The sequence below is a fragment of the Psittacula echo genome, assembly GCF_963264785.1.
Source record: "Psittacula echo genome assembly, chromosome: Z".
Taxonomy (NCBI): domain Eukaryota; kingdom Metazoa; phylum Chordata; class Aves; order Psittaciformes; family Psittacidae; genus Psittacula; species Psittacula echo.
Window position 1 is genome coordinate 36,587,864 of NC_137742.1, and position 144,179 is coordinate 36,732,042.

Below are 144,179 nucleotides of genomic sequence, written 5' to 3' on the forward strand. Positions count from 1 at the left end.
CATGTATTTTTCAACAGCTTTCCGTTGCCTCCAAAACCCTTCCTTAGTTACGACTTTGAGCTGAAGCATATTCTGTGTTGCAGGTATAAGCTAATCAAAGACTAATTCTGATATCCCCAATCTAAGAAGTACTCTTTTCTACAAACTATTGCAATCAGTATATTTTTATCTACAGAGTTGTATGATGGAGACTGGCACATGGCAGCAGCATTTGGAACCAGAGTAGCATCAGTATCTGTCTGGTAATTAATATTTAAACTCAATTATAAAAGCCAACACACAGATATGAGCTACCTAGTATTATTTATATCTACATCCAAGAAACACTTTACTCCCAAGGAACTGAAATATGGGGACAAGACTACGGTGTCCATCCACAGATATGGAATGAATCAGTCATAGTCCAAGTCAGGCATTAAAAGCAGAACTCTCTTTTCCAGTGCTGCACCACACACTCATAGCTCATAGTCAGATATGACAGCCTCTAGAGCTCATGTTTCTTTTAGCAGAGATGGCACCCAAGCTGCTTTTGCTACATTTTACTTCTTCTGTCTTGCTGCTTTGCTGCACTGTCCTGTGACAGAAGGTTGTACAGAATGACCGTTGAATCTGTTTTGAATGTGCTTAAAGAACTGGAAGTCTGTGCAGATACTATGACAGGATGGGAAAACTCTGCAGCAAGGAGAAAACATGTGAAAGACTTTTAAGTAGTTAGATTATATCTCTTACAAACAAAACAGCACACTAATATAGAATATGGTTTAAAAAATATTTTAAACATTCATAAACTGAGATGCAAAACGATCTTAATTCTAACGTAACCTTTATCCAGTAATAAAATCTGACATTAGTGACTCACCTGTTCACTCCCTGTTCCTTCAAACTTTTAAGAAGCTTTTGTGACAGGAACAAATATTGGCTATTCACTTTAAAACTCCATTCCTCTGAAACCCGCTGATGAAAAAGCATAGTGACTCATCATTCTTGTGTGTGCTTCTTTACTGCATAATATTTGTTGATAATGTGTGAAATGCTATAGACTCAAACCAAAAAGAATAGGCCTCTTGTTACAGTCTGTTGGAGTCAGGTTGGAGTCATAAATCATAAAATACTGGTAAAAATACAGTGACTTTCCAACAAGTAAACGAAAAGTGTTTCACCTTTTCATCAGTTGCTGATGCCCTTGGGTAATTAATGACTTGGTTTAAAAGAAATTGTGGACGGATAGAAAAACAAATCTCCCTTCTTGTGAAATATCCAATGGCACTTACTTTACAGGGGTAATACAGAAGTCTATCAAAACAGAGAGGAAAATAAATCAACTGCAACATGTGTATAGATGGTCCCACAAAATAATTCTGATCAATGCTCATGAAACTTTCAGTAGAGTTCAACTCAGAGTAGTAATAAATTGCTTCTGACTTTGCAGTTGTTTATATATCATTTTTATTGGCTTAATGAAATATACATGTGTACGTTCTCCCTTGTCTGCCCTTGACTCTTCCTAATAAGTTCATCTTTTTCTAGCCTTCATTTGCTATAACAGCCACCTTAAAGCAGAAGGAAAGAAATATAAACCATTTGATAAACGCTGTCAGTTAAACTTTATATTGAGTGCATTCTAGGTATTAGATATGTTCTAGGATTCATATAGCTGCCCATTCAAGCTATCTGTCCTAATTCTGCTTATGAAAAAATATAAGGTGTCAGTGATAAAAAAGAATTTCTTAGAGAATATTGTTTGGCCATAATTATTCTGATCAGTTTAATAATTATTAGTAGTGTTAAAATTTGTAACTCACCATAAAAACAAGATGGCAATCACAAAGCAGTCATAGTTTTCAATGAAGAAGAGAACTATGATTTACATGGTGGTTCCTAATCAAACTCACATCACAGGATAAATGATCGAGTTCACTCTGGGAATGTGATAATGCTGAGATCTTTGAACTTAGGCAACAATTTATGACCAAAGAGCAGCAGTCTAGGATACACTACTTGTCTGTTAAGCTGACCCTCTCTCTCAGTAGGAGTAAGACCATTTTGTTTTCAATGAGGTAAGCCACCTGCTGGTTTTTCACTTTGCTTAGAACAGAATTATTTTCTTACAATTCATTTTTGTATGGAGTGCTATTCTCCCTGGTTTCGTAGAGTTCAGTTGCCATTGCCCAACTTCATTAAGAGGCATTTAATTTATCATGTATGTGAAAACCAACTGCTGTCTTATTTTCCACTTGCAAAGTGAACTTTTATTTGAAACTTTTCTAATACACATCTCTACAGACCCAAAGTTTGTACTTATCTGCACAGATTTTAAACTACAGTGGGGCTTTTAACTGCTCCATCTTCCCCATTACGGTTTCTTTCCTTTCTAAGTGGTGACCACATATTGCTCAGGTTATAGTTTTACAGTCACATCAACCGAAAAGCTGGCTCCCATTTAAAAGTGACAGTCTCTCCATCCCTCCCTGCTTTGGCGGCATGTCTTGCTACTCCCTTCGGGTTAGTGCTAGAGGCTAAATAGGTAAATGAAAACTGAATCCTTTTCCTTTCTTTTGGTTACTTTTCAACTTTTTCAGTGTCCTGGCACAGCTTGCTATAGAGACGCAGAAATCCAGCCAGTCATGGCATGGAGGGGGAGAGAAGGAGGGCAGAAAATACATAAGACTGGGGAGGAGGAAGAAGTGGCAGGAACTTTATCCTCATGTCTCAGTCTTCCCATATAAGTGTGAACACTTACTTTGTGTTTACCTGCAAAAGCCTTTGTGTAACAAGGCATTCTGTCAAGACCCAGGTGTAATACTGAGCTTCTAAACTCAGGTTCTTCTATGTGGCAAGAATGGAGACATACATCAGATTCTTTTGGCATCAGATGTAAGATCCTCCTTTGATTTAAATAGACTAAAGATTTCACTTTGGGGAACACAGAAAACAATTTATTCATAGAGTCATAGAATCATAGAATAGTTAGGGTTGGAAAGGACCTTAAGATCATCTAGTTCCAACCCCCCTGCCATGGGCAGGGACACCTCACACTAAACCATGCCACCCAAGGCTCTGTCCAACCTGGCCTTGAACACCGCCAGGGATGGAGCAGTCACAGCTTCCTTGGGCAACCCATTCCGGTGCCTCACCACCCTTACAGTAAAGAACTTCTTCCTTATATCCAATCTAAACGTCTCCTGTTTAAGTTTTAACCCATTACCCCTTGTCCTACCACTACAGTCCCTGATGAAGAGTCTGCCTCCAGCATCCTTACAGGCCCCCTTCAGATACTGGAAGGCTGCTCTGAGGTCTCCACGCAGCCTTCTCTCCTCCAGGCTCAACAGCCCCAACTTCCTCTGCCGATCTTCATACAGGAGGTGCTCCAGTCCCCTGATCATCCTCATAGCCCTCCTCTGGACATGCTCCAACAGCTCCATGTCCTTCTTATGTTGAGGACACCAGAACTGTATACAGTGCTCCTCGTGGGGTCTCGTGACAGCAGAGTAGAGGGGCAGGATCACCTCCTTCGACCTGCTGGTCACGCTCCTTTTGATGCAGCCCAGGATACCGTTGGCTTTCTGGGCTGCGAGCACACACTGAAGCCGGCTCATGTTAAGTTTTTCATCAGCCAGCACCCCCAAGTCCTCCTCTGCAGGGTTGCTCTGAATCTCTTCTCTGCCCAACCTGTAGCTGTGCCTGGGATTGCTCCGACCCAGGTGTAGGACCTTGCACTTGGCATGGTTAAACTTCATCAGGTTGGCATCAGCCCACCTCAGAAGCGTGTCAAGGTCCCTCTGGATGGCATCCCTTCCCTCCAGCGTATCAACCGAACCACACAGCTTGGTGTCATCGGCAAACTTGCTGAGGGTGCACCCTTGTTGGTTGCTGTTAAACGTATCTTTAAATCTCTTTAAACATGCTTAGAGTGCTAAGGCTGGAGAAGATCCAAAAAGCAAAATTGATTGGAACCTGTATAATACTATATAGTATTTATATGCTATGGACACAGTAGCATGGAAAATCAAGATAGTCTCACTGTTAAAATACTGACATTTATGAACACAGCTCTCAGTTTTACCTTTGAGTGTACAGATGGTTTCAACTCTGATTCTGACCTTGCAGACATGTCTACACTGAAGATTTGGGAAGTTACCTCACAGCAGTGTAATGGTGTGGTGGGTTGACCCTGGCTAGACACCAGGTGCCCAGCCATTTTATCACTCCCCTCCTTAGCTGGATAGAGGGGAGAAAATGCAACAGAAGGCTTGTGGTGGGTTGAGATAAGGACAGGGCAAAATTACTGTTGCAGGCAAGACAGACTCACGTGAGGGAAAGAACTAATTTAATTTTTAGTAGAACAACGAGAAACAAATCCAAATCTTAGAAAGACCTCCCTTCTTCCTGGACTCAACCATACTCATGAGTTCTCTGCCTCCTCCACTCCCAGCAGCCCAGGCTGATGGAGAATGGGGGTTTCTGTTGGTTCATCACACATTGCTGTGCCTTTCTCCTCAGAGGGTGGACCCCTCACACTCTTCCCCTGCTCCAGTGTGGGGTCCCTTCCACAGCAGACTGTTCTTCATTAACTTCTTCAGCATGAATCCTTCCCACAGGCTGCAGTTCTTCATGAACTGCTCCAGTGTGGGTCCCTTCCATGGGTGCAGTCCTTCAGCAGCTGATTGCTCCAGTGTGGGTCCCCCACAGGGCTGCAAGTCCTGCAGCAAACCTGCTCCAGGGTGGGCTCCTCTCTCCATGGGGCCACAGGTCCTGCCAGGAGCCTGCTCCAGCGTGGGCTTCCCATTTGGCTACAGCCTCCTTCTGGCAGTGTGAGGTACTCCCAGGGCTGCAGGTGGAATCTGCTCCACCATGGACCTCTATGTGCTGCAGGTGCACAGCCGCCCCACCATGGGCTGCAGGGGAACCCCTGCTCCTGCACTTGGAGCACCTCCCTTCTTCACCTTCTTCACTGACCTTGGTGTCTGCTGGGCTGCTTCTCTCATATGTTCTCACTCCTCTATTCAGCTGCTGTTGTAAAGCTTTATTTCTTCCTTTTCTTAAATATGTTTTTCCAGAGGCATTGGACATGGGGGAAGCTTCTGGAATCTTCTCTTAGAAGGTACCCCTCTAGACCCCTTACCCCCACTACCAAAACCTGGCCAGATTAACCCAATACAAATGGAAATAAGCACATAGAACTTTTCAGGTGCCTCCTGCAAATGTACCCTCCTGTAGGAATACTCTGTGAGGTCCTATATAGTGGTAGAAATATTCACAAAGGAACAAGTCAGTCTTAAATTCAATAGAAAAATTGTTAGCTCCAGGAAGGTTAGGATTAGAGTAGCATATAATGCCCAGTCTCAGTATGTGCCAATAGCATTGCAGACATTAAAATAGTAAGTGCCCAACCTCATGTAAACTGCTGTTACAACAATATTCAAAACTACTTTGTGACACAGAGTTTCAAAATGTTCTCCCCTACTGTCCTGGGTTCAGCAGTAGCAGTCAGTTTTTCTCCTTCTTAGTAGCTGTTGCAGCACTGTGTTTTTGACTTTTGGCCTGGGAACAAAGCTGATAACACCGATGTTTAGACTGACCAAGGACTTTGTGAGTCTCATGCTCTGCCAGGGAGGAGGAGAAGCCAGGAGGAAGCAGAGACAGGACACCTGACCCAAACTAGCCAAAGAGGTATTCCATACCACAGCACGTCATGCCCAGGATGTAGAACTGAGAGTTCCCGGAAGGGCTAGATCACTGCGGGGTGGGGGTGAGGTACCGGTCGGTGAGCAGTTGTATTCTCTTCCTTGTTATTTCCTTTATCATTATTATTATTGGTGGTAGCAGTAGTGATTTGTGTTATACCTTAGTTATTAAACTGTTCTTATCTCAACCCGTGGGAGTTGCATTCTTTTGATTCTCTTCCCCGTCCCTCCAGAAGCGGAGGGAAGAAAGGTGGGGGGGAAGTGGACTTCATGCTTCTGATTTACGGCCTGGGCTTAAACCATGACACCTACCATGGAAAAAGAAAACTGTCTGTGTTTGAAAAAGCTTTCCTCCTTTCAGACCAGTTCTCAAAACATCTAAGTAACAGTGCATCAGTTTTTAGTTTGTTGTGGTTTTTTCCTTGGAAAAAGATACTAGAGTGCCAGGGTCTGTCTGAACATAGTAAAGGTCTTGCCATGAAGAAGGAGAGTGCCTTGAGGTTAGCTAGTGATTTTGAAATTGCTCTTAATACAAACCAGGTGTTCTAGTTCGAAATTTGAAGATGGGATACTGCTACAAAATTTGTAAAGATGGAGTAGAAATAAAGGAAAACAATGCTTCGTATATTTGTTTTAGAAGACAAACCCTTCTCTTTCTTTATTTCCACCTGGAAAGCATAGGTGCTTATGCATTGATAACTAGGGGACAGCACTGATAACTAGATCATAATGGATTCAAAGTTGTCAAACTATTCTGTTGAGTTCATTTTTCTCTTTAGAAACTTCATTCTGATTAAGATCACTGCACTCACCAAAGAGCAGACAGCTTTGGAAATAATCTATAATTCTGTCTCCTCCTCTTTCGAAATGACTCTTACTTTTGCACGTGTAATATGCTAGTTCTTGCATTTGAGGAATCATTTTTCAGTAATCAAAATGTTTCAGTAATCTTGCTCTCGTCTGCTAAGAAAGGCAATGTGTAAATTTCCATCTGAAGCCTTGCAATACCTTGACTTTCATATTTAAAAAATAAAAAAAATATTTGGAACCATTATCTGGCAGAATCATACACATAAAAATCTTGCTTATGGGCTGATTGAGACCAGACACAGCAGCAATCAACTTCTTCAAGATGATAATGTATTTGGAGTCACTAACCCCTGAGCTTTATCTCTGAAAGAACCCATAATCACAGGCCATTATTTTTAAGCAAGATTGTTTGAGGATTTGGACGTTAATTTTTTTAGTTTCCTCTCTCTCTCCCATGAGAAAAAATAGTACCGTCCCACCACATACTGGTAACATCCTACCACATCCTTGTGATTGAAGGGAAAGAAATGGAAAGGTCAAAGATCACATACAGATGCAGTCAAACCTAACGTGAATTGGAGAGCAAAAAAGCTGTCAAGACCTGTCAAGAGGAATCAAGACAAATGTATAACACAGCACCCAAAAGGTAAAATATGCAGGGAAAGAATGACTATGAAAGAACAAAAAGAAAAAGACAGTAGGAAAATAGTTTGGTGAATGAGGATCAGTAGGAAATATACAAAGAAAGACAGTTTTCATGGCTATGAGTTTGTCAATGACTGCTTTGAAAATTTATGTGAAAGACTGCTCTTCAGATTATTAATACAAATTAGGTACCTTATCTGATATACTACACTTTTTCAGCTTCTTTCTGTGTTGGCATAAATGGAACTATCTAAATATATGATAAAAATAATGTTAAAACCGATGTAATGGAGAGATCACATTGAATAGGATTTGTGAAGATTTGGATTTGGAGCTTGATGTAAGTACTCCTTAGAATAACGATTGTGCTTGGCCCTTTCCCACATGCCATGAATAACTACAGAAAGAATCATGATGAGATTTTGGAAGTGATCTAAAAAAAGAACCTGTTAAGAGCTGTACGAACAAAGCTGCAACAATTTTAGCCTATTATTCTTTGAGCACAGAATCACAACATACAGTTCAAAGATTTAATTCCTCAGTGGCAGCTATTTCATATTTTTCGCTTTCTAAGAGGTCCACTAATCATGATGATGTGAGAGTTTAATGCACTAATGATTGTTCACTGTTTATGGTAATCCACTGACCTTAAGCAGCTTGAGCTGAAGACATTTATAGTTTGGCACTGCCTGAAGTCTTGGATGTTGAATGGGAAAGCAGTAAGTGCTTCCTTCAATTGTTCATTTCAGACTATCAGCTTGAAATCTTGGCATTCCATCAACATCTGGGAGCAGCTGGCCTATTTTGTCTTGTATTTTGTCTATGTATGTAATGTTGATAGAGTGTTTAGAATTACATTAGTAAGAATGGTCTGGTGACATTACTGTGCTACCTGACCCGTGATCCAGGGTCAGTTTTCAATTTTAAAGCAGTACGTTAGAGGCAAGTGCAGGGCAGTACTACTTTGAGCAGTTCTAGAGACACTAATGGGCTCTAAAAGACAAACAACAGAAGGAGCATCTAAAGATGATGGCCTAAGGCAAGTCATTATTCTTCAGAAACAGAAAATAAAGAAGCAGTTTTTAATGCTTGGAATAGTTCATTGAAGAAAAGAACCTGTCTGGGTTTGGGTTTTTTGGTTTGGATTTCTTTTTTTTTGTTGTTGTTGTTGTTGGCTTTTTTTTATATTTAGTTTCAAGAACCCAAATGCAGTCTTGGGGGAAGACACTGATTCTTTACTGCTTCCATCTTCCTTACAACAGGCCTGACTTTCTCACTCAGCTTTAAATTCAGGTTGCTAAGGAAAGTGTGCACTAAAACGGGGATTCTTAAGACGGGTCTTTTTTTTCAAATGGACATTTAGTTTAAAAAGCATAGACCAAGATGTAACAGAAGCAGAGTTCAGAGTAGCATGTTAGTACCCTGTTGTATTTAATGATGTGCTGATCAAGGACTGCATCCCTGAAAGTTTAAAACCATCTTTTAGAAGGTCCCTGAAGTATGCAGAGTGAGGTACTCCCTCTTATTAAACATCCAGACTGGAATACTTGAAAGAGAAGGCTTCTGCACAAAGTCATTGAAGCATCTAAATGTACCAAAATTTTGCCTGATTTTCCCAACTGTATACTTTGTTCTAATAACCTACCTATAAAATATGCTTTATGTGTTTTTCAACAAAATATCATGTGTACTCCATCAAATACAGATCATTTTTGCTATTTAGATATATGGTGTTTATCGCTTATGGAAGTCTCACTGGGACTTCCACAAAGCATAACTACATTTGTTTAAGTGGGAAAAATGACATCCTCCCTTTCCTAAAATGTTAACCAGATCTCTTTTTCATTAACTCACCTGCTGTCCAAAAGCATCCTCAGTCTGCCATCTTTCTTCCTCACTCCTACCTATTTCCTTTAGAAACTGAAACACTTTCCAGCAAAGGTATTATTTTAAAATGTTTTTATTGATTTTGAGGTATTGTTTCAACAGTGTAGAAGAACCTCAGTGTAAATTGGTGCTACATATAAAAGACATTTACTGATCAGTAGTGAATGTGGCATCACTGGCAAAGAGCACAGACATGTACCGAGTACAAGCCTACAAATGACGTTTCTTTCAAGCCATGAGGGAAAGGTATGATTAGAAGCACGTTTTTGCTTCCAAAGGCATCATACATTTTTTAGTTATTAATTTCTTACCTCGAGAATTTTTCTTCCAGATATAATATGCTGCAATTTAACTCAAGCTGTCAACTAAGCCCCACTCAGCTGCTCACTCACTCCCCCCTGGTGGCATGGAAGAAGGACTAAAAAGAGTAAAAGTAAGAAAACTCTAGAGTTTAATAGGTAAAGCAAGAACCATGCACACAAGCCAAGTAAAACAAGGCATTCATTCACCATTGCCCATGTGCAGGCAGGTGTTCAGCCATCTCCAGGAAAGCAGGGCTCCAACACGTGTGACGGTGACTTGGGAAGATAAACACCATCACTCCAAACATCCCCACCTTTACTTCTCCTTTCCCAGCTTTATAAGCTGATCATGATGCCATATGGTGTGGGATATCCCTCTGGTCTGTTGGGGTCAGCTGTCCTGGTTGTGTCCCCTCCCAACTCCTCCTGCACTCTCAGTCTCCCCACTGGTAGAGTGGGGTGAGGATCAGAAAAGGCCTTGTGTAAGCACTGCTCAGCAATAACTAAAACATCCCTGTGTTATCAACACTGCTTCCAGCATAAGACATAGCCCCATACCAGCTACCAGGAAGAAAATTAAGTCTCCTCCAGACAAAACCAGCACACGATGTAAGCAGCATTCAGTTCAAGACTTGCCTCTTTAAACTTGCCATGGAACAGGAAATGTAGGTCACTTACAAATTAAAAGAATTATAATAATTAAAAAAAGAGTTTTACAACAAGTAGCTGCAGTCATTAAATGCTAAATTAGACTGAAGAGTATTTGAAATAGCTGCAAACTAAAAAAAAAATAATATTACTGAAAAAAAAAGAGAAGGAACTTCCACATTACAAGGATTCACCAAATATAAAATAGGCAACACAAATTAAAATGCTTCTGTCTCTATTTATTTGTCTAATTAGCTCTTCAGTCTCTCCTTTCCTCCTCCATTATTAATGTATTTAATTAAATAATCTCTTCATAGTAGATTGCAGAGTCTCTCTATGAAAGGAATTACATCCTGTGGGCTTATCAGGTAAGTTGTGAAACCCCGTCTGAATTCTCTGCCTTGATAGCCTAACATTGTCTGATATGTGAGTGCCAGTGATTGGTTTAATCATACAACCTCCAGACAGCAATAAGCAGAAATATCTGTTTATGTCTGTACCACTGTGAAAATCTGTCTTCCACGTATCTTTTGTACTTTAAATAAAGAAGTACCCCTCCACCCACTCTGTCTTCTCTTCTCCTCTGACTCAAACAATGTTATTGCCACCTACTTTCAGGCATCTGTTTTATAAAAAGTCTACATCTAAGCTGGCTGTCTAGATAACTTTTAGAGTTCATTGAGAGAACAGGTGTATCTTAAGGCAATTAATGCCTTCTAAACGGATGAATAAATGAGGTAACTTCTGCAACAATCAAGGACTATCAGCTTCTGCTTCTTTTGTTAGTTAAAAAGAAAACTGTAGACATACTTTAGATGTACCTTCAGCAAATTTGCTGATGACAACAAGCTGTGTGGTGCTGCTGACACACTGGAGGGAAGGGATGCCATCCAGAGAGAGCTGGAGAGAGAGACCTATGTGAACCCCATGAAGTTCAACAAGGCCAAGTGCAAAGTCCTGCATCTGAGTTGGGGAAATTCCAAACATGGACGCAGACATGCATGGATGGGGGGATTGACAGCAGCCCTGAAGAGAAGAATTTAGAAGCATTAGTGGACACAAAACTGAGTATGAGCTCACAATGTGCACTTGCAGCTCAGATATCCAACCATATCCTGGGCTGCATCAAAAGGAGCATGGTCAGCAGGTCAAGGGGGTGATTCTCCCCTACTACTCTACCCTTGTCAAACCCCACCTAGAGCACTGCATTCCTTCAGCTCTGGGGCCCTCAGCATTTGAGTTGGTCCAGATTGGGCCATGCAGATCGTCAGAGGGCTGGAACACCTCTCTTATGAAGACAGAGCTGGGGTCGTTTAGTCTAGTGAAGAGAAGGATCCAGGTGGATTTTATAGCAGCCTTCCAGTACCTAATGAAGGCTAAAGGAAAGATGGGGAGGGATTCTTTATCAGGGAGTGTAGTGACAGGATGAAGGGTAAGGGTTTTAAACTGAAAAAGGGTAGATTTAGCTTAGACGTCAGGAAGAAATTTTCTCTGTGAGGGTGGTGAGGCACTGGCACAGGTTGCTCAGAGAAGCTGTGGCTGCTTCATCCCTGGCAGTGTTCAAGGCCAGGTTGAACAGGGCTTTGAGCAACCTGGTCTAGTGGAAGGTGTCCCTTCCCATTCCAAGGTGGGTGGAACCAGCTATCTTTAAGGTCCCTTCCAATCCAAATAATTTTTTGATACTATGATTTATGTCTCTGCTGTATATATCTAAAGCTAGGTGAGAAGAGTACTAGTCCTGAATGTTTACAATTTTTTCATTATTTTTTTTTCTCTTCTTTTCAATACAATATGCTTACATGAATTGAAGATATTTATTTCCTTCTACCTTAAGGATTTCCACAGCCTCTAGTACTGCAGCACCTTCATGCAAATCATAGTTGCACTGATTGCAGCAGAATGTGGGTTTGCTTGTACCCAAAGTAGAGGAAGTCTAGCCCATCGGAAGACCTGGAAAAATGCTTATGAGTTTGCTAAATACTGTGTCTTTGAACTGTACAATCCACCACTGAATAGTAAAAGACCTTTGAATAGTAAAAGCCCCTTTTTTTGCCTAACTTCTTATGTGCAAGGAGTGATGGTTTGAATGGTACACAAATGGCAGCACAAAAACAGAGAAACGTGGTTATAGCGTGCGGAATCACAGAATCACAGAATCCCGAGGGTTGGAAGGGACCTCAAAAGATCATCCAGTCCAACCCCCCTGCAAGAGCAAGGTAACCTAGAGTACATCACACATGCACAGTTCTCAAATTACAGGTGGAAGTGGTGTGAATCTTTACAATAGTGGATATTAAACATCTGGCATAAGCAGATTCATAAGAACTAGGTAAATTCCGTATTTTCTTCAAAAGCATCACTATTGTATTCTGCAATAAGGATGTTTGTTGTGGGTGTATGTCCTGGATTTGGGACAGAAAACACGAAACTGTAATTTCTAGCTATAATCCAGATGGGAAGGAATGAAATGAGCTAGCCAGTGCCCCAAAGAGACCATGTATCACAGAATCCAAGATGATATCATAAAACATATGATCGATAGTATACATGAACTCTTTAGGCTGCTCAGCAGAGGATCGGTGTCGTGGTTTAAGCCCAGGCCGTAAATCAGAACCATGCAGTCCACTACCCCCCCCCCCCACCTTTCTTCCCTCCACTTCTGGAGGGACGGGGAGGAGAATTGAAAGAATGCAACTCCCACGAGTTGAGATAAGAACAGTTTAATAACTAAGGTATAACACAAATCACTACTGCTACCACTAATAGTAATAATGATAAAGGAAATAACAAGGGAAGAGAATACAACCGCTCACCAACCAGTATCTCGCCCCCACCCCACAGTGATCCAGCCCTTCTGGGCCCTCTCAGTTCTACATCCCCGGGCATGACGTGCTGTGGTATGGAATACCTCTTTGGCTAGTTTGGGTCAGGTGTCCTGTCCCTGCTTCCTCCCGGCTTCTCCTCCTCCCTGGCAGAGCATGAGACTCACAAAGTCCTTGGTCAGGATAAACATTCTGACCCACAACTGAAAACATCAGCTTTATCAATATTTTTCCCAGGCCGAAAGTCAAAACCACAGCGCTGCATCAGCTACTAAGAAGAAGAAAAACTGACTGCTGCTGCTGAACCCAGGACAGTATCCACCCCTTATTCCATACCATTCACATCATGCTCAGATTCCACATTATCCATATACCCTCACTCTCATTTCAGTGCACTGTTATCTTAGTGCACGGACCAATCCCTATAAAGCTGCTGAGTCCATTTGGTCCATGATGTTGGGCTCCATGTCTTGTAACAGTCTTTCAGAGAGGCCCATTGCAAAGTCCACCCTTCGATCATGAGTCCATCTCTGTGTTGCATCTCTGCCCTGATAGCCTGAAGTGTCATGGGCCCATCAGGCTCAAAACAATTCACCCTCCCCTGCAGCAGTCTCTGCAACTTGTCGTCGGGGACTCCACACAGCTGCCTTCCATCTCCGATGCTTCCAAAGCACTGGAGGGGCCCAGTGGATTAGATACTCGCCCATACTGTCCCACACACCGTGACACTCATGGCTGTCCAGCCTTGGGGAAAACCTCTCGGTCCCCCTGTATTGTCTAAACCCAGACAAGACCCAAACCTGACTCTGCTTAACTTTCGAGATCAGACAAAATGGTCGTGGGTAGAACACACTCTGTGTGTGTGCCAACATGGTGATCCCCATCACAATCAGCAGGCAGGTCCCAAGGGTACCCAAAGGCCATTCAAAACCTTCAGAACTCTCAAATGCTGCTGCTGTACTTGTCACTGGGGCTAGTGTAGCTGTTGTGCTTGAAGGCTCTCTCACCACCAGCTTCCCTTTTTCTGAGTCCAGATCTTCCTCCTCTGCCTTGCTGGGAAGTGCTGCGGGGTCTCCTGCATCCTCCTGCGGCTCAGGCTCACGGGGCTCGGTGGGCTGCTGCTGGGGAATGCTCTCGGCCGCCGCGGGGCTGGGCTCGGCTGTGGGGCTCGGCTCCTCCGCCGCCTCCTCCCGCTGCTCGGCAGCTGCCTCCTTCCCCTCCTCGGCAGCCGCCTCCTTCCCGGCCTCCGGCCCCGCTCCCGCCGCCGCTTGGTCCCTGGGGCCGCTCTCCCGGGCCGCTTCGGCCGCCGCCGGCTCCCGGGGCCGCTCCCCCTCAGCTCCCCGCAGCCTCACGAAGGCGGCCGCGAGGACAAGGGCCAGGACAGTGAAGAGCAGCGGGACGGCCAGGTACAAGTCCACGGCCACGTCCATCCCGCCCTGCTGCCGGAGCCCGCCCGCATTACAAGCCATTAACATAAAATACAATGAAACAAGAACCTTAGCCCAAGGCCCACACTTGATAAACACTAACACAGCAAATACCGGCTCTAAGTAAGCTACGACATACAGAAACTGTGATATCAAAAAGAACAACTTTGAGAGCCAATAAATCAGCATTGTGCCTCGGTCAGATCTGTTGTTATCTCAACACTTCGAGCCCCACGTTGGGCGCCAAAAAGAACTGTCGTGGTTTAAGCCCAGGCCGTAAATCAGAACCATGCAGTCCACTACCCCCCCCCCCACCTTTCTTCCCTCCACTTCTGGAGGGACGGGGAGGAGAATTGAAAGAATGCAACTCCCACGAGTTGAGATAAGAACAGTTTAATAACTAAGGTATAACACAAATCACTACTGCTACCACTAATAGTAATAATGATAAAGGAAATAACAAGGGAAGAGAATACAACCGCTCACCAACCAGTATCTCGCCCCCACCCCACAGTGATCCAGCCCTTCTGGGCCCTCTCAGTTCTACATCCCCGGGCATGATGTGCTGTGGTATGGAATACCTCTTTGGCTAGTTTGGGTCAGGTGTCCTGTCCCTGCTTCCTCCCGGCTTCTCCTCCTCCCTGGCAGAGCATGAGACTCACAAAGTCCTTGGTCAGGATAAACATTCTGACCCACAACTGAAAACATCGGCTTTATCAATATTTTTCCCAGGCCGAAAGTCAAAACCACAGCGCTGCATCAGCTACTAAGAAGAAGAAAAACTGACTGCTGCTGCTGAACCCAGGACAATCGGTTGACTGATAAGTTTGCATGTTGCTCACGATTCACTCTTTCCTCATTGTCTTTTTCTGCCACTTTTTGTGGGGCATTTACATTTATTTTTACAGAGTACTGAACACTTGCACTTCTATCTGCATTGTTGCACTTCTGGAGCTAATGAAGTCTACATACTGGAGCCTTTCTAAAAAAACCTTGTGCTCTGGTAGGAATCTGCTACCTGCTTTTATGAGGCTCTGTCTCCTCTACAATGCTGTGCAAGCTCATTAGAGGCACTCAGGAGCTCTGCCTGTTTCACCCCGCCTGCTCAGGTTGCAATGACACCCCTATGCAGGTACAGAAAAGATTGTGAAAAAATACAGCAAGATAATCCCACAACATTTTTGTGAGTTATTCTGTCACATTTCTGGGAAGAATGCCTGAGAAGCCCTGTAGCACAGGAGCAGACACTGTATGGAAAAGAGAAGTAATCTTTGTTTCCATGGCTTAAGACCAGACTGCTTCTTGGTTTGTATAGGCAGTGAAGGTGGGAACTTTCTTGTTACCTATTTTGCTTGTGTAGAAACAGCATAATTCATTTCTTTTTTTAAGTCCTAGTTTAAGCCTTGATGTTAGTCCAAAATGTGATTCCTAATCAATTATATAAGCCAGTTTCATTCATGGTATGACTGCACTGTCACCACTGGCAATGCACTGGCGGCCAAGTCTTTTCTCTGCACAAATGCTGTTATAACTTGAGTCTGATCCTACAAATGGGGCAAACCCCCCTACACTGGAGTTCTGAATGCCCCTCTTCTGCAGAGAAATGGTTATTAATAAAATGATATTAATAAAATTAATAAAATTAATAAAATGATGGTTATTAATAAATGGATATTAATCATCTTGATAGCTGAGAGAAGTGTACTGTTTACTTAATTGACAGAAAAGAACCTATAAACTGAAAGCTGTCTGAGTGATTCCAAACTTTGGTTTGGATGCTCTCCCTGTTTCAGGTTCTCTTACCCATCAATCTACGTGAGTTTCTTCACTAAGGGGAGGGTAACACAGGACTGAGAACCTGGAGCATCTTAGGCTCATAGTAACACAGGTGCTTTTACAGTAACAAACCAAGTGAGTGTAGGGATATTCCACTTAAAGGGGCATGATGCATGCTGCATAGCAAAGGCCTCTTTCTTTCCATGTTGAACACCAAGGCTAGAGAACTCAATGCACATGTGAGTGTGATTAAGGTCCCTAGTTCAGTACTTACTTACAGGGTACACTACATAGCATTCTTAGGTGATAATCCTGGTAATCCTTACCTAAATAGTGAAAAAAAAACCTCAGTAAGGAAGGAGAGGGATCTCAGCTGAAGCCTTTGAATATACAAATCACCCTTTTCATTGCATCTATTGTCCCTTGTCTGGCCTTTTTGATCCACAAAAAAGTCTCAGAAACATTCTTTCTGCAATTAGACCAAACTAATGTTAATTTTTGAGTTTGCACAGCCATATGCTTGTGTTAATGCCTTAACATTATTCTTGCATTAACTATCTCTAGGGATAGGTCATAACATCTGTCAACTTCATAACTAATCTGTGTCAAGGGTGGCAGATAGTTCTTCTCAGTAAAGATGGGATATCCTCTGAACCTGTGAACAGCAGTATGAACAACTGGACACAATTTTTTTCATGCTAATTACAGTTATTATTGGAAATTCAATAGTACAGAAGGACCAGTTTGTACGCAAAACCTCACACAGATTTGTGACAATACTGTGAAACACAGGTATGTGGGCAAGAAATTGTGCATTCTGTTGACAGAGGCCAAGAGCTAATGGCATATAACTGAACCTGAATTCACTGCTTCAGCTATTGCTGCAGAGTTAGAAGAGCTGTTTGATCATTAAAGCTCATATTCTAATATTATTTGCTATGAAGATATTTCATGCTGACTGCACTGGCAATTTGAATCTCTGAAGATATCACTTTAGTATGGTCCCTTAAAAAGAGTTTCTTTAGAAAGTCTACATTAGTTTCTATTAGCTGCAAAGGGATCCCAGTGAGACAAAGATAATAGGCTTTAAGTTTCTAAAAAAAATACTGAAAAACTTTTCCAGTGGACTGAAAATAAAAGCAAATATAAAATTTTCACTTAGGTACAGCTGGAGAAATAGCACAGAAGTGAAAAACTTTGCAATATATCTTAATCCATCCAAGCAATTGTGATGAGTTCTCATTCTGCAGAATCTCTATCTGAACAGATAGTTATTTATCTATATGTAATGTAAGCTGTAATGAACCAAACAGATGAAATATATCACAATGAATACATTAGACTAAGTTATATGAAACAAGACTGCTTGCTGCAGTGCTTTATTTATGACACCCTTGCTGATACAGTACTGTGAGGGATTGCCCACCAACACAGAAGTCACAAGAAATACTCATTAATTTCATCAAGAACAAACTACGATTACTTACCTTTTTGCTATGCTCTGCCTCCTGGGAGTAGATGTGTCCATGCTGACATCTGTGCAGCTTAGTAGCTGATAGTTTGTTGAAAATAGGCAAGTGACACATTCTGAGCAATTAAGCCTGACTGATTAAATTTTCAGTTCAAAAATCTAAGCTAGCAGCAGACCTAAGGCATGTTTCTGTTCTACTGCACACAGACAGACGCATGTGTGGGCATGTCCATTGTGTGCACAAGGAACAACCTGAAGATATCCAAAATCCACTGTCACTACTTCTGTTCTACTAAGACACCAATGCCTAGACAATGCAGCAAGCATATAAACAGAGCAGCTGTGCAAGGTGTTCTGGCATCTCGGAAATTAGGTTATTCTGGCTGCTAGCTGTCCTAGATAAAAACTAGCACTAGATCTGCTGGCCAAAGGCTGTGTCTTGTCTGTAGGCATTTTGATAATATTCCTTGGTTGTTATAATGAAATGGTGCTGGTGCTACAAAACATAGATACAAACCACTAGTAAAGAAAAATTAAGGTGGCTGAAAATTTATCTCATTTATGTATCGTAAAGATCTATTCATTATCCAGCCTAGCCAGCATCCAGTGAATGAAGGATTTAACTACTTATTTAACTACTGGCAAAGCTGAAATTAAAGGAGACTTGAAGCTTGAAAAGAACCAGTCTGTGCTATCTCTCCATAACCAGTGGAGCAGTTCACGAAAACTTACCAGCTGGTGGTAAACTACAATGACATGATTCATAATTGCATTGTCCTGCATTTTTCAAATGTGGAATTTAAATGGACAAGGCAAGACACGGCACAGAACAGCAGGATTAAGAATATACCTCATTCAACATGGAAGCGAACTATGTAAGTATCGTTGGGAACAGACTGGACAGTGCTCAGCAATAATCTTACCAAAAACTGCTGTCATAAAAGGCTCTGACCAGCTAAGACAAACAAAAAAATGCTTATTAGCAAGGTACGATGGAAGGAACATAGATCTTTATTTTTTTCTGTTGGGCATGGTGACAAAAATCCCACAGTGCCTTAATAAACACATTTTGAGGAAATATAATTTCAGAGTATCGGTACTGTGTCCAGTTAAGATTTGTGTACTTTTACAAAGAAGAACTCTTGGAATTCATAGGAAACCTCATCTGTTAATCATCTATCAAGAAATAAAAGGAACTTGTAAATCCATGAGATTGGATATGGATGATTTGGAAGGGTAAATAGCTATCAGGACCAAACCTGGACAATCTACATCTTCTTGAAACAAACAGGAAAATTCAGTTTTTAAATTTGTAAACTGCTGTGTTTGTGTCAAGTGAAATGAAATGGCTTCTGTAATTTTAACATAAGGATGGTGTGTTACACACATTTTTCTGTCCTGCTTCTTTCCTTGTTAGATGTTTCCATCTTCCCTTGCTTGGAACTTATTGTTTGTGTCTTCTGTACTTTCTTAACTTCAGAAGCTGTCAAGACATTTCCTAGTCAATAGAGGAATTAAGTTTTTAAAGAGATAATGCAATATTGGATTTTTTGTTGTTCGTTTGTTTCCTTTATGTCTCACACTTACACGGCCATGATGTTTCACCCTTTTTTAAATTAAGCATTGGTTTAATGTTCATTCAATTATTCAGTGCCTGCTTATTTACAGTCCATGAATTCACGCATCCTTGCTAGGTGACCTATAGTAGCATAGCTCAGATTAGGTTTCAAATGAGGACTCTGTCATAGTTTAAGCCCAGTCGGTAACCCAGAACTACGCAGCCGCTCATTCACTCCCCCCCACCTTCCTCCCCCTGCTTCCGGAGGGATGGGAAGGAGAATCGAAAGAATGTAACTCCCACGGGTTGAGATAAGAACAGTCCAGTAACTCAGGTATAACACAAATCAGTACTGCTACCACCAAGAATAATAATGAAAAGGGAAATAACACGGGAAGAGAATACAACCACTCACCACCCGCCGACCGATACCCAGCCTGACCCTAGCAGTGATCTAGCCCTTCCGGGTAACTGCCCCCAGTTTATATAGTGGGCATGACGTCCTGTGGCATGGAGTACCCCTTTGGCTAGTTTGGGTCAGGTGTCCTGTCTTTGGTTCCCCCGGCTTTCCCTCCTCCCTGGCAGAGCATGAGACTCAGAAAAGTCCATGGTCAGAGTAAACATTACTGAGCAACAAGTAAAAACGTAGGTGTTATCAGCGTTGTTCCCAGGCTGCAAGTCAAAACCGTAGCACTGCACCAGCTACTAAGAAGAAGAAAAATGACTGCTGCTGCTGAATCCAGGACAGTATCCACCCCTTATTCCGTATGTCCTGGACTCAGCAGCAGCAGTCAGTTTTTCTCCTTTGTAGTAGCTGGTGCAGTGCTGTGGTTTTGACTTTCAGCCTGGGAATAATACTGATAAAGCCAATGTTTTCAGTTGCTGGTCAGAATGTTTACCCTGCCCAAGGACTTTCTGAGTCTCATGCTCTGTCAGGGAGGAGGAGAAGCCGGGAGGAAGCAGGGACAGGACACCTGACCCAAACGAGCCAAAGAGGTATTCCATACCACAGCACGTCATGCCCAGGATGTAGAACTGAGAGTTCCCGGAAGGGCTGGATCACTGCGGGGTGGGAGAGTTATCGGTCGGCAGGTGGTGAGGTGTTGTATTCTCTTGCCTTGTTATTTCCTTTATCATTATTATTATTGGTGGTAGCAGTAGTGATTTGTGTTATACCTTAGTTATTAAACTGTTCTTATCTCAACCCGTGGGAGTTGCATTCTTTCGATTCTCCTCCCTGTCCCTCCAGGAGGGGGAAGAAAGGGTCAGGGGGGAAGTAGACTGCGTGCTTCTAATTTACAGCCTGGGCTTAAACCGCGACACCATACCATTCACATCATTCTCAGATCTCACATTTTTCAATATACCATCACTCGTGTCTCATATATATATACATATATATATATATATATATATATATATATATATATATATACATCCACACACACACAAACAGATATCACTCCTTAGTGCATGGACCAATCCCTACAAAGCTGCTGAGTTCATCCGGTCCATGATGTTGGGCTCCATCTCTTGTAACAGTCTTTCAGAGCAGGAAAGGTTGTGTGCAGTGTTGGACTGTTGCCTGCTGATGACACTCTGGAACTCGTCTGGTCACTGCTGAGCTCATCTGGGTTTGTCAAAGTTCATTCTTTGTTGGGATGATGGTCGGAGGCAAGCCAGGGCCAGTCGCTGGTGACCTGAAGACATCTAGTTGGTGGGCTATAAGGTAGGCAATAGCACACAATTGAGTTCATTGGCTGTTTTCCCCTAAAATCAAATCCCCTTGAGATATACATCGGACTTCCCCATCTTCCCGCATTACCCACAAAGTATATTCGGGTCCCTGAGCAAAAGCAATCCCACGAGTGGGTCTGCCTTTACCTGAAGCAGGAATAACCCAGACTGTCTTCCCCAGCAAATTCTTTATGTGCACCACAGGAACTTTGTCCCCTTCTACAGTATGTAAAAGTTCTGAGTGCACTGGGCCACCGCTGTTGGCAGATCCTCTGGTGTTGACCAACCAGGTGGCTTTTGGTAAATGTGTATCCCAATATTTGAAAGTCCCACCACCCATTGCTCTCAGTGTAGTTTTTAACAGCCCATTGTACCGTTCAATTTTCCCAGAGGCTGGTGCATGGTAGGGGATGTGATATACCCACTCAATGCCATGCTCTTTGGCCCAAGTGTCTATAAGGTTATTCCGGAAATGAGTCCCATTGTCTGATTCAATTCTGTCTGGGGTGCTGTGTCGCCACAAAATCTGTTTCTCAAGGCCCAGGATAGTGTTCCGGGCAGTGGCGTGGGGCACAGCGTATGTTTCCAGCCATCCGGTGGTTGCTTCCACCATGGTAAGCACATGCCACTTGGCAGGTTGGTGGGACTGTGATATAATCAATCTGCCAGGCCTCCCCATATTTGTACTTCAGCCATCGTCCTCCATACCAGAGAGGCTTTAACCGTTTGGCTTGTTTAATTGCAGCACATTTCACATTCATGAATAACCTGGGCAATAGTGTCCATTGTTAAGTCCACCCCTCGATCACGGGCCCATCTGTATGTTGCATCTCTGCCCTGATGGCCTGAAGTGTCCTGGGCCCACCGGGCCAAAAATAATTCACCTTTATGTTGCCAATCTAAGTCCATCTGAGCCACTTCAATCTTAGCAGCTTTATCCACTTGTTGGTTGTTCTGGTGTTCCTCAGTGGCCTGACTCTTGGGTACATGAGCATCTACATGGCGTACCTTCACCACCAGGTTCTGCACCCAGGCAGCGATATCTTGCCACATTGCAGCAGCCCAGATGGGTTTACCTCTGCGTTGCCAGTTGCTCTGCTTCCATTGCTGCAACCACCCCCACAGGGCATTTGCCACCATCCATGAGTCAGTATAGAGATAAAGTACTGGCCACTTTTCTCGTTCAGCAATGTCCAGGGCCAGCTGGATGGCTTTCACCTCGGCAAACTGACTCGATTCACCCTCTCCTTCAGCAGTTTCTGCAACTTGTCGTTGAGGACTCCATGCAGCTGCCTTCCATCTCTGATGCTTTCCCACAATACGGCAGAACCCATCAGTAAACAAGGCATACTGCTTTTCACTTTCTGACAGTTTGTTATATGGTGGGGCCTCTTCAGCACGCATCACCTCCTCCTCTGGTGACATTCCAAAAGCTTAGCCCTCTGGCCAGTCCATGATGACTTCTAGAAGGCCTGGATGACAGGGATTTCCTATTTGAGCTCATGTAATTAGTGCAGCCTGCTTACTCCATATAGCATCGGTTGCATGATGTGTAGAGGAGACCCTGCCTTTGAACATCCAGCCCAGCACGGGCAGCCGGGGTGCCAGGAGGAGCTGTGTTTTAGTGCCAATCACTTCTGAAGCAGCTCGAACCCCTTCATAGGCTGCCAGAATCTGTTTTTCAGTTGGGGTATAGCTGGCCTCAGATCCTTTGTATCCCCAACTCCAAAAGCCGAAGGGTTGACCTCGAGTCTCCCCTGGAGCTTTCTATCAGAGGCTCCAGGTGGGACCATTCTCCCTGGCTGCTGTGTACAGCACATTTTTCTCCCTTTGAAGGTGCTGGACAGCGTTGAGCAGGGCTCTGTAAGCATAGGCCAAGCCCCAGCACGTTGCCATGATTTGTCCCTCTCTGGTATGACCAGGATGGCAACACACCTCATATAAGTGTTTTACTAGTTTTTCCAGATTTTGCACTTGTTCAGTGGTAAAGTTCCAAAGACTGAAGGGGCCCACTGGCTTAGATATTTGCCCATACTATCCCACACACCCTGCCACTTATGACTGCCCAGCCTTGCGGAAAAATCTCTTGGTCTTCCTATATCGTCATGTAACTCTAGACAAGACTCAACCCTGACTCTGCTTAACTTTCGAGATCGGATGAAGTGGTAGTGGGTAAAACACACCCTGTATGTGTGTCAACATGGTGATTCCCATCACAATCAGAAAGCAGGTCTCAAAGGTACCTAAAGGCCATTCAAACCCTTCAGAATTCTCAGATGATGCTGTAAATAGTCTGGTGGGGGGGCAGTGAAGGTAAGGCAATGTCTCCTTCCTGGGTTGACCCCTCAAGGATGGGAAAAAAGATGTGTAATTGCTAAACAGTTCTATTATATGCCTCCCAAAGTATAGAGGTGGTGACCAAACTGGGAATGCAAGCCAGATCAGTTTCATGATTAATGAGTCTACTGTATTACAAGTCATTACCATAAAGTGCAGCGAAACAAGAACCTTAGCCCAGGACCCCCAGCCGATAAATACTAAAACAGCAAATACCTGCTGTAAGTAATGTATGACATGCTGAAATTCCGAGATCAAGAGCAACAACTTCGAGAGCCAATAAATCAGCATTGTGACGCGTGATTATTAATCCGAAACAATTAATGCTTATCACAAATATGATTAGACATGCTCTGGTCAGACCTGTTGTTATCTCAATCCTTTGTGTCCCATGCTGGGCGCCAAAAAGAACTGTCGTGTTTTAAGCCTAGTTGGCAACCCAGAACTATGCAGCTGCGTGCTCACTCCCCCTTCCCCTTTTCCTGCCCCCACTCCCGGAGGGATTTGAAAGAATATAACTCCCACAGGTTGAGATAAGAACAGTCCAGTACCTAAGGTATAACACAAACCACTGCTGCTACCACCAAGAATAATAATGATAAGGGAAATAACAAGGGAATACAACCGCTCACCACCCACTGACTGATACCCAGCCTGACCCGAGCAGTGATCTAGCCTTTCTGGGTAACTGCCCCCAGTTTATATGCTGTGCATGATGTGCTGTGGTATGGAATACCTCTTCGGCTAGTTTGGGTCAGGTGTCCTGTCTCTGCTTCCTCCCAGCTTCCCCTGCTCCCTGGCAGAGCATGAGACTCAGAAAGTCCTTAGTCAGGGTAAACATTACTGAGCAGCAACTAAAAACATTGGTGTTATCAGCACTGTTCCCAGGCTGAAAGTCAAAAACACAGCACTGCACTAGCTACTAAGAAGGAGAAAAATGACTACTACTGCTGAACCCAGGACAGACTCTGATACATAAGTTTTAGTTTCTGGTTTAATTTCTGACTGAGCTGCACAGCTCCTGAACAATTGCGTGGGATTGACTAAACCTTCCCATTTGTAAGGCTGGTTTATATTTTTCTGTCTTACATAAGCATTGTGAGGATAAAATCAACACAAATTTCACATAAAATCTTTGACAGAGCACCATAAGTAACTTCATGAATTTCCAAATTCTTCCCCAGTGAAATGTGAATGAGCACTCTAAGTATATTTTGGTATTTATGTGTTATTTATTTTTAAAAAATTGTATTCATAACAGCTGATGGTTCCTCTTTTTATTATGTTGACCGTTGGTTTTTCAATGTGATTTTATTACCAAGTGCTGAACAGAGTAATTTGCTTCCATTGCACATTCTTCAAGGACCTAGAAGATGCAGCCACACCATCTTCTGGAATTAGATTTTGCATTTTCTGGCTCAAGTACTTTACTTTAATGTTTATATTGTATTTTTAGCATTTTATTTAATAGGCAACTTATCAAGTGATATTATTATGCCTTACATCCCTTTGTGCTGTTGAAATATTAACTGAGACTTCAAGAAAAACAAAAACAAAACCAAGCCTTGTAAAAAGGAGCTTGTATCAAAAAACTGTACAGATTAAATTCTTTGGGATCTACTGAAATGAATTTTCCCACTCATTTACTTCACAAAATGACTTCCAGAATGAGAACATCTTGTATAGTAGCAACATGGCAACATACAGTTTCTAAAACAGTTATTTAACTTGCTCAGAGTTTGGATGTGAGATCTACCGAGCAAACTTAGGAGACAATGGTGCCATTCTTCCTTTAGACTGAAGCTCTCCAGTGTAAGTTAGTGTATTACTAACTATAAATACTGCTGCAGATTCAATTCTTGCTGGCTTTAGTATCCAGTTTTGTGCTGCAGAGTTGCATCTTTAAATCATCTATTTTCAAAAAGAGTCACAAAAGCATAGCAGCTATTCTGTCTGTCCTGGCTTTGGCTGGGACAGAGTTAATATTCTTCCTAGTAGCTGGTACAGTGCATTTGGTGCTGGTGTTTGGGCTTTAGTCTGAGAACAATGCTAATAACACACCGATGTTTTAGTTGTTGCTCAGTATCACTTACCCTGATCAAGGACTTTTCAGTCTCATGCTCTGCCAGAGAGGAGGGGCACAAGAACCCAGGAGGGAGGACACCTGACTCAAACTAGCCAAAGGGGTATACCATACCACAGCACATCATGCCCAGTATATAAACTGCGGGCAGTTACCCACAAGGGACCGATCACTGCTTGGGTTGGGCTGGGTATTGGTCAGTGGGTGGTGAGCAATTGCACTGTGCATCACTGTTTGTTGTTTGGGTTGTCTGTTTTTTGTTTTGTTCTTTAATATCTGTCTCTTTTTGTTATTTCCATTTTCATTAGTATTGGTAGTATATTGTATTAGTATTATAATGTTTAGTAGTATATTGTACTAATACGAATACATTAGCATTAGTATTATATTTTACTCAGCAAGTGGGTTTTCCTTTTTTTCCGATTCTCCTCCAAATCCGATTGCAGGGCATGAAAGTGAGTGAGCGAGCATCTACACAGTATTTTGTTGCCAGCTTGGGTTAAACTATAACAGTGTTTTATGCCACTACCGTAAAGTTCCTAGATTTCTACCTCTATCTTTGTTGATAAGACCTTAGCAGATATGGTATTTCTACAGGCTGAAGTTGTCTGCAGCTCTGTGATGCATCGTCATCTGACACTGGAAAGCAGACTGACCCCTAAATCCCCAAGAATGACCCAGTTGTGTTGCCCCTTTATTCTATGTCTGTAAAATGGGTTTAAGTTCCTTGGAGAAAATATGAAGCAGAACTTGAGAATCAGTCTAAGAATGGCCAGGCAATAGGCGTGAAACATCACTGTAAAAGAATGAAATGAGGAGAGAAAACCTGGGCATGTTACGTTCTCTGTACCCAAACGAAGTAACACAGACTGAAAACAGGGTGCAAACTGACTTGGGGAAAGGCTTAGACTGTGTATTACAGAAAATATCGATGGCAGCCACCATTCTAATGTTGCAAAAATTAATGGAAAACCTGTTCTTCCATTGGGCTTAACATTGTAGTGAGCTGCAAATCGCTACATTAACATTTAGAAGGAATTCATTTACTATCTAGATAGCCATACAATATTTTTACAAAATATTTTGCTGAGCAACATAGTATAGATGACTTACATTTTCAAAAACATTGTGACATTCTGTACATTCTTCTGGGGAAAAACAAGGTACAGTTTTCAGAAATGTTATGTCCCAGTAGCTCTAATAATGCTTACTTGTCAGAGGTTTTGAGTATCAGGAACCTTGAATCAGCAGCTTATATAAGAACTACCTCAGATTAGCTGCTCCTTTGAAGATCAAGTACCAAATAATTTAAATTTTGGTTTTTCCTGTTTTCTTCTTTGTCGGCTTTAAAAAAACTGAAGAGTTCAGGACTGGGCAACTGGCAAAATATAGAAGAACCTCGTTCTTCCAAATTCTTTGGAATGATGTTATCGTGTAAGTTAAGAAAAGCATTTCTTATATGATCTTTACCACACCATCAGTATTTACAAGGTCACACTACAGCTCCTCAATAATCAAAAATTCAATTCTTTCTGTGATATACAGGTTATCTCCTATGTACTATTTGCCATTGTACTTGCATGAAAGGTTTAAGTTACTAAAGATTTTTGCTTTTAAAGTCATCAGACAATGCAAACTGGTAGAAGAGTAGCATGCAGTTCTAAACTTGCAGAATCAACTATGTGTTATGAAAGAATGATAGTAAAAACTCATAACAATGTGCACAAAACACAGGATTAGGCTTGCACTTCCTGCATTTGGTTATTGCTTGGATATGCAACAATGACATTTTTTTTATTATTGTTAGAATTTTATTTTGCCATATGGAATAAAAGGAAGTACTCACCCTATTACATTTATTCATGTTAACATGGGATTCGGAGTTGGAATATACATAGATACAAATATATTAGATCTCATAAGTACAAACAAGTATTTTAAAATGAGATACGATATATTATAGGCAAACATAATTTGTCATTGTTCACTACAGTTTATTAAAAAAAAAATTCATCTCACTGATGCTGATTTCAAGGCACTATTCACGTAGATTGTTCCAGGAGAAGTCATAAATGACATGAAATACTGAAGAGCAGACAGTAAATTAAGTTCTCTTTGGCCGACAAGTGTCACATTTAATTTATCCGAAGTAGCTTTAAGTCTATTGACACTGCCACACATAAATTGTGCTTTAACAAAGATAGTACTTTCCACTCCCAGAAATATAGATGTTCTAGAAAAAAAGAAGTGTAAGCATAAGTAAAAGTGTGAGATTCAGCTGTGAGAATACAAATAAGCACAGTCAGTAATATAAGGTGAGTCAGGGCACTGAACCACTATTTGGGCTGATTTATAGCCAGGCAACATACCTGTACTTTCAATCAACAAGAAGTGGGAGCTGCAGAGGCATAATACCATTGAAAATGAGGCCTTGCATCTCCAGCTTATCACCCAGAAGCTGAATGTGGTGGACCTTTCTGTGCCAACATTGTCTCTTATTTATTCTTTCATTCATGTAATTTTCATGTATATTTTGTAGCAAACAGGAATGCATTCTTTTGGAACAGCCAACAAATGTGAGATCCTTAAATGGAACCATTCAGTTACAGTTATTTAATAAGACAGAGATACATTCTTTGCTTTATTTGAATGACTTTTATAATTTTCATAGGCCTATTTTTTACCTCTTTCTGAGTTTACAGACTAAAGAGCCCTTTCTCAATTTTAGGTACAATGGAAGTTTTCTGTCAAAAGCACAACGGCTAGCACGAGGCACTCCTACTCTTAGCCTGGAATGTCCATGCAGTCTCATTTTTCATCCTTTAAAATAATATTAAATAGCTACAGGTTGGGTGGAGAAGTGATTCAGAGCAGCCCCGCAGAGGAGGACTTGGGGGTGTTGGTTGACAAGAAACTGAACATAAGCCGGCTTCAGTGTGTGCTTGAGCCCAGAAAGCCAATCGTATCCTGGGCTGCATCAAAAGGAGCATGACCAGCAGGTCGAAGGAGCTGATCCTGCCCCTCTACTCTGCTCCCCACACGGAGCACTTCATGCAGTACTGGTGTCCTCAACATAAAAAGGACATGGAACTGTTGGAGCAAGTCCAGAGGAGGGCCATGAGGATGATCAGGGAACTGGAGCACCTCCTGTATGAAGATAGGCTGAGAAAGTTGGGGCTGTTCAGCCTGGAGAAGAGAAGGCTGCGTGGAGACCTCAGAGCAGCCTTCCAGTATCTGAAGGGGGCCTACAAGGATGCTGGGGAGGGACTATTCATCAGGGACTATAGCAACAGGACCAGGGGTAATGGCTTCAAACTTAAATAAGGGAAGTTCAGGCTAGATATAAGGAAAAAGTTCTTCCCTGTGAGGGTGGTGAGGCACTGGAGCAGGTTGCCCAGAGAAGTGGCAAATGCTCCATTCCTGGAGGTGTTCAAGGCCAGGTTGGACAGAGCCTTGGGTGGCATGGTTTAGTGTGAGGTGTCCCTGCCCATGGCAGGGGGGTTGGAACTAGATGATCTTAAGGTCCTTTCCAACCCCAACCATTCTATGATCGCAATAATACTAAAGTGGTTGGAAGTGTTTCTATGCAGACTTGGGACCAGGCCAGAAAGCTGTGTCCCCCAGTGTGACTAGGACAAGGATATTATAACCTGACACTTGATAATGAGCAGAGGGTTATTCTTTGTTTGCTATTCGTCATGATGACAACTTTGGTAATGCTTCCAAAAGCGTGGACGTGACTTGTCTTCAAGATCCTTTCCCTCACTGCAAGTTGCTTCCAAGAACTGTATCAAGTCAGTAAAACTCAGTGATCTGCAGGCATTGCTCTGCCTCTGGATGCCCAGGTACGTAGTACAGTTGCCATCTCCCATACATCATGGAGCTGAGAAAACATGTGGGCCTGAAGAGTGTGGCAGTATAGCTTGGCTGGGTGCACCAAGCCTGTGTAGTGCACCACAAGTCCACACATAGCTTAGAAACAGCTGTTGGTACTTCTGAAAATGCTGTCATCCCATTTAACTAGCATGTGTTGACTGTTTGCTGTGATGGAATTAAAAAGGCAGCATAGCATGGCTGCTCTCAACCAGCTGGTCTGGTTCCAACAGAGCTTTGTGTGAGTGTGCATCTCGGTTGTGCTGATTTTCAGCACACATACACAGTGTCTGGTCCAGACTGCAGAGAAGGATCATTATATTTGGACCACATTGCTCATGCTGTTTAGCCTTTTGCTGGCAGAGCCTAATAATCGTTAATTACTGTTCTGCTAGTGTTTATAACACTGAACTGCTAAAGTACATTACTTTTATCTGCTTCCTAGGCTTTTACCGTCAAACCAACAGCTGCATCAGCAGGTTAGAACAGACAGGCTTTAGATTCGCTTTTCTATACAACACTGACATTAGGATGGGAGAAGAAAGCAGCACTTTTTCAGGGATCCCGGTTAGCCAGGGTTCGGCTACCATCTGCGGTCCCAGCCAAATCTTCCCTTAAGAAGACGCTTTGTCTACAAACGTTTCTCCACGTACCCAGACCACGTTGATGCCGCTGAGAGGAGAGGGAGAAGATGGCAGAGGAGGCCCATGCCTGTGGCCCACACCGGCGCGGGAGAGCGGCGATGGCACCCCGGGGAAGGGGGGGGGCGGGCGTGCAGAGAGACCGCACGCCTGATGCTGGAGAGACCCCGGTCAGGGGGCACCGCGGGGCAGGCGGGGTGCCGGGCAGACCTCTCCGGAGCCGGCGGCCGCGCGCTGTGATGGAGGCCACCGGAGCTGCCCGCACGTGGGGGAGGGGGCGAGGGGCGGCCCGGCGCGCCCGGTGGAAGGCGGTGCATCCCACCCTGACGTCACAGCGCCTCCGCACTGTCGCTGCCGCTGACAGCCCCTGCCAGGTGTGCTAGTGCGGTCAGCGTGCTCCGGCTGCGCCGCCGGTTGGACCTCCGCAGCTCCGCTCGGCTCCCCCAGGCTCTCCCCGGCTCCGCTCTGCTCCCCTCGTCTCGTCTCGGCCGCAGAGCGCTGCCCTCGCCATGTCGGTGGCCGGGCTCAAGAAGCAGTTCCACAAAGCGACCCAGGTAGTAACCCCCCCAAGCCCCTCGGCAGCGTGGTGCCGGGGGCTCCGTGCACACGTGTGCGTGCACGGGTGTCCTGGGTGCGTGGAGCACGAGTGGGCTCGGGCAGGCACCCGTGTGCGCTGCCCGTGAGTGCGCGCGGGGTTTCACTCGTGTGCGCGGGTGTTGTGCGCGGGATGTGTGAATGTGCACGGGGTGCGTACGCATCCACGGGTACGCGTGGTGCGCGAGTAATTCGCGGGTTTGCGTGGACTCGCCGCAGCGTGCACGGTGCGTGAATGTGCCCGCGTGCGGGTGGTCTGCACGGGTGTCCGCGCGTTTGCGCGCGTTTCGCCGAGTGCGTGTGCTGCCCTCCTGCCCCCGATCCCGGCCGCGTTGCGGCAGGCGGGCAGGGGCTCCCAGAGCGCGGGAGGGGGTCTTGGGCTGCCCCGCGGAGCCAGCGCGGGGCGTCGGGCCAGCGCTCGAAGCGGCCGGGGCAGATACCCGCCGTGGGCTTCCCGTTCTTTTACCGAGGGCTGTCGCCGTGTCCCCATCTGCGTTTCCTCAGGCTAACTGTGTAAATCAGCAATAAACACGACCTTCTTCTTTTCTTTTTTCTCTTTATTCCTCTTCTGATTCCAGAGTACGGCTGAAATCTGAATGACGTTTGGTCCTGTTGCTCTAGGCATGGTGTGGTATTGCGGGAAGGTCAGGGTGGATGTTTCACCATTCTTTGAGTTGTTTCATAATGTAAAATCTGTGTGTTACAGTCTGTAAGGGCACAGTTTCTGAATCAGGTTCTGACTCAGCGTGCTTTGTGGATAAATCCAAAATCGTGTCATAGAAGTCAGGGGAATTTCTTTCGATTTAGAGATTTTAGACCAAAACCAGTGTGATGTGCCTTCTTTTTGTTTGTTGTTAGTTTGCAACTCAATGCAAAATCCTCGTTTAGTTTCCTACTAATCGCCGTTGCAGGCGTCTTCAGGTAACAGTAAGCACTGGTAACTGTAAGCAGTATGTATGTGCAGGCATGTAAGGTAAAGCTGCCGTTACACTTTCCCACACCTGTTTTTCCTTTTCTCGTCCAGCTCATCTCTTTCATCTCATCTCTTTTGTACTGTGGGGAGCTGTGCCTGAAAGTATGATCCCTGGTGCAAGAATTTGGCCAAAATTCTGATTCTCGATGCCTTGCAATTACGCCAATACCCTTTGCAACTCTGAATGCAATGGGATATATGTCAAGTCCTGCATGGCCCATGCAGGCATTGAATGACATTGTGTCTCACCTTTCATACTACATTGTGCTGCATTGTTGGTAAAATAAGCTTCACAAGAAACCTGCTGCCTTCATGACAGATGTGGTAAGGAGCAGTTAAAGGCTCATGAGCCCATCCTGCAGTGCCCATCTGCTGCTGCTACTTGGTTATTTCTCCCACTGCTACCAACAGTGCTGTCAGAAGTCTAGGAATCATAATTGATGCGCTGAGTTCTGGTACCAAAAATAAGAATTACTGTGTCTGCGTCATCCACTTTTAATAAGCAGATAAGATGAAGTTCACTTTTTGATAATAGAAGTCTAAGTTCTCTATTATTGTAAGCTAATGAGTATGTGTCCGCAGCAGCAAAAGTAAGTAACTTTTTTGAAGGGAGCATGGTGTGAAAGGTCTGTGAATGTTGTTCTGTCCTTCAGATGGCACTTGCAGTGATTGTGAGCAATACTGTAATTTAGAAGGAAGGAAGAGTTTTAGCTGGCTGAAACCAAAATACAAAGTTCCCTATGCCAGATTTAGCAGCCTGGCATCAGATGACCCAGGGATTTTGGGGCCAAGCCTGACTTTAACAGAGTGTTTGTAGGCAGGCCATGAAGACATTCATGTTTGAGAATGACTCACAAGTACGTTGCAAGACTGATCTGTTTATTGGCTTGTTTTCAGTATGAGTGAGAAATCCAGGACTTAGTCGTGCTGACCTTGCTGTAGAGAGTAATCCTTTTGCCTAGGGATTAATTCCCAGGTGAAACATGGATTGATATTCCCAGTATGAAGCTTTCCAGATAGGACTAAACAAATTTGAAGTTTTAAAAATTCTGAATTATGCCTTTGGTTCTTATTCATGTAAGAACTTGTGTATAATGTATTGTTATAATAGAGTCCTAAGTCATACTAGAAATAGTTTCAACTTATTTTGCAGGTTGCTGTGTCCTTTAACCCAGTTTAGCATTGTGAAGTTGTGAAGTCTCTGGTTTAATTTCTGTCTTTAATGCTAAAACACTTGTTGTACCATTAGTACCCCTTAATCACAGTTTACAATGGATGCCTCATTGTTGGCGCACACAGTTGTATGGCTCATCTCTGGAAGTGTTCAAGGCCAGGTTGGGTTGGGCTTCGAGCAACCTGGTCTAGTGGAAGGTGTCTCTGTCCATTCCAGGGAGGTTGGAAACAGGTGATTGTAAGGTCCATTCCAACCAGAACCCTTCCGATGAGCATAAAATATTATTAATACAAAATACTGTTCCAAATAGAAGTATAAAGATTTGTGGCACAATTTAAATGCTATAAAGAGTGTGGGTGTTTTTTGTGTGGTTGGGTTTTTTTTGGTGGGTTTTTTTTTTTTTTTTTTTGTTCCATCTACAAGTCTGCATTGCATAGCACAACTTAAAATTATGCGGCTTACAGGTCTGGATTGTTTTACACAACGTAAGCGTTGTAATTTCAGTCATAATTTTTTGACTTGTAAAATGTCAGACTTACCTATGTGAAATACTGCCATTCCGTTTTTCACTAGAAGCCACGCTGAAGAACTTAGAGCCTGTCAAATTCTGTGTGCCAGCTGCAACAGCAGCGAGTCACTAAAAACTGGGGGGAACTTTGCTCTTTCTAGAATGAATGGAGTGTTCACGCTTTTGCCTTTCAGAGGAACTTCAATGGCTTTACCTCGGTGGAGTTTAGAAGGAAATATTCCTGGGTTTGTAAAAGGAGAGTGAATCTGGAAGTCATGACGTTCATGTAGAATTGCAAGATTTTAGATTGACAAGTATGGAGCAGGTTAGATCATTCATTTACTGCAATTGCTCACAGAGCATCTGAGAATGAAAAGTATCCCCGTTTGAATGTTAACTGTGCTGCTGCAAATCTGTCAGACATCCTAGAGCTAAGAAGATTGCTCTGAAGAGTGTTTTTCTAGAAACAGACAACTGAGTGCTGTGCCACCAAATGGTCTCTTCTCATTAAGGCATGCAAAGTCCTCTGCCATTAGTGCTGTGCCATTGTCACTGAGAGAGATAGCTTCCTACAAGTTTGTGTACAGTTTTAAACCCACCAGAATCAGTTTGGGTGATACAGATTTGACAGTCTGGGGCTTCTGAACAGAGCTGTTTTAAAATAGCACGAGCTTTGTTTCCACATGACTGCGTTCATTGCATAATATGGCTCTTGTGAGGCAGTCAAAACTAAGCTTTCAGAAAGTAATAATTTCATAAGGAAAGAAATGAACAAAAATGCTGGGAATGACCACATCCGATGTTCCCCTGGGAACCAGTGAATAAATGTGACTGGCATTTAAATAGCAGTCCAAATGAGGTGATTTGAACCAAAACCCCTGTAATTTATTTTCTGCCACTGTATTTTGCTTTTATAATAGCACATGACTTTATTTCTCCCAATACCAAGACAGAAGTCACCCATTTATGCAGTATTCTAGAGAAACAGGTTTATTACTGAAAGAAACAGCTGAAGAAACTACTTCCACCCCACTCATAGTTGTCAGTAGGTTGTTATATGCCCTGACTTTTAGGTGTAAAATACCATGGTTTCTTTAACAATGCAGCCTGTGTCCCTGCCTGTGGAAGGGGGGGCTGGAACTAAATGATATTTAAGGTCACTTCCAACACAAACAATTCCATTATTCTATGACCCTAGTGTTTAACAAAAAGCAAATGAGGCTCCTGCCTTGCTGTCCTATTACCCACATACCACAAAATCCTGTGGGTTTCGTTGGGGTTCTGCATTCATTCAAACCTGTCTGCATAGGTTCATTTGGAAAAAAGAGCACATTAGGGTTGAGGCAGAGTTTGAAAACGTTGATAACCTGTTTTGAAAGTGTCTTGGAATAGTGTCTCTTTATTAGCATGGGTCCAGCAAACCTTCTCAGTATGTGCATCACTGTAAACTTGTGAACAGTTACATTTTAAATGGGTGGATATATGAGTATGATGGAAATTAATGTCTTTATCAAATGATTTTTATATTGAGGTTCATTTGGCTGAATGTTTTTCAGATTCCTTGGTCAGAAGTTTGTAAAGTGTTTATCACTGCAATGAGTGAAGCAATCCTCTTTTATACATGTTTTCTACAGTTGCTAAACTCTCAAACTGCAACAAATCAGTTGTGACCATCATTTCCTTTCATACTAAAAGAGCATGTTGGACTTAGCTCCCTCCTCCTGTGGTGTGGAAACTTGTGAGCAGGTAAAGGAAAGAGGAAAGAGAGCCATTGGCAAGGTGGTGTGGCTCTGATAGGGCCCAAACAGGCTATTAGAAACCACTCTCTGTTCTTTTTTCTCAGTGTGGAGTGGTACATTTTAAGATGAAGGAATGGGAGAAAATTTTTGATCTGGGAATAAAGACTGGTTTTGGAAAAAATACTTAGTTGTGGAGGGGATTATTTCCATAGCAGGTAGGGAAATTCCTTCTGTTTGTGCATTCTAGCTTGGTTGCCAGATACTGTATTTACATTTGGCATCATTCTCCTGTGTCCTTTTATTGATATTGCATAATTGAAAGGGTGAAAAATGGACCTTAATCTTAATTGCCCTTTAGTAGAATATTCTGTAACCCTTCTGAGTTGTTGAATCCACATCTATTTCAGAATAGATAAGTGCCACTAGCTGGGTTCATTGTCAGCAAAACAGCAGGTTTCATATTGATGTGATTTCCATTGGGCTGTGTTTTGGTTATGTGTTGCTTGGGTTTGTTATCACTTTGTCACATGGGGATACCGTACTGAATCCTTCGTAAGCACAAGTTCTAAAATGGAGCAAAATGTTGGCTCTCCCCACTTTATTCCCTACTCTGATGTCAGGGAAGCACTTTACGCTGTCAAAATGTTTACACCCTTCTCTGCCTTCTTCATCTATTTGTGGATTTCAGTTTGATTTTTTTTAGTAATTTGTGCAATTTATTTATCCATCAATTGTTATTTTTTGATTGCCTAAATTTCAGTTATTAGTGGGTGCAAAAGCCTTTAAATGTGAAGACAATTTATCTAAACATCTTGAAATAGGGTTTGTTTTTCACCTTTAGTGTTGTGCAGTAACACTGAGGACACAACTTAAGTATTCTTGAGCACTGGAAATAATTTCTGTTCTGCTTCTGTGGGGAAGAGCGCCACCGCAATAAAACTCTCATGAAAATTATTCTCGATTTCATCTTTTATGACTTTCAGAAAAGTACAGGACTTGCCCTTTTCAGCAGCACTAGCCAATTATTCGGAGCTCTTTTCCAGTCTGCACGATTTTAAGTCTTCAAGATATATGCCAAAAACTTATTTTCATGCAAAATCAATCTAGATGCAGCAAGCCAGTTAATAATTCATAAGGTATAAATATCAAAAATAGTGTTTGTCTTTCTGGATGAGTCACTTGGAGCTTGTTTGTCTTGGAAAGTTCAGGCATCATAATCTAAGGGCTGAATTTGATGTGCTGCAGTTTTACAAGTATAACTCTTCAATGGGTGGGTTTTCTTCTGCCGGTAGAACAGCTTCTCAACTTAATTGATTTTCTTTGGAAAGGGATCTGAGGACAGCTGCCTAAGCCCCATCCTTCTATTGGAATGAGAGTGTTTGCACAGAAATGGCCAAGGTCTAGTGGAAGGTGTCCAAGGGGTTGGAAGTAGATGATAATTTAAGGTCCTTTCCAACCCAAACCATTCTGTGATAATTTTTTAAAGATTTGGACAGTCTGGCTACGCTCTCCCAAAGTTCTCACAAAAGCCTGACGAATTGTAATAAACACCGCTTCTCATGAATAATACTGTATCAAGGAATTTATAGTTTTGTTAGTATATGTGGTGAGAGCCATGCTCTCTTGAAACAGATTGGTGTACCTCCTATTTAGTTATGTGTTTGCTTAAGACACAGAGGTTAAAGTTTTTTCCACAGGGATGCTTCTGGAATTTGCTTTTCTGTGTTGATTTTTTTAACTTGCTAGACGAATGGGTGGAGCACACTTGGTCCTGAGATGTATGAATGTGACTTTCAGGTTTGAAATCAGAGAAAAAAAACACTTTAGAGTGTCTTCTGTTTTATTCATGCAAAAGCTATGTTAGCTAGCGTGAAAAGGTGTGTTCTTGTCTAAACAGTGGAATATGCATCAGAGCACCATTAGGATGTGTCTGTCAGCTCTGAGTCTTGAAGAAACCCTAGGTAGTGAGGCTATGGTTTACAATATTTGCTACAATGAAAGGAAGAAGTCATTCCTTGGTATGTAGCCTTTTGTGCGCATCTTGTCACTATCAGGAGGGCTGTGACCACTCAACAGAAATGGAGCTGTGGCAAGACTATGGGATATTTCTTCTATGTCTATGCTGCCCAAGTGGTTCAAGTACTGAAGTCCTACTGCTACTGTGTAAGTGAAGCAGTGCCAGTCTGTGCAATTTTAACCATTGTACCCACCCACAAGTGTATTGTTGCCGATCTTTGAACTGGATTCTTTGTTTTCAAAAGATTTGGAAGACCGCTGGTCAGAGAACAGTTTGAATGAACTTAGGATTTTGTATTTTGACCATGCAATTTTTGGGAGAATTTTGGTTTTGGATCATGATTTAAAAAATAGAAGAAGATAAAATGATTTTTAAGGTCGGAAATTATTCTAATGCATGCAGGGTCTAAGTGGTACACTACAAATAATTTTGAGAACAAAAAAAAGCTTAAATTCAGGAGAAAAAAATAATAGTTACTTTTTTTTTTTTTTAACACACTGTCAGCATTCAATGCTACAGAAGAAGTTGAAGGAAAAAAAATTAAAACGCCCTTTTTAAAAAACCTGTTACCAGTTTGCTGTACTGCCTCAAAAGGATTTAAAGAGACACTGCCAATTCCCTGAGTAGTGTTAGAGCCATGCTATTGTTCTTGATATGTCAGCTTTCATATCTGTGCTCCTTGCACTTAATATTTTATTAAGTTTTAATTGGGTGGCTTTTGTGCTTTCATTGAGTCATGAGAATAGAATGACATGGTCATGCCAATAAAATATATAGGTGGGTAATACTTTCCATGGGTCAATTAGATGTATTGTGTTTGGTTTAGCCTGTATTTGCTATTGACGATACTGACAACCAGAGCTCAGCATGCACTGAAGCCTGCACATACTGATGACTGGGGTGAAAAAATGATTACCAGTTCTCGTAAGTCCATTTCGTTATGTGATGGGATACTTGGATCCCTGTAATAAGAGGATATGGTGTTTAGGGGTAACCGCAGCAAATACACTGTCTTACTGTATATGTCATTATACATCTCTGGTTCTATATAGTCTTTGTGATCTTTGCAGTCTTCCATGAGAGGGGCATGTAGATACAAAAATTTTCTAGGCTGCATGGATCTTTAAATTTTTCAGAAAGCCCTTTTTGTTACAGTTTAACTGTTTATGTAAACCAGATAGTTTTGGTTTTCTGTCTTTAAATCTTTTTAAATCGGAGGTCAGCTTCATGGTGTACTTCACTGTCATGTTGCAGAAAGGATGCTTATCTGTGCTTATACACAGAAGGCTCTGTGCCTTCTGTTTACTTGTGTTTTCTAGGGCTATTATAATTTTCTGCGCATAAGACTTAATGGCATTGTAGAGCAGCATTGCAAATAATAATCTTTGTTCTTTAATATGGGCTATTCACTAGCACAGAATTGTTCAAGCAGAGGACTGCAACCTGAATAAAACCCATGCTGTATTTTTCCAGTGGAGTGTTCAAGGCAGCTGCCCACAGCACAGGTCCAGGAGGGCATGTGTCTAGGTAACAGCACAGAGATTGCCTTGCCCTCAGACTGCTATAGCTCATGCTGCAAATAACTGTAGGGCAAATAGATGTATCCCAGTGTCATCCTACATATACACACAGCCCTCTACCTGTGTCCTTGCTGCTCTTAGGACAAAATCACAGTGTGACAGACACTTCCGGTATACAATGCTAACTTGGTATGCACATTTTATCAGCTCAGTTGCTTGAGTGGCATAATGAAAAGTAGCTTGCAACTGAGACTAACCCAGTATTGTCAGATGCCTTGGCAGTTTGCTGCTTTTGGAGTGATGCTGTATGTGGCAACTACCCTTTCTCTGTTGTGGTCCTGGTCTTCTCTCAGGGACTGTGAAGCTCTTAGGAGCTGTATGAATGCATTACTTGTACTTGCTTTTTTACACTACGAATGTGTTTGTTTTTTAGCAGTTCTGCCCACATAACCCTCATCTTCCCTGCTGATTTCACCTCCGCATGCTCTGTGGAAAGGCCGGTGAGTCATTCCCTGCTTCTCTGCATTTGGAGATGGATTTAAAATTCTTGAATCCAATTAGAGTGTCCCTGTAGACTTGCAAGCCTTTTTCATTTCATGTTCCTCTGCTTTACTTGTCCTTGTGGTGCTAGCAGTGAAATTACTGCAATGCATCCCCTATTCAACAGATCTGTATATGATTATGTATCAAGCACTCCCAGTTATGAGGTTGTGCACATTATACTTAAACAAGGGAGATAGATGCATTCTTTTGTGTATGTGTCCATTTTTTTCATGTGTCAGCATAGTCAATACTTAAATGTGTATGTCCCACCTCTGGTAATCTGCATTATCTCTTTGGGCAGACTTTAGAATGAAGCAGTAGGTCAGAGAAGATGACAAGCTACTGTCAACATCTGACCAGTGCAAAATATCAAAAAAGGGTCTTCCATTGTATATGTTTGCTTCAAACACAAACAAAAGGGAAAAATGTGGATACTAGCTGCTTTTGTTTTTTTTTTTTTTTTTGTAACAGAGTATTATCTGTTACAAATTACAGAATGAAAGTGGCTTTTGAAGTGGTGATTAATATTTTACGTTGCATATCCATGTTGCAAATTATGGTCGTTTAATGAGACAGCATTACTGTTTTGATACGTAGCATAGTCAGCTGTGAACACTTAAAAATCATGAGGTGGACCATTATGATACTGAGAGGCTGGTTTAAAAGCATGAGTTTTTAACAAAATACTTCTGGACTGGTTTTGTATTGTTCTTGATTTGAAGCTTTGGATGTTCATGTTTCCAAACCTTCCAACAAGTGCAGGGGCGATATGCTTACCTTCAAAGTCCATGAAATAGACATTTTCAAGTAATTATTTGTGTCCAGGCTCTGTAGCTTTTAGGAAAATACTAAATAAAATAGCAAGATTTCAAAATCAATAAAGTGAACTGCCCCATAGAGTATGATCAGGGGACTGGAGCACCTCCCGTATGGAGACAGGCTGAGAAAGTTGGGGCTGTTCAGCCTGGAGAAGAGAAGGCTGCGTGGAGACCTCATAGCAACCTTCCAGTATCTGAAGGGGGACTACAGGGATGCTGGGGATGGACTCTTCATTAGGGACTGTAGTGATAGGACAAGGGGTAACGGGTTCAAACTTAAACAGGGGAAGTTTAGATTGGATATAAGGAAGAAATTCTTTACTGTTAGAGTGGTGAGGCACTGGAATGGGTTGCCCAGGGAGGCTGTGAATGCTCCATCCCTGGCGGTGTTCAAGGCTGGATTAGACAAAGCCTTGGGTGACATGGTTTAGTGTGAGGTGTCCCTGCCCATGGCAGGGCGGCTGGAACTAGATGATCTTAAGATGCTTTCCAACCCTAACTATTCTGTGATTCTATGCTAAGAATACTGTGAAAGACAGTATCCGAAACATGCATAATAGGTGTGTTAATTAAGTACTACACGTCCTCTCCGTTGCATAATATGTTTTTAACTATTTTTGTTCACAACAGCTGTGTGTGAAACTTCTTTAACCAGTTCTTAAGACTGTCAAGAAAATTATTCTTGAGTCCCCTACAAAGTTTGTTTAAATCTCACATCCTCCAGTTCTACTTTGTGGAATTGTCTTCCCATATATAAAACTGCAGAGATGACTAATGTGTGCTGGGGGATATCTTGATGCCAGTGGAGTAGTCTTACAAAATTGGCAGGCTGCAACTCAGTTGTTCTGCACTGCATGGTGGGAGTGAGCTCCAGGTGAATTTTGCACAATGAGCTCTACATGTCAGAGACTCTGACTATAAGGTGCTTAAGTGGCAGTGGGAAAGGAAGGCTCTAGCTAAATGAGGATCACTGGCCCAATATGGAAATGTTGGCATATGACCCTGGCAAATACATGTGATTGTTGTATTAACAATACCATTGTGGTTAAAGCCACTATGAAGCCCATAAAAGTAAAACAAACTATAGAAGAGAAAATTGCTGTGCCACTTCTGTGCAAATGGCTGCTTTGGGCAGAGGTTTGCAGATCAGGAGTCACCTCAGTTCCCAGCCAACACTTACATAGTTGTGTGAGGGCAAGTATGCAGTGTAGATCTGCCTGAATAGGAAGATGTGAAAAGGAAAGGACAGGAGGATGATCGTGTACTATCGCTCATGCTGACTAAAGAGTCTGAAGCAATAGCGAGTTATGGCTAGCTTGGGGGATAGACCAGGCCCAGGGGTACAATGTCTACATATGCCTTAGAGATCAACCCAGATCTCCAGGTTCTTAGAGAATGCACGGCCTGTTATTCAGTGCAGGTGATGAAAATGTAGTACTTGCTGAAGCATTCAATTATGCTTTCAAAGTTTTCATCTAGGCTCAAGGTTTTGATGTAAGCCTAGGAAGACAGAATTTGATACTTTGAAATAAACAGAAGCTTATAAAATAAATATTTATGCATAACTTAGCAAACATTTTCGTATAGGTAAATTCTGTAGTTTAATTCGTTCCAAGTAAATAAAATGTGTGTAAATTTTTAAGCTCTTAAAGTCCTCATGTTTATTATTCTTTTATTATAATATATTACAGATTTTTTTTTTCTGCATATTTTAGGGAAGTAAATAGATTCTTTTTCTGCCTCAAGTTCTGAGTAGTGATTTACTTTGAACTTGAATTCTCAAATAAGTGATTCTTCCTGAAGCTACTTCTGACATATTTAAAGAATATTCAAAACACAAATACATTAAAAATTTGGAGAGGACATTAAATAATCTATCCAGTGATGATGCGAACTACTGTGGTGATAGTGAGAAAAGCTGTCTGTGGTTCTGAGGTAAGAGGTAAGTCAAAATGAGAGGGTTATGGTATTGTTCTTTCACTAGTAAACAATAATTGAACAATAGTTAAAGCTCAGTTAGGCTTGTGATATGTTTAAAGTACAGATATGTGCTTGGGAGTAAGTATTCTCCATATTATTAAATGAAAAAAAAAGAAGATATATGTGGCTTTGTATATTGCAAGACATACCTCTCTTACTGATTTTCCTCCCTGATCTTCACTGATATATATATGAAATACTCCAGTATTTCTTCATTTTGCTGGTGAGCCCACTGGCTGATTTGTCCTGTGGAGGTGGTTCTTGCTAATACGTAATCATGTGATAACAGGAGTAATGCTTTAATTCCAGCTACAGAACAGAGCAATTTTTGCTGAGTACTACGCATTTTCACAAAAATTTTGTCGAGTGTTTGTAGACTGCAACGTTTATCCATGGGATGTAGAGGATGTAGACAGAAAGTCCTTGTAAGTATTTGGTTGGAGCACAGAATTTTCAGTTTGCAATTGCAAGCATTTTTTTAAGCCTGGGAGTCATTGATTGTTTGCTGTTATTTCTTAAGCGGTTTCAGTTTCTTAGAGGAAAAGAGGCTATTCAGAAGTGAAGGCTCTGAAAGCAAGAAAGACATCCAGTGACACTGCAATCCACAGACTCCTTGTAAGCAAGTAAAGTATAGCTTTGTAAGAGCAAGGGAGACTACCTTGTGAACAGTTGTGTCAACTCCTTTCGCAATGGCACAGAGGACTGCATCCTCTGGACCTTTCCCTGAAGTTCTGATGCTGCTCAGTCAGCAAACTCAGGTTTGATTCAGATGGCTAAATGGGGGACCCTTGAACATCAGGGATGCAAGTGGTAGCAGAATTACTGTTGGGGAAAAAAAAAGAAACAGCTTTGGTGCAGTATCACTCTGGAAAACACTGTGTTCAGGAAGCAAGAACAGTTTGAAGATGAGTACATCAGTGAGGATTAATAAGCGGGACTGGTAGGTGCCACCTCTCTGGCATTTTAAACCAGATAAGAGTCTTTTTTATCCTTCTTCTCAGAACTTCCTGTAGAAGCTCTCTGGTTGTGCAAATATGAGAACTAGGGATTTAATTTTCCTAAAAAAGCGATGTTGAGTAAGTCCTTTCACATAAATAATGGCTTTTTCGTAGGAACAGAAAAAAGTTATCGTGAAAATTTAAGTTTCTGTTGTAAGCTGTCTAAAAAGGAGAAACAGACATTCAAACACAAATTCTTGGTCTAAAAATTACACATCTTTAGAGTTGGTCTGGGGGAAGAAAATTGCTGATGCATTTCCAGATGGGGATGCAGTCTTGATAGAGAATGCTGATACAGCACAATAATCCCCTTTATCTTCACATGAGTAACTCCAGGAAATGGTGGTAAACAGTTAAGAAATGAGTCATGTATGGTAATACACACATATTTTTGACTGTACAGTACAAATTACACTAACAACATTAGTCTTCAGTCTTGTTTTGTGCGATGAGAGCATCTTTGTGGTGATGGCTAAACTTCTGACATGCCTCAGGCTCTGACAAATTCACTGGTCCTCATTATCAAAGTGCCATAGCACATCTAAGCTGTTGCATTGCATACTTCTAGTCTGCAGCAAGCACAATTTCAGTTTAATTCAGTAAATAATTTTAAACTGCTTTTGAGCACTAACCTCAGCAGAGTCTAGCACTGTTCAAGATAACTGTAGGAATAGCATATCTGATTAAGACAGAAGGGGAAATTCTTTGCAGGATACTTTGAAAGTTCAACAACATCAGTAAAATAACAATTTTGTAACTTAACTTTATATAGAAAAGTCCATTTGACATTTTGGTCATGTTCAAAATACCCAAATCTCAGTGTGCGTGCTTGAGATTTAGGTACTTGCTATGCCAAGTATCTAAGGGTTAAATGAGGTCTGATTTCTTGCAGACCATAGGTAGAAAAAAAAAAAGATAAAAAAGTTACTCCATTTGTCAAGGGAGTTTTCAAACAAGACAGTAAAAATAAGTACATTGATCTGTTGGCTTTATGGCTGAGACTACGTTAATATATTTATTTTGAGCTTTGGCAATTTGAGAAACACAAAAGAAGATACTCGGCTGAAAAACCAGTACTGACCTGAAATTTGCATCAGTATGTTAATGGTGCCTATCTGTGGGACATTACAAGGTCACATATCTTCTAGGCTTCCCAGGAGCACTGCTGATTTGAAAATCAAGCCTTGCCCTGTTCTTTCCTTCGAGCTTACTTGCACACTGATCTGTGACATTGGAACAGTGATGCCTGTTTTCAGCGCTTTCAGTCAAGTCTGTGATTTCCAGCATAGCGTGTACTATGTGGTGGTGTCCCAGAGCATATTGTTCCCCTGTGACTTCTCCTTGAAGGGAAGCTGCATTTATTCTCAGCTCTTGCTTTTGTTTCTGTTTATTTCAGCCTGAGAAAATGCTCTCTATGAAGAAGCCTGACTGTAGTCAACTTCTATCTTTCTTCTAGCAGAACACTAATAAGTTTACATCCCTTTTCCATTCTGAAATACTTCAAATGTCTGCTACAAGAGGAAGAGTGAAAGAAATCTTGTCTTTTATTTCCGTGTTCCATCTTTCTTTTCAACTCTCCTGATACTGGTCTTAAAGAAGCACTGAAAAAAATACTGATTTTTGGGAATTAGCAACACATGTTGAAGGAAGAAAAGTTCAGACTTTTTTAGAACTCCATCTTGGGATAATCATGTTGCTGTAAGGTGGTGGAAGACAAATCCAATACTATTCATGTATCTGGTTTGGTGGTGTATAAAGACAGAAGCATACTGGAAAATACAGAATGTTCACAGAAGTATCAATATGACATCTGCTTTTCTCTGAAAACATAATAGTAGCCTTGCTGAAATAAGCTGGTCATGGTAATAGTATGTTATAGTAATAGTATCGTTTAAGATTGATTTTGCCATGGTGGTGAAGTCTAGTGAAATTTAATGGGAACTTGAATTCCTTCTATCATGTGACGTTAACTGTTTAGTTCTTAAGTCTTTTTATAGTACGTTCTCTAGAGCTCATTTTTGTTTTTGATGGAAGTGTATGAATTTCTTACTAACAGGTACTCAGAGGAACAGTTTGAAGAATGAAAGAAGAACTTGCCTGAATTGGTACTGTTGAACTAGTGGAAAATAGTCACCATTTTCAGCAGTAGATAAAAGGTTTAATTTCTGTTTATTTTTTTCCACTAAGAGGTTTTTTTTAAAAAAATTACACTGCTGGTTGCCTACTAGATGAACAAAATTATCTGTGTTTCCAACAATGAGGAGCACTATACAGAGCTTCATCCAAATACTTCTGTGTTTAGTTGTTTTCTAATTTTTACTTTTGCAGAGTAAAGGGGGAAAAACTTGAAATGGAAGTTTGCTTAATTGTTTATTCTCCATTTTTTTCTTTTCTGAAAGTCAATCACAGAGAATTGTGGAAGCTGGGAATAGCATTGTCATAGCCAGACCAAAGGCTTGACAAAGTTCTACTAACAGCAGTATACATTAGCTTTTAGTATCATCTCTTGTTAGGAAAGAGATGAAGCTCTGCTGTAATAGGAAAGGGAAGAGGCTATTCTGAGTGCTTACGTTACATGTGCCGTCCTTTTTCACTTTGTTACCAGTGCAGCCTATTGCCAGTAATTCAAAGGGAACTGAAGAGTTTAGAACAGCCTGGTCTCTGCCTTGCCACGTTGTGGCAGCTGCATTATGGACGAGCTGGAAGCATGTTGCATTTGACACGTATTCCAGGATTTCACTGCTGAAAGACTACAAGGATGTTTAAGGAAAGTTGAGTGATCTCAGTGGTAAGAGTGCTCCTGTCATTCTAGATCCTGCTAAATCTCTTTGAAAGAGATAAATTGTCATTAGGGCTTATAAAAAAATCACAACCAGGAATGTTGCTGAAACGAATTTTAGACAGCTGGTGGGTTGAAGTGGTAAGAGAGCACTAGGGAGGATTTGTGGAAGTTGCATACTCATACATACCGTGCAAGGTACCAAACAAGTTTTTCTAGAGGGCTCCTAGAAAGATGCTTGCCCAGCTTAGCATGATCGTGTATTGTATCTTAGGATAATTCAGAGTTAAGCTTGGCTGTAATTCTGAAAGATTTTGAGCTCTTAGTCATAGAATCATAGAATAGTTAGGGTTGGAAAGGACCTTAAGATCATCTAGTTCCAACCCCCCTGCCATGGGCAGGGACACCTCACACTAGACCATGTCACCCAAGGCTCTGTCCAACCTGGCCTTGAACACCACCAGGGATGGAGCATTCACAACTTCCTTGGGCAACCCATTCCAGTGCCTCACCACCCTAACAGTAAAGAATTTCTTCCTTATATCCAGTCTAAACTTCCCCTGTTTAAGTTTTAACCCGTTACCCCTTGTCCTATCACTACAGTCCCTGTTGAAGAGTCTGTCTCCAGCATCCTTGTAGGCCCCCTTCAGACACCGGAAGGCTGCTATGAGGTCTCCACGCAGCCTTCTCTTCTCCAGGCTCAACAGCCCCAACTTTCTCAGCCTGTCTTCATACGGGAGGTGCTCCAGTCCCCTGATCATCCTCGTGGCCCTCCTCTGGACTTGTTCCAACAGTTCCATGTCTTTCTTATGTTGAGGACACCAGAACTGCGCACAATACTCCAAGTGAGGTCTCACAAGAGCAGAGTAGAGGGGCAGGATCACCTCCTTCGACCTGCTGGTCACGCTCCTTTTGATGCAGCCCAGGATACTGTTGGCTTTCTGGGCTGCGAGCGCACACTGAAGCCGGCTCATGTTCATTTTTTCATTGACCAACACCCCCAAGTCCTTCTCCGCAGGGCTGCTCTGAATCTCTTCTCTGCCCAGCCTGTAACTGTGCCTGGGATTGCTCCGACTCAGGTGCAGGACCTTGTACTTGTCATGGTTAAACTTCAAAGGTTGGCATCGGCCCACCTCACAAGTGTGTCAAGGTCCCTCTGGATGGCATCCCTTCCCTCCAGCGTATCAACCGAACCACACAGCTTGGTGTCATTGGTAAACTTGCTGAGGGCGCACTCAATCCCACTGTCCATGTCACCGACAAAGGTGTTGAACAAGACCGGTTCCAACACTGATCCCTGAGGGACACCACTTGCCACTGGTCTTCAGCTGGACATTGGGCCATTGACCACAACTCTTTGTGTGTAGCCATCCAACCAGTTCTTTATCCACCAAGTGATCCATCTATCAAATTGATGTCTGTCCAATTTAGAGACAAGGATGTAATGTGGGAAAATAAAGTCCATAAAGTCTTTGTTTAGTTTGTCAGCAGTATGTCTGCTGTCATTTCAGTACGTTCTCAGACCAAACTAACCTGGACTTCTTGCTTGTCACAGGAGCCAGGAAATGAAAAGGACTTTGTTATTGTCACCTAGGGCTGTAATTGAAAGTGGTGGGGAAAATTGCAGTTGTCTTCAGTGACAGGGAGCTCGCTCAAGGACTAAGTGTGAGCTGGTTAGAAATGAAGGAATTTTTATTTCATTACCAGCTTCCCCAGGCATCTCGTGCCATAGTCTGTCTCTCTCATGAGTTGAGAGCCTGGTAGCCCAGGCACACAGTGTGGGGATCTCAGTGTCCACTGGTAGCTGGAAAATGGCTTAGGAACAAAGTTATTTAACTGACATTTTATTGCATTTAAAATGTGTCCTAATATTTTGTGTATTCTTTGTGCTGACTAGAAGAGTGGATAGTGCTTTGAATAGTGATGTGAATTGAGACTGCCCAAGGGGAACAGTGACATTGACAGTGTAAATGTATTTTCCATTTAAACCTCACACTCTTGCGAAGGAATAAAAAGTTAACAACACTTGCTCTTCAGACATGGCATTTTTAGCATACAGAGGAAACAGCTACACTTTCGTATGCTTGCTGTTCCTTCACCTTTTCACTATTTATGGTTTGGAAGCAGAAGCATTTGGGAATTTGAAGTCAGATAAACACTGGTTCCCACAATGATTCATCAAGGTAAAAGGATATTTCTGCACTACTTTGTCTCTCTTTGCTCTTCTGGCTATAAATGAATGAACTTCTCACACAAGACAACATCTTGAAATGAGAAGTTCAGTTTTTCAATGTAAAACAATCAATTCATTTTAATATGCATATAAGGGAAAGACTTGTTATAGTCTCAGCCAAAGATCTTAGCTCTGGCTCCTGCTTAAATGGTGATTGTTATTGTGGCTGACTGTTCGGTGCTAAATGACAAACATCCATGACTAAAGTACCCCGGTTCAGGTTAATCTTGGATCCAGAGGCTACCTGGCTGGGGTTATGGCCAGCTTACGTGCTGTAGAGGTAGATAAGAAGGAGCTGTTCTAGGTGCATTAGAGTAGAATCATTCTGTCCATCCCTTCAAAACAAGTTGTACTCTTTTTATTGATGTTTGGCTTCAAACAGGGATAAACGCTGGGACAGTAACAGCAGGAAAAAAAAAATTCTCCATTGTTTTTCTAAGAGACACAAGAAGCTCAATTCCTGTTGAGCTGTACTTGGAACACATTGTTTCTGTAGAGGGTTTGTCACTCTCCTCATCTCCAAATAGTCAAATATGCTGTTGAGGCTGTCTCAGCAGCAGTAATTAGCATATTCTTTCCTGCTGGGACTTAAAGCAACTATGCTGAATTCTCATTCTTTGGAGAACCACGTTGGTTTGCATCAGTCTGTTTTTAAGGTGTAGAGCAGCATGTCAGTGTAACAGTTGTTAGGAAAATGTTAAAGATGTCACTGCTGACACCTGCAACGTCTGTCCCCGTGTGCAGTTGTGTCTCTTGTGTCTTGCACTGGGAGCACCCCCTTTGTGCTTGGTGTGATGTGAGCCAACCCGAGGCAGAGGGATGACTGAGGGAGGGGAGCACTGCATCCCCCCACAGAAAATGCTGTCCTGTGGGATCCATGGGGGTCAGGCCCCGTGTCCTGGCGGCCGCTGGCAGCCGCTTAGTGATTTCAGCACAACACTGGGTCAGGCCCTGGCTTCACAAATTGCAGTTACTGTCAGTTATGAGTGCCAAGGGAGGAGGGGGTGAACGAGCTGTGCTTTGCTGCTGTCTGGCCTTCCTGGTCGGTGTAAGAGTATTACAGTGGTTACATAACGCTGCTGTGGCAGTGCCCCAGGATGCACGGGCAGCGGATTGCGTGCTGCAGGTCGCCTGGTTAGACAAATTACGGCTTATGAAGACCTTGTAGGAGAGTCTTGTCCCTACCCTCCTGAACTGCTTTATTGCCAGGTCATAAGATGGTACAAGCTACTTTTATTCTCTCTATTTGCCCGATAAGAAGTAAGGCTGTGTTTAGCCAGAGGGTATGATAAGCTGCATATGGCTTATCCGCAGGTTACGTCATGTCCCACAGACACAGGCTGGGGACTCAGCTGGTCGTGGACTGGCTGTGCTGGGCTTGTGCTGTGGCACTGCTGTCATGGCCTGTATTTATCCATTTGTTTAGAAACAGCTTTTCCATTTCATATGACCTTTTATAAAAGATGTTAAGGACATCTTCTAAGAAGCCAAGGCATCTAGAATAAAGTCTTTTTTTTCATTATTATTTTTTATTTATGGTTGCATACATGGAAAGTGAATAGGTGATATCATTAGATAGTTGCTGTCAGTGTTTTGCCATTTCTAAAGTTTCATGTACCTTGGTGAGACACGGATTTTACCTGAAATGTCTCCAGTTCTTTTTGCTTAAATACTAAATATTAGTAATTTGTATTATAATTTAAAAATACTTAAGAGCATCATTGTTACCAAAAGCTGACATAATATTCCAGTAACAAAGACTCTGGAATTCTTGGATGTTTGACTTAAAGATTGTCATTAAAATTTAACCATGAAAGGATTTCTAAACTGTTTTCTTTGTGCTTTATGAATCCTGCTCTTTTGGTGTTTTAATAGTCCTTTTAATTATAGTGAAATTAAATCAGGTAGTGCTGCAGGTGTTTGTGAACTTTGTATCCCTTCTGCAGTTTATGTATCTTATTTCTTTCATTAAGCACTGTTTTTTAAGGCAATATCAGTGTTAAAAATGCTCAAAGGCTGGTTACAAGGCTTTTGCTTTCAATCAAAGGAATGAGAACAAGAGGACTTGGAAGATTCTTGGGATAGTGCAATGCTTGGATACTGTTTAAAGACAGTTTTGGAAGATTCTTGGGATAGTGCAATGCTTGGATACTGTTTAAAGACAGTTTTCCTGCAAGAAGCTTGTATATGGAAACTCTTTACTGGCTTCTGATTGTAGACCTATTGTCAAAATGCTGTTTCTGAAGTATTCTTCTTGCAACTACAGTTTCTTATGACATAGCACTACTGTAATGACAGTATGAACCAAGGAATTACATGTGAGTTTATCAGCCTTGGCAATGTCCCTTTAAATCTGTGATCTCTTACTAGTCCCTTCAGTCATTTCTTCTGATTCCTAATCTACTAGAAAATGGTGCCTCAGATATGGATCATAATACCAGTGTGAATTCTGTGGAATATCAAGGAATCTGAGAATATACTGCTGTAACACAGCCAGTTAACCAGTAGACAGCGAGTTACCAGTGTACAACAAACATTGCTTTATCCCAGGATTACTTCCATTGCAGTCATAAGCAAGGATAGAGCAGTGGCCCTTTTGTAACTACTTACAGATGGTAAATAATGTTTCAAAAGCTTTCAGATCTTGCAGAAATTCTTTTCATCATGTTTTGTCAGAGGATCTTTTGATGGCTGTAAGACTAATGTGCATTGGAAAAGCACAGTATTTAAATGGCTGTAGGTTACTTATCTTTAAAGACTTACCTGTGTGCTTTCACTGGTCTGAAATTGACTGCTTGTTTATGCCATGAATATGCTTGCTTCTGTGTGAAAGAGAGTGTCGTTGTATTGAAAAGCTTCTGTTACGAAGGTATGTTAAACATAGTGAGTTTCCAGGGAAATGCCACTAGAACTTAAACATGAAAAATAAGAACTAAGGGTAAAAAATCATTCTTATACTCTAACTGGTTCTTAGATTCAGACCTAGAAGCCAGTTAATAGTGGAAAGATTATTTGTTTCCGTTTCTGAATATACAAAAACTTTGCAAGTTACAATTGCACTGAAGTGTTAATTTGTCAAAAATAGACTTAATATGTTAGGTACCCAGGAAATGCTTGGTGTCAAATATGAGTAATTGATGAACACATTTCACCATAAGCTGTCTAAGTATTTCAGCAGAATCTGGGATCCCATTTATTATTCAGATGGAAAAAGGAAAAAGAAAACCCCAACCCACTAAAATAAGAAATTGGCAACTTTGTACTAAAAAATAGACAGATTTTGATTTTAAGCCTATATGGAATCATATCAAACCCTAGCACTTGTACTTTGAATAAAGATTTCTGTATGGAAAACATGGCAGAGAATCTTTCTGTGCCTTTGTACAAGTCAATGTATAATCAATTGAGATTTCTGACAGGAAAGGAGTAGATAGAAATTGAAATTGAAACAGCTGGAAAATGGAAGTGCATAGTTTGAGATGCTACACCCAACCTGAAGTAACCCTACTTGAGTAGCTGTTTCCTACTATAATGCACTTACAAGCTAAATAAGAGAAAAATATTCCATTATCTACAACAGTAGTCCCTTCCCAAAGTCTTTCCCCCACATGGAAAGATTCTAGGCAGGAAATGGTGAATCAGTTACAGAGTTAAATATAGGAAATGTATGCATAATGTACTCAAAAAAGTTGAAAATGTGAAATGCATGTGCTTTTAATCTCTTTAATTTATACTAATCTGGCATCTTCAGAGTAGTAGTTATATTTTGAGAAAGAATTGTTATTCTTTAGAATTTAAATTTATGTGTGATTTGTTTGGATTTTGGGTTTTTTTTATTTTTTGTATGTGTTTTTGGTGGTGTGGTTTTGGATTTTTGTGGGGTTTTTTATGGGTTTTGTTGTTGCTGCTGTTTTGTGTGTGTGTGTGTGTGTGGTTTTGGGGTTTTTGTGTTTTGTTTTTGTTTTTTTTTTCCCCACCCTGGAAAATAGTAGCCTTTTAAAAATACTTCTTTAATGTCCTAAATAAACAAAAACTGCACTTAGCAATTAAGTTCAGTGATAGCAGCAATGCTGGCTTTCACCGGCTTAACAGTGGTTATCTTTTGAATGATTGAGTAATCCTCAACCTAAATTGAACCCAGCTGTCTTAGCTTGTTATTTAACTGCTGCAGCTTCTGGAATAAGCATGTGTTCAGCTGAACCTTCCTGGAGATTATCTGTGCTAGTGAATAGCAAATTGTAAAACTCTGTATGTGCCTAACACTACTTGGAAAAAACATTTGCAGTCTGATGATCTGGGTCAAATATGTAAAGTTGATTCAACTGCCTCTAATTTTGATGTGTTATGATTATGTCACTAATCTTGAGACCGTTTCATTACACGTCATCTTCATAGGTACTTAGGTGGGTTTTTTTGTTTTGGTTTGGTTTGGGTTTTTGGGTTTTTTGTAGGAAATAAACATTCATGACTTTTTGAAGCATATGGAAATTGCCAGAAGTGCTGGTCAGTATTTTTCAGCCTTTAGCAAAGTATGTGCAAAAAATGTGTTTCAAAAACTAATGCTTATTTCTGAAAAAAGAATGAAGGATAAACTTTGAAATTTCTGTGGTTAGCAGGAACCAAAAATCCTGGAAAACTGACATCTTAAAGATGCCATTAGCTCTCTGGTTCTCTGTGTCAACTTCTATCAAAATGGAAAGACACCAGTAATTTCCACTCTGAAGGGTTTATATGATTTGATTTTAAATCAAAGCACATAGGAAAGTAAACATCTTCAAAATATTGTTACATGCTTTCTAGATTTAAAAAGGTATAAACAGTATTTTTTATTTTTATTTGCGGGTCTGTGAAACCTACCCAAAACATTACTCCATCCATCAAAAGAGATATATGCAATTTAGAACAACTTGCCTTTTGAATGGCTTTTGTTGTTTTCCTAAGTTCTTGTACGTTAATTTCCTGAAAGGATTATTCCCACTCTCCTTTCTAGATTTCTCATGCAGCTTCATTTTGAAATCATATTTTATGACAGGAACTCTGTGGATCTTATGTCAATCCCTTACCAATTAGTGATGACTTGTAGTTAATGAGAAAGTCTTACTCTCCTATTCAATTACCAGCTTGCCTGTGAGTCAGGGACCCAAGAGGATGCTGTCCCTTCACATTTTACTGGATTCTGAGTTAATTTTCCTCTTAGTTAAAACCATAACTGAAGGAGAAGTTAGGAGGAGACCCATACAGTCTTGTCACTTCACACTGATAACTGCTTTTTACTGTCATGGTAACTGGCATTCGTTACCTGGTAAGAATGATCATGGAGCTTGGTATGCGACAGAAGATAAGACTCAGTAGTAGCCTATTTTTTCCCATGGTGGTTTTGATTTTACAAGCAGAAGTCACAAAGCCGATTTGTAGCATTGTCATCTCAGTGTATCCATACTTAGGTCAGCTGTACTGCAGTAGTTTGAAAGGTCTTAGATTGTGGGAGCTTCTGTATTTTGAAAGAATGTAGTGTTATATTGAGTATAGAATTACATAAAGTGCCTAAATTTAAGTATTTTAAAATATGCTTGTATGCTAGAAGCTACCTGTCTCTGTTGCTTTATGCAGACATAGGTAAGAAAGCAGCTCAGCTAATGAGAAGAACTTTTTTTTCAGTATCTAATATCAGTATCTCAGACTCTAATAATGGCATGTTGCTGACTTTTATGTCCAAGAGCAAACCAAATCCTTTTCCCTCAGTCTCCCCTCTTGAAAAATTAGTGGGATATAAGTCATTCATCTTGGAATCTAATTTGCAGTAATAATTGGATGTTGTCCATTGTGCCTCTGAAATAAGTCTTTTACCACTTTCTGCAGAGAAAACCATCGGCAAAAGAAATACTAATGAAATTCCTCATTTTATCATGTAATATGATCATATCATGAAACCACCAGAGTATATGCAGTAAGGAGTATCTGTTAGGTAAGTAGTTTTAATTACTTGGTTATACAACTAAGTGTACCCATCCTGAGCTTCCTCATAACTCGTGTTTTATTGCAGTGGTGTAAAGTTTACAGATAGACAGTATCCTTGCACCATCTTCTGATACAGTCATTTCTAAGCTTCTCTGAGGTCCAGAATTTCTGCCATATAAAGACTTGGTTAAACGTTTATTTTGAATTAGTGACAATGAGGAACAAGTTTAAAACATTATGAATACTCCAGAGCACATCTCTGTGCTCTAGAATAAGAAACTTTTTGCCATAGGTATTCTATCAACTGGTAGCATGGCTTACCATGCTTCTAAGTGGGGACTTATGTTATGTACTTTTTTTTTTTTTTTTTTTTTTTTTTGTGTGTGGACTAAAAGTGCATTTCTGAGACACTTGAAGTTTTGTCAAGCAGAATAAAAATACACCGATTGCAGTATTTCAGCAAGTGCAAAATAAATTTAATAAGAAGTTGGAACCTATAATAACTCATTGTCTCACTAAAAACTATCAAGTTTTCTTGTTAGCTACTAAATTAAGCTGAGGTGCTTATAGGTCTGCAATCCTGTGTCCTTAATGACTCATTCTAATTATGCTTACCTTTGTGTTACCTAAAATAAGTATCTCACCTAGCTATTGCTATATATGACATTCATCTGCTTATTATACCGTTTCTTCAGTTGCAATTTCTTGCCAGAAGATACATTATCAGTTTTATAATGGGCCTCTTTGCAATGAATCTTCTTAAATAGTTATATTTTTAATTGTAACCCTGTTTTAGATGGTAAAATATGTGCTTCTGAACTGCTTACGGGAGCACACTATCTGCTTAAGCATGAAGTTTTGAGTAAAAATTTAGAATTTCATAGAAATGCGGTAGTTGCACAGTGCTTTATAATGTAAATCCAATGTGACCTGAAATGGTAGATACAGTAGAGGAGCATGATATTCTGATATTAAGGAATAAGAACAGAAAAAAAGTGTCTCAGTCACTAGGCTGGTTTCCCTTCTGGTTCCTTCTGGTCTGTTTAGATGCAATTTGCACTGGTCTTGGACAGCAAATTATCACTACTTTTTGGCACAGTCACATGAATTTTGCTTCCTCCTTTTGAGCACAGTCATGTGATTTTGCTTCCTCCAAACAGAAGAGGAGTCAGCAACAGTTCCCTGCTAGTTGACTTTAAGTACTTCTGCAGGCCACACTTATTTCCTTGACTGAAGAGCTTTGTGCCTAGGCATTGAAGGCAATCAAAATCAGTAATGAAACAGCCATCTGTTGTTTTTTATTTGGGGCACATCCCTGAAAATGGATCATCTAATTACAGGCCATTTTTATTCATGCATAGGTTTACCATTCTCTGAGGCTAGGGGAGGATCTTGGAATTCTCTATATAGTATGACTTCTTAACTAACAAAGTTTTATGAATGTGCTGCATTTTAATGCTAAGAGATGTTTACCATTCAGCTGTGTAGTTTTACTTCAGAAGGTAGCTAAAATAGTCTTTTATGCTTTGGTTTGGGTTTTTTTGGTGGCTTTTTTGTGTGTGTGTGTGTGTGTGGTTTTCGGTTTTGGGTGTGTTTGTGTTTTTTGTTTTTAAGCATCCTAAATGCAAGGATTTATTACTTAACAGTGTTGGGCTTCCAAGTTAAATTGAGAAATAAAAATCAAGCAGATTCTTTTCTCCGGTACAGATGGTAATGATACATATTTTGCAGACTATTTGTCCTTACAGCTGCACGTAAAAGAAAATTTAGCTGAAATCTGTCTCTGAAATTCCAGAATTCTTGAAATTCTGAAAAATCCTGTTCAGCTTACCACTGGGACAGAATGCATCCAAAATTTTAATGCCTTTTAAAATCTGTCCATGACTTTAGTTCTGTTTCTATGGATAATCAGCTGAATTCTAGCCTTTAGACAATTTAGTAGCTGAGCACCTTGCTTCTTCTGAAGCAAGGTTTCAGAAGAATTTGGGTTAAGCAACTTGATGTTCATCTGTCTGAAGTGGTCAATGCTTCATGCCTTCCTGCCATGCAGTAAAAGATCTGAGCTCATAGTTGCTTTGGGATGGTCATCTCTCTTTTTTGTGGTGGAGTCATTGTAGCACTTCTCTTACCAGGACTTAAACCACTCATTCAGAAAATGGGAGAATTCTTGAGGCTTCCAAGATTCAACATCTGCATCTCCTATTTTTCTTAACAGTCTTTCAGTCAGCAAAACTGGGATTTTACACGTTATTCTTGAGAGAGATTTAACAAATGAACAAGTGATCTTTTGAATGACGGGGAATGTGGCTGTGACATGTGATGTTCCCCTACCTGGTTTGGCAATATCAAATTTGGAAGATTCCTGTCCAGGGGTTGAGAGAAGGGCAGGGAGTCAACATTTGTAACACCTCTTGCTTAATTTCTTTTACTGCCATATAATATTAATCATACAAAATTTCTATTTAATGGTATCCAAGACTCTCCAAAGAGTCTTAAATGTTAGTATTATAATAAAAACCTAACTGAAGCCATAGGAGTGTGTAGCTACTGAACATATTTTTCTGTCCTCCCTTCCCTTAACCAGTCTCTGAGGGGTTGGAAAGCTGCTAGTGGAACGGAACCCCACCTTTGGATGGAAGGTAAAACACAGGAAGAATTAAAAACAAGGCTGAGAATTGACCTCTCTCTGGTGCACGTGTGGTAGTGGAACTTTAAATGGTCTCTGGATGAGTGGATTGGTACATTTTCCTTTCTAGCAAAACATCATGAGCAATTCATTCCACAGGACACCAGCGCCTGCTGGCATGTGTAGGAGCAAAGCAGGTTTTTGTAACTACAGTAAGAAAAGAAGGCGGGGGGGAAAGAAGGAATTCTAAAGTTCTAGCTTCCTCACAAGGCTTTTATATACCTACTGTGTTCTGGACCAGCTGGTTGCAATTAACCCTGTGCACTTAGAGCAGTCAGGTTTTGGAGGCATCTGCTGCAGTATAGAAGGTGGGGAGTGAGACTGGGAGGGAAATCAGTTTACAGAATACGCATTAGTGTGCCCAGATATTATAACCAAAAAGGTACTGTGTCTGTGAAATGCAGTCAAGCAAGATGTTTATGTGTCTGTTCATATGCTCTTTATCATGCTGGTGTAGCTAGCCCCCACAAAGCAGAACTCAACAGCTGTTTGTCTCTTTCTGAGGGGAAAGTGTGTAACATAGCATCTGTTGAGTCTAACTTCACTCACATTTGGCTTTACATTAAGAAGTTGCGTATAATTTCCACTGCTTCCATGAATATTTGTAGGTGCAAAGTTCTTAAAGAAATCACATTTTTGTAAAAGCTGCTTTCAAAAGGAGAGAAGCATGTGGAGAAAATGGCCTTATGGGGGACTGGGAGATTTACCTGAACAAATCCTTTTTCATACAGCAATAGCATCATTACTTACAGTGCCTCCATGACAGCATCAAAGATTTTTATCTGTTTTTTGTAGATGAGGAAATGGGGCAGCATGATAAGCAATTTACTTGTGTCAAATTGTAAGACAGCTCTGCTGTGCAAATATGATTTTTATCAGGTGTGCATTTTACATTAATGAAATGAAAGGCTGTTCTGTTAACGCTTTCAGTGGGAGAATGGATCATCCAGAGCTCCCTCAGGATTTTGGACACAGCATTACTCAGATCCATTTAGATGCAAGTAAAAAAAAAGACTGATCAGCACAGTTTTCTTGGCAAAGTTCTGTCATTGCTACTCATGAGCTTCTTACGCAGTTGTTGCTCTTACAGCTTCATCTGTAGAGTTAAAAGAAGAGTAAGTCCCTGATGATTGCTAGCACATTATTTTTGCCCTCTTGGACTTACAAAGCCCTTCACAGAGAAAAAGATGTTGGTGCTAATGTTTCAGTCTTCATCTGTAAGAGATTATATGGTGAGAAAGAGAGGGAAGGGAAGAACTCTTACTAATTCTGGTTTTGTTACAAAGTTGAGCTTTTCATTTTTGTACTCTTGTCATGATCACATACACAGCTGCACATTTATCGCTGTCTCAGTTAAGCCACATAGACTTAACACCAGGCAGGATCAGTCTAACAGAAGTTTTATTTAAAGACTGTTGCGGGCATGATAAAATCTACTTTTGGACGAACGGGGCAAAGACATAAGGCTGAAAGTGGAGGTGTGATTATCTCACAGCTACTTACATCTGTATTAGTCAAAATCCCTAGTAAACTATCCAAATGCTCTTGTTCCCTTGCAGTTAAAAAGATACTGCATGTAAGTGAACAGCTTGTGTTAAGAATGTCAATCTGCTAATTAAACTCTCCATTACTTTTCACATTCGTTCCATTTAATCTCTCAGTGAATATAATCCTCATACGTATCTTGTAAAAAGAAAATGTACTTTGTGAAACTCCAAGTCCATGACAGACCCAGAGCAGTCAGCTCTTAAAAGCCAAGTATTTATCTGTGTAAAAAAAAAAAAAAAAGGAAATTCTGCAAATACGTGACATTACATTTCATTCTTCATGTAGCATCTATAACAAACAGAAGCGATAAATAATCCCTATCTCTTGTGATCCTTTATATTTATACCTTAAGAAACAGGTTCCCACCTTAAAATAGTCTTAGAATAAGCACTCAGCAAGTGACAGAAGGATCTCTCTCTTTTGTGATCATGAACTGTATCAGTGAATTTGAAATTAACTAACAGGTGGCACTGAGAACTCATAAAGAAATCAGTGTCTTGGAAACTGAACATGAGTGAGGTTCCTCCCCTTAAGAGATTGCTTTGTGCCAGTTGAATGTGGCAATGACAGACCATCATGGTTTTTTAGGAGTTACCTTGTGATGGAGAGACAATGCTATGTAATTAAAGACTGTGTCTAGGTTTCTTTGGATGACTAAGCAGTATCAGCACTTGTCAGCATAAACTAACTTATTTTTACTTGAGTTTTAAAGAGACTGAATATTGCAAAACAAGTGTGTCAAGTAACTTTAGCACATGCAATATCACAGGAAAGTGTGGTTTATGGCTAATGTTATGCAGAAGGGGCACCTTGAAAAGTATTCAATTTCTTTTGAAGCTGTCTTTAGGAGAATGATTGCATCTGTTTTATTTCAAGGAAAAATTAAAATACATCTCCCAAAAACCACTGAGGACTAGTAAGTTGTGCTTTTTCACCACTTGCTGTCATGCTCTGTGTCCTTAGAAGTGCTCTTTCTTCTCTAGTACAGTCTTTTGATAGCATTATTCCAGAATAAAAGAAAATTTAAACATTTATATGGGAAACCTTAAAAGTGCGTTTCACCTCATCCTTTAAAAGGTATGTGAACAGGTATGGAAAGAGCATCTTCTATTATGCTGTTATGCACAGCTTTGTTTGTATGTATCATTTGATTAAGAATTCTGTTTTTATTGTTACATTTTGGACTGATTATAAAAAATAGGAGTGCACGACTTTGTATATTATTTTCTAAGTAAATTATATTTGAAGTTCCAGCATTGTCTTCCATGGTTGCTGGCTACTATGGTGAATGGCATATTTCCACTGAGGAGTAGGTGACTTCGTATTTGGTCATAATCCTTCAGGAAGAAGGAGGTGACCTCAGATAGCCTTTTCTTCAAGCTCAGTGAGGCATCCTTGGGAGCTAAATCGCACTGGTGTAAGTATAAGGTTTCTCTGCAGCTGCAAGGCACAGTGCCATGGACCTGCAGCCTGCAGATGGTTTATGTGGATGTCCAGGAAACATTTTAATATGGATTTCGAATGACTGACTATATGAAAACTCAGCTGAATGGTAGTCAGCATCCTTGGCAGTGACTCTGGATTTAAACGTGGAGACAGCAGTTTGCCTGGACTGCAGGTTGCTAGACCCTAACGAGCAGCCTCTCTGCTCGTGGCAGTGAGTGCCAGCTGCTGCCCCGCTTTGCTTTAAGGAGGTATTTTTCTTTCAATGGGGAAATGGTCCATGGGTAAAACTGTCTCTTTCTGAGGCAGTTTACTTAAGTTGTATTCTTTGGCATTTCTAATGGAGAATACCATAACAGTGTATATAGCATGAAAACATGTTTCATGAGCTAGGTCCAGAACTGCCCATAGCTGTACAGCAATAATGGCGGGTATGTACTGACATATTTTTGTACCGATTAGTTATATATGGAAAGAAAAACGGGTTTTGTGGTGGTGCCTCCTCTTCAGGACTTTCATGGCTAATTAAGACCCAAGCTTCTCATATTTGTTATGTGATGCTACATGTCTGGGTTAGCTTCTGGGTCTAAAGCATGTGGGTTTGGCTTTGAGTGTTTTGTTCATGTTTATACTGATAGTATTCTGAGAATCTCAGTTTTCCCATGCTGCTGCATTCTTTAAAAACTAACTTTAAAAAGCAGCTAAGAATTTAATGCTGCAGAAGGACATTTGGGATACGGCTAGTACCTTGTATAGTTTTTTACAGTAGCACCAGACCAGACAGTCTAAGAGGACTTCATAATGCACATGTTCTCACTAGAACTAATGTGAAGCTGCATAGTCAGATTGAAAGTGCCAAGAGTAATGGCAGTAAAGACAAATTCAAAGACCAGAAGTCTGAATAAAACCAGAAGTTCCTATCTCAGTATTCCTATGGGTTGTCTGGACCCAGTTTCTCTGCTGTAATCTATCACTTACTTTCTCTGCTGTATATTCTTACAGAGTAATGCTTAAATTCACTTTCATGCCCTTTTCACTAGTATCAATGGGTATTTTGCACTGATGTGAGTAGCAAATGCCAAATGGTCATTCAAGACGATGGTTTATCAGCGTTCCTTCCTTTGAAAATCAATAGTGAGAGTGGAGAGAGTGTTACTGTCTTTACAGCATGTTTCAATTAGTATAGGTCTCTGAAGATTAAAGGCTTCGTCTTGGACTTTACCTGAAAGAATATGGTACTGATACAGATCTTGAAAGTACGTGTCAAACTCTTACTGTAATGTGCTCAATTTTTGCATGGGTGTTTCAGTAAACACGTGAAATATTCTTTCTTTTTTTTTCTTATTACTCAGCATTGCTGTTTTTCAGTAGTAGATGCTACACACAACTGGTTAAATCTTTGATATGTGAGCTTCTTTGTTTGCCAGGAGCATATATGTGTAAGGCATTTTCCCACTTGCTGCATATTGGCCAGATAATAATTGTATTTCCAATAAATCAACCCCCCCTAGGAATTTACATGTACATTGATTTTAAGGAACATTTTAGCTTAGCCATTAACTGTTTCTTTTTAATCATACTGTTCTTCATTTTATACTGGTACTGACAATAATTTTTCCTCAAAGAATTAGAGCCCAAAGATTAACTAGAAAATATCGATCTGTCTACATGCAGAAGAACAGCAGAGTCTTGTTCAGCAATTCCAAGTATCTTAGTAACATATTTGCATTACAATGCAAGAAGATATCTTTTCCTTTTCTAAAAGGATATATTTTTGAATGCATATTGAGGAGAAAAGTCCTAAATACTACAGTTCAGATAGATACTGTCAGAAATAAACCAGTATCTTCATTCTTGTTCTTACGAAGTTTTGGTTTTACGTCTTTTTTTTTTTTTTTCCTTTTTTTTTTTCTTTTTTTCCTTTTTTTTTTTTTTTCAGGATTTTTTTTTTCCCCTCTGAAAGGGTGCTGTCGAAATTGTGCAGAATACTAAAGGTCAAAATCAGCTTTGCTTTGTAGCCTTTGCCCTCATCCAAAGTCAGAAGCGTCAATTAAAGTTAGCCCTTAGGATTCTTGTTTGCTGTTGGTATCAGGAGCATTTACAAGGTTAGAAAGCTAATCAGTGTGAAGATAGATAAGTGCTGAACATTTTGCCCTTTTGACATATAACTGCATCATCCAGATCAGAAACAAAAATGTGTAAATATTGTCATTCATTGAGATATAAGATGCTAGAGGTCACAAACCACTAAAGAAATAGAGCCTTACATTCATTTAACATGTCACTAATTCTGTGCTTTGAGGGGTTGTTCCCTAAATCTAAAAACACAAAACAAGAGGAAACATTGCTGCTAAGTGAAACAGCATCAAGCTCCTTCAGCTTAAAAAGCAACTAATACAACATTTTTAGAAAGCACACTGCATCATCAGATTAATCTTTCCATATTCAGAAGCGTAGCTGACCTTTCGGGTCTTTACAATGAGGTTAGACAGTTCTGGTAGACCTTCCTGTAAAGTCCAACAAGTAGTCTTACTTGCTTGGGAGAGCTTCTGACTGAAACTGCCTTCACCATTGGATAAACACAGGCGGGTCAAAATGACCTGCCACATCTTACAGATCTTGACCCTAGGTGATATATTTTCACCTTAAAATGTTCATCTTTTCTGGGCGTATCTCTGACATTCTACATGCTGCTGGTCAACGTCTTAACAAAGATAATGGTTTTATTGCAGATGTCTAGCAGCCACCTTATCGTAATATATTTCTAGGAATAGAGATGACGTACTTTCATTAGGTAATAATTATTACTATAATCTTTGCTGCAAATTATATTTGATTTTTTTAAATTTTAAGATTATTTTTAAACTCTTTGTAGAACCACGATGTCTCTAGAACACATTTGTGTTTAAGCAAGGCTTGTGTCAGTTTGGTTTAAGTAATGAGTAACTAAGTTTTAAATTCATGTTATAAATAGTGCAGCTGCCAATGGTAGGCAGATGCTTACAGCTAGATTATCGATTTGATGTTAGTTTGGAAACCTCCCCAAAGACAGTGAAGAATAGTAGAAAGGTCTTGACCTTTCCTTTCATGCTCAAAGAAAACCCCCCAAAACTCACAGGGATGCTTCTGCACAGCCCTTAGTCATTGTTCTACAGGCCACATCTTCAGCAGGTAGAGAAAGACGGGGCTTCAGCAAGGAACAGTAACAAATGCTGCATAAATAGTAACCATCCTAACCAAGAAGTGGGTTTTGGTTCTTTCTGGCTGCCAGATTTCAAGTGATGTGGAAATGGTATAGCTTAATTAATTTCAAGGAAGATACATTTTTAGTGAACTTCAGCTGGCATTTGAATTCTCGGATTGTAAAACCTGTCTTTACTGTGTATGCCCTGTCAGTATCATTAAAAGGAAGAAATGTGAATTGACAAAAGAGTTGAAAGTAAGTGAGGGTCAGGTCCTAAGGTGGAGTAATGTTCCTCTCTGCTGTTGGTGAGTAGTAAGCTTTTACGTACATCATTAAAAAGTAATAAAGTCTCTGAAGTTGTCACTTTCAGCAGGGAGAAATCCTCATGACTCATCTTGTGTTAAGTAGACCTGAGTCCTCTAAGACCAAAATAAAACATGTCCATTCCTCGAAGTGAAAGCAACGCAGTTGTAGAAATTTTTTTTTTTTGCATTTAAAAAAAAAAAGGGGTTATCCTGTGTTCCGTCATGTTTTAGAAATGTTACCTTTTTAAATACATTGAGTGCTTTTGCTAAATATATGGAAAATAAATCCAATTAAGATTATTTTTTTTGTATAATAAAATTGTAGTTGTTTTAGATTAAAAAAAAAAAAAAAAAAAAAAAAGGGCTGTCTTTTTACTGTGCTTGTGTACCACCTGCCCAGAGATGTCTTTTTTGTCTCTTAGGTTTTGATGTAATACTATTTTTAAACATAAATGTTAGTCATATCAAGTCAAGACTTTTGAAGTAGCAGTAGCCATGACAACCCTCACTCTTGGGAGTGCAGAATAAGATGACTCTGACTCTGTGACTGGGCAGCTTATACTGCAGGTGACTTCCTTTTCTCCCTTTTTCTTATTTTTTCTATTTTTCTTCTTTTCTGATTTTCAGTTTTCTGCTCTTGATCATCCTCTGTACTTAGTACACACTTCATGGCTGAAATCAAGTAGGCAAGTTTGCACTTATTGGCTTAAGTCTTAGGGAGAGGAGTGAGGATCACCTGTGGTGGCATTTCTGTTGCTATGCTCTTGATGATGAGACTAACCAAGAATAATACGAAGTCAGAAATGGATAATTTTTTTTTTTTTAACTTTTTTACTTTTTTTAAAAAAGTAACATACTTTTGCTTTATGATGATGTATTCTCATCAGTCTGTGCATACTAGATGAAAAGAATTATCAGGAACTGTAATTTGCAAACATGAAATATTAAGTTTTCTCACAGTCTCATAGAGTTGTTATTAAAATAAATTACGCCATGGTTTTGTAGTACGCGCTTTAGATATTAATGAATATGGTTGGGAAACAACATTATGAAGAATTTAATCTTTTTGCAGGATACAGTTTTATGGTAAGACAGTTGTCCGGAGAGTGCACAGTAAAGCTAAAGCAAAGTAAAAAGTAGGGTTCTGTACAGTGGATGAGAAAATTATAGTGAAGTTGCAGCTAGCACAAAAATCGTGAAGGTGCATGTATCATAATGCATATACACAGAGAGTCAGATTAATGTTACATAATAATGTCATTTATTGTCATTTTTAATATGTCTCTGTAAATCCTTCATTATCTTTAAAACAATTGTAGGCATGCAGTTTAATTTACATATTTTTTTATCTGCAAAATACAAAGTTATATAGACAGTATTGTAGAAATAGTTGTAGACTGTGTGTAACTGATTAAAAATAAAATTTATTGTTATAGATAGATTTACTTGAGGTTACATGATATTATAATCAAAACTTTTAGTATATATCCAGTCAAAACTTAAATATTTTTAATTTAAAGCAATTGCTTGATTACTTGCCTGAAGATAAAGGAATTTTTACTTTTCAGTTGAACAATAAGAACAAAGCTAGATTTTTTTATAGAGTAACTTGGGAATGAAATAGGAAAAAAATTGTATCCAGGCAACAGCACTTTAATAAGTTTATGGCATCTTAGTTACTTGCTCCATGTGAAGCCGTTTTCTGAACAAAAAGGAACATCTCATATAAACTACTTGCTCTATACAGTCTTAACGTATCTGCATTTCTGGTAGGTCAGAATCCTTGTTGATACACAGCTAGCAGTTTACGTAAACAGTATCCTTAGAGGCATACATGCCAAGCTGTACTGACAATAGTGTGAAGTGTGATGGGTTGACAAGCAATGGCCTCTATAATTGAATGCAAATATTAGGCACTGGCTTTCCAATGGCAGGAGGAGATGAGCGTAAGAGCCATCTTTCCTTTTCTGCTTCTGGGGCGAAACCAGTGCGAGAACCCACTGGTCTTGCTCTGTTGGCATAGCAAAAACTTGGGGTCTCCCTCACCCAGCTCCTTTCATAGCTAGGTCCAGCTGGTATCTGTCAGAAAGACCCACAGAGGTAACAATCCTGTCTGTGATCCAGCATCTCCAATTAGAGTTTGCTTTTTCTTTTTGTTCATTTATAAAAAATGAGAGATAAATCCAGCCAAGGAACAGCTATCAGCACAGAATGTCTCGAGACAGCACACGGGCCAGTGTTTGTATTTTACATGACAGTGTGAGCAAGCTGACTAATATGATTATGATGGTACAGTTCATATATTAGTTATGTAATTACATTTACTTACTTACTCAACTTGGACATAATCATGTTTTCTTGTATATCTGACTTCACACCTGCATGACAGATCAGTAATTTCTGAGTTTGAAGACAATTGTATTGTGAGCATGTGAAAGGTGAGCATGGGCTGCATTGTGTTTGCTTTGAAGGGTGATGTATGTCTCTGATTTTCTTTTTGAATGATTGCAGATGTTCCTTCCTGTTTGGCATTGGTACATAACTGCAGTTCTGTGACACTTACATATATCCAAATATATCCATGATGGAGCTGTCACTTCTAATATTACATTCTGTCAGGACTAGCAGCTTTTGGTGTGTCTTTTCTGAAATACTTCTGATAAAGTTCTGGTGCTTACTTTTTCCATTTCCAATACCATCCGTTATACTTTAAAGTTGTTGTTGGTATTTTTTTTATTTTTTTTTTTTTTAACTACAAACCCAGCTGTACCAGCATAAAAGAAACCTGTCTCATGTACTAAGAAAAACATGCATCTGGAGGGCAAAAATGGAAAACGGGTAAATACATAAGATAGACGAAAGAGGATATTGAAAGTCTATGCCTTTTGGTGCTACAGGTTTCATTATTCTTTCATAAGAATAGCTTAGGCTTTTATGATCTATTGGTTTTCAGCTGATTTATTGAAATAAAGTCCACTGATGTTTTTCTAAGTATTTCAGAATGGCTCAGGAAGCTAATTAATCAGCCTATAACCGATGCTGGAGTACAACAGTGGGAAAAAACCCTGCACATAATCAAGTTATATTTATTGATGAAAAGTCAGTATACTTCTCCGCTAATGATTCTAACATGATAATGCAAAATATCCTATAGTTCTTAATGGAAAGTGGAATTTCCATTTTTTCATATGTTTTATACCTGCTTGGGAGCACCTTATCAACCGAACTACACAGCTTGGTGTCATCGGCAAACTTGCTGAGGGCGCACTCAATCCCACTGTCCATGTCACCGACAAAGATGAACAAGATCAGTCCCAACACCGATCCCTGAGGGACACCACTCGTTACCGGTCTCCAGCTGGACATCGAGCCATTGACCACAACTCTTTGCGTGCGGCCATCCAGCCAGTTCTTTATCCACCGAGCGGTCCACCCGTCTCTTCAATTTAGAGACAAGGATGTCGTGTGGGACAGTGTCGAAGGCTTTGCACAAGTCCAGGTAGGTGACGTCAACTGCTCTACCCCTGTCCATCAGTTCCGTAGCCCCATCATAGAAGGCCACCAAATTGGTCAGGCAGGATTTCCCCTTAGTGAAGCCATGCTGGCTGTCACCAACCACCTTGTTGTTTTTCATGTGCCTTAGCATGCCTTCCAGGAGAATCCGCTCCAAGATTTTGCCAGGCACAGAGGTGAGACTGACTGGTCTGTAATTCCCTGGGTCATCCATTTTCTCCTTCTTGAAAATGGGGGTTATATTTCCCTTCTTCCAGTCATCGGGAACTTCACCTGACTGCCATGATTTTTCAGATATGATGGACAGCGGCTTAGCAACTTAATTTTTCAGCTCCTTCAGGACCCGCAGATGGATTCCGTCAGGTCCCATGGACTTGTGTATGTTTAGGTTTTTAAGATGGTCTCGAACCAGATCCTCTCCTACAGTGGACCTAGGGTCTTCATTCTTACAGTCCCTGCGTCCGCCTTCCAAGACTTGGGTGGTGTGGTCAGAGCCTTTGCCAGTGAAGACCAAGGCAAAGAAGTCATTAAGAACCTCAGCCTTCTCCAAATCCAGGGTAGCCAGTTCTCCCGATAGCTTCTGGAAGGGGCCCACTTTGTCCCTAGTCTGTCTTTTTTTCTCTACGTACCTATAGAATCCCTTCCTGCCATCCTTAACATCCCTAGCCAAGTTCAATTCTAACTGGGCCTTAGCTTTCCTCACCTGGTCCCTAGCTTCCCGGACAACATCCCTGTATTCTTCCCAGGCCGCCTGTCCTTGCTTCCACCTTCTATAAGCCTCTTTTTTCCTTTGCATTTTCCTGAGCAGCTCCTTATCCATCCAAGGAGGTCTCCTGGCCCTCCTGCTGCACTTCCTTCTAGTTGGGATGCAACACTCCTGAGCTTGGAGCAGGTGATCCTTGAATAACAACCAAGAGTCTTGGGCCCCCCTGCCCTCTAGGGCTCTATCCCATGGAACCTTACTAAGGAGTTTCCTGAAGAGGCCAAAGTCTGCTCTCTTGAAGTCCAGGGCAGTGAGCTTGCTGCATGCTCTTCTCACTGTCCTGACGATCTCGAATTTGACCATCTCGTGGTCACTGCAACCAAGGCTGCCTTGGAGCTGTCACATTTCCAATGAGCCCTTCCCTGTTGGTGAGCACGAGGTCAAGCATGGCACCTCTCCTTGTCGGCTCCTCTATTACTTGCAGGAGGAAGGTGTCTTCCACAGAATCAAGGAACCTCCTGGATTGCTTGTGCCGGGCCGTACCTTCACTCCAACAGATATCAGGGTGGTTGAAGTCCTCCATGAGAACAAGGGCCTGCGAGTGTGAGGCTGTTCTTATCTGCCTGTATGACACTTATGAACTATATAAAGTTGTGAGGGAGATCTGGGACCTCCATCACTGATAATCTCACGAGACAATTTAGTCTTCGAGCTAATTGAAAACTTCAGCAGAGGAGAGACAGCAGAGCTGACCTGCTGCTCCTGGCTGGGAAGCTGATGAAGTGTACTCTGTATAACTAGAGTTACGGAAGTCACACTGAGCCTTGCAAATAATGAATTACAATAATGAAGCTGAGAAATAGCAGACTGATAAATCCCTGTCACAGGACTTTCCTGCCAAATAGGCACGTCAACTTGAAATCACTCCACAACAGATTAAAGAGTTCTGCTCAGTGCCATGTTAGGCTATGGAAAAGCAGGTCTTCTAGAAAACAAAGCAGAATTTATAGTCTCTTGAGGGCTGAGAATCCAGTGCCACAATTATCTAAGTCAGAAAGTTTTTGTAAGGTGAGAACAAGGACTGATAGTTTCTTGAAGCTAAGTTCTGTTTGGTATAAAGAACAGAGGATTTAACACTAAAAAGTCTATGCTATAGAGAACAAAAAACCACTCATCTGTCTTGGCTTTTACGTCTTCAGATGTCACAGTAGGTCTCTGTAGGCAGTGGACTTTCTGCATAGAATGTGATCATAAAGTTATTTCTCTTTTGCAGATAGTGGTAGGAAAAAGTTTATGTTGCATTTTCGATATCTGCTTTAAGAATGCAGAATGGTTATAATCCTTACACTTGTGCTAAAGCAATGCGAAATGATACAAACTATGTACAGGAGGAAAACATGGGAAATTAGCCCTGTAGGTTGAACTGATCCTTTTATGTTCTGTTTAACATCTTTGACAGCGATGTGGACATTGGTATTGAGTGCATCCTCAACAAATTTGCCAATGACACCAAGCTGTGTGGTTTGATTGATACGCTGGAGGGAAGGAATGCCATCCAGAGGGACCTGGACATGCTTGAGAGGTGGGCTGATGCCAACCTTATGAAGTTTAACCATGACAAGTGCAAGGTTCTGCACGTGGGATGGGGCAATTCCAAGCACAAGTACAGGCTGGGCAGAGACTGAATTGAGAGCACCTCTGGTGAGAAGGATCTGGGGGTGTTGGTCGATGAGGAACTTAACATGAGTTGGCTTCAGTGTGCGCTCGCAGCCCAGAAAGCCAACCGTATCCTGGGCTGCATCAAAAGGAGTGTGACCAGAAGGCTGAAGGAGTTGATCCTGCCCCTCTACTCTGCTCTCATGAGACCCCCACCTGCAGTACTGCATTCAGCTCTGGGGCTTCCTACACAAGAGGGATGTGGATCTGTTTGAATGATTCCAGCAAAAGGCCATGAAGATGATCAGGGGGCTGGAGCACCTCTGCTATGAAGACAGGCTGAGAAAGTTGGGTTTATTCAGCCTGGAGAAGGCTCTAGGGACCATTTAACAGTCTTCCATAACTAAAGGGGGCCTGCAAGAAAGCTGGAGAGGGACTTTTTGCAAGGGCATGAGGTGACAGGATAAGGGGGAATAGTTTTAAGTTGACGGAGAAGAGATTTAGTTTAGATGTTAGGAAAAAAATCTTCACTATGAGGTGATGAGGCACTGGAGCAGGTTGGAGAAGTTGTGGCTGCCGTGTTCTGTGATTCTACATTGGAAGAAATTGCTTCAGGAAAGCTGTGTTAAAAGGACATACGACAAATCAATTAATGTAACCTAGGATAACATAAGACCTGTAAATAGGTTTTTACATGATTTATTTTACATGATAGGATATTAAGTGACCAATCTGAAGGCGGTTAAGTAACAGCGCTGGTAATGAGGTTAGCAGTTTAATCTTTAAGTCACCAGCTGGTTTCAAGGTGAATTGTATAGGTGGAACTAAAGTAATGATGCTTTTATCATAAAGTCATAGAAAGGTTAGGGTTGGAAAGGACCTTAAGATCATCTAGTTCAAACTCCCCTGCCATAGGCAGAGACGCCTCACACTAGACAATGTCACCCAAGGCTCTGTCCAACCTGGCCTTGAACACCACCAGGGATGGAGCATTCACAACTTCCCTGGGCAACCCATTCCAGTGCCTCACCACCCTCACAGTGAAGAACTTCTTCCTTATATCTAACCTGAACTTCCCTGTTTAACACATTACCCCCTGTCCTATCACTACAATCACTATAGAAGAGTCTCTCCACAGCATCCTTGTAGGCCCCCTTCAGATACTGGAAGGCTGCTATGAGGTCTCCACGCAGCCTTCTCTTCTCCAGGCTCAACAGCCCCAACTTTCTCAGCCTGTCTTCATACGGGAGGTGCTCCAGCCCCCTGATCATCCTCGTGGCCCTCCTCTGGACTTGTTCCAACAGCTCCATGTCCTTTTTATGTTGAGAACACCAGAACTGCACACAGTGCTCCAAGTGGGGTTTTATGAGAGCAGAGTAGAGGGGCAGAGGGGCAGGATCACCTCCTTCTACTTGCTGGTCATGCTGCTTATGACGCAGCCCAGGATATGGTTGGTTTCTGGGCTCAAGCGCACATTGATGCCGGCTCATGTTCAGTTTCTCATCAATCAAGTCCTTCTCCTCAGGGCTGCTCTAAATCACTTCTCTGCCCAGCCTGTAGCTGTGACTGGGACTGCCCTGGCCCAGATATAGGACCTTGCACTTGGCCTTCTGCAACTTTGTAAGGTTGGTATTGACCCACCTCTCAAGCGTGTCAAGGCAGCTCTCGATGGCATCCCTTCCCTCCAGCATGTCAACTGATGCAGCTTAGTATCATCGGCAAACTTGCTGAAGGCTCAAAGAAATTGCTTCAGAAATTTGCTCTTGATCCACCACACAGCATTCTGCTATCCTACTTATCCTTGCTCAGAGAAATGATAAAACAAAACCTACTACATACAGAGAATTAATTAGTCTTTTAACTTCCAGGGCTGTTACTGTGAACACAGGGTGAGTTAAGCAGCTTATAAACAAGCTTCTGCTGTTACCAGTCTGGATGTATCTGGGCTGTTGTAGGGATTTATTTCCCTCAAAAAGCAGTCTCTGCAATAGTTTGTCTGAGTCTTCAATTAAAAAAGAACAAAGTGTTATTTCTAATGTGCTTGTTTGCTAGACTCTGTGTTCTGGTGTGTCAGAAATGTTAAGAGTTCATTGCAGGGTTTTGCCTGTTCTGCGTTAGAAAACAAATCTGGTAATGCATAATTTCCTGTCTCTTTATGACATGGATTTTTTTTATGAGATATATTAGTCTACAATTATATCAATACCCTGATTCAACATGTGCAGAATGAGAGCACTGTTTTTTAGCTATGTTCCCTGTGGGCCAGTTTCATAAATTGAAATTGCTTGCTAATGAATTTGGATTTTTGTGGGGTTTTCCAGCAATATTGTTTCTAGATTCAAAGTTTATTGGGTATTTAAATGGATTGGTATTGTCAAGAAGAATCTGCTAATGTTTTGTTTACACTGCAGATTTCAGAATATATTGTTCTTTTTCGCATTTTCCACATAGACCTTGTGGTGTTTCTACCTGTTGATGGAATTGTCCCTGACTGAATTAAGTGGTATGTGAACCAGCATTTTCTAGACTTTCTCAGGAAAGTGTAAAGAACTGTACAAATTATTTTTGTTTCAGCAGTCTTACTATATGAGGTAATTAATTGGTTTTTCATTCCTTTTATTCCAGTAAGTGATACTATTTTAACTTTTGGAAATGAATCCTGCACTATTCATTCATCTGTAAAGCCTTTCAGGGGCTTGTTCCTGGGAATAGCAAATTTGGGGATCAAAAATCATGGTTGAGTATTTTCAGTTATATAGTAAGTATTCTTGCAGCTAGACAATTAATTGTCATTATAGAATCATAGAATGGTTTGGTTTGGAAAGGACCTTAAGATCATCTAGTTCCAGCGTCCCTGCCATATCCAGGAACACCTCACACTAGACTGTGTTGCCCAATGCTCTGGCCAACCTGTTCTTGAACACTGCCAGGGGTGTAAAATAATTTAAGAAAATTAATCCAACAAAATAATTTAAGAAAATTAATCCGACCAATTAATCAATTAACCAAATTAAACAAATTTTAACCTTAATATCTATTAAAAAAAATTGGAATTCAGTACCCATGAAACTGAAGTTATTCAGCTCTAAGTAATGAGATGCCATTAACGACTTCCTAAATACTGAAGAATTGGTACAGGATGCCAAAATGAGGAAGCAGTTGTGATGTTCTGGAGGTGTTGGTACATTTGATGTGTGAAGTCTCTACATCACTTTGTTACAAAGGCAACTTTTTACCTGTCAGGAGGTAAAGTGAGTGTTTATTGTAACCCTCACTTTCCTATCAATATTCAGCATTTGTGTTGCAAAGTGGAACCACAGCATTTACTTCTGGAACTGAAGACCTGTGGATTTACAAACTGGCCCAGAGTTTGCAGGTGTTTTCTGCAGGGCATTTTGTACAATGTGTCCTGCATGTGGAATGTTGGAGCATGTGTATGTGATGATTTGGAGTTATTTAATGGATTGGCAGTCAGCTGGTTTGGGACACTGACATTATCTAAAAGTTCTTTCTAATGTACTCTAGGGCTGAAAATGCACCAAGAACTATAGTGGAGTTAGTTGTAAGATTGTAAGTATGTCATGGAGAAAAAGGTGGGGAAGGCTTTTTGGCTAGGAACCCTGGGTTGGCATTTTTGTGTGTTCCTCTCTTCATTTGAGAGGAAGGGGTATGCTTATAATCAGGTTAACTGCTAATCACAGTAAACAGAAAACCCTACCAAGGATCAAAGGAATGATGATGAGCAGGGATATTCCTGTACCATGGTGTAGAGTACACAGGATGAGGGACTTGGCATGAAAAACACCAAATAAAACCAAAGACCATTAGAGGTGAATGGTTGGACTGTTGTACTTAGTGCAAAAGCTAAGATGATCTAAGGAAAAAACTCTGACCCCAGTAACTGATGGTGGTCCTCCTTATGGCTTGAACTGACAGCAGAGGAATACTGTATTTTGGGGGGGGGGGGGGGGAGCTTTTGCACAACTTAGTCCATTAGCAGTCTGTGTCGTTTCAAAAGTTACGGTTGTTTCTCAGACCCAGAGGCTCCCCATCCTCTGTGTGCAAGAATAACAAGTACGAGAAAATTATTCCACTTGCAGGAAGTCTGTGAAACAAAACCTATTGTAATGTGTTGCTAAGACCATTGCCAAGTGCTTAGCTGAAGGTGGGACTGCAGATGTTAAAATGCTTTTTCAGTTCAAGGTCTTGCAAAAATTCAGTTTTCTTTCTGTTGCCAGAAAGATCTCTTCCGCCATTAAAATCAACATTGCAAACATTTTAGATAGGGAAGAGGTAAATAGATCATATAAAACCAGTACTGTTTCAGATTCCAAGTGTTACTGTAAATTTCATTTCATCCTCAAAGGAAAAACATCTTATCTGATGGTTTATTGAATTCACTTCCTGTGCAACTAGACGAAGTACTTTAGTAATTTCTCTTCACAAAAGTTCTAATGCTAGTACTGCAGAAAGATAGTGTTATAATCATGCACATCTTTTCTTGCTGTTACACAGCCAGCGAGTTCACAGAGGGATTAATCTGAAACAGAAATAAACATTGAATCCATTCAGGATGTATTTGCTTGCGATATAATCCATGGCCAGTGACTCTGGATACTGCTTGGATAGAAAAAATGTTTTGGGTCTTTATGAGACTGAGGAAAAATAATAACTTGAAACTTGTTTTAGGTGGTTATTAAAAAGTGGGAGAGTTCTGTTAAGGACATGGAAATACAGTATTTACTGTATTTAGGTCTGAGTTAAAGAATAAATGATTGCTGCTTCTTCAACAGATACTCTGTTTTATCTGACTATTGTAATAGCACAAAAAAAAATACTCATCCCTGTCAAGAGCCCTTGGGATTTTTTGTAATAAAAACCTTTATTCCTGGGTCTGTGGCAACACATCCCTTTCTTACGTAGTTTCTAATCAGTAGAATTATTTTAATTCATCTGGTGCCTATCTGGAAACCTTAACTCAGTCAGAAAATGAAAACTGAAGTGTGAAGCATATGAAAGATTCAGCTCTGCAAAAGATCCTCCCATAGCTTTGAGAGTGCTGTGTTAGCATTATTAATCACAAAAATCCTCGTCAAAGTATGAGCAACACATCTTTCTGGTGGCTGGAGTGACTTAGTTGTGTCCTTGATGCTAGAAGTTTCAGAACAGGCTACTTAGAGCTAGTGCGTGACTTGGTCATGTCCTTGATGCTGCAGGTCTCCAAACAGGCTGCTTAGAGCTAGTGCTGTCTTTCAGCTAGCCAAATTCAAACCAATCCTTTCTTATTACTCTAGACATTTTGATGCCTGGTGCAGAGGTAGATCCAGATCTGTACTGAACTGTAAGTGGAGCATAGACCTTCAGTTTATGAAAGGAGGTACCAGAATAATTTGGTCTAGTCTCTTTCAAATAAAAGTACTAGAAATTTTCCTCTTGCCCAGCCTAGCTGAAATGTAGACCACAGAATAGATACAAATGTGCATATTCTCTTAATTTATTAAAGATTTTGCTTGTATTGGCTCCTTAACCTGAAAACCCCACCTCTTAGCAGTCATTTTCTAGACTGTCTGGGCCACTGCTCTGTCCTGTTCAAGCTACTCAGGCTGGTATTTTTTATGCTGGTGAATATGAGCTGTACAGCTCCTCATTGCTATTTCATATATCCTTTTCCATTTTAGATTTCTGTAGCTGAAAAATTTCTGCATGCATTGGTATCTCCCTTACTCCATTAAGTTTTGTTTTATTCTTGCTTCTACCAGTTTCTCTTTTGTTCTCTTCCTGTTTCTGCACTGCTTAATTTTCATCATTCATTAGTTTGGTACGGTTGCTTTTGTTTATCTTCCCCCCTGCCCCCTGCAGCTTTAACACTTGTTTTTACTAGCTTTACAGTTCTGTTCTGTGTGGTTTTCAATTGTACTTTTCAGTAGATATGCCTTTCATTTCAGAACTAAGAAGAAGTAAAATTTTAACGTCTGTTTCTTGGAAACAATATTATTAACAACTTTACTGACAGTTTGAGATCTGTAAAATGACATTATAGGTTAGAGAAGTATTGTGGAACTGTCCTTGAACCTAGCTTGAGGCGTTGCTCAGGGAACTAACAAAGACAATACCCTGAGCTTTTTAACATCTGAGGAGAAATTGGATGTTAGAGTGAACTCCTTTGAGCTGCTTGTTTTCTCCAGAACTGGGGTTAAAGTGCAGTCATAATCCATGGTGGAGAAAAGCAGGAGAAAGGAAAGAAATAGCATTATATCCCACACAAAGGAGTATGTGCTTTGTTTCATTCTTCAAGAGTCTGACCTGTCCTGTTTCCTGATCCTCTCTACCTCCCTGTCTGGTTTGTACCTCTTCCACTTTTAAGATGACTTCCTGCTTCTGTCTTCCTCTTTTTCTCTCTTTTTTTCTTTCTCTCTCTCTCTCTCTCTCTCTCCCCTCTTCCCCCCCCTCCCCCCCTTTTTTTCCTTTTTTTTTTTTTTTTTTTTTTTAAAGGGCTTCCATGTGAAAAAAGCATAACAATGTCTGACAGGTCAGAGCTATTAGTAACAGTGACCTGAAGATCTCTAAAACCTTCAGGCTTTCAGATCACATCACCTTTGCTACATCCAGGGCACTGAGAGTATTAATCAGTGCATGTAAAGTCTTTGCAATGACATGTGGTTGATAGCACTAGATCGTGACCAGCAGCAGTCTCTCCATCTAAAATAATGCACTTCAGCCATTCTGGGACCTTTCCCAGAGATTATTAATGCTGAATAATGTTTTCATTATATGAGCCAGTGGTCTGTATAAGTAGGCTTGAAACCAAACACATTTTCCTTTGTAGGGTTAAATAGGATCTGAATTAAGCACTGAAGCGAAAGTCAACAATAACTCTGCAAAAGATAAACCAAGGGAGAATTACTTGCACAAAGCCTGCATATGCTCTTTGATTATCTACTACAGGATAACCTTTAAGCATCTACTGCTGTTTTTAATTTTTGTTTTATACCTGCTCTCTGAAAAGTCTTTATATATAAAGTTCTAAAAAACCTTTCAGTGTTAGATGTTAGAAGTGTGATGAACTTGCAGTAAATGAGTGGTGTGTCCAAGGAGAAAAAAACCCACCACCATCTGTACCAAGGAGAGAGCTGTGTCGTGATTATGAAACACAGCTCAAAGATAGCTTTCAGTGAGTCATAGCTCTACCACAGTTCATATAGCTGATGTAGGTGAAGCTAAGCTGTGTACAGAGATGTATTTTACAATTTTTCAAATGAGGGATTAGCTTGTCTCAAACAAAACAGAACTGGAGCATCATTAATCCTGAACCGTCTTCAGGCAAACATAGTAACTCTTACCATGTCTCTAATAGCTGCAGCAGACTTAGTATCTTAGACTTAGTATCAGACATAGTATCTTCTGTGTCTTTAAACTGTAGTGCTTCACATAATGCTGGTATTCTCCGAGAAAATAAGAGCTCTGTATCAATGGCTTGAATATCAGAATAGTTACAAGGTATCTCTGTTGTCGGCAGTAGCTGACTAACTTGGCAACAGCAATTAAAGGCTGTACACCTTTATGTGATTCTTTTTTTCTTTTAAACCATTAAGAGTATATATTGTGACTATACACTGAATATATTTGTCATCTCAAAGTGTAAATAGAGATCCTGTATAAAAGACTAAATGCACTGTCATTACATACACGTTTTACAAAGGAGAGAGTAGTATTATTCCCCTTTCTCTGAGAAATTAATATACTGACAGCTGAAATAATGTGCCCAAAGCAGTGCGGCACTGGTGACTGTCTAAGACTTGAGACAAGAATTCAGCGTTTTTTTCCTTTTCCATAAAAGTTCTCTCTTTATTGAGTTCTGATTTGTTAAAAAGCATTCTGTCATGTGTCTTTGCAATGTTATATTTGATGAAAATGATATAAAATGATCAAACTTTGCAGCCAAACAATTTGAGGTTTTCAGTGCATATTTTTGTTCTGTCTCATCAGAATAGCAAATTGGATATTTTATGTGCAGGACCTTCAGTATTTGTCATTTCTGTTCCTTTAGTGGCACTCCTGCTGCACATAGGTTCTCCACCAGAGATGCAATTAGTAAAATTTTTCAGTACCTGGGATCACTGACAGATAGTTCATCTGATTTTGTACAGATATTTAAAGGAGAGAGACCTGTGGGAGGGTGGGAGAGAAGTGTCTGCACTACGGAGAAGCTGGCATTTGAAGAAGGGAAGATGGGTAGGTAAGTGGCTGAGAAGAGCACTGGGTAATAACCTGTGGACACTAAAAAAGCTGCAGGAGAAACTCAGGAGGAAGAATAGATTTCAACAGTCATTAGACCTTGGATTATTGTTTTACCAGAAGTTAGTGATACAGGATGGTCAGACAAGGAAGCTGCCTATAGCTGAAAATTTTTAGGCCTGAAGCGGGCTGAATGTCAAACACTTTTGCATCTTTTACAGAGACACCTTTTAAAAATACGCTGTGCCTCCTAGTTGGGGTAAGAAGAGGTAGGGCAGCAATTACTTCAACAGTGGTAAAGTTTGTGCACAAAAAAAATGTATCAGGATCAGTTTTGTAGCAGGGCTGGGACTATTCCAAGATGCTTCGAAAGTTATCCACAGAGATTGAATATTTTGTTTTTTCTTTCTCTTTGCATCCCATTGTTTTTGTTCATGGCATTGCATAAGGTCTCTCTTGTGACTCATGGCTCATCAGACATCTTCCTAAACAACACTAAAACAGTCGTGGCTGACCTGATAATAAATTGGACAAGCTAGTAACAAATGCTACTTGTGTGGGAAGTGAGAGAAAGATTGTTTGTGTAAGGCTGAATTAGGATATCTCATGGAATGCTGTTCAAATCCAGACACTGTGGAGAAAGCCGTATCAGGTTGAATATATGGCTAACAGAGTACCTGGACCTTCTCTGCTCTTTAGATGCCATTGAGAGTACTGGCAGAAAAACAGACCAAGTTGTGGTGTGTATAGTGGTTTTAAACCTCTCTAGGGCTATATTGGAAGTATATTTCTTTCTGAGGGAGAAATTTGTATATAGACTAAAATTGAGCAATTGTAATAAAAAAGTGAAATAAGTTCTGAATGAAGGCACATTTTATTTCTGAGTTGTTGCAGTAAACCTGTATCTATACTGACTTCTGTGCAGTAATGCTTATTAAATATGGTGTCCAATTCTCTATATGATGAATACTGTTTCCTCACTGTGCAATCCTTATTTAGGTCTAACACAAGAGTGGGGTTCTTTTGTGTGTGAAATTCGTGACAGATTTTAAAAACAAAGCATATGTCCATTGTTTTGCTTGAGTAAACGTGTTTGCATGGCTTAGGACCTTTCTTGGCATGAATTCACCATTTCTTCAAATAGTACTCTTTTAAGAAAAACAACAAAAAGGTTCACTCTTTACTGACTTGAGCGGCCAGTCTTACCTCCCAGCATTTTCAAAAGACATCACTATTGGAGAGTACAGCTTTTAAAATGTTGGGCATTTTGTGTTTGTTTATTTTTTTCTTTGAGTGGATCGTAACAATCTCAGATTTGTTAATTTTTTTCTTAATGCATACTCACAGTTTGTAAATCAGTACAGGATGACATATTGTGCTTCTGAAACTTTATATGAACCTATGGTGCTTGCTGACTATCAGCCTTGAAGCTAGCAGATTTCTTTTTCTGCATGCATTTTGAGATGATGCTTTCATAGGTCTGCATTGCAGTTGTGGCCTAGTGGTGTACTGCTGTCTGAAAAGCATTCCTTCTCTAAATACTTAATTTGAGCCGTGCTAATTTAGGGAACCTGTGCCACTGGCGTTGCTACTGAAATTGGCCTAATGCGGAAGTCAGCTTAGTGAGCCTGAAGACAAGAATTTAGATCTGGTTTATGCGTGCATTACGTGCTTACCACAGCTGCTCACCTGTCAGGAAAGAAAATCTCAAATCAGTGGGACCTGCCAGTTTCATTGTAGCAGAGAGCAATTAAAAGTTAGCTTAGCAATAGCCCACGCATTGAAAATGATATCCTTCATCTCTTTAACGATGTTTTTTAATAGAAAAATGGTAGTAAATGTATGCAGTCTAAAGACTTATTTAGGTATTTTTTTTTACATGCAGATACAAATCAATGGAAGGTCCTGAGCAATTTTTACAGCAATAAATAATACTTCTGCCTCACATTTTATAAAATATAATATGATTTGGTATGCTGCATTTCTTTGCATAGTGTTCAGCCAGATTCTACTAGGAACACAGTCTGAAGCTTAAATACAAATGTTTAGTATGCTTTCTGCAGCAATCAGCATGCTTTTCATGAAGTACATGAAATCATCTGTGCTGATGGGTTTTACCATAGATTACCACAAAATGCTGTTGCCTTCACAGCTTATGAATTAATTGCATTGGTCAAAATTTTGTTTCCATAGGGCAAAGGTTTGATCTGATTGCTTAATGATATTGATTTAGGAATGCAGATGTATTCCTTACAAATTTAAAATGTGAATTTCACTTACAAGTTTCTAACTTGAGTTTTAGAGTATTTACATATTCTGCAAATTGATGTGAGCATTTACGTGCTCTTTTTTTTTCCCAGAAAATCAACTATTTAGTCACAGCGTTTTCTAAACGAATAAATAGTTCTTGTAGTAATTTTGCAGTTATGATCATTTCAGATACAGATCTTTCATTGCAATTTGCTTTCTCTACCAAGAGATTCTTAAATTTCGCTGAGCTTTCTTTGCTGATGCATCCCATTCTTGGTTTAGTCAGACATCATCTAATACATCCACTGTGGCAGGATGTACAAAATCAGGACTTTACCATATCTACTTTGTATATACTGATTGCAGTATATTCTGCAGGCAGCCAGGTCCCTGCTAAAGATGATGAAAAGTTGATGAGATTCCAGGGCAGACCCTTGAGGAAGTCCAGTTGCTACCACCCTGTAGGTAGAGTATAACCATTAGCCATGACCATTACCCACTATGCTCAGGGGTAACTGCCCTGTAAGACCTGCCAGGCTGGCTGCACCCCTTTGCCATCCTTTACCACTCCCTGTGGACCACATCTACCATGTCCCTAAACAAGCTGAGGTCAGTTGCTCTCCACAGCACTGTGTTGTGCTCTTGTTGATATGCCAGCTTTCCCAGATGTGGTTGGGTATCTTTGATGTGGGTCTGCATTATGTAGTACAGGCATGCACATGTGCCTCAGCAGTGTCAGCCAAAACTCTTCTGTCACTAATCACAACTCTGCAGCTTTGTCAGCATCCTTAGTGTCAGAGCAAGTTTTCTTGTGTCTGTTGGTGAAAGGTTTTCCATGAGATAATCAGGCATACAGAAATGAAGATAAATTATGAGGGCAGGATCGTCTAGACACCAAGATTTCACTTGCTGACATAGTCCTTAAAAGATTTTACACATACCACCTGGGGTAAAACCCAGCAATCCTATGCACTGCAGTGGTGCATTTGTCTAAAGGCTCTATAAACTAGCAAAACCTGCCTGATAACCTTTGTGATTTTCTCCACTGGAAAGACCTACAGAAGTAATGGAATATTATTATTCTGCTGTGAGTAAATGGCACTTAGTTTATCCTTTGTAAAGGCCCATAATTTCAAAATAAAACCTTTTATTAGATACAGCAGGCTACCATGAAGTAATTTAAGCATCTTATTACAGAGCAGTTAAAATATGTAGTTTATAACTTGTGGTTACATACAAAAGAAAGCAAGATTGTCTGTGTCTTAACTGTAACAAGCTGTAATGAGTACCAGAATGCATTATCCTGAGTAAGCAGTTAATCATTTAACTTCTCAAAAGCTATAGGTGAATGGATTCTTAATGCGTAATTAAATTAAGAAATGCTATATAATAAATTTCATGGATCATGAAGAATTTTTCTTGATATTTTTGCTGTGCAAACAAATTGCTTTTATTTTGCGTATTTAGTTACTGCAGCTCTTTCTAGTACCTTTTGAAGTGAATGAAACTTCACTGATGTCATGGTAAGGCAAACGAGGCTCGGTTTGTGGTTTTGTTTTTGTTTTTGTTTTTGTTTGATTTTTTGTTGTTGTTTTGTGGGGTTTTTTATTTATTTATTTTATGCAAATGCTTATGGAAGCATTTACACCTTCTGCACTTGTAATGTTATCTTTTACCCCTCTTACCTTACTTTATAACCAGCACATATTAACTGCTGACTTAGTTTGCAGTGTTGTCAATGTCAAGATAGGAAAGGATCTGGCAAACCAACTTGTCATCAACCTCCAGAGGAAGGTGTCTTTCACAGAGTTTTTTAAAAACTCAACACACCTAGAAACTCTTTAAGGTACAAATTAGTCAAATTAGAGCATGATTTTCTTGCCCTGTGTGGCTTTTCAAGATTACAGAAAATTTCCTAACATGCATGGTGCTGGAAACAGTTCTGAGGCAGCAGAGAATTTTTTGTGGATAAACCTGAGAGTAGCCTGCTTAAATATGTGCTGTTCTGTTCACACACACTTTTCTTGTGAACTGGATTACGTTAATTTCTCCTTTTGGGCCTCCTCCACTTTGTGTGAGTTCCTTCTTTCCGTCCCTCACCTCCAAATGTTAATTGAGCCAAGCATAATTTTTTTACTGAGGGACTAAGCTGTGAGATGTCAGAGAACCACATTTTAGGCTCTTCAGTCTCACTCTAAGTGAGCTTACAGGGTAACTTACTGTGACCTGGTTTGAACAGAATTTCAGTCCTGTCATGGAGAAAACGTTTGTCATGTGTCCTGGGTTCAGCAGTAGCAGTCATTTTTTCTCCTTCTTAGTAGCTGATGCAGCTCTGTGTTTTTGACTTTCGGCCTGGGAATAGTGCTGGTAACACTGATGTTTTTAGTTGCTGCTCAGTAATGTTTGCTCTGACCAAGGACTTTCTGAGTCTCATGCTCTGCCAGGGAGGAGGGGAAGCCGGGAGGAAGCAGGGACAGGACACCTGACCCAAACTAGCCAAAGAGGTACTCCATACCACAGCACGTCATGCCCAGTATGCAAACTGGGGGCAGTTACCTGGAAGGGCTAGTTCACTGCTCGATCGGGCTGGGTATTGGTTGGCGGGTGGTACTGTATTCTCTTCCCTTGTTATTTCCTTTATCATTATTGTTATTGGTGGTAGCAGTAGTGATTTGTGTTACACCTTAGTTACTGGACTGTTCTTATCTCAACCCATTGGAGTTACATTCTTTTGATTCTCCTCCCCATCCCTCCGGCAGCAGGGGGGGGTGGAAAGAGGGAGGAACGAGTGAGGACTGCATGGCTGATTCACGACTGAGTTTAAACCACGACATCATGTCATAATGAAACTGGTAGAATCCTGTCAAAAAGAAGCCTTTTTGGCCAGTTGGCATTATCTGTCAAACCGTTTGAGAAATTTCTGAACATGTCTAAATTTACTTCACAGTAATCCTGTACCGGCAGTTACTATTTCTGGTTATCATTCACATGCTCTAAACTATAAAAATCTTTCTGCAGTTATTAAGGGCACTGATCTTGTGGGTTCTCAACTGTCCTTACAAAGGTCATTGAATAATCAGAAGCTATTACGTAGAAGAGATTCCAGGGAAGAAAAAGACATCATCATGCTGTATCATTTGAATTGTTTAAACAGAGCTCAGATTAGTCATCTCTTTGATTGTCTAACACAAGATGCCCAGTGTCATAATAGCTTCCATTTTTACTGCTTTTGTCTGCAGTTTTCAGAAGGCTATGTGTGATGAGGAATGCAGAAGGGTTTTAATTTTTAGATGTGTCCTTGGGCAGTGTGATGCTGGAGAAGTTTCACTGCATTTTGCCTAACAAAATGAAGGTATACCTCTCCTCAGCACTAGTGTCTAGGCAATGTCAAGCCTACAGTCTTGATAGACTGAAGTAGCATAATGGTATATACTCTGCATAAAAATAGTCTCAGCTTCACCCAGGCAGACTTACAGCTCAAGTACGTGAAAGAAAAATTGAGAAAAAAGTAGCTACTACTCTTCAGACAAGGAACAGTGACACAAGAACATTAGCAGCCTTCTGTCAAGAAATGACGAGCTCTGTCAGCTTGTATACTTAGTGCATCTAGTTTCAGTCCTGCAGTCACTTAGAGGTAAAATTTCTCTGGATTTCAAATAGGATTTTTTCCTGTGTCAAGACAGCAAAATTGGAAGGTTGTTTTGTGTTGATTTATTTTTCCAGCTTTGAATTTTGTGGTGATTATAAAATTTATTGTTGGTAAGTTATTCAGGTCATAATGTCCTTATTTTAAACTGGCTGTTTTGGTGTTTCTTTTCACTGACACTCACACAGTATATGAGAAGAAAACACTCATTAGGTTTCTGAACTTTGAAAAATGTAGCCTTTATCTGTTGTCTTGACAGTTGCCAGTAGATGGCTAGAAATGTATTTCCTCTCAGGCTCAGCAGTTGCAATGGTGACTTTTGAAAGGCTAAGAGAGGTGGGGTTGTTCAGTCTGGAGAAGACCTTAGAACAGCTTTCAGTACTTAAAGGGGTCCTACAGGAAAGCTAAAGAAGGACTTTTCACAATGGTTTTAAACTGACAGAGGCAAGATTTAGATAAGACATTAGGAAGAAATTTTTCACTGAGATTGGTAAGACACTGGCACAGGTTACCCAGAGAAGCTGTGGATGCCCCATCCTTGGCAGCGTTCAAGGCCAGGTTGGACGGTGCTTTGAGCGGTCTGGTCTAGCAGAAGGTGTCCCTGCCCATGGCAGGGGAGTTGGAACTAGATGAGCTTTAATGTCCCTTCCAACCCAAACCATTCTGTGATTTGCAATTCTAACCATTCATTTTGCTCTATTTGACAGAAACAATTTCATATGTTAAGGGAAAAGTGAACTGGAAGAACCCAGCTTTGCAAGAGAACATTATACAGAAAAGAAGAATTAGAAACTTAATCAGTTGCTCCTTTAGATCGGTACGGTGTTTGTTATAAGAGCAGTTACATGCTTTTTTTGCATAAAGCACAGTAATTCTTCAATTTTTTCAGTAATTCATAGTAGCATTATCCCACAGAGTGTCTGTGCTGTGGTAAGATAAGCTTTAGAATGAAATGAAAACTGTAGAGCAGCAAGGCGTTCTCATGGTCCCACTTTTTGCTAAATAAAGTAGGTCGTAAGTCACAAGAGTGGAGTGCACTGCCAGGTTATCTCAGCAAAGAACTCCAATTGTACTGATGCTGAAACCATAAAAATACAAAGTCAGGGTGGCTCGTGGCAGAACTGATTCGTGGACAGATTCTAGTGTGGTGTGCAGTGACTGGAAATGATAGGAAATGGTTGGGTGGCCACCAGGTCATGAGAACTGATAGCAATTTTTCTGACAGCTTTACTGCTAGATAGCGCCTCATGTTTGTGGTGAAGAGTAGAAAATGGTGTATAGCTGGGGGTAGCTTTTCTTCTCTTAGAAAAAAGACTTTGGCCTGTGCATTTCTGGCATCTTTAAAAGGACATGCTGTTAGTCTTTGTTTTCCTAATCCACCCCCAGATGCTGTCCCCTTTCAGAAGCACAGTGGCAGTACCAGTTGTCTTACCGAGTATTTCTGTGGTGCTGTGGTGTTCTCCAGGCTGCTGTTTCCACTCCACTGCTAAGGCTACAGCTTTTTTTCCCATGTGGCTCTTTTGAAAGTCCTAATACAGGATTCAGTGGGTCATGGCCCACCTTGTCTTGGCCCCCATACTGTTAATGGAGAACCTGAGACTTCCCTGAGGGTAAGAAGTGGGTAAAAATTCTTTCTTGAGAACACCACTATTATGTGTACCCGTACAATTTTTTTGATCTGCTGTGATTTGTCAGATTGTGTGTACCAAGCTTATTTTCACAGTGTCACTTGTGTGTGGTGTTTTTCTGGCTTTTGAAAAGTGCTGCTAAATTTATATGTCGAAAATCTTTCCATAGATCTTGTTTAGTGTTTGTTCATGCTTATGTTGGCATAGGGTGGCTGGGATATGAGATTACTGGATCATAATCAGAAGGAAAACCATGACTGATTTTAGGTCCCATCGTAGCTCATGCATACTTTAAGGAGAGATATAAAACCAGTTTATTATTCTGGGTATTATAATTTCACACAGTAGCTAAGGAACTGGGACATTGAGAAAATGTTATTCACAGGTTCATGGTTATTCACAACATGGTTTATCTGTTGTCCACCGTTTTACAGAACTTCAAAGTAAGTGACATATTTGGTATAAATGAAGTATGAAAAATGAGATATTGCAAAAGCCCGTATGACTTCTTCTCTGTCTCCATATTCCCTACCTTCAGTTCTAGATACTTTTCAACCAATAAAATCGTCAGTTTTGTATTGCTAATGGTGAAGGAAAGAAATATTAGTACTTGCATGTCTTCATTTAAATATGCATATTATATTTATTTATGGGGGTTTATAATTTAAAAAAACCCAACCAAACAAACTTCACCTGTACTCATATATATTGTAATGCCTGTGTTAGGATGTGACTACATGATGTACAGCTATGCTGCAAATCTCACACCAAATTAATGTTGGCAGTATAGAAGCTCAAGGCATAAATAGTTTTTATTCTTAAGCAGAAGGAACACATTTTCTTTGGATACTGTAATGCCATTATCCTGTAAAGCTAACTCTCAAGAATGATTCCCCTAGGAAACAGGTGGCATACTGTCATGGTGATAGTATTGGATTTTGTGTAATATCCAGTCTTCCACATTTGCACTTAATTTAAAGGATCAAAATGCCTTCATTTGAATATTTAAGATGTTCGTAGTTAATGGGTTGCTATATTTTTACTCATTCCTTCTTTCTCACCTTCCATGTGCAAAAGTAGGTGTAATTCAGCATGCCATTATGCTACTGCTTTTTTAAATTCCAGCAGCCATCTTCAAGTCTAAGTTATCCTTACTTTATTTTATCTAACGAAAGAGAAGTGTTAAACTGTTTGAATTCCACCTTGCTGATTGTACTGAGAGACCAGGTATAGGTAGGTCACCAGGCTTTGCAGAGTGAAAACCATTTCTGAACCCGGTTGGAAACAGCATTGTTCCAATTGTCAGTGGCATACTGCCAGCATTGGAAGGCCTGCTGGAGCCAGGGTATTTCTAGCCGTAAAGGAGGTGTTTTTGCAGAAAACTCCCCAGAGTAGGCAAAGCTTTTATGTGTTCTTATTAATCAATTACAATGGTGCTTAGAGCAAAGAGACTAATGGCTTTAACTGTGGACTACTGCACTATAGTTGTTAAGTATGATTGTTTGTATCAAACAGCAGCTGATAGATAATAATGAAATGCAAAACCATACAAGGTTGGCATATCTTTAAAATTTTCTCTTTCACAATGTCTAACATTACTGTTCTGTTTTGGGCTGGTATTCCTGAAATCTGGTCTCCTTTGGACACTCTCCAGCACCTCAGTGTCTCTCTTGTAGTGAGGGATTCAGAACTGAACCACAGGATTCGAGGTGGAGCCCCACCAGGGCCCAGTACAGTGAACAGACATTCACTGCTGTGGCCCTGCTGGCCACTCTGTTGCTGATACAGGCCAGGATGCTGTTGGCCTCTTTGGATCGATACTGCTATCCAGCTTGGTGTCATCTGCAAACTTCCTGAGGGTGCACTTGATCCCCTCATCCAGATCATTGATATGAACAGAACTGGACCCAATTCTGAGCCCTGGGGAACACCACTTGTGACCTTGCTAACTGAATTTAATTCCATTCATTAATACTGTTCGGGTCTCAGCCTTCTAGCCAGTTTTTTACCCAGCAAAGAGTATACCCATCCAAGCCATGAGCAGCCCATTTCTCTAGGAATGCTGTGGAAACTGGTGTCAAGGGTTTTACTGAAGTCCAGGTGAACAACATCCACAGCCTTTCCCTCATCCTCTGAGCAGGTCAGGTGTTTTAAACCTCATCATTTCTGCTGCTTTAGCTGATCCTGTCTCAGTAAAGCCAGTGGTAATTTTTCTGCTGATTTCTGTGGTAAAAGATCACCTCTGGAAGCATGCGCATGGTTGCCAAGAAGCAAATTTTGCTGCTGTTCTACCAAGAAAATTATTGGTACTTTGCAAGCATTCTTAACTCCAAGGCATGGTGGCTCCTGGGATCCCAGCTGATTAATTCACCCTTCTGCTGATGTGGTGTAGGGAAAATGCATATATGCTGAAATCTGATCACAGGTGATTAAATGACTTGGCATAGGTCATGTTCAGTCACTGAGACACCTCACTGGAAAAATGCTGTAAAGCTATTGGTGTAACAGAGACCCACCCATAGATGAGCAGAAGTGGTGTCTGAAGCTGTCTGTATGGGTATGATATCACTTGTAATATGGGGTTTCCTCATTTGCTGGCTTTCAACAAGGCGGTAAGGATAAATGAGTTTACAGTATCTTTAAAACCATGACATGTACTGCATCATCATAAGCAGGTAACAGTGAAAAATCTGTGCTCCTCAGAGTCTCGGTAACCTGAAGGTGGCACTGTGATGAGTTCCAGGAGCTTTTGACTGCCATTGGATGTTTTGTGCAGGCTTGTCTGGGATCTTCTGTAGATTGGAAGGTTCCCTAAGGCAGGTCAAGACCAGCAAAGCATATTTAGACATTTCAAGCCGACCTCCTTTGTGTATAATTTCTGCCTGTATGTTGCTTTTGGAAAATAATTCAAACACAGTATTTTAAAGCAAGAAACAGCAGTGTTAAATATTTAAGATTTCTTGAGAATTACTTTTTACATCAGATTAAGAACTCTCCCAAGGCAGCGCAATAGTTTATTCTCATATGATGTTAAAATTACAGGGGGTATAACCTGGCAAAAACCAGCTGAATTTGCATTCTAAGAGGAACATTTCTCTGTGAAATTTCAGGTATGTATGTATTCTGAAGCTCAGAGCTTCGGCTGCTGTAAAAGACCTTAAAAGACTGTAAATATCTTGAGATAGTCAAAGGTGCAAATATTGGCAATTTTTGAGCTGGTCACAGTTCCTTTTACCAAGCCAAACATTTTTTTTTTTAATTTTATTTTCATCTGTATTCCACCATTCAAACCAATTGTGAGTTATCATTAGGGAAAAAAAAAAAGAAAAAAAAAGAAAAGAAAACACACCTATTTCATTGTTATCTCTCAAAAATCTCTGTATCCCTTCAGGTAATGAGACACTGCTTTGTAAATTCTGTAAAAAATAGCAAAATATTTTCATTTCCCTTTGTCACAGGTCCCTTCTTAAAGCATCAGTATCTTGAATCCCAGCTAGTACCATAGACACGTATTATTACTGCATCTAAAGCAGAGTTTGTTGTGTCAATCCATGATGTTTTATAATCAGTCCTGGCAGTGGTCATGAGATGCTTAGTGAGATCATTGCTACAGTACAGTTTGTTTCCGGGGGGATATTATGTTCATTTTTCTCATTTCTCTGGTACCTCTTAGCATTTTTAAGTAAGTGGGAGAGAGCAGTGGGCTCAGCTGTGCTTTTTCTTGATGGAGGCATGTTTGTGTAACTGCCTGGACGCTGCTGGTGAGTCAGAATAGTGTTGTTTAGGTCAGAGCTGAGTCTGGGGTCTCTTTTTCGTGCAGGCTTTGTTTCCTTACATTTAAAAAGACTTTGTCACTGGTAGCGGATACACACAATGGTGAAAGGAGGAAAACTGTCATCTGCAAATTAAAATATTAATCCACTAGGGCTGCGGCTGGAAGGGGTTGCTCCTTCTCCCTGCCAGGGACTCTGACATGGTCCCCCTGCTGACCTTGCTGCAGATGGAGAAGCAAAGCTGCATTTGCCCCTGGCCATTGTGCTGTGCAGCGTGCTCATACACAGACCAGTGTTAGCCTAAGTGGTGACCTCTGTGCCATTTTCTTCTTTTATCTGGGTATGTTTCATTCAGTCATAACTCATCCAGTCCCCTTTCTCTTCTCCTTTCTCATTTGCATACTTCTCAGAAGGGCAAAAAGGCATTTTAGTCAATCAAGGTCATCACCTGAGAGATACTCAGAGCTTGCTGTTCTGCTGTAGTGTTCTCCTGCCCCTGGTAACGGTGCTTTGACACATACTGCCTTTATACAGTGAGACACAGGACGTGAGTTTAAGGAAAGGGCGTTCAGCTTAGTTTATGTAGTGTTCATGTAAAAAAGTTAAAGCTTAAAGCAGATCTCAGCAATTTCTAAATGCTCTGCTATCAGACTGGAAGTAGTGGGTAGCTTTGGGTTGTTCCGTATATAATTAATAAATTATCAACATTGCCAATAGCATAAGAAAATATACAAATAATTTGGACAGGCACTTTTTTGTGCTGTACAGACTGCAACATCTTAGGCATATGGCAATAGGCATGCCAGAAATAAAATGTACATCTGTACCAGCAACAGCATATAGACATGCTTTCCTTAACAGACTATCTTTAATGACCTGCCTTTGGCACACTGAAATGAATTCACTGACAGATTCCAGCAAATGCACTTTCAAATTCAGAAGGGAAAAATTCACAATAATGCAGTTTCTACAGCTGTTAAACCAATGAATCATATTTAAGCCATGTTTTGTTTTCTTGGCCTCTAGCAGCTTCTGAATGTTCCTGGCATTCCCACGTTTCCAGATGTTAAGGACTAGACTGATATCCACCCAGCAAAAGGCATGTAGACTGGTATACATTATGTAGAGTTACAAATTATGCCTTAAGTGGGATTTAATTGCTGCAAATTTCTTGTGCTGTTATTTTGCCATTTTGGGGGATCTAAGTATGCCCTATTTAGTTCTGCTGAACTTAAAATTTATTTCTGTACTGAGAAAATTAAATTACAATGCCCCCAAAGCTTTAATATTCCGTAAAAATGAGTAGTTGTTTTGCTTAACAAAGTCATGTGTAGTAGAGTCTGCTTTACCAAGCAACAGTACATCATTGTGTCACTGCTTGCATAGTACTGCTCAGATATTTGGACTTCATGTTTCATGGAGATCTTAGCAAGTTGTAAACTGTGCCCTCATGCTCCTCACTTGCCATACCTGCATATGAAATGCTCAAGTGTTTTTCAGAATTGGCATTCAGTGCATGTAAGTTAGCTGGATCAGTAGCCAAGACTGACTGATACTCTTCATGAGGAGTGAATGTGAACTCTGCCTCCCGGCTGGCAGCTGAAACCAGTGCTGCAGGAAACAGGGTTTAGTGTTGAAATGACGTAGGTGAGCTCCAGCAGGCTGGTGGCATAGCTAAGAAACTATGGGGTGATTTAAGCCACCTGTCACCTCTACCCAAATACGATCTGCTGTGTGGTGAGGCACGCTTGTATGTGCCAAGTGAAGCAGTAGGAAGGCAGACATCATTGTTTCTGCTGAACTTAGAAGCCATGTAGATGGGGCTAGCATGTGTTAATGTATGTAGTTGAGATAAAATGAATCATGATCCACAAGCTTACTGTACATGGTCTCCAGATTAGGATACTAGATGGATGGATACATGATGGATGGATACATGCTGCTGTCTTTCCCTCTTTTTTCCTTTGAGATCCACAGCTTACCTGCCTGAAAGTACAGCATTTAAATTTAGCACTGCAGTTCTATCTACCAGAGAAAGCATCTTCCCCTTTAAGCTTAAAACAAATTGCTTTGGAGACAGAGAAGTAGAATAGTGTGAATGAATACGTAATTTCATGGTTTACGCTTCTCCTTCTAAAATACAAAAACATTATTTATTCATGGTAACGCATTATTTAGTCATGGTAACAGTCAAGAGCCGGCAACTGATAGCATTCCAGAGGAGAAAGTTGGTGCTGACCACCTCTCTAGGCTAGAAATCTGAGAATCCCCAAAACTCTAAGCCTTCTGGTATTAGTTTTGCTCCTCTCTGAGTTTCCTTATCGCCACCCACCTGAATGAGCCACTTGCACTGAAGAGATACTCACGCAGCTACCAAATTTTTTGGCACTCAGAGAAACAAACAGAGCACGGATGTCCTCTTTCTTCGTGGCACTGCAGCATAGGGCAGGGTTCCCACTACTGCTGTGTGGAGAACCTGTAACAATTGTGGATCTGAATCCAGGTCCTTTTGCACAAGAGTGAAAACCTTGGGAGCATTTTATTGTCTACAGGTCCACTGGAGGGACTAGGTTATGCTACTGTTGTCATAAGATGAAATACCATGTGGGAATAGACAACATATGGGAACAGATTCTTTGCTCTTTTTCTGTACTGCAAAAAAAAGCAGAGATTGGCACATTTAGCTAACACAGCCACCTTTTTAATGCCAGTTTCTTCCGTATTTCTCATACTGGTGGCTTGCTGGGGACAGTGTGTTAAAAAAGCACAACAGTGTTCTGACTGTCCTCAGCTTTCTGGCAGCTTTTGAGTTTTTTCCAGCTTCTATTTGCCAGCTCCTGAGGATACTCATAACTGCAAAGGTGCTGGGGTTGTGACCAGCTTCTGGCTCAACTTAAACTTTGCGAAGAACCAGCCTCCCAAAGTGTGTGCTTGGTAAAACACATGAAACTTCAGTAAATAGGTTTAAATGCATGAAATGGATTATCTTGGTTATTGTGGGTGCATTGCAGTGTCTCAGCTATCAGCACATCTCTGTTACTGGAATGCATGATACTGATTTAAATTTTTGTCTGCTCTAGGGTAATACTTACTTCATCTGTCATGGTGGGTGTCTCTGCAGCGCAGGGCACTACTACACCAGCACTTCATCAGCAGTTCTTCCCTTGCTATCACCCTGCTTTATTTCACTTACCAATGGACAGCCTCCAATGTAATGCAGTAGCATTGCAGCAGAGACTCTGCAGTAACTCCTGTAAGTGCAGACGCCTGCAGCATACTTTCATATCGTGCGCTGGTGCTGAATTTGAATGACTCCCTGTGATGCTGGAACTGCAGGAATTCTGCAGTGTGGTCCTTGCTAGTAGCCAGAAAGCAAAATGCTATATCAGGCTGGTTGAAGAAAGGCTTGATCCAGACACCCTCCTCCCCCCCCGCTTCCCGACAGCTTTAGCTGAAAATGAAAAACAAAAACCGAAAAGGCAAATTGGGGATTGATTCTAAATGAAGGGAGTAAGAATACAGGACAGGTTCACAGCGCGTATTTATAACACTGCATCAATGCTGGAGGTTGGGATACCGATCTCTTTTTATCCTTCTTGGGGAGAAATAGCTCCACTTAACTATATTGTGTTACTGAAGATACTGTCCCCTGAAGAATTTCCTTCGTGACTTGACAAGCTTTAGCAATGGCTTTGTCTTTAGCGTATGACACAGTTCCTGTGTTGTATGTATGTCACATCTATAGCCAACTTCCCTGGCTTTCTGATGTACCTTCAGACTGTTTGTGGAGCTATTAACAGGGCTATATGCCCTGCTACTAGCTGCTTTGAGGACTAGCAAGACCAAGCTATTGTGTATATATGTAAAGGGTAATTAGAAGATCCTTTGTGAAAGATGAAGGCAAGCCTTTTAGAGTCCAGTCATACCCTTCCTTTTTCTCTTGAGTTTCCAAAATTCAGTTCACTTCCTGATCTTTGAATAGTGTACTTTTTTGTTGACATTCTGCATGCAACAGCAGAGTCAAGGGAACTTTTAAGGGAGAATAAACCTACCCAGCCTGTGGCTGGTGTGGTGGAGCAAGCCAGCCAACAAGGATTTCTAGCAGAAAGAAAGTTATTTCAGTGCTCTCGGGGGAGGGAGTATATTATTTCCTGATTAAATGTATCTGCTGAGTGACAGAAGGGAAAAGGAAAAGATAATCTCAGGCTTGTCTGGCAGATGCTTACCTAAACCACATCACAAACAGTTGTTAGATACACTCCTGATGGCAAGCAGTAGCAGGTGCAAATTAATGCTCACAATTTTCCCATGTGGTAGGCAAGTGTATTTCTTCATTCTGCCAAGGAGAAAGCAAGGCTTCCATGGCATAATCAAAGTCTAAGTGCAAACATGAGATAAACAGTGGAGTTCTCTGGAGATTCTTGGATCTCTCATTCTTTCCCTTTTGCATTTCACACTGTCTTCATGACCCCTTCATGACCTTGGTAGCGGTGCTCCTCAGTTGGAGTCGCTGTGGTCCTCAGTTCTGCAAGGGAAGGATCTGGTGCTGATAAGCTCCAGACTGCATTGTGGACTGTCCTCGCAGTCGTCCCACTGAAGGAGAGAAATTTACTAGTGAAGTGTAAATGAGCATTACTGTATCTTAAATGCATATTAAGCTTGGATCCTATTTTTGTTTTACTGCTGGAGTGACTTCTTCTACATTTTCATGTCATGTCCTATTGACAGTCATGATTTTGCACAAGGTGTTTACAAATTAACAGAGAAACAGAATAAAATTCAAAGAATTTTAAATGCGAGAGACTGGGTGATAGCTTTCCTCTCTCATGAAATCTTTTGTGTTTAATGGAAGTGTGGGTTTTGCTCTAACAAATTAGTGCAATGTAAGTGTGAGGCTTACCAGGCATTTCTGGCTTCTGGTGAGATTTCTCACATCTGTTGAGTTTCCTGTAGCTCTCCAATACTAATGATACTGGATCATTTGGTAAATCAGCTGTTTCGTAAAAGCTTCATCAAGATCACTGTACCTCACTTGAAATTACAGGTCAATTTCCTTTCCAGTACAGGATAAGGTGTTGTGAACCAACACTGATATTCTTTACAGCCTCTTCATGTTTTTGAAGATAAGCTACCTCCAGACTAACCTGGAAAAGGTCCTTCTTTTATTTTAAATAAATTCTGGTGTTACTTGGAGGAGTCTAAAATACAGCTGATTTACATATGCTTTTGAGGTGGGTTTTTCTTTTAGTCCTTATTCTGATTTATCTGAAATCAGAAAAACTCCTCTCTTAATGCTACACTAAATACTTCCTTTGGCGCAAGGAAATAGGCTTCATTATCTGCAGAGAACCAGGGCTATGGCCATAAACGTGAATTTCAGATTTCACATGTGTTCTGAGATAACAATTTCTGATACCATAAATGCCAAACTGTGCAGGATCAAACAGACAGAAAAATTAGTCTGGAGGAGCAGTTTTGTCTTACTCTAGCATGTGAAGTGATAGAATAATCATAATAAAAAAATGCATATTCTTGATTAAGACTGTGCTTTTTATAAATGTTCTGTTCCAAATGTTTTCTCCTGAAAAGCCTACAGTGTTGGCAGACCTTCACTAACTGTACAGACTTCTGTGTGGGGGAAAAGATGTCATTAATACCTTTTTGTGCATCAAAAATATATGGATCTTTTTTACACGTAACAATGGCATGTTTTACCATTGAGTTCTCAATATTTTGTATGACTGAAAACAAGTGCTATGTGCTTTAGAACAAACTCCAGTTTTATAGATACTATTTCCACCTAGGCAGAATATTAACATCTGCTGGTCAGAATGCTTCAGTAGGGACAACAAAAGTGGCATAAATCCTACACTTAGGGGAAAAAAGAAACTTGTTTCTTTCCTAGTAGACCATATTAAAAAGGCAGGCTTTTGACTGACAGGATCTGACAGGTTTTAAAGACTGACAGGATCTGAAATATAAGCCATAGGGACAGGAGTATGGTTCAGCAGATGGATTTCACATGAAACAAAAAAAAATAGTAGGCCTTACTTATGCAGCCATTTGTTCCATTTCATATAGTTGTGTAATTAACCTTATTTTTTTGTAATGCTGTGTCATCATTCAGCACGTCACACATGACAAAGATATGCTTGCACAGTCACAGCAGTCCTCTAACTGATAATGATAGCAACCTGATGCTGCTGTCACTATTTGCAAGATACTAATGTAAATCAAATGTGGATTAGATAGCTATTCCGTGAGATTGATGTTCTTCAGTACTATGGTACTGCATTGTACTAGAGTGCCTTCTGAGCAACTCACAGTTCAAACTGCTACCAGAAAGCCTAGCACAGTACGAAGATGCGGCAAGATCATCATTAAACTACAAGTAGTAGTCACCTGAGACTCCAGCTCTATTAATTTCATGAAAGTTTGGCAGCATGTACAGAAGGCAGTTTGCTTCTATATGGAAGCAGGAAACCAGCTTTGAACAGGTTACCACCACAATAGACTGCCCTCACCTGTGATGCAAATTGAATGCCCTGTTTGCAAAGCAGTCACACCATGGTAAAACTGAGAAAGTAACAGTCTCTTCTCCTTTATGGCATGCATTCATAGCTCCAAATACAGAGCACAGCAACACTTTTACTCAATGTTTGGATGTTGAATCTGTTATTATTCATTAAAATATACTGATATTTTAATGATAATTTTGTTGCAAAGGCTTTTTGGGGGCAAGATGGAATAAGTAATCAACATTAGAGAAGGCATGATCACAAAAGAAGTAAATAATATTGGCTGTGGTATGAGATTGGGTCTTAATTCTTCCATATGACCAGACTAAAGATGTAGTATTACCATTTCCCAGGACAATTTAAAGGGCCTAATTTTCATTCTGCTGTTTGGTTCTTGTAAAGCAAGAAATATAAGCCATAGGGACATTTGGTTCTTGTAAAGCAAGAACCAAAATGTTGAAACCTCAACTCACATGACATGGCAAAGGACAGTTTGTTTTCTGGCTAGCTGTAATTGTTAGCTGGCTTTGTTAGACTGCTTCTTAATCTTCAGAGCAGGAGCAGATCCTCAGCTGATGAAACTGGCATAGCTTCATGACCTATTATAGTCAAATCTGGCAATCTTAGAGAATGGTAAGACCGGTAGCCTTAATGAAATGCTTTAACAGTTGATTTGGGGGATGGATATAAACAGGCTGCAGAATATCTCTAAATTTAGTTAGTACAGTGATGGACATAGATGTGGGCTCTGTTGCAAATTAAACTCTGTTTAGACTGCCTTTCTCAGGCCCACTGCTCCTAACTGCCCTCTTTAGATTATGGCCTTGCAAAGAGATTTTCTCTGATTTAAGAGGTAAAAACTTTTGAGGATTTATATTTTTTTTTCCTTATATTTGAATCCTTAATTTGAGTTCTTATCTCTGCTGAGTGGCTGTGACCTTTAAGAAAAAAACCCCAGTGTTTAAAATTTCAAGTGGGATTTCGTTTCAGCTCTTTCCTGTGGTCTGTCAGTGCTTTTCCAAACTGGATTTTTTCCTGGATAATGGAGGTGAAGGTACTTCTTTGAGGGCCTATGGTGTAACTACCTTGGAAGACGAGTCACTCAGCTCCAGAACTGAAGACTTCACAGCTCAGTCCCTCTTCTTTGATTCATCTCTGTTGCCTGTAACAGTACTTGACTCAGAGCTTTACAAATGAATTTTCTTGCTAGCACATAGTTTTGTTAGTAACCTTAAATAAGTGACTCACGATGGTGATTATGAGGCTAATATTGACAAAGTGACCAAAAATCTATAGCATGTTTAGAAGAATGACCTGCCTTTTTGACTTAGCAGTGACTACTAAAGATCTGCATTATTAATAGTGCCATACATTCCTCTGCTAAAATAATGATGAATATGAAAGGAAGGAATAATTGCTATGGTTTGCAGATGTGAGATGGGAACTTCAGGGCATCTGTGGGGATTACAATTGCAATTACTTTGCAAATCCTCATCAACTATGAGAGAACCTCAAAGTGGTGAGAAGTAAAGCTACAGCTGAAAAAGGGCTGGAACATTAATTACATTTGGGGACTATGTATCCTTTAGAGTTGAACTTAAGTTATCTAAAATCTGGTTTGAATATGTAAGTACTAGAGTATTTTCATACTGTTGTTTTCAGGGACATGGAATCTTGGTGGTAGAAAGCTTTTGTGCAGATTTTGCATATCATCTGGATAGGAGGTCCATTTGCAGAAGATTCATTCAAGGGCTGGTAAAGAAAGACTCTGATCTTCTATGATTTATTTTTGTACCATTTTTTCACAGAAACTGCAAATGAATAGCACCTTTCAGGACACTGAATCTATCCCTTTGCCACTGCAGAATTGTTCCTAACAGCACTGAGTTTGAAATCTGTGATTTTTTTGTGGCACTTCATTAATCTCTGTAAGGCGCAAATTCAGTAATATAGACCATGCAAACTCATCTGCATTCAGAGAGTGTCTGCATGGGTTTGCACATCTCTTCTGTACAGGAAAAAGGAGTAAGTAAAAGTCTTTGTTTGTTGTTTGGGTTTTGTTTTTTTTTCACGATGTTTCATAATACTGGTCTCATTAATGCTTCATTTTGGCTACTAATTTGCCAGGAGCTGACAGAAAATAAACAGAGCTGATAGCTATTTCCTATTGCACAGATAATTATAGCCTGCATTAGTAGATGCTTAGCCATGCTGCACTTGCAGCTTTGTTGGAGTGAACTGAAGTTTGAATTTAAAATTAACAAAATGTCTGGACTTTCTTAGTGGCATTTGAATCATGGACTGTGAGTTTTCTTCCTTTTCATGCAAAAAGAAAGCCAGAGAAAAGTTAACACAGTGGTTGAAACCAGGAAGAATAATGGCAATTTTTCTTTTGTTTCTCCTTTTTTATTGCAGGAGTCACTTCATCAAAATCAGTAGTTACACTTCATTACAACATTCTAAAGATGATTCAGAGGCACCTAGGAAAGTTTGAAGAATTACATGGCTTTCACTACAAAGAACTATAAATGGATAGAAGAAAACAGAAAATCATAAATCTAATGAATTTCTTATGACAGCCTAATGAAAGATCAGTACATTCACTGGATGATATGCACCTGACTTAGTTGTGGAATTACACCACTACAACACTTTGCGACTGGCAACACAGTTGCTATAATCCATTTTGAATGGTGCTGCATAGCAGTTACTGTTCAAATCTGTTACTGTCACTTTTACTGACAGTGGAAACTCAGTTCCTTGTGTTCCACTGAATCAGGGAAATGAAACAGTAGCACAGATTAATTTTCCAATTAATTTTCAAACTGAGTATTTTATAAAAAACAGAGTATTTTCTAAAGATATGAAACCAAAAATCCCTTTCATTCTTTCTAATAGAGCTGTCAAATGGGTATTTTATATATAACTCATGTGAACCTCAAGGTCTTGCGTGGTGCGTAGAGTTTTTTTGTATCTATCACTTTTATTTGGAAACTCAATTCTTAATGGTGAAGGTTTGGTAGTGGCTAAAGTCAGTATGTTTCTGAGAGTTCTTAGTCATGGGGTTATGGGTGCCTCTTGTCTTCTGAGTGGCTGGAGTCTGGCCTTGGAAGCTTCTTGCTCTGTGCTTAGGCATGATTATTACTGTTGGTGTTGGCATTGGTACACATTGGGCAAAGCAGCTGGGGCCATTTTTCAGCTCTGATGAGAAATTTTTTATAGCCGTGATTCCTTCCCCGGTTTATTCTGTCAGAGTGCCTCCTTTTTTCGTGAGCACATGTGACCATGGATATTTCTGTCTGCTGACTACAGATTTGTCATTGATGATTAATTGCTTGATAAGTTCCAAGATACAGACATTCATTCAACAGAGAAACAGAGGTGTGATCTTGCAAAGACATGATAATAATATATTTCTGACACCAGCAGGAGATTGGGTCTCTGGAACTTAAGCAGTAACATATTATTTTCTCATTATTTAGTTTAAAGTGAGTTTGAAATAAGTTTTTCAAAAAGAATAATGTCTGACTGTTGTACCAACTTACAAAAAAACCCAAAACATTTCTCCAGGAAAACATGGTGGCTAGATTTTTCAGTTATTGCTGAATGTGTTTTTGTTCTTTTTTTAACTGCAGAAAGTGAGTGAAAAAGTAGGAGGTGCAGAAGGAACCAAGCTAGATGATGACTTCAAAGAAATGGAAAGGGTAAGTCTAAATACATTAGGGTATATCCATTATTACCATTCAGTTTCCTTTCTAGGACAGGAATTCCAAAGTTTCTGTCCCTGAATCATTCAAATAATATTTAAAGACTGAACTTTTATTCAGCCAGACTGAGCTTTATATTTCTTACGTGTGTTTTTTTCTATTTCATTCAGAGATTGAGGCTGACATCAGCTACAAATTAGCTTTGGTCAAAACATTGTAGAGGATCTCTGAAAACGAGTCTGTCTATAAGACGGTAATTTCACTGGTAAAGGGTGCCTGGAATTCTCAGCTCCTCGAGCATCAGTCAAGAGGAGCAAGAGTTGTCTGCCAAAGGGGGTTGACAGTCACAGTGGGATATTCACTCACAGGTTCAGAGATCTTGTTAGGCAGCCTCCACTGACAAAGTTACGTGGATAGATCGGGTTAACCCCCCCAGCAGACTGCCTGGTGAGGCTGGCAGTTGTAGCACTGAGTGCTTCTGTGGAGGAAGCGGGGAAAAAGCCACAGCTGGGTGTGATGGTGGTAATATTTCAGTTGGAAGGATAAATATGGACAGTTTTTTTCTGGCTTCGACGTTGAAAGGTCCTGTCAAGTCTTGTAACACAAGTTACTGCTAGGTGATTTGTAGGGTAGGTATGTGTTACATAACTGATCGAGAGAAACAGAAGCTATTTGCACATTTATACAGTGAGATGGGGAAAAAAGCTTGGATAAAAAATAAAGGAGAAGGGCATATGCTTTGTACTTCTTCCTGTGAAAGCACTGCACAATTGGTTTCTCCCCGTCTGCCCAGTTTCCCTGTGAATGTGCCACAAGTATAGGCACTGCTGTCAAAACTGGAAGATGTTAACAAAGATTCAGAAAACTGGTCGAAGGTTTAGAGTGGAAAATAGGACACTGCAACAGCCAGGGGTGAAGTCCCATATAGTGGTGGTGAGTGGCATGGGATGGCAGCCCAGGAGATGAAAGCGCTGAGAGTTGAGAAGGGAGTGAAGTAAACTCATTGCTTTCCTCCACACTCCCCGCCTGGCCCCACGTTCCTTGCCAGCATTTCTGCAGGCAGTGGCCACGCTCCTTCTGCCTGTCCCTGGCCTTCTGTTTCCCCACCCCCACTCTCCTCTGCAGCCTCCTAGCCATTTCTGGGCTCTCTACCAGGCAGTTCAGCTACTTACTCATCGAGGGCTGGCAGACCTCTTCTGCTTCTTTGTGTAAAGCACAGGGCAAGACCTGGCAGATGGCAGTGGCAAGAGGGAACGGGAAAGACGTCACTCACAGTGTGCTGCAAACAACCTGTCTCAGGTGTTCTTTTTTGAAGTAGGAACTTGCCATTATGGTAAAGGAGTTCACCCCGTGGGACACGAGCTACCCTGCAGAGAAATGCAATGTGTCTTCATAAATGCAGAGTACAGAACAGGTTACAGGGATCCCCAAACCTGCCAAAGCAACATTTTTTTCTTTGAGGCCTGATTCTGAGAGGGAGAATAGTTGCACACTTTGCTATATGCAGCTTAGGAAGCTGATGCAGAGTACTTCTTACAAAAACCAGAATTCCTGTTACAGTAGAAGAAACTAAAAAACCCACTTTTCAGGTTTAAGTGTTTTAAATTTCTAAATATAAAACAACTTCTTCATGGAGTCAGCCAGGGGAAATCAATGGCCAGTGCGTCTATGCTGATAGGTTTCTTGAAATTGGAAACTGAGTGACACCTAGTCTGCCTTGACCCAATTTTACCGGAACTTGCTCTGAAAGAGTTAGACAGCTCATTTTATTACTGGTGGTTGGTTTTGATTGGCATAGCCTTTCCTCTCATTTTGTCAGTTATTGGAGGAGGAGGGATCAAAGATGGCTAATTCTGCAAATAGTTTTTAGTGGCTGTTCTATCAAAAAAATTTCCATGTTGCGGAAGTTTCCCAAGGTTATGGAAAGTATTAGCACCATACAATAAGTCACATCAAGTTCCCAACATATCCTGAGGTACTCTGTGCTAATGGCCTCACTTGAGAATGGATCTGCTATGAACTGAAATGGTGGACTCATACTTTGGTAGTTTTCCTGGTATTATCACCATTCTGGTAGTGGGGCAGTTCTCAGGGACACAGAAATTAAGTGAAAAGAATTTATAAGAATTTATTTTTAAAAGAAAAGAAGAAAAAAGTCTTCCTTTTGCTTAACATGTCTTTTTCATGCTTTTTTTTTTGTTTAACTCTCATTTAGAAAGTGGATGTTACCAGCAGGGCAGTTATGGAGATAATGGCAAAGACAATAGAGTATCTTCAGCCCAACCCAGGTAATGTAATTTCACAGCCTTACAGTACTTGCGGCACTTTTTGAAAACACTCTGTCTCACCAATATATCATCCTCACTGGTGCAGTCAAGATCAAGACAAAATTGGTGAAATAGGTGCATTTACTTGCAGGCATCCGAATGTCAGCACTGCGAGCAATGTGGGGCTCCCTGGGAGCTGGAGGTAGCTACGGACTCCTCAGGGGAAGCAGGGCAGTGCCTGGCAGGCAGGGCAGATTGCACTGCTCCAGCCAGGCAGCAGGGAGTACTGGTGCAGCAACAGCCCTGGGCATCAGGCACTAGCCTGGGTATGGGAACAGGATGAGGCCATCAGCCTACAGTTGGGGATCAGGATCAGGCACAGTGAGGGTGTCTGCATGAGGCATTCTGCAGTCCCTGTGTGAGGGAGAAGGAGCAGGCAGTCCTTGCAGACAATGGGAATAAAGACAAAGTTGTGAAGCAACTTCCTCCAGAGTGCCGGAGGAGGCATAACAAGAGCTTTCACGAAGTCCTCTAGGGATTTCCCATCCTCATCAGAGTTACTAAGAAGGGAGCTAAATGGTAGCATGCAAAAGAGCTGTTGAACTGGAGAAAATGGTAGATAATAGAGCATAATCAAAGATGACTAAATTGAACCTTCACAATAGAAATAAATGAATGGGTTATATGAAGGAAGGTTTTTGTGATTGGGCAGAGAGAGTGGTGCATGCTCCTCTCTTGGCAAAGGAGCGGGGGTCTGGAGCTCTTGTAATCATGTAAACCATTAAATTCAAGAGTAGTTCAATAAGTCAATGCTGTCTTCACTGATGGGATCAACAGAGATAACGTGAAGGTAAGATGGGACACTCTACCTACCATAAGTATCTTAGAGTTTCATGGAAGTACAGACCAGATTTTCATTCACTAAAAGGGATTTGTTTCCTCATAGCTGGAAAAAGAGGGAAGGAGGATAATTTGATGATGTTGCCAGCAGATTGAAAAAAGGAAGGATAATATTTACAAGTGCAACAACTGCTAGAGAGAAAATAAAGATGACTAGAACGGTTTCTATGTCAACAGATGAAATACTGTTTATGACTTGACTCTGCAGATTCATTGCTCATTGTCAACACGCACTCTGCAGGAAAAGCCATAGGATTGACAAACATGAGGCTAGTGATAAAATTGTTAACTACTGTGAAGCTGCTGTTGTGCATCATCGCATAGACTCGGTAATAAGCTTTGGCTGTTTAGTGCTTCTCTGGCTGCCTTCCTGACACGTCTGAGTGATTATGATTGCTGTGAATCATGAAGGAGGCTCACAGCAACAGCAGAAATTTGAATTTCTGGAAGTAGCTAAGGGTGTGATTTCAGGCATCTCAGGCTGAGGTAAGTTTGCAGTGCCACAGAAAAGAGCAGTTTCCGTACTCTAGCTATACATCTCTTCATCTGTCTGTGGCATGTGCAAGTAGAATCAGAAAACTAAAACTGTAATAGGCAGGAGGAAGATTCAATTTCTTGCATATCAAATGAGATCATGTTACTCATTCCACAGCTGGGCAAAAATAGCAGATGGAGTAAGAGGAAAGTAGGACTGATCCTTTTCAGCTCTCACCTGATCTTAGATTGTTTTATGCCAATTGCAAAATTACTCTATAGTGACAAGAATTGTGTGGAAAATTACTAATATTTTCAGTAAAATAAAAAATTTCCTTTTTAAAAATCTCCCTACTATATTGGTATTTACTTGGGGCACCAAAAATGCTGATTTCCAGTATTTACTGTTTACTTTCTCATTCAGGATCATTGGGAAAAGGGAGAAATGTAATGAAAAAAGAATTATTTAACAGCAATATTTAACAGAAGATTGCCTTTAAAAGTTTACCTGGAGTTCGCAAAAAGAGTGTTTGGGATGTAGCTGTTCTGCAAACAGGCAGGGTACTCAACAAAACGACCATACGCTAGCTGTATAACGTGCACAGTTTATTGAAGAAGCACACTAAAGTGAATAGGCACACTAATGCGAATCAGGTATGTATCTCTATAGTGAATAAGTACAATACAGTGATTCAGGGATACACACATAAATAAAGCACAGAGGAAAATCAGGAGTGCATCAAACAATTGCTGCATAGCGAGAACAGAGATTAAGAAGAAATATATCACCAGTTACCACCAAATCATCATCCAGGCCCATACTTCAAGCTGGGAAGCCCTACTGCTGCCGATGCTGAGATTCTCAAGTAATTGGGAAAATTCCTATGTGGTGTGTACACCCATAGGTAAGGCTTTGGATTCAGCTACAAACGGGTCCTGCTGTTGTACCCTTAGAAAAACAACTGGCTTTATGCCAGCTCGGTAATTGTTTACTCGTGGAACTGTGCAGTTTCTTGTGATCTCACTGTTTGTTGTGTGTACCAAGAACTTTGGCCAGGCTCCCCAGTACAGCCAAGTACAAAGGTCATAGAACAACTGTGCACCTATGTTTTCCTGGCTCTTTCCAACAAAGTACCACGATGAACATAAACATATATACTCCACCGAATATACTTTTGTGAAAAACACTTTGTTAATGTCTCTCTGTCATGAGCAGGAATCATCTGTCAGCTAGGTTCCCATCTATTACAGTAGCCAATACACTCCTTGATAATAACATGTGCCCTGAAAACATCAATATTCTTGGATAAGGTAGTACTGCAGTGCTAAAGATAATTGGCTTATTGGTGTTTTGAAGGATCAATAAATGAAGTATTCAGCATTGTCTAACTTCACTAAACAATTAACGACTGCTGGAAAGAAAGGGGGAAGGAGAAAGGGTAGGGAAAAGAAGGGAAAGGATATTAGAGACAAAGGTGAATTTATTGAAAGAGATTTTGGGCTGAGGTTGGTGTGACTGAAAAATATAGCTTTGTAGACCTACCAATTAAAAATAAAAACAACAAAAACCTGAAAGTAACTAAAATTGAACATGTTGAAGGCTCAAAGACTTTCCATTCAGATGTACGTGACCATAATTTCAAGAAAAAGAGGGTGAAGGATGAACAAGATTGAAAATACAAAGAGTGATCAGTTGAACCTACTGCTGAAGTTTCTTTCAAACTCTTCTGGCAATATTCTTACAATTTCCCGTGGTGCTGTTAACACTTCATATTAAGGTGAATCATCGGTCACGCCATGAAAACCAATGTAAAGGAGAGGGGCCACAACTGGGAAGAACCCAAGTATTGAGGTCACATCCATGTGGTGTTTTGTGGATCTCTGCCTATCCTCGCTCAGAAACATAACTTAGGGAAGAAAGCACATACAGTACCACAATAAAGCAGTAGAAATGAAAGGGCTCAGACAGGATTTTGAGATTGACTGAGCACAAACTTCTGCTCCCATGGGAGTTACTGGAAACAACCTTAATAGAAGAAAAGTGGAATGAGACCACTGGTAGATGTATTCTAAGATTTCCTACTAAATCAGGTTTCTAATGTAATCATTATTAAATGATTAGATGAATCATTGAAGGATGAATTTTTCATGCATGCCTTTCCTCTCTTTATGATTTATTTCTTGCCCTTCCCTTATTGTCTTTTCATCTTTCTTTCTTTTCTGTTCCTTTTTTTTCTACTCTTGCTTACCTGTCCAGAACATAGCCGCTTAATTTTTTTATATTCCCTCTTTTGGGAAAATATTTTTTATTTTATTTCTGAAAATAGTCTCATTTATTCCTGTTTTAATTAAGCTTGCTGTCTCCATTACCCTGACTGATTTTGTTTGCATTTTAGTTTCTTTTGCACTTCTGTATTTTTTAATTGCCACCATAATTTTGATGCCATTTTTGAAAGCCAGACACTTCATTAAAATGCAGTTGCTTGTACTGAACAGTCAGCAAGTCTGCTGATTGTAGTTTTATAGTGAGTTGAAACAGAAGGCATCAAGAAATTCAGATGCTGAAAAGCATGATCTGGTGGCACTCAAGGGTAGCGAGGAAGCTTACAAAAAACATATTTACTGTATGTCAGAAGAAGTTATCCTTTCGTAGCTGTTTCTCAGGCAAAATAAGTACTATGACATTTGCCTGATTTCCTTGTGTCTGTTTCTACACTTGTATGCCACAAAGTGAAACATACTCAGCAACAAGAACTGTCTCTTGACACACGAAAAATTAAGAGCAAGCACTTGCTGACTCCGGACTGCTAGTGTTATGTTTTGCTGCAGAAATGTGTACAAGGTTGAATTTTGACCAGTGAAATCAGCACACGAAAGTGTGAGCTACTAATGTGTTGTAAGAGAAGTACTAACAGCAACTAACAAAGTCAGGCCTCTGCAAAAAGGAAAGTAGATGCATTTGTAGCTGCCCCACTGTAGCACACACAGTAATGTAGGTAGAAACACTCACTGCATCAGCTTTGCTGGCAATAGGATTTAGCTGGCAAAATTTGAAGTCAAGTGCTGTTAATTCACTCTCTGCAGGCCATTCACATTCTGTACTTGCAAAAATTCACTAAAGCACATCATCAAACAAGTTTGTTCTTTTATGTTTGCTGTCTTTGTTTTCATCAATTATGATAATTGTGTGCTTTCTTTTGATCTGCATTTGTACATCTGAAATAAAATACAAGGCAAAAATGCAATTGAAAACTAGTGAAGTAGAGTTTCCCCAAATCCCCATAAAAAGCAAGAACAATTTCAGAGGTTGTTAGACATCATGTTTGGGAATACAGGTTTTATTTAATATTGCTTTCAAACATTTAAAACATATAGGGCACCACAGTTTATTCTTGGATTAAATTCCAGTTTAGTCTGAAGTTTTCTTCAGAGCAAGGCTTGCTCAACCTGCTATCCATCTGGTACCTGAGAATTTTAAGATGGGCTTTGCAGAATTGAAGGTTTTTCTGCCTGAGTTGGAGCACGTGTTGAACATGTTATCTTGGAAGTGTTCCTGGGCTTTCTCTGTCCAAGTGATTTCAAGAGAAGCTTTGACTTTAAGTTCAGAACAGAGCATTCTCTCTGGTCTACAAGCAGGGAAAAAAAAAAAAAAAAAATGACCGACAACACTTCATTCCTTTGCTCTAAAAATAATAGATGAAAGACAAAGCATAGTCATAAACTTAGATAATGTCCTTCAAATACATTGTAGGTAGCTCATAGAAATCTAAGGAGTGCATTCCTCTCTGTGTAATCAAACTATTGCATGTTTGTAACCTCTGTCACTTGCCTACTTCAGCTTCCAGAGCTAAACTCAGCATGATCAACACCATGTCAAAAATTCGAGGCCAGGAGAAGGGACCAGGTTACCCTCAGGCTGAAGCCTTGCTGGCAGACGCGATGCTGAAATTTGGACGAGAGCTTGGAGAAGAATGCAACTTTGGTAACTTTATTGCTTCCGTTTCCATAATAATGCAATAAAAATGGTAGTAAAATTTAATATAATTTCCATTATTGAAGTGTTGTGCTCTTACAAAGAACAGCTTCTGCAAGAAGCATCAGAGTTACACTTCATCAGACTTCTCCTTTAAGGAGAAACTAGGACTAGGCCTGTTGAGTATCTTTTGTGGATTTAGACTAGAGATTTTTTTATTGTGGATGAAAGTAAAATTGTTTCCATTTGGACCCATATCCTTACAGGCTTTAGGCACTCTGTCATGGACTACAGTACTGTGGATGTATTGGGATTAAAGATGTACGTGGTCAGAAATTGTAATATTATCCATGCATGTGTACAATAAACTCCTCTGTCTTCAGAATCCTTATAATAAATGTTATTGTCATTACAGACAAAAATAAAGCCTGATAGATTAATAGACCTTTTTTCTGATTAAATTCTACACTTTAAGGCACTAGTGAATACTCCTGTCTTATCTGTCAACCACTCGTCCCTCCAAGCCTTGAATAAGTTTATAGCTGCCCGAGTTAGAAATGTTAAACTGAGACTTAACACTGTGTTATTCAACAGTAGAGGTCCAACTAAAGACGATGACATACATGACAGGATCCTTTGTCTTCCTGTCCTATTTGTGTGAACTTTTCTCACACAAATTTCTCTGGCCAAATTTTTATACAGCAACATGCAGGACCTTCAAGTCTGTGAAAATTCCATTTCCTATTTGAATCTTCGTAACGTGCTGCTCCTGATACAAAGACATCTGCAGTGGAAAAGATATTTTCTTGTTTGTTTTATATAATTTACTAGTTAGCTTGGCAGATGTAGGTTGATTTGTGCTAAAGACTACTGATTTTTTTATTGTTTGCCTCTCATTTGCTAAATTTCAAACACATTTTTAAAGAGAAAATGAAGAACTAATAGAATTTAGTTTTTGCAAATCTCTGTATATCCCCTGATGATTGCAGTAGCATGCAGCAGAGTATATAGGACAACTATTTTCATGTCCTTAACTAATAGTAGCTATTATGGCTGTTTGTCACTCTTCATCTGGGTCTGGCAAGCTGTCTAGTTTTTCACTGCATTGCTGGTATCCCCTGCTTGAGAGACAAAACTCCTGATTTCTCACATTTCTAGGTTTTAAGACCCTTTGTATTCTTTGAAAATGTGGGGGTTTTTTTCCACCAACCTACCCCTCAAACCAGGAGGGTTTTGTTTTTATGCAGAGGACATAAATTTGTGCAGAGTGGTGATACTTACGGCCTTCAATCTTGGAGGAAATCTCAGAAAGCAGCTAATTGCTCTTGGAGTTTATGAACTTGAGTAGGTGAATGAAATCAACAATTTCATCAAAAAAACCTTCCATTAAATAATTCTGTGAAATTGTTAAGAATTTTTATATTTGATATTGTCGCTGGTCTCACTGATAGAAACAGGGAGATCTAAACTTGCATTAGAGCTGTTTTCCTAGGCGCTTTAGTGTCTAGTGACGGCAATGCTGGAGCAAATACAGATAATTCTGTTTTAGCATGTTTGCTTCACCAGAGTGAGGAATGAATAGAATACAACCCTTCCATGGGGTGTGGAGAAAGCTGTCTTGATGCAGCATAGATCCTCAAGTTCAGCTGTGTTGCAAGGCATAAACTCTGGGTGCTGCTGATGTGTAAAATCCATGTTGTCATTTCAGACAGTGTATTATACTCTTTTTCTTTGATAAACTTGGGAAATGGTATGACTTGGTTTCCTTCTAAGGTGGTTTGTAACTTTATTTCGAAACAAGCTGGACGTACATTCTTTCAGGACCAGCGCTTGCAGATGTTGGAGAAGCTATGAAGGAGCTTTCTGAGGTCAAGGACTCTCTCGACATGGAAGTGAAACAAAACTTCATTGACCCACTTCAGAATCTCCATGACAAAGATCTTAGAGAAATACAGGTATTGCCCTCAATGTGGCATCTTAATAATACCAAATGTGCGGACTATGTATATGTTAAAAGTTTTAAGTTAGTTGTGTGGTTAAAATGGGCTTTCAGAATTAGAGATGATCTGATTATAATCTCTTTTGACTTGAGTTTTACTTTTCAGTTCTGTTGCAAAACTGCTTTTAATAGAGTTTTATTTTAAACATGTTGGGAAAAAATATAGTGTTCAGGTAATTGTGCATCAGAGTTAAAAAGCTATAAACTCATGCAAATACTATACAGATGGCAGTTGCAGTTACACATTCTGCATGGCCTTTTTTTAATGTTAGACAGCAGCACACCATCACTTCTTAAATGACATGTAAAATGACCTATTTCCTTGATCTGTATTTCTTCCCTGTGGGGAAGCGTTGATACACAGCAAACAGCACGTGCTTGCAAATGTTAGTGAACTACCTGATTACAATGCAGTATAAGACAGTTGGGGAACATCCTTTATTCTTTGCTTGTATCTGTGTTCTTGGTTTTCAGCATCACCTAAAGAAAATGGAGGGTCGACGCCTGGATTTTGATTACAAGAAGAAAAGACAGGGCAAGCTCCCTGATGAAGAACTTCGCCAGGCTCTGGAGAAATTTGATGAATCAAAAGAAATTGCTGAGTCAAGCATGTTCAACCTTTTGGAGATGGATGTGAGATCGCTTGTCACTCTTTGAGCTGAATCTGAAAAAGAGCAGTGAAGGCAATATAAAGCAGTCTAAAACCAGAAAGCCTCATTAAATACTTCACACCACAGATTTCCGTCACTGTACAATGGGGAAGCACTTGCTTGCTTGTTCAACTCAGTGGAAAGGCTCTGAAGCTATAGTAATGTACAGCATGCACATGTAGGACTTTTATAGGTAGCTGAATTTTATAGGTAGCTGAGCTAAAGAGTATAAATCCGTTGTAGCATAATTTGTGCTTCCTGTGTAGTGTTACTTAAAAACCAATATGACTTTCTTCTTAGAGTTGTATAAATATAAGTCATGACTTTTACTTAGGTGTGGTTTTAAGGTTTGAGCCAAGATGTTCACTCAGGTGTGTCGGCTCCTGAGAGGATTGGTAAAGGTCAGAGATGACAAACTTGCATCCGCAAGGTCTCTGCTGTAATCAGCTGCAACAGTGACTAGGAAAACTGAAGTTAATATGACTGCTGAAATCTGACTCTGCAGCTTGTTTTTTGCTTACAGACTCGTTTAGGATTGAGCATCTATTAGGTATTTTAAATCTTCTGTTTATAATTAATATTGAAATTATAAAATCAAGAAAGAAGAAAAATTTATTTCTTTTGGAAGAAAAAAACATTTCAGCTGAAATCTGTCTTACAGAATACCTGGTCAAAAGAAACTCAGTTTAAATATTTCAATTGAAGTAAATGATTTGATTTATTTAAAGTTTAAATATGCACCTAATTTAATTCTTCATTACCAGATTGCAGTAGAGGGGCCATGACAAACCTGAAAATATTTGCATGCTAGAAATTAAATGTAGCTGTGCTGAAACGAAAGTATACCAAGATTGTAGTTTTAATCCTTGTAGTAACATCCAACGCTGGGGGGCCGGATAGTGCTGGCCTGCATTAACCATTGCTGCATTGTGTATTTTGGAAACTGCTAGCAATTGCATTCCCACAGAAAAGTTTTGGATGTTTCTTCCCTCATGAAATAGAATACTATCTACCTTCACTACAAACACTCTGTATCCAAGAGTATGTAGTATCTTCATGTTTTGGTTTGCTTCACAGGCCAGAAGGCTGACCATAGTCACTCTGGTTTTGTGCCCCTCAAAGGCAGGGAGGGAAAAGGTGTGTTGTGCTCTCATTACAGTCTCATTTTTACTTTCATAGTTTCTGCTGAATGAGGTAGGTCTGTAGGCTGCTGCTCATTGCAAATCTGCCATGGAGATCATCAGCGGAGAAGAGCTGCAGTTACCATTCCAGATCAGGTCATAACCAGACACGGGTATGAATAAAGACTGATATGTAACTATTTACAAACTACAAATATGAAAATCAAGTTTTTAGAGAGATAAGTAAAACTGCCTTTTCAGTGTCACTATGACAGTGGTCTTTACTCGCTGTTGCTGAGCTGTTAGTTCTCGCCTAAGATCTGATGTTTTGTTGTCAATCCTCAGATTGAACAAGTGAGCCAGCTTTCTGCTCTTGTACAAGCCCAGCTGGAGTACCACAAGCAGGCCACACAGATCCTACAGCGAGTTACTTCTAAGCTGGAAGATAGGTAATGCCCTTTGTGTAATTTTGTCGATTGTTGGGTTTGGTTTTTCTGTTTTACAGAGACAGTAACAATTTACAGATACAGGCAAAATGCAAAGCTGTTGCCTTGTGCAACTTGGTAACCGTATGTATATGAAAACAAGGATCATTTCGTTAGGCAATTGGAAGCTGAGGTTTGTATGTTTTGGAGATACATATGCTTCTGAGTATGACTGAACTGTGTTCAGGAAAGCATGTCAGCTCAGAAAAGATGTGAAATGTCATTTAAATGAAAGCAAGTACTTATAAATATGGGAAGTCAGTGGGACTTATAACTTTGGATTCCTTACCATTCCTGCATGTATTCATAACGTAGTCTTTCCAGGAGAAGATGTTAAAGATTGATTGTTACAACTACATGAACAACTTCCTGAGCCAGGTAGTGGGACCCCCATCAGTTGCCACCTTATTGAATTCTCCTTTTTTCCAGCTTAATTACCAGATCAAACTTGATACAAGGCTCAACTGAATTTACCTCTTCCATCCCCTTTTCTGGAACTGCAAGTGCCATCTCAGAATTGATACAATATAGTATCTTTCTAATAGAATTTTAGAATATTTTAGAACTTCTTGGCTTTTTTTCTATCCATAAAAACCAGATTGTACCCCCTTGAAGTGAGGAAAATAATGTTTGTAAGAGTTCATCCGCTTCCTACATACATGTCGTTCTTCAAAGAAACATAAAATCCAGGAAAGATTTGTTTAGTTCACATACTTCTAGAAGACTTTTCCTTAAAGCTGCATATAATTCTCAAGAGCAGATAATGTTCACATACTGTGTGAAGGCAGTTTTTTAATCATCCATGATTCCTTCCAGTTTTCTGATGTCATTAGTGCAGATCTAGTTTCTGGTACTACTGGGTCTGTCAGTGTTTATTTTCTTAGAGCACACAGTCTATAAAACCTCATCTAATTCTAAGTCTTAACATTTCTTTGTAATTAGGAGCAGCATTTGTTTTGTAGGTAGGCTGCCCAGAAGGCTGTTTCTGAAGGCAGTTTGCAGTACTGCCTGAACAGCTCACAGAGTGATTTTCAGCACTTCCAAATGAATACTGCAATTCACTTTACAAAAGAATCCTCGGGAGCAGATGAGATGTTCTGTAGTCCGTAAGTTATTCCATACAGCAAACATACCTCTCTGCAACAGATTTGTCTTCCTGTATCAATTTAGACAATCCTTTGCCCTTTTGAAACTTCTGCTAAATGTTCAGTATCTTTCCTTTAAGTTTCAGCTCGAAATCATTTTAGCTTTTCAAGAACCTTGTATCAGACTGCTGTCACAGATCAGCTGAAGTAAATCTTTTGTATAAACTTATTGTGCATCCCTAATTGTAAAGAGTCTGCTGGCTAAATAATCCACTGGACACAAACTAGAGCACTGTGATATGCTTATGCCAGGGATTAAGCAGGGATGTAGAGATGTTACTATTAGAACTACTTGTCTTTTCCTGCTGATGGTACGTAGGTGGCAAAGAATGCATGGCCCTGGGTTTTGAGGGTTGGTTTTTGACCAAAAAATAAATAATGCCTTACTTTTAAGCCAAGCAAATTTGTTACTGTTCACTCTTAGTGATGTCTACAGCACATATCACCTACTTTCTAGATACTTTTTCCTAGATACTTACTAAAAGATGTAAATGGAAGTTGTTTGTGCTGTTGTTTGGCATGGACAATGTCTTGTAACTGCGAAGTTACTGTTGAAACTGTCCTGTTTAATATATAGTCCAAAGAATTTTAAGAAAAAATGAGATAGGCTGACAAAAACATCAGAGATTTAAAAATGCACTCAACTGTTCCTGAGCCCTTTAGATTAGGCTTTAAAACTTCCTTCAGGAACTGCAAGTGCAAGAATTTTCATTTATCTTCTGTGCATTAATGGAAGGCATAAGGTTCCTTAAAATGCTATGATACCAGGAACTGGGACTTCAGAAACTTAGCAAACATTGGTAGACTTGCAATAAAATGAATAAAATCTGGAAGGTCAGTAAAGGCTTTTCCTTTTAAACTCTCCTTTTCACCAAGCAAAAGGAGGCTGCAGTTTTCAAAACAGAGTTCCGTGACAGAGCAGCTGGGAAGCAGGAATAGTTTCCTTGGAGATGTTTCTTTCCTTAAGAAACATGGCTTATTCTGAGCTTTTGGGTAAATTTTAGCAAGTCAGTAGAACTGTTGCCTTCTAGTGCATATCTGGTGTTTGTTTCATGGTGTTTGTTTCATTAGGTGTAATGAACTTAAGTATTTCTTGCTTCACAACTTTGCTGTTTTGGAAAAGTAACTTCTGTTAATGAGTAAACCACAGCAAATCCTTTTTATTTAAGTTTATTTTGACAATTCATGTTAACTGTTCAAAACATTAATTTATGTTTCTACTATGCTTATGGTTTTGTTTGTAAAGAAGAAAAGTGATCTCTGGGGACTGACTAACATACATAATATTTTGGACAGTACGGAAACCCTTGTCATCAGTACCAAAATTGGTTAATATAAAAGCAGATCTTTTCAATAGATAAATCAAAAGTGTTGCCAGCAACAAGTCTAGGGCAGATCTAGAGAAGGTTAGAGAAACCAACTTGTGCTTTAAATATGGAGGTCTTAGCTCGAGTGTTCTCCCATGTGCAGTATTAGAAATATATGTGGCAGTTGTTCTGCACAAGCTGCTCTGATTCTGTTATCATCCTGTCCCTGAATTTTACCCTGGAATCTGAAAATGTACCCTTTCCTAGAAATTCTAGATTTGTCAATTAGAAAAATAAATTGAAATTAATGATGCATAGTATTTTTATTTTGAGAGTCAGGAAAACTGGAGTTGTATACCTCTGTGAAACAAGTATTCCAAATTACAAATTAACTAAGTCTGTAGCTGAAGTCAATACATTCTCACACAATCTTCTCATAAAATGACAAGAGTTGGCATCAGCCAACTGAACAGTTGAGGCTTGCCAAGGATGGAAGCAAAAATCATGCTAAAAATTGGGGCAGAGATGTTTGTGCAGCACTTCTCCAAGCACAGCTAATCACGTAACAAGTTTTTCCCCATTAGTAGCTCTTTGTTACTGTCAGGCAAAAGGAAGCCAAACAAAATGCTAGGTTCTTAGAGGGAAATTAAAATTAACAACCTCATGGCATAGTCACTTCAGGTGTTTTTTTTGTAATCTAAACTAATGCTTCAAACAAAAAATTACTCCAAATGCCTGAACTTGTTTAGTCTGGATGAGCAGTGCATCAAAACTTCAGGCGTGGGAATAAAGAAGTTTGGTGCACCTCTCTGTTAACAAGAAGCTAATTCTTGACACTTAACTTCATGTTTTGGCAGAATAAAAGAAGCATCATCTCAGCCCAGGAGAGAATACCAGCCCAAACCCCGTATGAGCCTGGAATTCACAACTGGTGATAATACTCAACACAACGGAGGAATATCCCATGCCACTACACCTAAACCATCAGGTAAATGGCAGTAGCAATCTGAGGAGAAAAGCCAACTCTGAAGTTTTGCTACAATGCTGAAGTTCCATGCTTTCTTCTAGAGATTAGTTCTTTCATAGTGAGAGATAATGAGAATAAAGACAGTATAGGAGAGAGCTGTTAGAACTGTTGTTTCTTTCTTTCTTTGTGATGTGGTCACATGCCCAGGCAGGAGAACAGGAATGGATCATCCACTACTTTAAATGTGTCTTTGTATGAAAAATTTCCTTAGTCCTAGAAGCTCAAAGAGATGCTGCCATACTTAAATTCACCTCGAAATACAGAACTTTATAAAAAAGACATCTAGGAAACCGGAAGAACAGCGGGAAATTTTCTGTGAAAATGCAGAACCCTGAACCCTTCCAAAGCCCCTATAACCTTATCCTGCTTTTAAAACCAGGCAGTACAACAGGAGGAGCCTGAAAGTGAAAATCACTAAAAAGAAAAACAAAGCTATCAAAGTTATTTTCTTTGCCCAACTGAGAGCAGCGCAAGCAAGATTAAGCATTTATATGACTGTGCATAATTATTATCTTAAGGAAGTGTCTATTTCATATCAGCACATATTAAAAAAGCATTATTGTTTGTTTCTCACAGTAATGGTTGTTTACTCCATGACATGGTGAGGGCTGTCCTCTGTACAGATCCTGCCCTCAGTTATTCCAGTTTACTTCAGTGACAATGCTCTCACACTCCACCTTACAAGACTGGATTTTTTTCACTACATCTTTAATCAGGATTTCCTTCCTTCCAGTCACATCCTGATGTTTGATGTTCTCCCAGATATAGGCAGAAACAATATCTCCATGTGGCACCTGCAGCCGGAAATTGTCTTAGATAATCATGCAAGTTCCTAGTAACCTATGCTAGTGAGGAGGGTGATACAATGGAGATTCCCTGTACATGAGTGTGGGTTTGAGTCTTGCACGCTAAAACTCTCCTCATAACACCAGTAATTGTCACCTTCACTTACATGACACTTAGCTGTAATGAACACTTGTCTGTGCTAAGGCAGGCCAGACTTATGTTCCTGTGTGTCTGCAGCATTCATGTTTTCCTCTTCAGAGAGCTGTATTTAGCATTTTCTTCAATGGGGGTTCTTTCTTTTGAAGTGTTTAACAGTTTCAGACAAAAGCTTTCTTTGAAATTTCTGTAAAATATTTTTGGGTTGGTTCATTCAGAGCTGCAGTCTGGTCATTGCAATTTATTTATTAAGGTCTTCTAAATTTCAGCTCATAGCAACATGGATACCAAACACACGTTGTAAGGCTTGTTGATGCCCGCAAGGTAGTCTTCATGACAAATAAAGCAAAATACACTTAAGTGATAGGTAAAGAAATGAAAAAGGTTTCACTACAGAATTCAGTAAATTAAATCTGGTAATTGCTCTACTGAGATCTATAGAAGTGGAATATTTTTGTCCTAAAATAGCTCAAGCATGGGCTTTCTAGCCACAATGAGGTTGAAATGAATATTCAAGAAGTTAAAATCTGAAACTTACTCATCCTGAAGCCAGTATACATGAAAAAGCTGAAATACTAACTATAGAGTCTTGGGGGTGGAGGGGATATTTATTAATTATATGTAATGTTTGAAAATCTAACCAAACTAGTAATTTATCCATTAGCCATTCTAATGAGTTTCTTTTCAGATGTTCATGAGCTAGCATATTGGAAAGCTTTTAATTTCACGCTTGTTTTGAATCTGCCCTGATGGCCCTGCAATCAAGTGTTTTGTGGGGATGGGGAGAAAAGGTCTTTGAAAATCTCATATTAAAATTCAGAGGATTAGGAGCATATACAGTGGTTTACAGTGTAACTGTACATTTTCAATAAAAGGACAAGGACACAGTTGCAACTTTGTTGTCGTTTTAAGCTGCCCCTTAGGCTACTTACTTGAGGTAAATAGACAAAGCATCTCTGTGCCAGTAAAGCTGGAAATATACTAGAGCTTTTGCTTCCCTCTTTTTTTTTTTCTTTTTTTTTTTCTTTTTTTTTTTTTTTTATTCCATACTTCTTGTGGCCATGCTTTTAGATGTGGGCTTGATTGTATCTTGGTTGTTTCAAGATTCTCAGACATCTACTGGTAGTCACATACAAAATCCAAAGGCTGCCAAAAGCTGATAGCTGTCTCCTAATGAAGTTTACCAGTTCAAATTTAGATGTTACCAGAGAACTGTCATTGGCATATGAGTGACAGCAGAAACAGCAACACCTGTAGTAGGTACAGTGGTAAAAATGATACAACTGTTGAGATTTTTAAGCACACTTTTTCTTTATGTTTCTTCTCCATAGGTGTTCACATGGATCAGCCATGCTGCCGAGCTCTATATGACTTTGAACCAGAAAACGAAGGGGAGCTGGGATTTAAAGAGGGTGATATCATTACCCTCACTAATCAGATTGATGAAAACTGGTATGAGGGGATGCTTCATGGCCAGTCAGGTTTCTTCCCCATCAATTATGTTGATATTCTAGTTCCATTGCCCAATTAGGATGGCTGATCCACCACTTGCGACCCAGATAGTTGTGCAGTACCACTGCTTTCAAAATGCTGCTTCTTACACCTTACAAGTGAAAACTGCAGTGGTTAGAGTTACTGATTCCCACTGAGCATCTTTGGTTTGTGTGTTGTCATACTACATGGTGGTGATGCGTGGTATCTTCTGAGCCAGCATAGTGTGGGTTAGTTTATTGGCCATGCTGGCCTGGTGGTAACCAGAGGCATTATGGAGTTGAAGCTGGTAAGATGATGGCAAACAAAGCAGGTAACTCATGGTGACGTAGCAGGAGGTTTTAGGAAGATAATGCCTATCACCATTGTATTACTTTTCAGTCTTAGCTCTCTATAAAAAGAAGAGTTCTTGCTGTTTGATCTTTCCCTTCCTAATGATACAGTTCACACACATCTAACATTGACTAACCAGAATTGTATCTTCCAACCAAATTGGCTTTTTCTCACAGAGATGGCATAAATGTAGACCTGGTTTCTCAGAAAGTGAACCACTGTACTGTGTGTTCTGCTGCTCTCTGCTCATTCTTACAGTCTTAATTATTGTTAAAAGGCCTATTTCCATCCACAGGTAAACTGTAAACCATAAAATGGGGATTCCTGTAGTAAAAACCTTGGACACAAACCACCTGAATTTGCCCTTCAGGTACTTAGAGCATGCTCACCAAAATGCCAGTAAGAGGGCAAGATGGGGAATAAAACTGGCATTTGTTAACTGTTTCTTGTCAAATCTTGGCACAAAATGATGCTGCTTAAGCACCAGATATCCTTTGTAAACTCATTCACTGAGGAATACAATAACCAACCAAACATGACATTCACTTAATTTGTTTCTGTCTACCATGTGTTCTTCAAACATCATTTGTGCACATTCTCTCCTCAATGAGGACTAAATGAAGCGTGTTACCTTTTTGAGTTGACCAATTAAAGACATGTGGCTGTATATGCAAAAACATTTCCCCCCATATGTTTAGTTGGTTCTCTTGTGTTCCTCCTTCCTGCACTTTGTGTGTACAGTGCTGTGCCTAGCTTCTTGGCATTCTTTTGGTAATGGTTGCAGAGGTTCTGTTAGTTTAGTTATCCAGAGTTCTATTTATCTAAATTGTACAGTCTCTTCCTGAAGTTTAATGTGCTGCTTCAAATGTGCCACTTCAGTACTGGATTATGTGAAGTGAATACAATTCCCTACTGCTTAGTGCATAAACTATATTATGGAAAGTATTGATATTTCAAATAAATGCTGAGAGAATAACTAGGATAATGTTGTGGATTATTCCTTTGTCGCTTTCAAATCTGTTGTGCTGACTTCAGCGAACAAAAATTCCTCATTTCCTGCAAATGTGAAAACCACTTTTTTTTTGTCATTCAGTCAGTTAAAACTCATACATATAACGGCCTTCCTGAACAGACACTGAGCACATAAAGTTAATGTCATGATGACCAGAATGCAATCTCATGGATGCAGTTTGTTTCTCATTAAAGAATGCTGGTCTTCACAAACCCCCTAGTAAAGCGTAAAGGCACGGTAACTTAGAATTATTTTTCTTTCATATGACACTGCATTTTATTTCATGTTATAATATTTGTTGTACACATATTGTGGTGGGTTAGCCGTGGCAAAGAGCCAAACACCCACCCATCTGCTCACTTGCTGCTCCTCCTTAGTGGAAGGGTAAGAAAGCTCGTGGGTTGAGATAACGACAGGGAGATTGTTTACCAGTCACTGTCACAAGCAAAACAGACTTGATTTGGGGAAAACTAATTTATTACCAATTAAAGTAGATTTATGTAAAAAGGCAAACATTAAAATAGCGCCTTTCCAGCCGCATTTCCCAAGCTCAAATTCACTCCTTCACTCCTAACTCCTAAGCAGTGCAGGAAGATGGGAGGTTTATGGTCAGTGCATAATAGCTCCTCTCTGCTATTCCTCCCTCCTTGCCATGGTTTAACCCCAGCCAGCAACTTAGTACCATGCAGCCACTTGCTCAGCCGCTCCTCCCTAATGGGATGTGGAGGAAAATCAGAAAAAAAAAAAAGTAAAGCTTATGGGTTGAGATAAGAACAGTTTAATGATTGAAATAATTAAAAAAGAATATATAAAAAATTAAAAGGAGAGGAAAGCGGGCGGGGGGGGGCAGGGGGAATAAACTGGGCATGATGTGCTGTGGTATGGAATACCCCTTTGGCTAGTTCAGGTCAGGTGCCCTATCTCTGCTTCCTCTAAGTTTCTTGTGCCCCTCCTCACTGGCACAGCATGAGACTGAAAGTCCTTGATCAGGATTAACCGCTACTGAGCAACAACTAAAACATCGGTGTGTTATCAGCATTGTTCTCAGACTAAAGCTAAAACACAGCACTGCACCAGCTGCTAAGAAGAAAATGAACTGTATGCCAGCCAAAACCAGGACACTCCTTACAGTTTTGCCTTGTTCCAGCAGTTGGTCCCTGCTAATGCCTCCTCAGCATCCTTTATTGACCTTGGTGTTCCCTCTGCTGTTTCTCACTCTTATTTTTCCCCTCCTCATCACTCTGCCCAGTGTGTTTTACCCTTTTTCAAGTTTTTTTCTCTGAGGTGCCACAGTTTTGCTTGAGGGGCTCAGCCATGCGCTGTGGTGGGTCTGCTGGATCCAGCTGTGTCCAGCATGAGGCAGGTCCAGCCTCTCACAGAGGCTGTCCTGCAGCCCCCATTGCCAGCGCCTTGTCACATAACCCCACAGGCCTAGCAAAGGGATGTCCCTACGAACACTGACAGAGACTCTGACAGAGTCTCATTCATGGCTCAGTTCAAGGTCAGGTTGGATGGGGCACTGAGCAACCTGATCTAGGTAGTTGAAGATGTCCCTGGTCATTGTATGGGAGTCTGGAGTAGGTGACCTTGAAAGGTTCCTTCCAACCCAAACTATTAAAGATAGATAGATAGATAGATAGATAGATAGATAGATAGATAGATAGACAGACAACTCCCATCACTTTTAATTACAGTTCTGGCCTAAATCCTAAGATTGGCCATGGTTTAGTTTCTGTAAGTGACTGGAAGTCTGTTTCAAACCAGATGGCCCTGAAACTTCTAACAGATGCATTAATGGTGATCTATTACAGTTAAGAACTGTGTTACAGTTAATTAACTATGTTAATTTTGAAGGCTTAGCAGTCACTTTTCCCCCAGCACACCTCTGTTTTATCAGATCATTATTTTGTAGTGTCTGTGGAGGGCATGCAAACATAGGGCAACTATCTTAGAGATGATTTTACATGGTTTAAAGCAAAAGAGTAACTGGTGTGCAGTGCTGCCCCACTCTGCTGAGTGTGATTTTTAAGGTGTAGGGAAATGTTTGTCTTTCAACAAACAGGGACAGAAGGAATGCACAGAATAGTCAAAAACTGTTACATGCCATCACTTGATGACATGGGCCTAGGCTTGACATGTTATGAAGTTCTTGGCATTTCCGTAGTGCTCTGTTCTCTGTACAGGTAATCCCTGAAGAACACTTCATTGCTCAGGTGGTAAGACCAAAATCTGACTTGGCCAAAACAGAGATTACTATGGCCGATAAAAGTTTGCATCTAAAGCTTCAGTGCTAGGATGAAGGGCGTGATACATGGATTGGAAGAAAGCAGAAGGCTGTTCGCTTTTATGTCTCAAGCAGTTCAAAGCTTTGCCTACAGAGCCCTGTGACTCTATTCCCTTCTAGAATCACATAAGACATGTTGATGGAGGCAATATCCTTTTTTCACTGTCAGATTTACAACTTCTGTCATCCTTCTTCCTAAGGTGTATGTTTTCAGAAACATGTCAGAAGTGTCACATGGGTTCCTAATTACCACACTTGGCTGTAGAACTGCTTTTCCTTCTTACAGAGGAAATTAGGAAGTCTTCCAGCACTGGGTTGTCAGCTGCCAAATACAGCTAAATGTTTTAAGTTTGATGGGTTTCTGGTTTGGTTTTGTTTGTTTAGGGGTTTTTCCTTTTTTTTTCAGTTCTGTTGAGCCCTAAGGTTTCATGAAGCTTTCACCTTCTTAGACTTTCCCACTTACTGCAGAGTGAAACTGTGAAAAGTACAGCAAAAAAACCCAACACAACTATTTCCTGAACTATTCCATTTAAATAAAGAAGTGATTGAACCAAATGAGGGTGGGGTTTTTCCTCTTTCAAAATAGCCTCTTTGCTCCAGAAAGAAAAAAGATTGTAGTCATACTCAGAATTTTGTATTTGGATCTTGGCTTAGGGATTATACAGACTGAACACTTCCTTTACAGGTAATCATACTGCTTTTCTCACATGAACTACATGGGCAAGACTTGAAAACTGCTATGTGGACTTTTTTTTTGGTTTAAATCTTTCATAGTTTAAGTCTTTCAAATCTTTATGGCTACTGCTATGCTGAGCACTAGTTCTGCTCCAGGATGTATCCTAGGCTTGACATATCTACAGGCTGAGAAAACTGGCTAGACTCATAAAGGCAGGGAACAGGGTCTGTGTAGGTCAGTGTGCAGATGGGTCTTCTTCCCAGCATAGAAAAAGGCTGGTGGGCAAATGAAGTTATGAATTAGGGCAGATTTCCAGGTATAAACACTGTATAAATTCGAGTGCATTCTATAGAAATTAACTGGATCTTCATTTTCTGTAAAGTGCAGTAGGTTGTCTTAGACTTAAGCTCAAAATTTCTAGAATACTCTGTAATTGTCTTCTTACTTTTAAACTCGTAGCAGTCTGGTAGTTCAAACACAGACTTGAAATTTCCAGAAGGCTTTGCTGTCTTTCATTACCATTTGGCCTAAAATATTGCAGAAGATGGAAACAGCTTTGTGATATATTCTTGCTGTGCACAGTAAAGTACAGATAAATTCTATGCTATTTACCTTTAATAGTATCTCCTTGGAGATAAAGCACAGGGGAGCAGGTCAAAGAAGCAGCAGCTTCTGCCATGCCTTCCTACAGCTACTGGTTCTAAAGCCCTGGCAGCTCTGGGACTCAAACACAGAACATTGGCACAGAACATTAACCCTTCATATGCTGCTGGGGCAGACAGTGGACAAGCTCAAGTCCCCACAGTAACAGCCCTCTCCTGGCCCGAGGCAAATTGGTAAGGTAATGGCAGCCATCCTTATGCTCTTATACTTGCACGGTGCTTAGGGTTTGTCTTTCACTCTTACCTTTTGTGAAGCCTGGAGTTGAAAAGAAACACTAACAAAGCAGGGGAAGAAAAGGGAGCTTGTCTGTGAGCTGGAAGGCTCCAGGAGAGGCTTGGGAAGCTCTCAGACAAGATCTGCTTTCCTGGTACCTGCAGAAACACACCGGTGTTTCTTTGCTGGTCACTGCCTGAAACTGCAGGATTCAGCAATTTACCAAATCACCATCAACAGTGCTCGTCTATGGGACTTTCCTGTCCCTCAGTGGCTACTGAACTGTATCACACATGCTTTGCTCAGACCATCCATGCGAGAAGTGAGGTCCTGAAATACACACCAGCTGCAAATCGTATCACCAACAGAGTTATTTTACTAGCTTTTCTAATGACCCCCATAATCACTCTGTCACCTTCCACACCAGAGTGGCAAAAGGTTTGCTGAGGATATGGAGAAAGGGTGCAGAGAGAGGGTATGGCTCCAAATAGGGACCATTTGCTTGTGCCTTGGGGACATCCCTGGGCTATGGGCAGGCATGGCACCCCACAGCTAATTCCCTTTTTTTTCTCCTTGATATTATCACCAACACCAGGCACCATGGGCCATGAGAGAGACCTTTCGCAGGACCCTGTTAGCTGTACTGTAGCTGCTGTGTTTCTGCTCCACAAAGACCACATACTTTGGTCTGAAACCACATACCCATCTACTGCATTGTCCCGGGTTCAGCAGTAGCAGTCATTTTTCTCCTTCTTAGTAGCTGGTGCAGCGCTGTGTTTTTGACTTTCAGCCTGGGAACAGTGCTGATAACACCGATGTTTTTACTTGCTGCTCAGTAATGTTTAGTCTGACCAAGGACTTCCTCAGTCTCCTGCTCTGCCAGGGAGGAGGGGAAGCTGGGAGGAAGCAGAGACAGGACACCTGACCCAAACTAACCAAAGAGGTATTCCATACCACAGCACATCATGCCCACTATATAAACTGAGGGCAGTTACCCGGAAGGGCTAGATCACTGCTCGGTTGGGCTGGGTATCAGTTGGAGGGTGGTACTCTATTCTCTTCCCTTGTTATTTCCTTTATCATTATTATTATTGGTGGTAGCAGTAGCGATTTGTGTTATACCTTAGTTACTGGACTGCTCTTATCTCAACCCGTGGGAGTTACATTCTTTCGATTCTCCTCCCTATCCCTCCAGGAACGGGGAGTGGGGGGGTGGTGGTGTAGGGGTGTGGGAAGGGGGTGTGTGAGATGGCTGCTGCGTGGCTCTGATTTACAGCCGGGCTTAAAACACGACAGTTCTTTTTGGCACCCAACATGGGGCACAAAGGGTTGAGATAACGACAGATCTGACCAGAGTGTGTCTAATCATATTTGTGATAAGCATTTATCATTTTGGATTAATAGTCACTTGTCACAATGCTGATTTATTGGCTCTCAAAGTTGTTGTTCCTGAACTCACAGTTTCAGTATGTTGTACCTTACTTACAGCCCGTATTTGCTGTGTTAGTGTTTATCAGGTGGGGGGCTTGGGCTAAGGTTCTTGTCTCATTGTACTTTATGATAATGACTTGTAATACTGTCTGAGTTCAACAGTAGCAGTCATTTTTTCTTCTTCTTAGTAGCTGGTGCAGCACTGTGTTTTTGACTTTTGGCCTGGGAACAGTGCTGATAACACCAATGTTTTCAGTTGCTGGTCAGAATGTTTACCCTGACCAAGGACTTTGTGAGTCTCATGCTCTGCCAGGGAGGAGGGGAAGCAGGGACAGGACACCTGACCCAAACTAACCAAAGAGGTATTCCATACCACAGCACGTCATGCCCGGGATGTAACTGGGAGTTACCCGGAAGGGCTGACTCACTGCTTGGTTGGGCTCGATATTATGGGTCGGCAGGTAGTACTGTATTCTCTTCCCTTGTTATTTCTCTTATCATTATTATTATTGGTGGCAGCAGTAGTGGTTTGTGTTATACCTTAGTTACTGGACTGTTCTTATCTCAACCCGTGGGAGTTACATTCTTTCTATTCTCCTCCCCATCCCTCCCGGAGGGGGCGAAGAAGGGGGGGGGAGGGTGCGGGGAGTGTGGACTGCGTGTCTAATTTGACGTCAGGGTTTAAACCAAGACAAATACAATCGAATCATTGATCATGAAACTGATCTGGCTTATGTTCCCAGTGTGGTCACCACCTTTATACTTTGGGAGGTATGTAACAGAAGTATTTAGCAATTATACATTATTTTTCCCCTCCTCGGGTGGTCAACCTGTGAAGGAGACATTCCCTTACGCTCCCAGCCCCCCCCATCAGACTGTTTACAGCATCGTTAGAGAGTTCTGAAGGTTTTGAATGGCCTTTAGGTACCCTTGAGACCTCCCTGCTGATTGTGATGGGGATCACCATGTTGGCACGCATACAGAATGTGTTTTACCCACAACCATTTCGTCTGATCTCAAAAGTTAAGTGGAGTTGTGTTTGGGTCTTTTCTAGGATTAGATGACAATATAGGAGGGCCACCAAGAGATTCTCCCTGAGGCTGGACAGTCATGAGTGGCAGGGTGTGTGGGACAGTTTGGGCAAGTATCTAGTCCACTGGGCCCCTCCAGTGCTTTGGAAGCATCGGAGATGGAAGACAGCTGTGTGGAGTCCCCAGTAACAAGTTGCAGAAACTGCTGAAGGGGAAGGTGAATTATTTTGAGCCTGGTGGGCCCATGACACTTCAGGCCATCAGAGCAGAGATGCAACATAGAGATGGACTCATGACTGAGGGGTGGACTTAGCAATGGACACTATTGCCCAGGTTATTCACGAGTGTGAAACGTGCTGCAATTAAGCAAGCCAAGCAGTTAAACTCTCTTTGGTATGGATGACGACGGCTGAAGTACAAATATGGGGAGGCCTGGCAGACTGACTATATCACACTCTCTCTCCTGCCCTGAAAGACTGTTACAAGAGATGGAGCCCGACATCATGGACTGAATGGACTCAACAGCTTTATAGGGATAGGTCCATGCACTAAGAAGTGATCAATCTCTCTCTCTGTCTCTGTGTATGTATGTATATATATGTATATATATGAGATAAGAGTGATGGTATATTGAAAATTCGAGATCTGAGCATGACATGAATGGTATGGAATAAAGAGGTGGATACTGTCCTGGGTTCAGCAGCAGCAGTCATTTTTCTCCTTCTTAGTAGCTGGTGCAGTGCTGTGTTTTTGACTTTCAGCCTGGGAACAGCACTGATAACACCGATATTTTCAGTTGTTGCTCAGTAATGTTTACTCTGACCTTGGACTTTTCTGAGTCTCCTGCTCTGCCAGGGAGGAGGGGAAGCTGGGAGGAAGCAGAGACAGGACACCTGACCCAAACTAGCCAAAGGGGTATTCCATACCACAGCACGTCGTGCCCAGTAGAGAAAGTGGGGGCAGTTACCCGGAAGATCACTGCTCGGTTGGGCTGGGTATCGGTTGGCGGGTGGTGAGCAGGTGTATTCTCTTCCCTTGTTATTTCCCTTATCATTATTATTATTGGTGGCAGCAGTAGTGATTTGTGTTATACCTTAGTTACTGGACTGTTTTTATCTCAACCCGTGGGAGTTACATTCTTTCGATTCTCCCCCCCATCCCTCCAGGAGTGGGGGGAGGGAAGGGGGGGAGTGAGAGATCGGCTGCATGGCTCTGATTTACGGCTGGGCTTAAACCATAACATGCCTACACCCAAATTCATTTCCCATTCCAACTGCAGACCTCTACTGTGACATATAACCTTCACACTGTCTAAAATTTCACCTCAGGGGTAGGAACTGGCATTTCCTATTGCTGAAGTTCATGAAGTTCCTGTAAGCCCATTTCTCCAGCCCGCTCTGATCCCCTTGAATGCCAACAGAAACCTCTGTATCAGCCACTCCTTCCTGTCTTGTATCATCTGCAGGATTATGGAGGGTGTACTCTGCATTGCTTTTCAGACCATTAGTCATAAAAACATAGTGTCATCGAATCATCTGGACTAGCTACAACCCCCTACCCTGCAATCAGCAGGGACATTTTTCACTGCATGAGGTTGCTGAAAACCCAGTCCAGCCTGAGTCTGAATACTTCCAATGATGAGGCATCCACAACTTCCGTGTGCAACCTGTCCCAGTGCCTGACCACCCTTACTGTAAAACAATTTCATTCTTACATTCAATCTATATCTACCCTTTTTCAGTTTAAAACAGTTGTTCCTTGTCCTGTCACTACATGCCCTGGTAAAAACCATCTCTGTGTTTTTATTATAAGCCCTCTTTATATACTGAAAGGCTGCTATAAGGTCTTCCCTAGGCCTTCTCTTCTCCAAGCTGAACAACCTTAACTCTCAGCCCCTCTTCATAGGAGACATGGTCTTCTGATCATTTTCATGGCTTGCATCTGGACTAACCTTGGTGCAGATGTTGAACTTTACTTCTTCAGCATGAGAGAAGGAGGAGGCCTCTGACAGTCCTTTTGCAGTAGGCCAAAGTAGCTTGTTAGCAGCTCACAGTTGCTATAATGCAAACCTGAGCATCAGAAAAACATATAGTATGATGATAAGACATCAGCACACATCAGTGGTGATGTCCAAAGGAAAGTGCAGGTACATCATTGTGGATTGGCTAAGGAACGGCGGACATTTCGTGACCAACCCAGACATCTTAGCCTTAGGAGATGGCGGTTATGAAGAATACAGCTGAACAATGGACATGTGAGCAATTCCAGCTGTTTGGTCTTAGCCAAACTCTGAGTTAAGTTGCAAGGCCTGAACTCAAGTTACCCAGGCTGCAAGGCCTAACCTTAGGTTACTGAAGGACAGCTATGTGCAGTAGAACAAGGAACTTGGCGTTTGCTCAAGGTTAACAGGATGTGGGAGCAGGATGTTGAAAACTGCAAGATGTGTGCAAAAAGTAGCGAATGGACAGTTTTTAGCTAGCCTATTATCTGCTTAAAAAATATGTGTGGACGGCACTTTTGAGCCAATCAGAATCTATATTGATTACATCAGCTAGTTCTGTAAACTATAAAAGCTATTGATGTGTGTGAATAAAGCTGGCAATCGCTTGATCACATTGATTGTCTCTGCATTGTCCATGATCCCTGCGCGTTGCGACACATCATGTTCATCAATCCTACATCAGTCTTTTAATCCAATGTTGTACCAAGGTCCTGTGTGATGAGTGGGATAGAGGGAAGGGTAACGCTGAGCCAGGGTATCAGCTCCTGCAAGTTTGTAAGCAGCCACTTTAAAGCTGGGTATTCAAACAGCAGAATGAAGTACAGATATAAACTAAATATAAGGCAGCTGGACTGTTTATGCCATCATTTTAACATTTCTGAGCAGGAGCATAAAAAGCCTGGTACACCGCATGGAAATAAATGAGACCCACAATGATCATAACAAAAGAGCAGCAGCTGCTACACTTGGTTATATGTAAAGCTGAGGTAGCTGCTTAAAAGGAGGAAGCTTCCAGAGGCATGGGACATTATAGACAAATTCATCATGTTCTCAACATTCCTTCTCCCAGAAAATGCCCTTTGCTTTCACTTGAGAGTATTGTGAAGTTACTTGCTTCAGCCTAGAAGTTTAGCAGGGTCTCATAGGTTTCCCAAAGTCACTGAAGGAACACCTTATACCTCTTTCCAAATCCTAGGATGGACTCAGCAGAGACTTGATTTTGAGTGCTGGCAGGGAATTGTTGCCAGAAACAATTGCATAAAGCTCTCAGATTTTACACCGCAGACTTGAGGAAAAATTTGTTCATCTTGCTCTGTACAAATTAATCCAGTCAAATCAAAATTTCTGCTTTTACCCAAGGCCAGTATTAATACTCTAACCTTCTGTTGAGAGTCTGAAAATGGAATTAAGATGAAGGTGTCATCCACTGAATAGTGGGATGACGTTTGGCAGCTGGGGGTATTAATACACTGCAGTTTCATAAGTAGGCGTCTGAAGGTCACAACTTCAGCATTTCACTAGACTGTGAAGTAAGTTAACTACAGATGTGGTCCTTCATACCCTCATGTCAGAGGGCCTCTCAAGTAATAGTGCAACCAGCATCGGTGGTTCTTTTACCATTCTTCTTCTCGGTCTGAAAAACTAATAAATAATCCCACTATTTTATATATTTTTAATCCCTTTATGTCTAAAAGAAGTTTGTGGAATTCCAAAATTCCCTGTAATCCAAGAAAAGCTCTCACTTCCTGCTGCTCTTTGCAATATTGCAGTATGAAAAGGCATGAAGAAACAAGCCTGCAGATCTGGCTTGCAGCACTGTATACACACTTCTAGAGACTACCAAGAGGTGAAACTGGAGGCATAGACAGCTATTAAAATATTCCTCCTGAAGGTTAACAGTCACCTACTGCCACCTCTGAGCAAGCATTTCCAGTTTCCACAAGAAGCTTCTTACTTGGTGTCTCAGGTGAAAAGCTCCCTCTTGACACTGTGCAACTACCAGTCTTGTTTCTAAACTTAACAGAGGCCAGCAGCTCACTTCTGTCATAGCTCCCTGGAGCAGTGAAGGACTGTGCAACACCAGGAATTTCATAATCCCTGTTGAACGTGTGGGCCCTGATTTGCTGTAAGAAAATGCAACAGGACATGCTTTGCTTCTATTTTCATACCCCTGGAAAGCATTTTTTCAACTGATGATGCATAGCACTGCAGCCCAGCTGCTGCAGTATGAATGTGGTTTTGTCTACCATGCAGTCAGCAGCCACTGGCTAAGCCAGTGAATTTCTTAATGCCACATACAACATATGCTGCCACCAGCCTTTCAGACGTGGGAGGGATACAAACCTGTTTTAGAAGTCCAGCATGTTCCAATCTAAATGCAGCCAGTAATCTCTCAGATTTCGGGCCATGTTTCCTGCAGGGTTGCAAGTATCTGGGTTTTGTTACTGTTTGGTGTTAATACCGTGAGCCAGTAGAGGGCATCCTGGCATTTAATTTTAATATTAACTTTAAATAGATACGTTTCTGTTCTGAAATTCAAAGTTTTAAAGCATACTGTTAGCAAACACAGAAATTCCTATAATAGACATTGTGCAAAGCTAATTGTGGAAACCTGCTTTTTCAGTATCACCCAACCCTGAACATTAAAACTTACAAAAACCCCAAACAACCCAAAAACCCAAGCTGTGGAAATTGCTAAAGCTCACCTTATCTATTTTCATATATCATATTTTCAAAATGTAGACAATTGTTTTTCATGTGGATCTTCAGAATGGGTTAATAAAGCACACATAAGGATTGAATAGTAAGACAGTTTTTTAGCACCCACATACTCACATCACCCATCTGTCCTGAATACAATTATTTTTGGCTGTCACCTAGCTGCAGATCCCTCCAGCACAAAGCTTTATAATTTCAATCATGCACACACATGCTTAGATGTAGCTCTTAGATTTAGCTTTTTCTCCCCCTTACAGTAATAGAATTGCAGATGCTCACCCTTAGAAAACATAAAATAATAATAAAAAAAATCAGAATACCTTCTGAAATTGTTCATTCAAGGGTAAACTATTCATCATGAGGAACATCTGTCAGCCTTTAGCTGGGAGGAGAGTTATGCTTACTTTGGGCCAAACTGTCTCAAGGAATATATTAGAATATGAATGTTTCGACAGTTCATACCAGCTTTCATCTGAAGTTCCTCAAATACTTTAGGTGTATAAATTGAGGTTCCTTCTTGTAGCAAAATCTTTTTTTATTGTACCCAGTTTACATTTGGGCCCTTGAGGCATACATGATTACATACTTTCCAAAGTGTGTCCTGCAGTAGCTAAGTAAGTGCCTGATTGCTCTTCACTGTAAAATTACAGTAATTTCAAATGTGTTTTGTTTTGTTTCTCTAAAAATGTATTAGGAGTAAGAGGAGGTGTGGGAATTAATAATATCTAAGATCTTAATCTGTAACTTGACTGTAAGAGGTAAGTACAAGAATAATGATCAAAAAGTGTTTTCAGGAGTAAAGATGAGTTCTCCAGAGATAAAAGTTCCTCATATTGGTAAATAGCTAAGCTGAAAGTGCCTGTTAAAAGTGCTGAAACAAGTACTATTCATGTGTAATCTTAAAACCACCCTCAAAACCATAAAAGAGTATCAACCTTATGCATATGTGCAAAAGAAGACATTGTGTGGGACAAGAGGATAATAACCTGAGGCATTATGGGCTTACAGACAAGGCAGAGAGTACTCAGGGTATCAAAGCTACAGGAGTAGCGATGGCAAATCACTGCCTTGTGTGCCCCGCATGGCACCACCACAGAGCTGAGCTAATGTTATCAGCAATGCCAGTGCTTTGTAAAATGTGCTTCTGACCAAGAGCCAACAGCACTTTTTCCTGAGACTTTCTTTCATCATGCCTTGCTATCATTTTGATACTTTAAAATGAGTTTAGAAGAAAACAAAAGTCTCAGACAAACAGAAACAAGGGCGTGTGTGTGTGTTATCTCATTGGAATAGAAAAATAAGCAAGGAACACCAGGGTGGGGATAGAGCTCCATGGATGATACAGCTTCTGGTTCCACCTGTACAGCGCTGTTGCTGTAAAGGCTAACAAGCTGTGCTGCAGGCATGACAGTGTCAGCACATTCCTTGCAAGTATCTTGAATGTGCAAAGTAGAAATGTTTTGTTGGTGAGCTCTGGAAAATCCCTTCTAGTAACCAATCATTGCTGTCTTTATTCTTGGGTCCTTTCAAAGCATCATTAGGGACAGCAGTCGCTTCAGCTAGTACTTTGTTCCTGAAGACCTAGGGGAGCTCTTCAAAGTTAAACCCATCAGGATTACAAAACAGAGATTTTCCAAGGACTAGGCAGTCCTAACACCAAATTATTTGGATATTCTGTGTTGTGAGATTTCCAAAACTTACAGACAATGCAGTCAGCAAAATATGATGAAAGCAAATAATTTTCATAGGCTGTTTAAGCTTTCATTCCTTCCCAAATGTTTAATTTGGTATTTTTGTCTCCAAAATATTTTTTATTTGCTGCTCAAGTATCACAGCTTTTGCCCTGATTATAAGTAAGTTACTAAGCATAATTACCCATGGCTGACAGGCAAGCAAGCAGGCAAGAACTGCGGGGGATGATCAACAAGTGGCAGGAGAAGAGCACCTGAAACTGCTGGAAAGGCTTCGTGTAATATCATTGTGTATCAGTTTCAGACAGTATAATAGAGTTTGGGAAAGCTGGTACGTGGACATCTGGCACCACGCAGAAGCAGAGGACCCAAGATGGAACGAATAAAACATTGCCTGCCAAGCCCTCATGAAGATACTGACATGGAGCAGCTGGAGAGTGTTGCTTTTTCTGCAGTTTCAATTTTCTGGCACAGAATCAGTGTGAAAATACTCCATATTATTATGTATTTTAGTTGATTGAGTCCACAGAAACTAGGAGGAAACGGTTAGTGACCTCCTGCTCCACTTACATGTATACAAGTCTATGTGGCTGCATGGGTTACACCCAGGAGTGCTGAAGCAGCTGGCAGAGGAACTTGCTAAGCCACTCTCCATCAGCTATCAGCAGTCCTGGTCTAGTGGGCAGTCCCAGAGAATTGGAAGGTGGCCAATGTGATGCTTAACTATGAAAAGGGCAGGAAGGAAGACCCTGAGAACTACAGGCCTGTCAGCCTGACCCCAGCGCCGGGGAAGGCCGTAGAGCAGATGATCCTAAGTGATGTCATAAAGCACATGTGGGACAACAGATAGATCAGGCCCAGTCAGTATGGGGTCATGAAGGGCAGGTCCTGCTTGACCAAACTGATCTCCTTCTACGATAAGGTGACCCACCTAGCTGATGATGTGGACATTGTCTATCTGGACTTAAGTAAAGCCTTTGACACCATCTCCCACAGTGTTCTCCTAGGGAAACTGGGGTCTGTCTCATGGCCTGGATAGGATAATTCTTCACCGGGTTGAAAACTGGCTGAATGGCAGAGCCCAAAGAGCGGTGGTAAATGGGTCAGATCTAGTTGGTGACTGGTCACTAGTGGTGTCCCTCAGGGCTTGGTATTAGGGCCAGTTCTGATTAATATCTTCACTGATTATTTGGATGAGGAGATTGAGTGCACCCTCAGTACATTTGTCAATAACAACAATTTGGCTGGGAGTGTTGGTCTGGTGGAGGGTAGGAACAGGGACAAGGGGTAATCAGTTAAAACTTAAACAGGGGAAGTTTAGATTGGATATAAGGAAGAAATTCTTTACTGAGAGCGTGGTGAGGCACTGGAATGGGTTGCCCAGGAGGTTGTGAATGCTCCATCCCTGACAGTGTTCAAGGCCAGGTCGGATGAGGCCTTGGGTGGCGTGGTTTAGTGTGGGGTGTCCCTGCCCATGGCAGGGGTTTGGAACTAGACGATCTTAAGGTCCTTTCCAACCCTAACTATTCTATGATTCTATGAAGGCTCTCCAGGGAGATCTGGACAGACTGGATCAATGGGCTGTGGCCAATGGTATAAGGTTCGACAAGGCAAAGTGCCAGGTCCTGCACTTGGGCCACAACAACCCTGTGCAACGCTACAGATTTAGGGAAAGGTAGCTGGAAAGCTGCTCAGTGGAAAATGACCTGGGGGTGTTGGTCAGCAGATGACTGAACATGAGCCAGCTTGTGCCCAGGCAGCCAACAAGGCCAATGGCATCCTGGCTTTTATCAAAAATAGCATAGCCAGCAGGGCCAGAGAAGTGATCATTCCCCTCTACTGTGTTAACTCTGTGTGTGTCTGTGTGCGCACACGCATATGTGTGCATGTGTACACAGTCATTTACCTAACGCAGCCTGTCCCACATTTTTGGCCACTTAATAAAGTCAGCTCATGCATATCATGTTACCTGGTGTTCCTTTTCCCCCATGACATTACATTATTAGCAAAGAACAGAAGTTACCTTGCTTCAAAATATTTTCTCCCTCATTGCAAGGGACTACCACTTACTCTTTCTTTTAAAATGGTTTCTGTAAATACCTCAGCATTGGAGACTCTTTTGTTTGCTTTTGGTAAGCTCTTGCTTTTTACCCAATATGAAGAGTAAAGAGCTTTAATGTTCTGCACTCCAATATGCTCTGAAGTAAAATGACTGCTATTTTCTCTCACTTATACATTTCATATATCACATTTTACACAAGTTTCAGTAAAAAAGAAAGTATGTGAAACAAAAAACCTTAAAAATATAGTAATATTTCTTGTTTAGAAAACAGTATTTTAAACTTTCATACTCTGCAGGTGATGTACTCTGAATTGGTAATCTAAGAAAAATGCCTCTGGAAACAATTTGTAATTAAAAAGTCATAACATTTTTTTCTGATAAAAACAATATTTGGCAAACAATTTTTAATTAGCTTTTGAGTATCTCTGTAATTTAGAGATGTCGCCTAGCTACAAGAAGACTTCTTTGCCCAAGATTAAGATATACTGGGTGTTATGTAAGATGGTATCTACAGCTGTTTTGATATGCAAAATTAGTGGACAATTTGCACCCTTTCTTTGCCCCTATACTCGATTTCCAATCTAAAGACTGAGGCAATAGACTCTTTTTTTTTTTTTTTTTTTTTTCATGCTTATATAGAGGATAAGTTTTGTTTATGTAGAGGATGCACACCTAGTTGTTAAGGAGTTTGTCCCGAAGGAGGTAATTTTGATGAAGATAATACTAGCCTCTGAAGATAATAATAGGCTCTGTAACTTGTTTGCATTTGGCCTTTGTCCTCATATACTTAACATGGTGTAAAACTTCATGGAGTCTCTATTTTTGTGGTAGATGTTCAAACATCAGGGATCTAGCTGAATAGCAAATTGAGAAGAATCTTGGCGATGAAGAGGGAAAGGCTATTTGTGTTTGGAAATCTTCAACAAGTTGCCTAATAATTTTAATTTCTTCTCAGAAAACACCTATTGCGGAGCTATATTTACTTGATCATTAATATACTGAATGTAATGCTTCTAAGCATTTCAAAAGTGGCTTGTGAAAAGGTAAATTTGAGCCAGATGACACCAAGCTGAGCGGTGCAGTTGACATGCCCAGGAGACAGGATGCCATCCAAAGGGACCTGGGCAAGCTCAAGAAGTAACTTTTGAGGTCCTAAAAGCCCAAGTGCAAGGTCCTGCACATGAGTCAGGGGAAAGCGCTGCATCAATACAGGCTGTGGGGATGAAAGGATTAAGAGTATCCCTGCTGCTGTTTTGGAGGGAGCCAAGCCCGCTGTGAGACCTCAGGTGTCAGGCACCGGACCCATGCCATGGCCTTGAGCAGTACCACAGGCCTGAGGGGAGACAGACCAGGGCTTGCCACCAACTTTGTAAGAGGCAAGAGAAGCAGCACTGACAGTTTCTGCTACTCTGCCTGCACAAAGGTATCCAGAATGGGTGGGATACACAGGACCCAAAACACCCTGCAGAGCCATGCAGAGCTGCTGGGTGATCTCTGCAGGCTGATGGCAGTCCCTGGAGGGAGAAGAAAAGAGAGTTGCAAGAGGCTCCATGCTCTGAGGACCTAGTGGCTGTAGGCTATTTCTAAGGATGCCTGCCAGCCTCCATATGCAGCACCACACCTTTGTGGGTGCCCCAGGAAAAGGAGGTGATCCCCATGCCCAGTGACAGCATTTCTCTCTCAGACACGCAACAGGAGGTCTGTGAGTGCTGGGAGACAGCAAACCCCATGAGACCTGCTCAGTCACAGTCATGGCCTTGGGTCCTGTGGTTTTGTCCATGGGGAGCGCTCAGCAGGAGCCCAGTGTGGTGACAGCCTGCCCTGCCTTTGTCCATCCATGCCTGTGTTTTTCAGAGCCCAGCCAGACGTTTGTGTGATTGCAGACATTGCTTCTCTCATTTGCTGAGCTTCCCTGGGAAAGTCATGAACAATCAGATCACGAGCCAGCCAGAAGGATCTTTACAGTGGAGAAGCTCAACCAGCATCCCCTGGCAAGGGATGGGTGTGCGGGTTGAGCGGGAAAAGCCCACGAGCTGGCCCAGGCTGGATGTGGTTCGAGCAACCTGATCTAGTCGGAGATATCCCTGCTTATTGCAGGGAGGTTGGGACTAGATGGCTTTTGAAGGTCCCTTCCAACGCAAACCATTCTGTGATTCTGTGAAGCACTAGAGTGGAAATAATGTACATATAGATAAGGTGTGATAGTAGTCTTTATCTGGTGTCTGCCTGATGTGACCAATGATTATGCTCAGAATTTAACCAACTACCAAAACGGGTCCCTTCTAGATCAGGAAACTGAGATTTTTGAGACCTGCCCTTTCTGCTCACTTCCTATGTTTCTTTATAGAGGATTTTTTTCATTTGGCTATAACTTTTCTCTGGGCTATTGAGAGATGCTGTGGGTTCTACAATGACACGTGGAATAGAAATCCTATAGACGGTCATCTAGGCTCAGCCTCCTTTACAGTGTTTTTTTCACTGCAGGAACTGAACTTGGCTGTGCCTGTTATGTTCTCCAGTCTTACACTTTTAAAACTGACTCATTACTGTCTTACTGACTTGGTGCAACCACTGGCTCTAGTGTTACACCCGAGATTATCATTAAATCCTCATTTACTTATCTTAAATTTCTAGTCACAGTGTGACTAATTAATAAATTTGGTTGTTATGATAGCTTCAGAACAGCAGTTTTGTTCAGCTCTAGAAAGCACTGTATCTTAGTACCAGGCCTGTGAGATTTGAGTCTTTCATCTGACATGAATTGAAGAATTTATTTGTGCTGCTTTCTTACAGGTTTCCTGTGAATCATTTTAATAGCATTTATTCTCTCGTAAATTAAATGGCTGCAGAAATGAGAAACTGTCATTCCCTCCCCATCCTTCTCCTTCACGTGCCTCCTCTGAAGCAAAGCTAGGTAGAACTGTAGTGCAATTTAACAACTAGTTATAGTATGGTAACTGTCTGTTTTACCTACTACTTCAGTGGGCACATGAGAGGTGATCTCTGCCAGTGTAGATGCCTGCTATCCTCTTACTTCAAGCATGATTACCGATGATCTGGATTTCACTTAACTAACTCAGCCTTCCGAAATAGCTGGTGCAGTGCTCTTTCTTAAGCCCCAGGACTGTGATTTCATTTACTCGCCTTAGCTCACACCAAAACTTCAGTCTACGTAAGAAGAATTCTGTGTTCATACACAAATCCTTAGTGCTGGTTTTTTTTTTTAATATAGTTAAATTTATAGTATATAAATATAATAGTGCTGTTATTATTTTAATAAATAATTCAAAAAATCTCTGTGTAATGACTCTGACAGTAGACACAGAGGGGTGAAAACAAGAATTCTGTTATATTCATGGCTCATTACATGGCATTGTTTCAGCTTTCTTGACCAGTGGAGGCAAAAAGCAAAGATCACTATAGATATGTCTTGCAATATCTCCAGATTTACTTAATGTGACATGCAGTCATGACTGAATACATGGGAAGACTTTTAAGAATATTTCTTGCTCTGAGTTCAAAATACTGGTAAGATTTCCTAATGCTTTCCAGCACCTCAAAAATAAATAAATAAATAAATAAATAAATAAATAAATAAATAAAGATAGATAGATAGATAGATAAAGAAATGAATGAAGAAGGGGGACAGATAAAAAGGGCATTTACAACAACTTGAATCTAATGATTTTTAAGAATCCTCTATTTTTGAATAGCAGTTGTGACTGTAACCTTCATGGTGTTAGAAGTGCAATTTGATACGTCTCTCAAAAGGCGTTTGAAAAGAGCCTGTGGGAGCTGGAATGCATTGAAACTGTCAGAGACCATGGGAAGGAGGAACTACAGCAGGCAATGAAGAGTGACCTGTCACTGACTGGTACTTGGAAGATGTTGGAACTGGCAAGGAATAAGGATGTCGGAACCGGGCAGAGGATTGTTGATGAGAAAAATCAGGTAGACCTTTTGCCCGAAGTCGTAAATGTAACCGCAAGGCAGACACAGATGGGCTTGGCTAATTGCTTGGAAGCATATAAATATCGTGTAACCTTTGCAAGAAACGATCCAGCTTGTACTCTACCTCTGGGTCTGTGCCTTCCATCCTCACAGAGCCTGCATTACTGCTCCTTCGCAGTCTGGCTTTGCTGTATTAATATGTGCTTCGAATTTCCCGCTACCTTCTATTTCCTTGCCAAGGGAAGAAAGCTCTTTTCTCCTCCCTCCCACTCTTCGTCCCTGTCTCGCCTCCCCCAGTGACCACCTAAAAAGACGGATTTCTGGGCACTGCTGCTGCCCGGGACTCCGCCCTCTCCACAAGTGCACCTGCAGCCCCTGCCGCGCCCAGGGCTACTCCCCAGGGCAGCGCAGAATTCGCCCCAGGACCCGGCAACTCTCGCGGGAGTCGCTGGCGAGATCTGGGCGTTGCCCGAGCAACGGCGGCCGCGCCTTGTGCCCCTGTCTCCCACCACGTACGCAAAGCAGCCTGAGGAGCGTGGGTGCGCAAGGTGGGTGCCGGCCCTTGCCCAGCTCCATAGATGGCTCTGAGGCCTTCACCCTCACCGAAGAGCCTGTGCATGGCACCCAGCGGCGCGGAGTGACGTGATCTGCGCTCCTGGGGAGGGATGGAGGAGCCCGTGCGGGGCTGACAGGAAAACGTGCAGCCACCCAGGTCTCGTGCTGCAGGGAGTGACAGAGCCTTTCTCCGGTAGTGGATGGCAGCAGCGAGAGCGGCTGTGGCACATGTGACCATGTGGACACTCTGCTCAGCCTGGGGGCACACCTAAAAGAAGTAGTAGGAAGGTTAAGAAGCATCAGGGAGTCTGAGAAGGATATAGGCTGGTGGAACCAGGCTCTGGCGTCACTGAGACAAAAAACCCCCAAGATCCAGAGGTCCTGAATCCTCCCCCTCCCAGACTGAAAGCAGTAGCTCAAGGGAAAGGAGCGAATGGATGCAAGTCTGCACTTGGGCAGCAGGTGAAGCCACCCTTGCCCACCTCTCCCTCCCAGGTGCACCTGTACAACCTCAGCGATATGAGGCTCTGGAAGCGAAAGGCCAGTCAGTGCATGGTCAAAGATCCATCTGCTGCAGAAGTGGTGGCAGGGTCATAAAAGCATAACCCCCGTATTACAGTCACCTCTGTGAGGCAGAAAAGATGGGTTGTAGTTGTAGGTGATTCCCTTCTGATGGGAACAGAGTGGCCAGTATGCCAGGCAGCCCCCCTCATGCGGAAGTCTGCTGCCTCCCTGCGACCCAGGTTAAGGACATTGTTAGGAACCTTCCAGCCTGGTATGGCCCTCGGACTGCTGCCCATTAGTGGTCTGCTATGGGGGTGGTGATTATGCTGCGACCCGTAGTCCAAGTGTGATCAAAAGGGCCTGGGGACAGTGGGTAAGGGGCATCTGGGATACAGGTTATTTTATCCTCTCTTCTTCCAGCTGGGGGCAGTGACACTAGATGGACTAGCTGGAGTCAGTCCTTCGGTACATGGCTGCATGGCTGGTGTCACCTCCACAGTTTGGGGTATTTTGATAACGGGATGGCTTACGTTGCACCAGGTTTAGTGGTGTCGGATGGGATTCACCCCTCTCAAAGTGGGAAGAATGTCTTTGCTCATTAAACTAGAGATGATAGGGGAGGGGGGTGATACTAAGATTTCGCATGACAAGCTGTGGGATGACCTGTTGGCTTGTGAAAAGGTAAATTTGAGCCATAAAGATTGGAGGTAAGGAGCCACTGGTAAGAGTTCAGGAGGAAGACAATGTCCAGAATGTTTAGTTTGATTCACTGGCTGCACCAAATTCTCTGCTACAGTCTGCATTACAGTATATGGCATCTGATTATTCAAACTTTCTTTATTGTCTATCCCTTTTGAAATACTTTTTAAGTTTTCCTATATATTCTGTGCATCTTAAAATCAGAATTATTATTCAACTGCATGGACAGAAAACAATAAAACCCCAGACTTCATGGAATTTTTATGATCTAATCTTCTTTTAAGGTAAAACCAATGTATTTTTTATCTTAATGATCCTAGCACTGTTCACTGCTGCAAAGTACTAGGCATTGTCCTTCTATTTTGCCCATTTATTTCATAATTGATGAGGTAGATTTGTACTCAGATTTGATGAGACCTCCTTTGTGCACCTCAGCAAAATGTATACTCTCTGCATACCTTAATAACACTTGTTAATCAAATAGCACTAATAATACCAGTCCTGGTAAAAGACCTGCCGACTGTGTGATAGTTACCACAGCATTTTCTGTCATTGCTCTAAGCACAAGTTTGCTGTGCTGTGACTAAAATTATTTTGGTGGCAGCAAAACCACGGAATCTGTTACAGTGTGCGCCAATTTATTCATTTAGACAGTAACACTGAATTTGTACTGAAATAGTGGACATCATAGAAGGCAACTAGGTTGTTCACACACGACATGCCCCTGCTGAAGCCATGCTAGCTGTCTCTAATCACCTCCCTGTCCTCCACATGCAAAGACTATTTTGGAGGCCAGTAATTAGCAGTGTACCCTACCCCAGAAGTCAATACTGAGTCCAGTCCTGTTTAACATCTTCAGGAATGGTCTGGATGAAGGGACTGAGTGTACCCTCAGCAAAGGTACACAAAACTGAGAAGAGTGGCAGATACACCAGCAGGTGCCATCCAGATGGCTCTCAACAGCCTGGAGAAATGAGCTGACAGGAACATCAAGAAGTTCAACAATAAGAATTGCACAGTGCTGTACCTGAGCAGGAAAAGCCCCAGGCACCAATATATCCTGGGGGCCGCGCAGCTAGAAAGCAGCTTGGCAGGACTTGAGCGTCTTGGTGGACATCAGCTTGACCACGAGCCAGCAATGTGCCCTTGCCATAAAGAAAACAGATGATATCCTGGGCTGCATTAAACAAAGGATTTCGAGCAGGCCGAGGGAGGTGACCCTTCACCTCTGCTCAGCACTGGTAAAGCTACATGTGGAGTCCTGTGCCCAGTTCTGGGCTCCTCAGTACAAGAGATGCATGGAGGTATCGTAGGGAGTTCAGCGAGGACCACGAAAATGATGAGCGGACTGGATCATCTCTCTTACAAGGAAAGGATGAGAGAGACTAGAGAAAAGCAGGTGGCTCACAAGGATCTTAATAAAGTGTGTAAACGCGCGAAGGGACGGTGTAAAGAGGACAAAGCCAGGCTCTTCTCAGTGGTGCCCAGCGACAGGACCAGAGACAATGAGCACAAACTGAAGCACAGGAGGTGCCCTCTAAAATGTCAGGAAACTATTTTACTGTGAGAGTGACGGAGCCCTGGCACAGGCTGCACAGAGAGGTTGCGAAGCGTTCAACTTTGGAGATATTCGAAAGCTGTCTGGATACAGTCCTGAGCAAATGACTCTGTATGATCATGCCCAAGCAGAGGCACTGGGCCAGGTGTCCTGCAGAAGGGACTTCCAACCTTAGTCTGATTCTCAGCCTACTGCCATCCTCTTGCAGCCGACAGCTGATCAGATGCTTTTCTTCCTAACATTCCTGACAAAGTCTTCCACGGAAAATGAAGCATGTACCAAGGAAGTCTCATTGCCTTACCAACAGAGGACAGAGGCAGTGGAATTCTCAAAAAAACTCCCCTGTCCTGAACTATGAATTAGCTGTATGACAGTGCAACTGTCCACCTGAACTTGCCTATTCCCACATTAAATTCAAAGGCAAAGGAGGAAAGCGACATGGACGGAGAGCTGAAGTACCCAAGCTTTTCCCACAAAGCTGTACCCACTGGAGTCAGGAGGAGATTCCACTGGTTTTCAGGCCTCCTAGACTTAGCAGAATAGCAGGGATGATGGTGGGAGGGCTGGCCTTAGGCTTTGGAGTTTATATCAGTCTGAGAGTAGTGAGTGTAGGTCCACAGCCTTGCACACTTGCTGCTGAAAATGTGGAGCTGAACTGGGCAAACCTCTCCACGACAAAGACAGATGTTTGCATGTATAGTATTCAGATAGAAGCTGACTGTGTTTTGTTGTTTCAGGATGGGGAAATGGTGGCTCTCTTAAAGTCAAGCAGAAGACAGAAGGCGAGGGCTGTGCCTGGGAGCATACAGGGGCACGGGGAAGCTGAGCCAACATCCCCCCCTTCACGGCAGTAAGGCTGCTCAGACCCCATCACCTCATGTAGACATGGCTGCACCCTGTGCGGGGCCCCGCTGGACCCTGTCCCCAGAGTCATGGTGCTGTGTGAATGGAATGGGCCCATGCTTTGGTGATCATGACCCACAAAGGATTTTGTCAAGGAACTAGGCAAGAAAAGGCGATGGGAATGTTGTCTCCTTTTGGTCACTTAGGAAACATTCCTGTGGTGGAGAGGAAGTGAAAAGCTTGAGGAAGGCCTTGGCCCGCGAGAGGCAGTAGTTGGCAGCTATGAGAAGGCCACTGAAATGACATGGCTGTGCCCCAGACTAACAGCCAGTCACTCTCCTCGTTTCTCCGTTTTCCTCTTTAATTCTTACTGCAGCGAGTTCTTCACATCTGAAATCTGGCTGATGGCACTGGTTCCATCCACCTTCCCGTGCACCTGCACTCGATAAATACAGGTGTACCCTGGTTTTCCCCAGTTGCTCTGTACGACAAGCTTCAAAAAACGGAAGTCTCTCATCTTATCCTGCAAAGAACCCGTAGCAAAAAGCAGGGTCACTCCTGGGGTGTAGGGAGCGACAGCAGGCTCTGCCCATCTTCCTCTGCCAGCCAGGTCTGGCTCCAGGACCAGCTCCTGCACTGACTGAGGTGGCAGCTTCTCCCTTCTTCCCTTCTCCCACCCCCACAGCAAAGAACCCCTGTGCCCCTGCAGATCAAAAGCCTGGCCTCAGAGAACAAGGCAGGCAGCTCTGGAAAGCTGAGGCTTGCTGGCCCCAGAAAATGAGTCCTGGGGAAAATCCTGCTGCACTGTACCTGCAAAGGGAAGGTCTGGACAAGCTCTTCCTGTACAGCATAGGTGAATGTCCCAAGCAGAATTTCATCTTTGCCTTCTTCATCCAGTCCCTTGGGGAGAAAGCACACGGGAGCAATTCAGCCTCAACATAGCCACGAGGAAACGCTCGTGCCAGATCTTGGAACGTGGTTTCCCTCCAGCTCCTGCAGCTCCAGCAGAGTCTGGTGCAGGATGCAGTGGGACTGAGTCTCCCCGTCGCGTGTTACTCAAGAGCCTAGAGGTGCTGGGCCAAAATGCACTGAGCAAGTCTTGGGGTGACACCATTCCACATGTCCCTGGGAATGTCCCCTCAGAGAATGGCAGTGCTTGGGAGCACGAGAATCTCGGCAGATGCGCAGAGACCAGCAAGTCCCTGTTACAGCTTTCCCACACAGCCGGGTCCCAGCCCCCAGTGCTCAGCAGACTCACAGAGACGGTGAAATCTCGCGGGGCACTGCTGATAGTGCTCAGCGGACAGCCTGTCTTTGAGGTGTGCTGTACGGTGATGGCCGTTGGTCGTATTTCTGCAGGCAACCGGATTAGCATCTCACTCTGAGACCCTTGGAAAGGCCAGCAGTATCCCGGGGAAGAATCAGGCTGAAAGCAGAGGACAAGAGCAGTAAAAGCGAGAGTATGATGTGGCCCACTGCTCTCCTGTGCACCCAGAACCAGAGGCGGCGCTGCACCTGTGGGAAAAACTCAAAACGAACGGCATTTGTCTACTTCCCCATAAATGGGAAGCGAGTGGAAGCGCCCACTCATCTTCCTAGCCTGGGAAAAAGGAAAACAGCCGGCCAGTGGGAAACATCTGATACCTGCACCTGAGTCAGGCCTTTAAAGAAACCTATCCTTTTGCACAGCAGCTTTGAAGCCTCTCCCCACCCTTCACTGCCCCATCAGGAGAAGGACAGTCGAGCTGTGGCAGGGAAATGGGGTTACAGAGGAGAAGTCTCTTTACACAGACGTGACCTGGGACGGTGAGCAGGAAGCTCGGCTCAACACAACCGCTTCTGCGGCCAGCTGCTGTTTTGGAGGGAGCCAAGCCCTCTGTGAGACCTCAGGTTCAGGCACCGGACCCATGCCATGGTCTTGAGCAATGCCACTGGCCTGAGAGGAGATGGCCCAGGGCTTGCCACCAACTTTGTAAGAGGCAAGAGAAGCAGCACTGACAGTTTCTGCTACTCTACCTGCACAAAGGTATCCAGAATGGGTGGGATACACAGGACCCAAAACACCCTGCAGAGCCATGTGGAGCTGCTGGGTGATCTCTGCAGGCTGATGGCAGTCCCTGGAGGGAGAAGAAAAGAGAGTTGCAAGAGGCTCCATGCTCTGAGGACCTAGTGGCTGCAGGCTATTTCTAAGGATGCCTGCCAGCCTCCATATTTGTGGGTGCCCCAGGAAAAGGAGGTGATCCCCATGCCCAGTGACAGCATTTCTCTCTCAGACACACAACAGGAGGTCTGTGAGTGCTGGGAGACAGCAAACCCCATGAGACCTGCTCAGTCACAGTCATGCTTTTGCATCACGTGGTTTTGTTCCATGTCCCTGTGCCTCAGAGAACTGAGGGTGCCACACAGCCTCCTTTTGGGAGCGCTAAGCAAGAGCTCAGTGCGATGACAGCCCTGCCTTCCTGTGTTCATCTGTACCTGTGTTTTTCAGAGCCCAGCCAGACATCTGTGTGATTGCAGACATTGCTTCTCTCATTTGCTGAGCTTCCTGGGGAAAACACAAACGACCACGTCACAAGCTGGCTGGAAGGGGCTTTACAGTGGAGAAGCTCAACCAGCATCCCCTGGCAACGGATGGGGTGTGGGGGCTGAGCCAGAAAAGCCCAGCAGCTGCCCAGAAAGGGCCCGGCCCTCTTTCCCAAAGTGCAGGATCACCTTCTTCACAGTGTTGATCTCTGCATCCAGGCTCGCCAGTGCATCTCTCAGATGTTGCATGTTGTCCCGTTGTTTCCCCGACAGAGCAAGCATATTTCTGCAGTCAGCGTGAAAGCAGATCTTGTCAGAGAGTTGCCCAGCCCCTCCCAAAGCCTCCCAGCTTGGGAGGAACAGAGGCAGCAAAGCTCCAGCCTCTTTTTTTTCTTTCCCTGGCTTGTGAATACTTCCTTCCCCTCCCAAGTTTAGCCAAAGGCCCAGGTAGGAGCAGAAGATACAAGCTCTGGGCACTGTGAAAGTGAATGCAAATAGCTCATCTGCCCCTACACCATGAAACGTGTTGCATGCAGGTCAGGAGGGAGGAGAGGACTCTTACCGCAGGGGCTCCAGGTCAGCTGCAGGTTTCCCCAGCAGCAGCTGAAAGGAAAAGGCTCTCTTGAGTCCCGGAACTGCCAGGGCTTTCCAGAGTCACAGCAGAAGCTGCGGCTGATTCCCTGTGTCACTGCCTAGAACTGGAGGGACTGGGCTATTTACCCATGCACCCACGTCCAGCAGTGCTCCTCTGTGGGACTTCTCTGTCCCAGAACTGCAGTCACTGACCTGTGGCACATCCGCTGTCCACAGCATCCACATCACCATGGAGGTCCCACAGAAGGCACCAGCTGTAATTCACATCACCGAAAGAGATATTTTATCAGGGTTTCTAATGATCCCTGTAGTCACATGGTCTCCTCCCACAGCAGGGTGGCAAGAGGCTGGCTGAGGACATGGGGATGCAGAGAAGGGTTGGCACTCCAAGTGGGGCCCTCTCCCCATGCCGGAGGGCTCTGCACACTCCTAGTTTCCAGGTGTGCTTGGAGCCCCAGAGCTACACACCATTTCCCCTCCTTGCTGCGGTGAGCATCATAGGCTGCGCACCCGTTTCAGCTGTAGGCTCTGGGGCTGGTTGTATCATGGGCATCTCAGAAGCTCCCTGAGCTTCAGACATGGAGGGGTTGGAAGGGCCCCACCAGCACCTCTCTCTCACGCTGAAGCTCGCATTCTGTGCCTCCATGCCTCCACTGGCAACAGGCAAATACTCACCGAAAGCCCCTAGGATCGTCAAGAAGAGGATTGTGAAGAAGCTCTTCTTG

The 144,179-nt window shown here is 41.3% G+C and overlaps 1 protein-coding gene across 1 annotated transcript; it reads left to right on the top strand.

The window, feature by feature from the left end:
* Positions 1 to 30,210: 30,210 nt before the first annotated feature.
* On the top strand, positions 30,211 to 116,151 carry SH3GL2 (SH3 domain containing GRB2 like 2, endophilin A1; the record flags this gene model as incomplete). The annotated part of the gene is made up of 9 exons (XM_080637808.1): positions 30,211 to 30,255; positions 98,259 to 98,327; positions 100,546 to 100,618; positions 105,810 to 105,953; positions 107,766 to 107,899; positions 108,418 to 108,576; positions 110,060 to 110,163; positions 113,509 to 113,639; positions 115,952 to 116,151. 9 exons carry the CDS (start codon positions 30,211 to 30,213, stop codon positions 116,149 to 116,151), a joined length of 1,059 nt encoding a protein of 352 aa, XP_080493934.1.
* Between the last annotated feature and the right edge of the window lie 28,028 nt (positions 116,152 to 144,179).